Raw genomic sequence first — 139,803 nt, forward strand, 5'->3', positions numbered from 1 at the left:
TGCTTTTCTTCTTGCTTGTCACAAATTGCACGAAAACCAAGTTTTCAGCAATACTCGATCACCCCTCGCGGTGGGCTCCAGATGATGAGTGCGGAGTGTGGACAGCAAATGAGCTCTCTAACCAACCAACCAACAAAAACAACCAAAACTCCACTTGAGATAGAGAGAAAGTTGTATAATGTCGAGTAGGAAAGTCACAAAAACCCAAGATATCGTCGACTCCTTGTGCGAGAACAGACCCCTGTGAACAGAGCCTTGGCATAAATGTGTAAGGTTGTAGGGTTGATACGAGTTTCTTGCGAAAACCGTTGATTTGTTGTGCCCCAAAGCATACTATCGACGAAACTCAGCAATAGAGAAGCGCCAATACGATGCCCGGAGAGTTTATACTCGTTGGATCAGGACTAACTGCCTTAAACCCTCTGAGTTGTCTCGAGTCAGGAACTAACTGCCTTAAACTCTCGACCAGCAACCGAAACCCAATAAACAGCAACCGGAACTCTTGTATTCAGCAACCGAAACCCTCAAACAATAACACTGCAGGCAATGGAGCATCTTCCGCCCTGGAATATGTTGAGAATATTATGAATATTACAGGCTGTATTCATTCCATTTTCTAGGCTGGAATATGACAGGAATATCCGTGGAATATTCTCAATTTTCTCACCATCTGTCATGTATATGACAGCCCGGAAAATGTTGGGCAGATCCGTGGAATATTCTCAATATGCCTCATGTTTTCATTCCATATTCCGGCCTGGAATATATCACATGTTCCAGGCTGGAATATTGTGATCAGATTCTGGGACTATTATTGATTGGGATTCTGATTGGGATTCCATAAAAACGTGATATACTAGTACCACTACACAATCACTGGTTACTAGTACTGTGAAGTGAAGACTAACCTGAACCAAATTGGAGTCACCTCACTTACAGGAAGATTCTCAGATTGTCAATGAGTTTTATCCAACGGGGACATTTCAACAACACTCTCCACCACAGATATGGTTGGACCTTGCTCGAAAGCACTAGCTCTGCGCAATCGAGCCACACCGCTTCAACGCCAATCCCTTGACCCGGCCCAGTGCACCCCCCAGCTCGACCTCACACATTGGTGGAAGCGACAATCATCCAACTCAACTGCATCCCACCGCCGGCTTGCGATTTGTCAATGACAAGCTTATCATTGAGGCAAAATTTGCACTGGGGCATGCCTGACAAGTAGGTCCTCATTTGGACATACCTGTCAACATCCGCACCATCATTTTGCCACCATTGTTCTTCGACCATTGAATAATTCACCGTTGATGAGTGTTGGTGATGAAAGATACGGGGAAGGTGTGTGCTTGCTGCTGGCGGTGGGCGACGTGCAACTAGTCGCGCACCCAGGCATCTGTTTCCGTCTCCTTTGAGTCTGACGTCGACTCAGCTGGAGGCTGCTCATTGCAGCTGCAGGACATCTCACATCTCTTCTTCGTGGCTTTCAAAGTCGAGAAGGGTCACGATCTCGCGCAAGTTGGGCAGCGATGGCGGTCGTCAAAGCGGCCGTTTGGTGGGTAGTTGGCAAGAACGGGCCAACTTGAAGCACATTGGTGGGGAAAACACCAGCATGGCATTTCCCATAGGTTTCGGCTGGCGAGTCCGAACACAGACGAGCGCATCTGGGCAATAGGCATACTCTCTGTTATTAGGGTTCCCAGTAATGAAGTTTCGTCGTCGTCGCTGGCGTTGAGAGTCGACACAGCCGTTGTCAGAGACAAGGAGAAAGCGGGGGGGCATAGGTCGACGTTGTCTGGGCGGCCAATCCCGAGTTGCTGCTGTTGCCGTTGTTACCCCAGCCGCTTGCCCAGTTTTGGAGGAAGCCTGGCGGACCGGGTCAGCACAGTGATTCAGGCAGCGTGCGGACCCAGGCCGTAGTCCGTAGTTTGTTGTGAGTTGCCAGAGGGGATTCAGGGGAAGGGGGACGCCGGATATTGGGCGCCGGCATACGTTTTGGTGGTGGTTAAATGCTGCCGTTTGGGCCGGAGAGTGTGGGGTCGGCGTTGCCAAGTCGCTGTAGAGCGTTGGGTGTGGCCTGGTAGAAGTGTGATCGCTGGGGATAGCGGGCGTGCTGGGCCGGACTCACCGCTCGCTTGTAGATTCGCCGCTGCTCTGTCGCCGTTTCTCTCCCATCTCCCCCGGCGGGTATGCTCGTTTGTGGAAAGCTGTGGTCGTCAAAGAGGCCGTCTGCGCTTGCGGGCCGTCACCGCAAGCGCAGACGATCGGGATGAAAGACAAGAGGGAGAAACAAGTCACGACTCATGCTGTGTGACGGCACGCGCAAGGTGAGCAAGATATCTCGTTGTTTTTCGACGTCACGACGACGTGATACAACGGTGTACTGACATGTATTCTACTAGGCTGTCCTGCTGAACATGCCCGCCATTCTAGTAAATGAGAACTGAACGTAAGAACTTCGATTATTTATCCTGCTTACCTTGTTGCTTGTCAGACTGCGGGTCGGGCCGTGCAAGGACTTCTCCTAAGAACGCGCGCCCGGAACAGAACAGACGAATAGTCGGGCCCGCAAGTATGGCGGGCGGGGTAGATCGAAACCGAAAGGGCCCGTGAACTCAGTCCCTTGCCGTAGTCGGTGGTCGAAGGTTCGAATCGGGTCGTGTCGGGCCCGATGAGTCGATAGCGTCTCCTCGCACGGAGTAAGGTAGTTCTTCAGACGATCTAAGCGATAGAGTACAGGGTACACTATCGCGCATTATATACGCGGGCCCGCAAAGGGGGTGATCGGACACCCTGGCCTCTCCTCCTCCTCCTCGCTCCCGTTCCTGGCCGCAGAGGGGACGATCGCACATCCCTTGCGGGCCAGGCGCTACTCCTGACCTCCTAGCACTCCTCCCCATTCCCCTGGTGTCGAGTTGGGCTCGGCGACGGCTCGACGCGTCGTTCTCGGTCACGTGCTTCCCACGTGTGCGTTCCTCCTACTGGGGCGCATGTTCCCCGTCGTCACGTGCTGCGTGTTGCGGGCCCGCAATGGCCCGACACCAGCGCCGGAGCGGACGGGCCGGGTCTTATCCGTGACATTGCTCCAGTCAAGCGCGAATGAGTTTGCCCCGGAAACCGCCTGTTCCGCCCCGAAGAGGCCATCGGCCACGTCTGGCAACGTCGAGGAAGGCCTGGTGGACTTGTCCCAGTGTTTTATTTGTAGAAACTTACCGTGATATTCAGCTGTTTTGGCCCAAACGGTGAGATGAACATTGGCGCGGAGAGGGCGGCATTGACGCGGGAGACGCAGCCGTTAAGTGGGTGCCTGGGGTTGTAGCTGGCGGCAAGGCGGCTCGTTTGGCGGGCAGTAGAAGTTGGCGCCAGAGTTGCGCGACCGGCCGATGAGTGCCGTCGAGTAGTCTAGCCAGATGCTGAGTGCGGCGCTTGTGCTCGCCATTCGCGGCAGCCGCCCGATCCGGCCGTGCGTTTTGAGGGCGCCCAAGGAGGCCGTTTCGAGGCGGGCGGGCGGGAGATGGCGGTGGCCCAAAAGCCCGCTGCCAACGGGCACGTGTCCGCGTGAACCCTCCACTGTCAACCACGCGCGCGAGACCGTGGCCGCCCGCGGCTCCGCGCGCCCTGACGCGTTTTCCCGAGCTGGCGGTCGACGCTGGCTTGTCGTGAGCAAGAGTCAAGAACGGGGCTGGGGCCCAACTTGTGGTCTGACCACCGCGACTTGCTCCCTGACGCAGTTTGCGGCTGCTGTTGAGGCTGCTGCATTCCACCCAAACGGAGCTGCAGTAAAATCGAGAGACGATTATGGACCATTCGTTGGTTTGGCTGTGTCGTAGCGCGTTTCGAAGGACCCGCCCCCCCAGAGCGTCGAGAAATGTAGAGTCTCTGATTTCGGCGCGTGCACAGCCACAACGTGAGTCGAATGGTATATAAACCACCAGTGTTTCTGGAGTTTGGATGGCGCGGATAAAGCAAAAGAAGATGCAGGGGCCAAATGCTTGACCCAGACACAGAACGACTCATTCCGCCCCGCCTTCGACGAAGAAACGAGTTGTGGGCCTCGGCTTCCACTAGACAGAGCCAGGATAAAATCAACGGGCGCTCGCGATGAAGGAGACGTAGCCTGTCCTCCATGGGACGTTCCAGAGGACCAACGAAAACACGACACTGAGAAACGGCAATTTTGTGATTTCGCAGGTGCACAGCCACAGCTTCGAAAATGAAGTCGTTTTATATCGGTGCTGGAATAGCGTTGGATGGAGGTGGAGGACTTGTAGCGTATTCCAGGCCATGTTGTCGCCCCAATGGGAGACAATGCTTCTCGAGAAGCGGAAAGCTGGGCTGGTCGCGAAAGGCGAAGCACAGGCAAAATATCGAATTCCCGAGGCAGAAGAGCGGGAGGAGCAGGTCGGAGTAGATCGATTGGCCGCTGGTCGATATTATGTTGCGATGAACGACCACCGAATGGTCTTACTCGAGAGAGAGAGTCGATTAGATTATACGCAGTGTCGAAGAAGGAGAATGTCGACATTGGCAACAGCCACGAAGGAGGAAAATGTGGAGTAATCTTGGTGCTTTTGGAGTTGACTCCAAAGAAACTCGTTGTCGGGCTTCGTTGGGTTTCGGGCCTAGAAAAGCCTGACTCCTAGCTAGACATACGAAATCAGTCCTGCAGCAAAAGCCCATTGGCGGGGCGTTTACACACCTCGTTACCGGGTCTGAGACCAGTTTCTCCGGCGAGAAGATCTCCGTCGTGCCAAAGTGGCTCATTCCAGCCCAATAACGTCTCCCAGCTCAGCAAAAGATGGTCTTGGTACTCCGTCTCGAGGGCAGAAGTCAACTTCCAACTCAGCAGTGTTCCGCGAGAAGATTGTGGTGGAGCAGAGATAAAAATGAATGAGGAGGATGAGGGGACGAGGTATGGGTCCTGCACAGTCAGAGTTAGCTCGAAAAGAACAAGTAGAAGACATACTGCTGTATCCAGCCGTTTTTCAAATGAAAGTCTGCTTGTCGTTGCGTTGTCGCTCGCTCACGACAACATCATTCAATGACCGCTCCCCGACACGCTACCCAGCCTTCTTCCTCTCCACACACAGTCCAGCTTTGCCCGCCACTCCCCCGAGTTCGCCTTCATACTCGTGGGCTTTGCGCAACGTCTGGGTGGGTGGAGATTCGAGTGCCGATGATGCTTGTCGCGGGTTTGGTGTAGAAAACGAGGGAAGTCTGGCTGCTCATTCTGGTCTAAGCTGTCGAAGCCGCATCTCCAAATCGTAGCTGCAAGGCCCTGCAGTTTCACCAACGCATCTAGTTTTCGAATGAGCTCCCTGACGAAAGTGGTGAGGAACACTCACAGAACATCTCTCCGCCATGTAATGGTGCCAGTATGTTCAAATAAGATACCCAATGGTGAACTTGCGGGTCGGAAAGATAGGTTGGGATGTTTTGCGATGAGCTTGAAAGACATTCACATCTGTGGTATTCGTCCTTCTTCGTCTGCCAGTCGAATCTTTGAAGACCCGCCCTGAGCTCCTCTATACCGGCCGAAGCGATGGCGAACGGGAACGGGTGTCATGAAGGTGATCATGAATGTAGCTCATCACGGAAGGGAAAAGGAAGAAAGGCCTGTGACCATCTCCCATCTCTGTCGTGGACCTCTCATATAATGGAGCCCGCGTCTCATTCTGGACAGCAGAACAACATCTCATGCTACTCGTATTATTCGAGTCAAAAACCTCCTGACTGTCCTTAGTCCTCTTCACAGTTGCAGCTACTTATATGTACAGGAACCGGTCTGCGAGTATCACAGCATAATGTCGCTGCCAAATTCCAATATATCCACTTCCTCCCACTGGCAAGAGTCATCAACACTCAGCGAGCGAACAAACACTCGGTTTAGTGCTTGTTACAGGGTTCCTCAGTGTGCCCAGCGGCGGTATACTAATCTCCACAACGTCTCCGTCCCTTGAGCCAAACCGGAGGCGCCATGCCCATCCCAACCCCGACCGGCATGCCCGTCGCAATGACATCGCCCGGCTGGATCGAGATGCCCAGCGACACGGTCTCGATAAGAGTCGGAACATCGAAGATGAGCTCCGATGTGTTCTGCGACTGGCGCACTTCGCCGTTGCCTCTCGTCGTGAGATGGAGGTCGGGAAATGAGAGCGAGGAGGAGGGGACGAGGTACGGGCCCTAGCGAGTCGAAATTAGCTTGGAAACAAGCCAAACAAGCAGACACACCATTGGACAAAAGGTGTCCAGACTCTTCCCGATGAAAAACTGCTTGTGGTCGCGTTGTCGCTCCCTCGCAGTAACATCATTCACAATGACGGCTCCCCAGACATGCTCCCAAGCATTCTCCTTTGGTACGCCCAATCCGGCCTTGCCTAATACTATCCCCAACTCGCCCTCGTAGTCGGGGCTCTGCGTGACATCCGGGTGGGTGTAAATCGGCGTGTTTGTCGCAACGATACTTGTCGCGCATTTGGTGAAGAAGACGGGAAAGTCCGGCTGCTCGTTTTTGTCCGAGCTGTCGAAGCCGCTCTTGTGGAACTCGGCTGCATGAGCTTTGTAGGAGTGCAATCCATGGCTTACTCGGCAATGCCAGGGCCTGTCCAATCGAACTATGGCCTGGCTCCAAGAAAAAGCAGCAAAGCTTGGCGCCGTGCGGTTCCAAAGCCTGGTGTGGGCAAAAGAAGACCCAATATCAGCTATGGAGATATTAGACATGTCGATATGGATGCTCAGGCCACGCACCAGGGCGCCCAGACGCGTTTTACGCGTGATTCCCCCTCCCCAAACAATGCTGCATCCCCTTCATGAGCATTTTACGCGTTTTCACGGCGTTCACATGCACTGCAAGCTAGCACAATCCCCCGTAGTAAGCATGTTGAAGAGTTGGCAGTGAATTTCGGAGCCTTCGGCGGGTCGGGAAACGAGGGCATGGGGATGGATCAAAGCTGTGACGTGACGTGACGAGCACTGTCACGTCACATTCGTGAGCGCCGCACCACATTGCACAGGGCACTCAGATTCAATGTTATGCATATATGACGTCCATTAGAGTCTACTTGTGGTATGTGTGAGGTTTTGGCCCTTAATTATATATCCCAACGGGACAAACGTCAATTTTGTTTTAAGCTGTTTTAAGCCATTTGTCACAAGCACCTGACTCTGTTTGGTCACAACGCAACGCGACGTGTTTTCATGAGCGCGTGGCACGCTTTGTCGTCTTCAGACTCTTCCCTTGCGTTTGCCGGTGTTAACCCAATAACGTAGCCCTCATGCGGGGCCAGTTCTTTGGAATAGGTTCTTGGGAATGGCAGTCATATGCATCACCCTTTTGTTGTCATTACAGGGCACAATGACGAGTGGTGCGTTGACCATTTGTACAGCTGTCTGAACCTACTGCTATCTGCACAAGTTTTGCCACCACCAACATCCCACGGCTGAGCCGATTCATGTGCGTACTAAGTGCTCATCTCCTGTCTCCTCTTCCCAGCTCTCATATCATTTCAGGTCTCAAAAGGCACGTTGGCCTGTTCCTCTTCACCAACCTCATCATGCCGAAGCTGCTCGCCACTGGCTCTCTCGATTTCACCCCGCGCGTGGTGTAGGTAACCGTCTTTCAGCTGTGCACGAAGTTAGTAGATGTCTAAGAGAAATGCACTGCGACACACCGATTTCGCAAACCATCCACGCTTCATGTATGGGTGAAGCTTCTGCAACATCACTTGGCGTTCGTTGTTTCCTCCTCCGAACCGCTGAAGAGGAGTTCTGAGCCAGCCTGAACCTCGCCGCCGCCATCCGCGCAAGTTCTCCCGCCAACGTCCAACGTCCTTGACGTCAACCTTGCCTCGCTTGCCGCTTGCCGCTGTCCGCACGGCGCAAGGCTGTGCGGTCGCGTTGACATCTGGCGTGTCGATCTCACATGCTCGCACGTGTTGCGCGTCTCCCTGCCTCGCACCTCACCAACGGCCTCTCCACTGGCCCAGCCACCCTGGGGTCGTCCTAGCGGCTGAGTTCAGTATCGATTTGATGGGTTTCGAGGGCAGCCGTGATGTGGGAAGCGTTTCGGGATGTTTTGGAAGACCTTGGCCGATTGCTGGAGGGAGGTAGTTAGCATCCTCAATGTAAAATGTTAGCACACTGAGCCAGATTCTCATTCGGTGCTTATGGTTGAGTTAGCGCCGGCGGCCGCAGCTGAGTAGTGTGTCATTTGCGGCCAGAGGCAAGATGAGACACGGCTGTCTTGTCCGTGCTGGACTGCGAGCGGGCTCAAATACTCTGCCTCCTCCTTCTCCAATGCAGCCCGACAGTAGTAATCGTTAGAACTGGTCATGCTTAGTCAGAGTCTTCCAGTTAGACTCTGACAAATCATCGTGACTCTTCGGGTCACAGTGCCGGGGTTTCTCTCACGCTTTCCACACCCACCACGACCTCGACACGAGCCTGACGACCTAGAAAGAGAGGACGGCGGATGCAGCGATCATTGCCCGACCGGATCCCCGCATTCATGCAGCTGCTGTTTACAACCACCCATGGACAACATGGTGTGTAATTGTGGATTTGGAGCGTGGGTGGGGCTGATGAGAGGGCAGGTTATCCCAGCTTCCAATCTTCTGCTGGTACAATGCCCGTGTCCTTACGCCGCCTCAAAACGATCAGAGATCTGAAGGGCTGGAACTTGAATGCTCAGGCTGTCTGGTCCAGCTTTATAGCTTGCTCCTTTTGTGTGTGTATTTTGTTCTTTGTTAACTTGGATATTTCTCAGACCATTTCTGTGTAGTCCACCTAGAGCATCAAGCTCTTCACTGCCCGCAAAGTCACTTCTCATCTATAGTGTCTCTGCCTGTGGCGGCAGCACCGATATTCATCCATCCACGACTATCATCTATCAGCTTTTGTATGGCGTGTCTCGTCTCAACCTGGCCGTTGCAGTGTGCACAGCAGCGGAGAGCAATGGCATATCGATCACCACCCACTGCCTCTTCTTGGGGCGCCTCAATGACGCAGTTGGATTGCAAGGGTTGATAGCTTGCAACTGTCAACCCTTGCAATCCAACTGTGTCATTGACTTGGGTCGTTATCACTTCTACCCTGCCAGCACTTAAAGCTATTGTGGGTGGCCGATAGATAACTGCACATCCAGTCCTTGTCACGTGACTACTGCTTGTCACGTGCACTACTGCTTGTCATGTGCCCTGCCGCCCTTGCAGGTCCGGTGAGGTAGTGGAATAGGCTGCCAGGCAGCAAGGAGGAGGTGCGCAGTAGCCAGTCCCAATATTCCATGCTGAACTTTGTGTTAGTCCAAAATGTCCCATCACTGAGCTGCTGGACCACTGCCTCAGCCAATGAATTTCGATGTCTGTCGCAGCAGCAACAGCACCAATTACTGCCCTGGCTGAAATGGTTATATCCCACTGTGAGTGAGATACTAGTAATCTATATAGTCAACGCTCATTTGATACTCCCTAGTATCTGTATAACTTTCTGGCTGGTTATAACAGGCTTTCCCCCAGCATGACCGACAGTCTGGTTGTATATGGACTGGCCTCAGTACGACCGCTCACGCTGGTTGTAGAGGGCTTTTCCACAGCACGACCGACAGTCTGGTTATATACGGGCTTGCCTCAGCACGACCGCTCCCTTGCTGGTTATAGAGGGCTTTCACCCAGCATGATCACATCATTGCCCAAATCCTTATTGGACCAGCACCCTCCCCACAATTCCATCCCAGTCCTATGCTCTCATATGTTGACCTTGCTGTCTATCCTCACCAACTCCTTGACTATGTTGTTACTTAGTGCCTATCATGGTCTACCATTTACACATACACTACTCAATATTTTCTTGTAGCATTCTCTCTCTCCCTCGTTTTTATCTTGTCTTCCTCCTCCTTCGTGGTTTTGACTTAACATATTCCGGACTCGGTGCCATGGGTACTATATCTGGGGAGTGGGCGCTCTTTGAGTTTGTGGTGGAGCTAGAAACTGGTGAGTTTACTCCTGACCACGCCAACACACACTTACTTTCCCATAGCGCAGCCAAGTTCAACAAATTGGCAGGTCCTGCCCCTTTGGTCGGCATACTTGATGATTCCACTTGTTCGTGATTTGCGCCGCAAGCGCTGACTGGTGGGGGCGGAGTTTGGTTCTGGATCACTCTTTGTGAGTTTCGCTGCATGTCTCTGGGTGCACCAGCGACAAGACCTTGTTAGCTCGTTGCTGGGGTTGGGGTTGGTTCTGAGCTGGCTTGGTTGGTTTGGTGAGTATAGCTTCGCCCGCCTCGAATCACAACTCACCTGGCATAGCACACGTTTACCCGACTCGTTTGCCATTGCTGATGGAGTTGCCCGCTTGCACAAATTTGGGCTCAATGGTGGACGTGTCGACTCTGGGCTAATTTCCCGTGCCTGTAATGCGACTTACCGAACAAGAGACCCGCTTCCCTGACTTACCATGGCAATGAAGTTTGCGCCCGCACGGTAAACTTTGGGTGTTGTTTATGCAGCGTTGTTGTTGCCCTGTATGACAACCAAGGTAAGTTTGCTATTGCTTTCGATATCTGTGTTAACTTACCGGATTTGCAGCGTCATCCCCAGATGGTTGGCCGGAGCGGACTTGTGAACCGAGACGTTCCAGATCTGGGTGAGTCGGGCTCGTTTTCATGGCGAGGACTCTATGGCTGGTTTGATTTGGTAAGTCTAGCTTTCCTTGCCTCTAATCACGACTGACCTGACAAAAGACCCGTTTTCCCGACTCGTTCAGCATTGTGCGACAGACACGACTCGTTTGGCAGCTTATAGTTCCCCTCGCGATTGGGGCAAGACAATGCGCTCAGGTTCTTGCGCGCGCACTATGACGACAAGGTCAGTTTTATAGTCTTTTCAAGTTCTGAGTCCACTTACCCAAGGTCGGACTAGTTCAGGCGTATCCTAGCCGTTCTCGGAGGGTTTGCCTTTGCTGTCACAAGCTGTCTTCGCCGAGCGGGACGAGGAGCGGCATAATCGGTGAGTTCGCACATCCGTATTCGCGACCATCTAGTCTGTCTTGTGAAGAATCCCTCGATCTTGAGTAGGATAAGTGGGTAGCTCTGCTTCCCAGCTTTCGATTGACACCCATAACTCGTATCTTGTGCGTATGGCCTCAGCGGTAGTTGCCCCAACTCTCCTGGCGCATTTCCAATGTTCAGATGATCAGTTCCTCGACAGTGTTTTAGAGTCGCCGTTGATCACAGGTCCAGGCCCCAATCAATTGAGTAGGTTTTCGCCGTTTAACCGTCCCTTGGCACTCTCGATCCTCCAGCATGATCCGAAACCACGTTCCAATGATGTCAGTTGTCGATACCAACAGAGATAGGGGTGGCCCTAGTCTAGGAGTTGTCGATTTCGAGTCTCCACTGAGCGCCAAACCGAATATGCCTTTTAAAATACACTCCCTTTGGGTATTTTGCATAGAATTGGATAGATTCCAGCGAGAAACGGGCTCTGCGAACTTTTCCTAGTCAAGATTTTGGAATCACTATGAGCGATTTGATAGGATTTGACTGGATTTTGATAGGTTCTTGTGCAGGTAACTCCCTAGTTGACCATTCAGGACTCATGTCAACTCTGAGACGTGCGCTGAGCAACAAAATCGACAAAAATAGTCGTTTCCTGGTCTGTCCCAGACTGCGGCTTATCAACGCGTTGGCAGCTGTCTCAGTGCTGCAACACTTCTCATCTTTCCGTGTTGATGGTTATGCACGCAAGCTTGAGCAAGTGCTTGCTTCTTTTGGCCGGCAGACACAGTTGGAGGAAACTAATGCAATGTCCAGTACAGAAATCACTCAATGGTTCAAGAAAGCCACATAGATTCACCTATAGATAGTTCTTTCCATGCTACAGTACTCCTTTTTTTAGTTAGAAGAAATTTAATTTTTCGATTTTTGTCACACTGTCACGCGGTGTGACGAGTCCTCTTGCCCCATAGTCCCTCATAACCCATAGCTTGGGGCTTCCACCGGGGAGTATGGGTTACAAGAGCTTCGACTGTATGCCTTCTTATAAGGGCAACCCAGAGGCTCTGACAAGAGCTTAGCAGGGGAGGATACAAAGAAAAGAGTCACACCTGATTTTCAGAAACATCGGGAATAATTTTTTTCTCAATGTTTCAGATTTTTTGGGCAGCTTTTGATTGCATCCAAAGCGGTGATCCAGCTGAATTGAATGCCATAGTACAGTATACTAGCCTGTAGCTGCCAACATAGAGTGCAGAAGGCCTGAGCAGCAGGCTCTGTCCCAAGGTGATTGTTGGGAGGGTGTTGACAGATTGGTAATTGTGTGGGCAAAGGAGGCCATGGACCATGGTCTGGATGGGTCAGAGTGTCCAAGAAGGTAGCAGTCGGATGTGGCTTAGATGTACTCAGACGGTCCAAGAGAGGCCAAAGCGGGGTTCCCCTGACATTTTATCTTTAGTAGAGTATTATTACATCTATCATACACCTGTTGCTCCCACAAGCAGCTGTACATTATCAGTGGTAACCCGGCGGGTTGCCACTGATAACTCGCAGTGCTGGCAGGAACTCCTAAGTGGTGAATAATTGCTGAAAAGAGGGGTGAATAATTCTGAACTCTAAGGCAAATTTCTGCTAAGTCGAATAGGTAGGGGGTGAATAAAGGTGAATAATACAACATAGGCTATCCAGACCAAGTCTCCCAAAGTCACACTATGTGACTCATGACTCAGTGTCCCGAAAAGAAGATTTTCTTTGATAGACACTAGTGCTAGTGGTTATACTGCTTGTATCATGCTTTTATACAGGGTCATAAACAATAATAAGTATACTGAATCTCCCAAAAAGGAAATTTTCACAGCTCAACACGGGAATCATTGGAGGATGTCACATATGGTCACAAAATCAAAGTTGTGTATGTTGACTATATGGTCAACTTTCATTAAGTGACTTATAGTGACAGCTGAAGTGTTGCATCAGCACTAGCAAATCACTAGCTGATGGGATGATATCTTGATAACTAGAATAGCTACAGAGTTGATTAAAGCTCTAAGAAAGATACCTGAATAGTGAGATTAATGTCTCCACCAATACAACATGATGAGTATATATATCACGCCTAATGATTGTCCATCAAGCATATTGATCCAGCAATATCTTCACCAGTTCTCAATAGATTCCGATGATTGTTTTACTGATAGGTAGGTAGAAACCTATCCTTTATATGTTCTGTTGAGATCATAGGCTCATATCTTCAGCCTATGCCATTATGCCACTTTTCTGTAGTTTTTCTGTTTCAATTTGGATCAAACATAATGATGACTTGATATCTTGCTAAGGAATGCATGGATAATCATAATCTAAGTTGTATTCTGCTCCAATGTTTGTCTATGATAGTTCTGCAGCACATAAATATTTTTAGCTATCATATCTGCCTGGATATATGTCATATATCCTCTTACTCTAATCCCCTAATAACTGACTTGGAAGTGAAGATTACCTAATGGGATTCAGGTAGGAAGCATACAGAGGGGTCCCCCTATGAGATGATATCCTTCACAAACCATTCTATGAATGCAATCTGGTGTTATTCTTAATTATACTCATGAATACCATTACAGATGATATTAACAATACAGCTATAATCTGCTAGTTGATTATAGATCCAACTATGTAAAATCCAGTCAATACTATGTATAAACTCCCCACCTGCTCAGATTGATCTTTATATACTCCTGGAGGATGAATTGGGGTGAACACTCTAACACAGGTTGAGTACAGAATTGGTTCAGTTAAATGGCAGGGTCTATGGACTGAGTACTGGGCATTGAGGTGCAAGGATGAGGATATTTGGATGTCTAGTAGGACCCTATGTTATAATTAATCATGGTTCTGGTATGTATCCTCAGAGGTAGCTGAAGAGAGGGTAGGTACCCATAGAGCAAAAAAGAGTGTCTTCGCTATTACAACTGGTTAGAAATTAATTTCAACCATGATCTAAGACATGATCCTAGGATTGTATGGACCTTCAAATGAACCTGTCCAGCACTTGAACCAAACTCATAGCTGTTCTGGATCTTACACAGTATCATTATCAGTGTTATCTATACCAATAATGATGAGTCCACCATGATATGGCCTTGGTGAACCTGAGCAATCTGAGTACATGCACTAGTAGGGGTATGATCCACCTCCCGGAAACTGATGCCCATACCATTAGAGCATATCTCTATTCTAGGTTATATAGCACCTAAGTTCTCTGGAGATTGACCCACTCCAGGACTTACCGCATGATCACCAATCAATAGGATTATGGTAGACCATCACCTGAAGCTGGATCAACTTAGATCATGAGATTCCATGAATGGGATCCCCGGATATCAGCAAAATGCTCCTCAACTCAGCATTTTATCATGCTTAGCAGTTAATAGATTGATGTGGTAATACCAGATGAGATGGCTAGATAGACGAGGGTATAATAGGATGGTATACCTTTCAAATGAGTCTCCTCCCAGCTTGATTCACCCAGGCAAACTCAAGATCCCCAGTTATCTTTCAGTGTTGATGAAGATCAAATACCATTGATGAGTGCATGCACTGCATACACAGTATCATATTTACTTAGGGTTGGAATTAGACAGTCTACAGCTTTAGTTTGGGGTCTCTAGATATATAGGGCATCTGCTGTATAATGTTGCAGTCCCAGATATTCCCTTTTATATGACCAATTAGTAACTACAGTGATTATATTATGTTATGGTGATGACATACCATGATCTATTGATAATACCCTATAGAACCTTCCCAGCAGTACTTAGATCATGTTTTTTCATCAGGTAGTTATGGAGATAGAGGCTCATCAGTCATACATCATGTGGTAATTCACTAATGCTGACATAACTAATCAGCTGCCACTATAGGTTACTTAATGAAAGTTACTTATATAGTCAAAATGTACAACTTTGATTGTTGTGACCATTTGTGACATTCTCTAATGATGATATTCTCAAATGGCCAAAATTTCCTTTTATAGAAATTTATTATATATATCACTCTATATTACACTACATCACAGCATAGTAAGTATAGGTACTAAACGGTGGGTATTAAAGAAAAATTCCTTTTTGGGACACTGTGTCAGACTTGGTCCTGATGGCCTGTGTTGTATTATTCACCTTTATTCACCCCCCTACCTATTCGATGATGAGTGCGGAGTGGGGACAGCAAATGAGCTCTCTAACTAACCAAACCAACAAAAACAACCAAAACTCCACTTAAAGTAGAGAGAAAGATGTATAATGTTGAGTAGGAAAAGTCACAAAACCCAAAATATCGTCGACTCCTTGTGCGAGAACAGACCCCTGTGAACAGAGCCTTGGCACAAATGTGTAACGTTGTAGGGTTGATACGAGTTTCTTGCGAAAAACGTTGATTTGTTGTGCCCCAAAGCGTACTATCGATGAAACTCCACAATAGAGAAGCGCCAATATGATGCCCGGAGAGTTTATACTCGTTGGATCAGGACTAACTGCCTTAAACCCTCTGAGTTGTCTCGAGTCAGGAACTAACTGCCTTAAACTCTCGACCAGCAACCGAAACCCAATAAACAGCAACCGGAACTCTTGTATTCAGCAACCGAAACCCTCAACCAATAATCCTTCCAACGCGATAATACTATTTCGAAAGAGCTAGCAAGATAGATTTGACGAGCTAGATCCCCAGATGCACCTAGTAGAGCGGGGCAATCCGTGAATCCCCCAAATACAAGACAGTGATATAAATACTAAAACAAAATTGATAGAATCAGGGAAAATCTCGAGTAAGAAAAGTCGTCCATGTGCATAATTGTATAGGTATCGTTTCGCCATACGGCCCAGAGTTGAAATCCTAGGTCCAGATGACTGGTATCGCGTGTATTGGAGTCAATGACCTGTGTAAATTTTCCGTGTTTGCGACCATCTAGTTTGCCTTGTGAAGAATCCCTCGATCTTGAGTAGGATAAGTGGATAGCTCTGCTTCCCAGCTTTCGATTGACACCCATAACTCGTATCTTGTGCGTATGGCCTCAGCGGTAGTTGCCCCAACTCTCCTGGCGCATTTCCAATGTTCAGATGATCAGTTCCTCGACAGTGTTTTAGAGTCGCCGTTGATCACAGGTCCAGGCCCCAATCAATTGAGTAGGTTTTCGCCGTTTAACCGTCCCTTGGCACTCTCGATCCTCCAGCATGATCCGAAACCACGTTCCAATGATGTCAGTTGTCGATACCAACAGAGATAGGGGTGGCCCTAGTCTAGGAGTTGTCGATTTCGAGTCTCCACTGAGCGCCAAACCGAATATGCCTTTTAGAATACACTCCCTTTGGGTATTTTGCATAGAATTGGATAGATTCTAGCGAGAAACGGGCTCTGCGAACTTTTCCTAGTCAAGATTTTGGAATCACTGAGAGCGATTTGATAGATTTTGACTGGATTTGACTGGTTCTTGTGCAGATAACTCCCTAGTTGACCATTCGGGACTCATGTCAACTCTGAGACCTGCGCTGAGCAACAAAATCGACAAAAATAGTCGTTTCCTGGTCTGTCCCAGACTGCGGCTTATCATCAACTTAGCAGAAATTTGCCTTGGAGTTGAGAATTATTCACCCCTCTCTTCAGCAATTATTCACCACTCGGGAGGTGCTGCCAGCACTGCAACTTATCAGTGGCAACCCGCTGGGTTACCACTGATAATGTACAGTGGGTTGTGGGCTAAACAGGTGGCAAGTGCCAGAATTTATTTTGGCACCAGGATTCCTCCAGAATCTCTACAGGGCTGTTCCAATGCTCACCAATCCTACAAATTTTAATTTCAATTGTTGTAGAAAACACATTTATTCTGTTGTTTTACATATAACATATTTTAAAACTATACACAGGTGAAAGCTGCAGCATGGCAGAACCCTGAGACACAGCAGCAGTCAGGCCCGCCTCCTATGGCACCTGACATTGCTAAAACAGCAGCAACTTGCGCTACGCCTGTCTGCACAACAACTTTCAGTAAAAGCACAGCAGAATTTGGCCAACAACTTACAAATCTTCATTCTGTCAAATCTCTAGCACCAGCTGAAATAGCCATGCCAGATTGATGACAGAATTTGGAAGGGCACAGACAGGCTTGCCAGGGACTCCAGGGAAATTGAGTTTTCCTAATGGGGCCGAACGGGCCATGACTGGCCTCGTCCGCCCAAGATTAGGCCTGTTGGTAGGGAGGAAGCACTTGATGCTGTAGTTTGGTGGGAATTGGCATGAAACTGGGCAGGGTGGGCAGGGAAGTCAACAGCTTGGGATATGTGTTTTAGTATATATATAGTATGTATATAGAACAGTCATTTATGAATTTAATTTCCGTCATTTATTGCATCCTGAATACTACTAGAGCATCTTTCATGGTCTTCTATCAAGTCTTTTTGGTTGTCTTTCCCAAGACCTCAAGGTCTTTCCAAAGACCAGGACACTCACTGTCTTGCAAAGACCTAAGGTCTTGCTAAGGTCTTCTAAGTCTTTTAAGTCTTTCACGTCTTTTTGGTCTTCACCAAAGACCACAATAACCTCAAAGACTTTTATGTTATTTTACTGATGTATTGTATTTCTTTCCCTCCTATGTAGCATCTCCCATTGATACTGTTGACTCAAATTTCTTCCCAATGTAAGGGCAACCCCGGAGGCCTGAGATCAAGGTCTAGCAGGGGAGGATCCAAAGAGAAGAAACTCTAAGGGTCCGCCTGCTAGGGAGCTGACTATACTGACCCATTTCGTTCAATTCAGCGGGCCTGTGACCCGTGACCATTTCGCTGAAATGTTCAATTTGGCCTGCGGCCGAATTTTGTGTGACCTCTTACCTAAATAAGAAATTTAGCACGCCAGAGGCGCGAAAGTTTTGAGATTTCTCCAAATTGGGACGGTTTGGGACCAAAAAATGGCTGTGACCCGTGACCGGCCGAAATATTTCGGCCAAAAAATCCGATGTGACCGTGACCCGCAGAATTGATTGAAATGGGTCAGTATACTGCTTGTCTGTAGCTGCTGCTGTCAGGCACAGATAGCCTGGGCGGCATTGCAGGCAAGGTCCCAGGGCAACCGTTGGGAGGGTGTTGACGGATCGGTGATTGTGTGGGCGACATGGAGGGCCAGACCAGAGTTAGAACTGGAATCGGCCCGGAATCGGAGATGTCTCCAAGGGGCTGAAAGGGAGGTTCCCCTGATACCCAACTGAAACCTTTCACCACAGCCTTGATTGTCTCAGAATACTTTCTGTCAATATCACTCTAAGTAGTCAACCAAGTTTGCCAATGAGTCAAACATTTCAACTGTGACAGTTCTGTCTTCCATCAGTACTAGTGCACTAACATTACTTACCCATTGAGTCATTGTTGTTGATCTACTACTATTTCACAGACAGAGATTTTTGTTTTCTACCCAATTACAAGTGGATTTTTTGAATTCACCTCTTGGATGAGCTCCTCCGTATGCTCCTCGTTGCTGTTGCCTGCCTGTAACCGCCACCTTTTTCGAGCCGGATATCCGTTTGGCATCGAGATCTGTATATTCGTCGTTTGCTGGAGGTGCTTCAAGTCACGTGTGTCTTCGGGAAACAGCACAGGCTGCACAGTTAAGGGCGCAAAGTCGGCGATGAAATGGGTGAGCTTCATGGCTGTGACGCCAGCAGCGCGTGCGATATTGGCGCGCATGACGATTCCATCGATGAATGGGCGTAGGACTGACCGGGAGCTGGCGGAGGTCATGGAAGGCGGAATCCGGACGGTGAACGACTCAAGGTTCGGTAGGAGAGTTCCAAGATCGGTGGCACACTGTGTGGCATTGGGCGGGGCCATGGGGAATGCATCAACCGTGAGGTGTTTAACTGGGGTGAACATGGCGGTGTTTAGCACGACACCGAATGTGCTGGGGCGGCTGCCAACAAGTGACACGGAGACGATGCCGGGGAGCGAATCCAAACTTCTCAGAGCAATGTAAGTGCTGAGTTCCGAAAGTTGGAGTGAGGTCACAGATGGCATGGAAAGGTGGGGTAAGACGATGCTGCTACAGCCGAACAGCGCTAGCGTCTCCAGGCGATGCATTGGGAAGGGGGTCGGAGACTCGTGCGACATGTCGTCAATCAGTGAGGGTAATGTGAGGTCCTCCAAAGCGATTAGCTTGGGCAACACCGAGATGATGTGACTGCATGCGGCCGTGTTGCTGCCGTGGAGGATCGTGAGTTTTCGCAGCTGGTAGACGGGAAACGAGAGCTGCAGAATGTGGAGTGGTTGGCGAATGGATAGCTCGCGAAGACGAGGTGCATTCTGGAACATGGGGCGCGGAGGCACTCCAACGTGAATCCGCACATCCAGAGAAAGCTTCTCCAAATGAGGCAGGTCGAGTGCGGAAGCCAATGGCAGGTCGGAGGGATGGAAGGCCCAGCCCTCATTCGAAGGACCGGTGATGTCTGCTTCCATCCATTGACGAGCAGATGAGAAGAAATGATGGGGTAGCACGTTTACTCTGCTATATGCGGCTGCAAAGGAGAGGGCTAGACGGATGGGGTGTCCTAATGCGCGCGACAGAAAGTGTCGAAGCAACCAATCAGGCTCATTCCGATCGAAGCGCCTGACGAAGTAGCCGACATTCGTCCACAATCTTGGGTCGGCGATGGCAACCTGACGCCAGCGTTGGCATACGGAAGTAATTAGTAACAGTGTGCGAGTGATGTCGTTCCCGAGAGAGGAAGACACGGCGAACGCGAATATTTTGCAGAGAATCTCGGCAGGAAGAGTGTTGACGGGGTAAATGACTGTAGATAGACTGCCATTGATCATAGCGAGACGGTCTTGGAGTCGTGCTAGTTGACATTCCAGTGCATCAATAATGGCCTTCTCGATCTGCTCTGCCTCTTTCCGGAGCAGATGGATGTTGGAAGGAGGCAGAGAGCCGTGGGCATAGCCGGACACCTTGTCCATAGCAGAACAACGTTAAAGCTTCAACTAAGCACAGCGAAGCAGTGGATCGCGCCAAACGAAAGGAAGAGTAAGCCAGAATGTGTGTCACACTCTTTCTCTTCCACGGTCATGTCGCCGAACGGGCCCGCCTATCCCAACCCTTGTCTGGCTCAAAACACCGCTGCCGAGGGGGCATGATAACGCGATGTTTTGGCAGAAGAGGGTGGTCTATCGAGCGGACCGCTAAAGGGTTCATGAGTCATGGCGAATTGCGGGTGCTGGTATGTTAACTGGGTCCTTCTGGTTTTCTAATGTCTCACCTGTCACCTTCCTTCTCTGCTGTGCTTCAGATAAGACTGCGCAGGATATGCATTGGAGGCAGATGACAGTAACGCCGCATTCACCGCCTATACTTTTTTCGCCATTCTAGTCACTTCCAGCGTCACTTTCGAGCACTTTTCGAGCCAGAGAACACCCTCCCCTCTCGGCCAAACGGTCATAGAATCTCTATCTTTCCCCACATATCGGGCCCACCAGCGCTTTCGAGCGGCCTTTTGGCAGTGTGCTTTGCTTTTATTCGCATTTTATGAAGCCCCAGGACACTGCTTCAAGTTGTTTTTTGCTTCAAGGACCTATCGAAAGCGACGGATAACGTTGGTGGTATACTGTCTACGCGACGGTAACTCACGCAGAAGATGTCGTTGTCCTCGCGGAGACGGAGGATGATGTGGTCGAAGGAAAGACTCCGGTATGTGCACTCAACAGGTTCCGTATTTCGAAACTGAAAAAGAAGGGCAGGCGCATTCCAGACGGGTGTCTATAATTCCAATACATTAATCAGCGACAAATACCCAGATGGTCCCAGAGCATCCACTCATTCATCGTTGCCATTTCCCTGGTCGAAGAGACCACACTATTTCAATCGTTCCTCCTCATTCAATACACAACCCGCGTGTTTCATCGGTTCTAATTACAGAGACTCGCGCGCCTGGCTTTTCGACGCCTTGTCTTTTTTTGCTGTCACCTTCAGTCACCGTCACGCAACTCGCCCAAAATTTTGTCAACAGCGCAAATACCTCGTATGGGGCTTTCTCAGAATACTACTCGTAATAAGATACTCGGTGAGTGGATTGTGAGCGGATAGAGATCAATAAAAACTTGACTCGGAATCCTATTGACCAGATGAACTAGTACTGGTACATACATCTTACATATATACTGAAATTTCCGATGCAACCTCATATAGAAGCATTATGGGTGTAGGTCGGACACATTCACATTCTCCGCATACCTACCAGCGACTTGCCGCAAAGTTGGTTGTCCAGTCCGGGTGCCGTTGGATGTTCTTCGGCTTCCCGAGCTCAACCGACGGAGCCCGCTCTGTCCCCTGCAGGGCCGAATATCCCACAGGGCGTGTCACTGGCGCGGCATACTCCAAGAAAAGCCTCAGCTCGTCCGACTGAATCGCCTCCAATAGAGGCTCGCGGATGTCGATTTCGCGCTCACGAGCAAGAGTGACATTGAGCGCCGCCAGCTGGGCGAGATCAGGGTATGAAGCTACCACAGGAGGGGTGCGCGAGAGGATGAATTGCAAGAGAAGCTCGTCCGTCAGGGCAGATGCGCCCGTCAATTCGAAGTGACGAAGAGCCGGGCAAATTGGAGGGCCGTTGATCGAGTTGGTGATGATGCGGGCGAGCAGTTGGCCATCCCGTGGTGGCTTGGGCCCACGTGCATAGAGGGAGATTTTTTGAGGCTCATTGACCAGACGTAAACGCTCAACAAGGGGAGCGGCTCGTATTCGGGCGAGCACCTCCTCAGATGTGAGGTCTTCGCAGGAGAAAGCGAGGTTCTTGAGCACATCCCCTACGATCTCAATGATAGCGAGGGACCTTTCATGGTTCAAACCAGAGATGTCGAGTGTGTGGAGCAGGGGCAGCCGCAAATGACACAGCGTTGCAAACATCTTGGGTGTTGCGTTATCGTCATATCCCTCCCCTGTCCGTAGGACAAGCGTCGTCAGTTTCGGGAGGGTTGTCAATTCGATATTTGTTTCGGGTTCTGCATGCCTAACATGACCGGCGGCGGTGACGACAAGCCTCTCCAGCGATGTACATTCGGAGAGGAACGGGAATGGAAGTGGAAGGCCCGGCCTGTTAACTAGAGTTTTGTCGGTGTCAAAGAACTGCAGAGACAGATCGATAATATTCCGCCAAATGATGGTGGTAGGAACAGCGGCAAAGATCCCCTTGAAGACGAATGCGCGAAGACTGGGAGCCGATAAAATCTCGAGATTATATGGTGTCGTCCACGTGCCCCCTGCATGGACTCGGAACTTCTCCAACCGTGGCACATCAATGGCTCTTAATTGGAAAAGTGCGTCCCTGTCCTCCGGTGACTCTGAAAGCTTTGACAATTTAATGTCGCGCCAGCGATGAGAGACCGAGATCAGAGCAGAAAGGTACGTCGAAACCACACCTGGATGATGCACGGGCATACGAAAAGATAGATTCTGCCGCTCTTCAGCGTTGAATATGCGGTCGTAACGCTGTGCCGACGCGTCCACTGGCAAAGGAGCGGTCGACCCTCGACTGAACCAGCGCGTCATTTCCGCCAATAATGCTGGCTGTTCTTTCTCCAGTGTCCTGGTCGTCATTGGATGGACGACAAGATGCATCCTAGACCAGAGTTTCGGCATACTCAAAGCCAGTGCCCGCCAATGACTGCAGACACTGGCGAGCAGCATTGGGCCCTCACTAGCGTCCAGGGCTGCATTGCGATGTGCAGGAAGAGTTTCGAGGAAGATAAGCTGGAGCACGTCGTTGGGCATCCTCCGCATAGGCGACATGAGCGCTTGGTGTGAAGCGACAAAACCGGAGAGTTCGTCCGCTTCCACGGCAATCGCACGGAGGCGTTCTCTCAGACTGTGCATCTCCGCATGCATTTCATCCAGTTTCGTATTGTGGGGTGATAGATAGGCGCGAATCTCGTCGCATTGCGCATCACTTGGGACCGTGTTGGTGTGGAGTATAGCTTGATAAGGCGAAGCTGGGATAGGCATATTCTGGAGGGGCTTTGAGAGAGGGCTTGTGTTAAAATCGTACTCACTGGTGCAAGAGTGTTGACCGTAAGTATAGAGCGAGTGGAGGTGCGAAGCCGAGTTCTCGATCACACTGTCGTGACACAGCCATTTCAGGCTTTCCTCCCAACCACCGCTACCTGGTAGACATAACGACCAGCCTTACTATTATTTTCGCCATCCTTTAGTCGTCAAACTTGCTCCCAACCATGAAGCGCACCGGAATCTTCAAAAATCGCCATCTTCAAGTGTGGGTTACGCCTAGTACTTGGCAATTCTGAGCGGCATCGAGTACGTCCGCCACGGGCGCTTTTTCTTCATATCCTCGCCTTCTTGACAGTCACCCAGACCTTCCATTCATCTTCGCCATACTATTCCATCCGCTTCGTGCGGATGCCGAACGCGTCTGAAGCCTCCGCAAAGCAATCGATATTTGAAAAGACATTCTGGACATGCTCAGTTGTCGCTGTAGGTTTTCGTATGGTTGGGATGGTATAGCGGGACTCTCAGTGCGTTGTCCTTCTTTTCCGGTCATATTTGACTAATTTACGCGGCAGCTTCACAAGACTCGAATTTCTTGCCTCGGCGGAACTTGCATAAACACCGCCGTTGGTACCAATCCCGTCAAATAGGACCACTGCAAATGAAGTTATCCCCCATGCTCTTATAGCCCGTTTGCTGTCGCCAACCAACTCCGCAAGATACTCAACTCATCGACTGCATCCGTATTGACTATTACTGGCAATGAACTCCTGGGTGTGGAGCTCTTGTTGCAAGGAGTTATGAAACACAGGACTGAGTTGGGAAGATCGCCTAGCCAAGTTGCAGGCACGTTTGGACTATCAGTCCTAATTAATTGCGTTGACAAATCTTTCGTGTCTAGAATACGAGCCCACAATGCCATGAATGTCCACTATTTATCAACGACCGTCGTCTGCGCAGGGCGGTATATCCAGAGGCAGCAGTAACTCGTGTTGTTCTTTGCGATGTCAATTGCAACTTCCTTGAAGACCTACGACCTCGCATGATGACCCTTCTCACTGCTCACCCTACCCCAACCTCTCCATCATGCCCTCCGACATCTTTTCCGTCCACACCTATAGTATTCTTCCCTTTCCGGCATTTCACATCATGACACGCTTTTGGTGCTTGATTTAGCTACGATACGACTCCTTTGCCAATTCGATTCATCCTCAAATAACTTGACCTCTTTGTGCATTGGTATTAAAAGGGGCGCTTACTTCAAGGACCACGATAGAACTTTAACTTGTCGTATTTGTTGAAAACACGTAGGTTTAGGTTACAGTTGGTGGTAGAGAAGTAAGAGCTAATCCCCACTGTAACGGCTAGGGCGGTAACTACCGCTGATCGTATGATGGCAAGATTTGATCAAGAAGTCGTGCGTGCAGGCAGTATCCATCCTTTCACTCTCCCCCATTGCAAGATATCGGTCTGCAATCTTCATCCTGGATCCACGCCACGAAATGCGCCATGGTAGATACCTCGTGGGCGTCCACGACCCGCGTCCGCGAGTTGGTTCGGATGGAAAGTGCGACATGAAGGGTGTATTGTTGGATGTGAAGCGGTTATCGGAACTGTCGGGCGCTGCGCGATATGCTGGTTTGTGGTGATATTCGTGGCGCGGAGGTTCATTGTGATGGTAGTGGTATGACGAGGGCCCGGGCTTTTGAGAGGAATGAGGATCTGGATAAGGCCACGGATACTGTTTGGGCTTCGCCTTCCACCCAGTTGCTTTCCCATTTCCACCTGCCTCGCGCCCGTGGCTGCCTGTGTCGTGGTCCCGAAGAACAAACTGCTGAGTGCGTGAGTCGAATCTGACGTTCATTCGGTGTCTTCCATCCGAGTGGGCTGTCCATCCACAATATGCGCGGTGGTCCTCGACCTTCTTCCAGGGCACGAATTCATTGCGATGAATGATTTGCACCATTGGTCCAAGTGGTGCGTGGTCACTAATGGAAGGTAGTGCTTGATCAACGAACCCAGCGAATTGCGTGGCGTCGACAGGGGCTAGCGCCGCTGGAGCCTTATACGAGCCGGGAACTTTGTGGTCTCTCCAATCGCACGCATAACGGCGCAGGTACCCTCCAAATCGTGCAGCGGAGTCAGGGTGCATGCCCCACTTTGCGAATTGCGCGGCCACGTTGGCAGGGCTAAGTTCGTTCATGGAGAGACGTCGATTATCCCATCGTTCGGGTCGAAACCCGTCGTTACTGATATGCAGTCCATGTTGTGTCACTAAGTTGGAATAGGCGCCATTCCAGCCGAGTACCACGACGAGTGCGCGCATTAGCATGTAATTGCCCGTAGTTTCATTCGATGGTTGATTGACCCGGTCGGGATAGGGTTTCAGTAGTTCCCACAGCAGTACACCCCAGGCGTGCGATAGGTCCACAGATTGCAATGGGTCGACAAAAGCACAGCCGGGGAATTCGACGTTGTGAAATTGCATGTAAGCCACCAGCGTTCTTGGGTTATCCCCAAAGGTAGGCATTGCCATATTATCGAACCAGGCACGACGATCGTTAGGTTTGGAGTTAGCAATAGCCACGTAGACGTCCCTCGCCCAGCGGGGGTGCGCATAGTTGTCGAGCATCATCGAATAGATCTCCGACATGTCGTCATTGGGCCGTCCTTGAGCATCCCATTGGGTTGCACGCCCGAGTACAACTTCACATTGGTGAAGCAGCACATATGATGGCGTTCGCAGTAGCGACGCAATAGCGAGTTGGTAGTCGTCAATGGACGCCGGAAAGCCCTGGTCATTTGTCCTCCACTTGATTGTGGCCCGTTCAGTCTTGTGTTGATTACGTTCCCAAGCCATAGACACGAGTGGGGGCGCCTGCTGGGGCTGACATTGAGTGATCACCGCGACCGATTCCTGGTCATCGTCAGTGTCCATTTGGACAATTTCGGCTGTGCTTACTGGCCCAATGGGCATGTAGCCAATAGGCGGGGTTAATCCCGTATTGCTAGGCTGTGCCTTATGACTGGCTAATTCGCGCTCCGCGATTTCGGCGCGAACTGTCGCCTGTGTGCTTTCAGCTCTCAGACGCTCGTTCTCTTCTTTCAGTCCGTCGATTTTTCCTTGAAGCGTGTAGACCTTAGCAAGGTGTTGTTGCGTTCGCACGTGTGCGATTACTTCCAGAAATCTGGGCAAGTTGTCCGGGGTCGACATATGCCCCACATAGTTCAAGCACGCTGTGCATGCATCGCTACTTTCGTCACCGCTCATCAGTGAGGAGCAAACAGGGACCTCATAATTGAGGTGGGCCTCGATCTCGAGTATGCCTACGTCCCTCATGGTCGCATCGGTGTCGCCTTTTTTGTCTATCAAATCCTGATTGAGAGCATGTTCGTTCGTCTCATTCATATTCTCAGCCATGCTCGCAGTAGCAAGCCGTATGAAATGGGAGTTGAGTCGTCGCTCGAAAATGAAGGTAGGAGAAAAACAGTCGAAGGTGAAGGTAAGAAGCAAAGTAAGCACTGACGATTTTACTCCTCAGTTGATGCCTAGTGCTTCTTTTCGGTTGCTCCCCCTTGCTTCTTTCCAGCCTTCGACAATTTGCGCCAAGAATTGACTCCATGCAGTGCAAAATAGTCATCTAGCGCAATGAGCAGCTTTACTGCCTGGAACGGCTCCCATGTTACATCGCCGTCATTCCAGCTTACCTCAAATTCGACTTTGCCTGTGGTTGTCCACCGATGCGCCTTGATATGGTCCACCATAACTTCAGCTTCATCGGGAGCTCCAAAGTCGTACCCTTCAGGCTTGTCCCGCGCTGGGAACATGGCGTCTGAGCTTTCAATATACGGTCGCAACATGCTGACGTGGAATCGGTTATGCACTCCGCGCTCTGCTAACACTGCAGGTAATTCCAGTTCATAGTTCGAGGTATGTGGAACTGCTCGCTGGACCCTATAAGGACCCACAAATTTCGGCAGTAGTTTGGATGATCTTGACTTTGGCAATGCTAGGTTCTTGGTTGATAGATATACCAACGTCCCTTCGGTGATCATCGGTTCCTCGCCCCGATGCTTATTCATCTGATAGGTATTGAAGACACGTGCTGCAATAATAGAGTCGTGTGCCTCAGCCAGGTTCAATAACGCTCTTTCTGCAAATGCGCGTACTCCAGCAGGGACTTTTTCCGCTCTCATCTGCCGGATCATTGCGGGCATATACCCATAGTTAAGGTCAAATGGTGCGTACCCTGTTGACGCGCAAACACTCGCATTGATTGCAAACTCCGTCATTGTAGTTTTTGCCTTCCAGTTTTTCTGGTCCGGGGCAATGAGTCCCCTGAGAATTTGTGCAATCGTCCTATTAACCCGCTCAGTCATCCCATCCGTCTGCGGATGAAATGCTGTGGACATCAACAGTTTTGCGCCCAGAATTCGGTGTACTTCTCGCCAGAATACTGACGTGAATTTAGAATCTCGATCCGATACTATTGACTCCGGAAGGCCATGCAGTCTTACTATCTCGCGCACGAACAACTCGGCTAGCTCTGTTGCCCTTGTCCGAGTGGTTATTGGTATTAGATGCACCATATTGGTCAAGCGGCAAAGTACGACCCACAGATAGTCGCTATCCTCTGACTGTGGGAATGGCCCAATGAAGTCCATGGATATTGACTGCCAAGGTCTGCTTGGTATAGGCAGTGAGTGCATTTTTCCCATTGGTCGCTTATTCTCGGTTTTTGTTGTTTGACACGTCTGACAACTGGAACAGAATGCGTGAATTTGCTTGGTCATCGACGGCCACCAGTACCATCGTCGAATGTAATCGCCTGTCCGTTGCGGACCTAAGTGTCCCAATATCTGGTGTGCCTGCTCCACAATCAGTCCATGTACTGATTTCTCCCCCATTTTCATCAGGAATAGACAACTTTGCAATCACACACTACATAGACTTGATAGCCGTGGTAGCCCGGTAGACAAGTCCCGTCATCTCGGGCGCTTGGTAGCACCCTGTCACATTCTGGTAGCAACCAGTAGCAGCTGAGTGGTGCACCAGTAGCATCTAATAGTTAATGATAGCCAAGTAGTCCACTCAATATTTCCGTCACAGAATGAAAAAATGGACAATAATTGTATAACAACAACTACAGAATACAGGCACTCTACATAGTGAGCGTGCAGCTGCTTCCGTGCCACCATGCACACCCTGCACTCGTCCAGTGCCCTCACCACCACCGCTGGCCCATGGGAGCGTCCAGCAGACGCTCTCGACAGTGGCGTGGAGGCGCTCTGCACGCGCTCTGTCGAGAGCGAGCTCATCGCGTTCGCTCAGCCTAGGGGGCGAGAAGGCCGGTGAGCGTCACAGGGGGTGTCCGCGGGGGCATATGGGGATAGAGGGCGGTGGTGGGGGCACAAGAGGAGTGTGGAGGGCATTCTTCATCGTTTGCGGGAACGGTACGGTCGATATGGCTGAAAATGAGTGAGCACATGCGCGAAGGGGGACCGAAGGTTCGTACCAAAAATCGTACGATTTGGCCGGCGAGAAAAAGAGCTATGGCCAGTTAGTATACGGCCAAATAATTAGAAAAAGGACAAACCAGGCCGAGGGGGTGAAGTGGATGAGGCTCAGACTCCAGAAGCGCAGTTCATGGGCATGCTCGGGTGGCCGTCGATGAGGGGGGAAGAGACGGCAGTGGAGGGGGGAAGAAAGAAGGGGGAGTCATTTGCCAGATGGCGCCATTTGATTTATGCTGCGGATCTTTGCCGATCCATCAATCACGTCAAATGGCGCCACCTGGCATGTGATCATGGACTTAGGCAATTTCTCAGAGTCTGGCATGGCCGTAGCAAGAGCAGAAAAGGCTTGCCTGCTGGTTAAAGTGCTGGATTACTGTTTACAATTCTACATAGTGACAAAATATAGATTTTGTGGACAAGTTGATCTTGCATCTGTTTGACATATCTATCAATTGCTACATAAATGCCCGCGCAGATCTACCAGCTGATATTATCAGCTACTTAGCGCTGCCTGAATTCTACTGATGCAACTGATGCTACTGATGCTACCAGGTCTATGGTGCTTAAAGAGGTGGTCTGGTAGCAAAAACACATTTCCTGATGTTGGCTTTCGGAATGCATACCACATCTTCACCACCACGGTTTTTCATATATATCACCTCATCTCTGACCCAAAAATTCCGATAGTCTCTTGGTGCTTTTAACACTTTTTGGAATACTGGGTCGTGTATGTAGTTGGCTTTTATTATCGTCAATAGCTCATCGTTTAGCTGCAGCGGCTGATTAACTGCTTCTTCGCGCGCTCGTGACTCGAACACTGTAGGGTCCTCCGCATTGCGCTTTGCATCTCCGTTCTCACCTGAACCAGCCGTTTGCTGTTCAATGAACTTCTCCGCCTCCTCATCTCGAGGTTCCATGCCTCGTTGCACTTTGATATCTCGAAGCCGTTGACTCCGTCGAACCCGTGGTGACTCTGCCATTGCTCTCAGCTCGACCACCTCCTGGCTACGATCCCATGGTAGATGGTCCATATCGGGGTCAAGTCTGATATCAGCGTTCGCAAATTCGCAACCGTTCATGCTCCAGTCGTCTGTTTCATGGTATCGCGACAGTGCATCTGCAACTTTGTTCAATGTGCCTTTGATATACCGAATATCAAAGTCAAATCGGGACAGGTATTCCATCCAACGCACTTGGCGTGGCGACAAGTTGCGCTGCGTATGGAAGAACTCCAACGCTTTGTGGTCCGTGACCACATGGAACCGATATCCCATGAGCTTATCTTCCCATTTTAGTAGGGCGTCTAAAACTGCAAGTGTTTCCTGCTCAAACACGCGATAATTATGTTGCGCAGACGTAAACTTCTTGGACATGAACCCTGCAGGTCGACAGTCCTGCCAATTGGGACCTTGCCCATAAACCGCACCAACTCCCGATACCGACGCATCGCAAATTACCCAGATGGGTTCATCGCTGTTTGGGTCGATAGGCTTCAGTACCGGCGTGCGGCAGCAAATGGTTTTGATGGAGTCAAAGCAGGACTGGTGTATAGGATGCCACGTAAATGGAGTACCATTCTTGCACATCCCCGACAGTGGTCCTGTATAAGCACTGATATCGGGCAAAAACGGGGCCAAATACTGAATAAGTCCGAGAAACTGTTGTACCTCATGGTAGTTCTGCGGTGTTCGCCAATCCCGTATGGTTTTCATTTTATCGGCATCAGCGTGTATTCCTGTGTCGTCAATGACATGCCCAAGACAATCTAATTTGTCGGCATATAATTCACATTTCTCTTTCTTGAGATAGAATCTGTTGGCCCGGAGCGTACCAAATACTTGGCTCAAGTGTTCTTCATGATCTTCAATGGAATCAGAGAACACAAATATATCATCCAAGTACACATGCACAAAGCGCCCGATAAATTCATGAAAAACCATAGTCATGATTCGTTGGAACGTCGCCGGCGCATTGCAGTCACCAATCTGCATAATATTACTGACATATGTGCCATAGATTGTGGCAAACGCAGTTTTGCAAACATCTTCCGCCACGATTCGAATTTGTTCGTAAGCATCGCTCATATCAATTTTCGACCGATACTTGGCTCGGGCACAGTCCAGCCTAATCTGATCCTGGTCTGGGAACGGCGTCACGTCTCTGAGCGTATTTTCATTGCGCTTTCTAGCATCAATCGCTGTCCGCAGCTTCCCTGTCTTCTTCGGAATGCACAGCATGGGAGCCGCTTGATCTGTTTGTATGGGCTCCCACCATCCCGCTCGCACATACTTGTTGATTTTATCCAACAACTGGGGTTTCAATGCATCTGGGCAACGGGGCAGATGGTAATGGTACACTTTGTTTTCGTCAATCAGGTTGATTCGGTGGTTGATCTTTCTTAGCGGAGGCATCTCTTCTGGTAATCCAGACATGATGTCCTCATTGGTCGATATCCATTGAGCGCGCAACCTAGGAATGTCCTCTGCCAACAATGGGCCAGTTGGTTGCTGCTTATGCCCTTGGTGTCTGTCCATCCTCTTCAACTGGGGGCGTCCTGATTCACGTTTTAGTATGTCTTCGCTGATCTGTAACCAGCTGTCTCGGATCGCGGGAATGTCTTCTTCGGTGGGTAGCGACCCTGTTTTCGCACATTCCTCGATTTGCACTGCTGCTGCTCGCGTAAATATCTCGGTGAGTCGTTCCGTCATGTCATTTCTCAGCTTCAGGTTCTGAGTAGATGGCGGGCGATTAGCCTTTGTTCTCGGCGCTCTCTGCTCTGGAGGCAGTGGTGGTTCGGGCTCCCCTTCCTTTGGCTGGGGTGGCACTCGATTGAATGCCTTGTCAAGTGGATCTGATCTTGGGTTCTCTGCCTTTGGCGTATAATATCGAGAAAACTCGTATACCAGTTCGGTATTCTGAGCAGCTAGTTGTGCGTCGACAACTGCTGCTTCTTCTAATGGACTTACCCACTCCTGGGGTAGAAATTTTCGTTCTAGTGCAGCAAACGTTTCTTCATCCACTACTTCTTCTACCATTGCACGATGTCCTTGTCGGCGATGCGGGGCCTTTGAATTGCCCGCCGTTGGGTTTGCAGAGATGACATTCTCTGCACCCACGAGTCATTGTCGGTTTGGGCTGGCCAACCGAGCGGATGCCCGACGTTCGATAACATCACGTTCATCCCGCTCCGACAGTGTTGGGCTGGGTTGGCCTTGAATGCGCACGGTATCCATTTCGAAGTCCAGCGAGATTTTATGCTCACGCATGTACTTAGTGCCAATAATCGCGTCGAATCGGTCAAGATTCACGATATCAAAGTATTGTTCCGACCGCAGTGGACCATATTGCACTTTCACGAACGTGCCATGGTTAATCTTCGCTTTGCTGCCTGCTGTACCAAGCTGCAATACCACTGGCGATTGAATTGGGAACACTTCCACCTGAGCAATTCTAGCAAAATCTGGGCTTAGTGCTTCGGTTGTGCATCCTGAGTCAAATAGCGTGAACGCCTTTTGGCCGTTGATATTCACAAACGCAGTGAGGCAATGATTTTCGCGTTTGGCTCGACTGGGTCGTTCGTGAACTTCCTTCGCTCGCTTTAGCGGCACTCTACGAGTTCCTGTGGCTGTCGCCGTTCTAGATTCATCAATTCTCGAGAAATACTCAAGTGAATCTTCAAAACTGGTATGCGCTTCATTCATATGCGTGAGTATTGCGCGTGCAAACACATCAATTTCCTCGTCCTCCAAATCTGCAATTGATTCATTGTCCTCCGTCTCGTCTGGGCTCTCGTCGGCCGTTTCATAGCCGTTATCTTCTTCACCGGACGAGTCGGATACCTCCAATAGCGGAGGACAGCCAGTCGTATCCTCGATCTCATCCATTTCTTCTTCTGAGTCGGATACTTGTTGTAGTTCGGGGCAATCGTCCTCTATCGATTGTGCTGTTTGCATATGATAACATGCAATCAAGTTTTCATCCTCCGAATGGTCAGACACCTCCTCATAGGTGTAATCTGAGTTGTATTCCGCCTCTTCGGAATTTTCTTCCGGCTGATCATCCGGGGTCACATGATCTTCTTCTTCTTCGTTGACCCCATCGTCCTCCTCTGTTGGGTTCGGACGCTCGTCATCTGCGCCATCGTCGTCTACATGCGCAGCTCGCATGAACTCGCGACGCTGCCCTTGTGATTGGAACCGGGGTTTCGGTCGGCTGGGCCGTTGTCCAGCTTCCCTGCTATTGGGTCTATCTCTAGGACTATCATCCTGCTTCCCATCGACTCCCTTCGCCTGCTCGTTCCGTCTTTTGTGCTGGTACCCTCCCCCATTCTTCCTGAACGGGATGAACGGTCGCTGTCGATTTTGGTCAATCGCGGCCATGCGTTGACTTGAATTGTCTTCAGCATCTTCAGCATCAAGGACAGCAGCTAAGCGAGGTGAATCTCGTTTCTCCTTTGAATCTCCCGCTAACTTGAAAGTATTTTCACTGTAGAAATTCATGGTGTTCATTCCATGCTCTACGACACGCCCAATATCTTTCATGTTCTCCAGGGAACAAATTTCTGGGTATGCGTTGCGCGCCAACATCAACCCGCGCATCTTCGCAGGCACCGTAGCCAAGAACTTGCGCTTGACCGAGTGAGCATCCGGCGGGAACATCATCCGACGAACGTTGGAGGTGAGTTCGTTGTACAGTCCATCCACTCCGAGTTCACTATTCCAGGTTATCTTGTCAAACGCCTTGGCTGACTGCTGTATTGCAGTGGACGATACGAATCGATCAAATATCGCAGCGAGAACGTGCACAAAATACCATTTTCGCGTTGTACGGTGAATGCCTGTCACTTCATCATCGTAGAACAACTTGGCTGAACCTTTTAGGTATAATCCATACATGTCGGTGCACTGGGTATCCCACGAGGGACCTGCCATACCGAGCATCTTGAAGTGTCGCAGAACACTTTTCATATGTTCTTCAAATTGCAACACGTCTGCCGACCCGCTATAGCTACTGGGTTGTGGGAGTTTCAGCCCGCGTACCTCGTCCAGAATCACTGCACTCTTGCAGGGTACCTGCAGACTTTCCTGCCAGGTACGGTACACCATCGAGTTCATCACAATCTTCCATTCGTGCAGCTGCTCAGACGGAACTCCCCCAATGACGTCGAACGCGGAAATAGTGGTTCGTGATATCATTTCTTTGGTATGTCGCAATTTATAGTCTGATAATTTATTCTCCTCATCTTCCCACAGGAATGGATTTCCGCTGTAGGGTATGCGATTGTCTGCGACAGGTATTTTTGGCCCACCTGACGCAGGCTTTTGCTTATCCGAGCGACCTGACTTCCCGCCGCGTTTATCGTCTTCCGATGACGAGTCACTGGGGTCATCTTTCGGGTCGGGCGGCCCGTTTATGGCGGTCCGCTTCATCGGCCTAGATCGCACCGGCTTTGCCTCACTCGTTCGCTCGTGTTTGGAGTCAGCGAGGTGAGCGTTTTTTGGGACTCTAATGTCAACCCATTTGCCATCTATTAATCGAAGCCCTTGGTCAGGGTAGCGCGTATTCGAGTTTGGATCGCGAGCTGCTGCGTCAGCGAACTGCTGCAATGCTTTGCGATCTTCAAATGAGGTTGGGGCCCAGTTAGGTTCTGACGGCTTGCGGTCACCCTCGGGATTTACATTCACTCTAGTTCTCAAATTGCGACCTGCCGGGACTGATGGTACAATTGGGCTGTATTTTTTGTGCACCTTGTCTACGGCCTCTTCATATTCTTTGGCCAGTTTCTCTAGCTCAACGGTCTGTGTATTATCCTCAATTTCAATCACTGTCGGCTCACGTCTTGCTTCTGCATAGTTGTCAGCCTTTTCGCGGTCTCCAGACCACAGTCTCTGCTGTGCCTGTTCCTCTGCATCTATCGCCCGGGCCAACTCTGCATCAGCTGCAATTTGAGCCTGAATTCGCTCTCGCGCTGCGATCTTGCGCTGAATTGTAACCCGGTCATCCGAGGTATTCTCGGGATTATAGTTAAGCAGATACTGATGCGCCGCTTTTAGAATCTCATCATCATCACTGTTTCGATTCAACTTGTCTGGCAATGACAGAGGGGGTGAGGTGGATCCTCCCGATGAGACAACTGCACGTTGTTTCTCCTCCCGGCGCCGTTGTCGCGTGCCTTCGCTCATCGATTGTTGTGACAGCGGTCTGGGAACATGACTTGCTGGTGCAGTTGGTCCTGTCCATGGCGTCGGCATCGGGCCAATGTAGGGGGGTACGACAGGAATGGGTTGGTATGGATGTGAGGGTGGATATCCTGGACCCCATGGGTTAACCATTGGTGGATACGGATTCCAGCTCATTGACGAATGAGGGGTATGGTACATTTCCGACCCCGTAAACGTGTACGGTGCATTACTAACATTATACATCGGTGACAACTGTGAATAGCTGAAGTCCACTTGCGGAGGTACCGGGGACTGAAACCTAGTGGCCGGATACAGTCTTTGCGGCGGTGCCTGTGTCGACTGTCCCAACGACATCGATGGTCTCAATCTAGGGGACACCGAGTGGTCAGAGACTTCATCAACCCTTGCTCTCCGATTATGCTGCTGCGCCATTGCATTCACCACCGCCATTTGGTCACCCGCATTGATGCGCGCGAGTACCGATGGTGTGCGTTGTATGGCAAACGGACCCATTGGGTTTGGCCTCCATTCACTACTCGCGATTGGAGCAATAAATGGAGACTCTGTTGCCGTGGTTCCGACTCTCGCCTCAGCAGACTGGTCCATGTTCGTTGGCGCGACGTTAAATTTGTCTGAGCTGTGCTCGCGTGAATTTATCGTCGTCAGCGTGGACCCAAAACTGTCCGTGCCGTATTCGTGCGGTGGTCCCGCACTACTCGGTTGCTCATACGAATCACTATGGGGTGACGACTGCTGAAGAGTTGGCCCACGCGCATCGCGTTCAATACGTCCGGTAGGTAGGTCGGCTTCTTCCTTTGGAAGATGACGATTAGATCGTCGAGGAGTGTTTGGGGGTTGGGATGGTGCCCGTTTGGACATTTCTGAACGCGACTCTGAGTGGGTAATGGAGAAAGGGTTCTGGGTGGTTAGACGCGCTCAAGTCGCGTCGTAATTTCGTTTCTAACGCAAGGTAAGTTCAAAAAAGTAAAAGGGGCGCTTACTTCAAGGACCACGATAGAACTTTAACTTGTCGTATTTGTTGAAAACACGTAGGTTTAGGTTACAGTTGGTGGTAGAGAAGTAAGAGCTAATCCCCACTGTAACGGCTAGGGCGGTAACTACCGCTGATCGTATGATGGCAAGATTTGATCAAGAAGTCGTGCGTGCAGGCAGTATCCATCCTTTCAGGTATCTACTTCATCTGCCTAACTCTTTTCATCCCAAAATATGCTGTGGATTGTACTTGTTGGAGATGCTTTTGCGCGCGGTAATAACTAAGTGCTTGGGGTGCTAGTGGGAACTATATGCGTTAAATGGGCAGCATTATGGGCTGAACTTTGCGGTGCTAACGACCTTCGGTCCTGTGGGTAGAAGTGCCTTTCGACGGAATTAAGCTGGACATGGTGCGAGTCTGAGTTTCCGGGTGGTGTCTTTTCAGGTTGGACATAGTATTACATCTGAGACGGTACCTACAGTACTATTATAACAATCTCAGTCAAACAAACATTACTGGGTCAAACGGTATCGGGTAGGCTATGAGTCGAATCTGGTGTTACGCCCATTGCCTGTGTACAAATGGCTCGGAGTGTCTACCCGCCATCTGCTCTAGTTGCCACGTCTGACGCCAGGTCATGCGGTCACGGTCATGCTCAATGCCCAAGAACGCTGAATATTTCCGACTACTCAGGGACTCTCGTTGTGGCGCATATGCGATGAAAAGCTTCAATCCACAAGAAACGGCATCGGCTACAGCATTGTGAACATCGAGTTGCCTGTCCCGGAGAAAGCACGCGCTGAATGAGTGTAGCTGGGCAACGTAGGGGGGGCAGAGCAGACGCTCGAGCGTTTAGGAAGTGCACAATCGCGTCGTCGGGTACGACAGATGTAAAATTGAATTCAAGATGGCTGAGCGCAGGGCAGATTGGGTTTACTGCTTCTGATTCGGGATTTGAAGTTGGGTGTGGATTGAGTGAGGTGAGGACATCGATTTTGTCACTGGGATCGCTGACTAAACGCAATCGTTCTACAAGCGGCACCAGTTGGAGACAGGAAGTGACTTGACCCGATGAGAGCCGTCTCATCGACAGTGCCAGCGACTGTATACTATGTCCTACCGCCTTCAGGAGACCGAAGGTTGTTTCGAAATCCATCCCAATATTAGAGCAGAGATCCAAGGTACGAAGATTTGGTAGCTGGAGCCGACGAATGGCTAGGAAGATTCTGGGTGTCGTCTCTATGTTGTGTGCATAGGTGGTTTTGAGTATGAGTGCTGTTAACTTTGGAAGTGCTGGTCCATGACCGCCCTGAGTGTCAGACTGGTCGATGATATGACTGCCTAGAGATAACTCTAGACGTTGGAGGGACGTGCATCGGGCCAGGAATGGGAACGGGAAAGGATCGGTGCCAACATCGGCAGCTGGTAGGATGTATAGGTCGAGCTCAACAAGAGCTTCCCAGCCAATGGTACTAGGAAGGGTGGCAATTGTACTGCGGATGTTGAGTGCGCGGAGGCTTGGTGTCGACAATATTTCGAATTTGTTGGGTATTGGGCTATTCGTAATAATCTCGAATTTCTCAAGCTGGGGCACGTCGTTGGCCTTCAATTGAAGAAGGGCGTCCACTTCCAAGGGAGCGAACGCTAGAAGTTTCATGTTACGCCAACGACTGGTGACTGAGAGCAGCGTAGATAGGTATGGGGATACCACTGGACGGTGCGAAGACCGCATTAAGGAGGCAGCCCGAGCTTCTGCTAGTGATTGATAGTCTTCAGACAGCATCTGGTAGGCATGGGTGCTGATGTCTATGGGGACAGCACCTCCTCGTTTAAGCCACTGCGTCAATTGGGCGACCACAGGTGTCTGTATAACAGCATCCTGGGGGGAACCGGGCGTTAGGGTGGGAACAACGAGATGCATTTTCGACCAAAGACGTGGGGTGGTCATGGCAAGGCCTCGCCAATGGCTGCAGATATTCGCAATGAGCAATGGGCCTTCGCTGCCATGGACTGCGGCGTTTCGTTCCTCGGGGAGAGTGTGAAGAAAGATGAGGCGAAGTAGATCGTCGGGCATTCTACGCATGGGCGACAGGAGTGCTGCGTGGGGAGCAATGAAGCTTTCAAGCTTGCTGCGTGCTTGGAGAGCGGATTCGAGCATTTTTCGGAGGAGAGCAACTTCTTCCTCTAGTTTGGCATGTTTGGCACGGTGTGGAGCAAGAAAGACACGAATCTCGTTGTATTGTTGATCGCTAGGGACAGCGTTGGTGTAAAGAATATGTTGGAAGGGTGAGGATTCCATGGGCAATCCTACGACCGAGCCCGAAATGTCGTGGTTGTCCATCTATCTGAGAAGTGTCACACTTCTTTCCTTGACCACGACCACTAGCACGTATTCCGGCTCTCCACTGTCCCGCCAGCTCCCCAGATGACATCTCTGCCTTCCAAGGAACGAATGTAGATGCGCAGATGAGTGAGGTTGGGCCCAGACATCTTGAACTTGAAGTTGAAGGTGCATCCACTGACAACTTGTTTTTCACTGCATCCTGATGTTCCATCTCCAGCCGGCGACCAATAACTCGGTTACTTAGCGGTGAAGGACATAGGATCTCAGATCTCAGAGTTCTTCTCGTTGTGGCGCTATAGTACGGATCCAAGATCCTTCACCAACGACGACTGCTGGGACCTCATGTGGCCGGCTTCAGTGCGTTATTGACCTCTCTTCCAGTTATACTGGCTGACGGATCCACTCGTCAGCTTCACAAGCAAGTTCACAAGACGAATGTCGCTGTGGACGGACATAACTAGAAGACCGCCGCTGGTCCCTTCCTTTCGCAGCATATCGGACCACTGCACACGAAAAGAACTCGTTGTATCCAAAGACCCCCCGTGTTTTTGCAAGGGCACCACCAACGGCAACACTAGTCCGACCGCGAGCGCGTCCTTTCCCGCCGCCAATCTACGAGTTCCTGCAACAATGCCCTGCTTGTGTCGTCCTTCATGCCCCGGTTGTCGACTCTCTTTTTGGTGGGCAACGCTTGAAGAGCCGAAACTCGTGGGCCAGCAGTCACTCTAGATGCCAGTGTACACCGGTGTGTATTTCTTTTCCTCCTAGAATCTCTCCATTGATCTTTTCATCCAGGTTAGATCGCCTTCTTGACCGTTTCTTACCAACCGGAACCTTTCGAATGTGTCGGACGACTCTCCCTCGATTGCATCGCCACATTCTGCTGCCTGAGACATGACGTCAGAGGACCGGTCTCAGACATCTTCCCCAAATTCCGCTATCCGTTCCAGAATCCCATAAAAGCTGCCCCAGAGCAGACCACATCCTTAACCCAAACCACTACCACATCTCAAACAACAGCTACATTAACTCAAATATGCTCGCATCCTACTCTACCCGCGCTGTTGTTCCCCGCAGCGGCTTCGTACCATTAGGCGGCCGTCGGGTATCCGTTCCTGACATGTCCTCACCATCATCGTCGCCTTCTTCACTACCAAACCCATCTCGTATTCGCAGACGATCAGTCGACGTCGCAAAACGGGTGGCCAGCTCTGTCGCTGCCGCCGTCAAACCCACACCCATGCCATATGTCGAGCCTGTGTTTGGCCTGCAACGACGATCGCTGGGAGCTATTCCGATGGAGGAGCTCCGCCCTGCAAACTACCTTCCGATGCAAGTTGCACTATTCAAAGAAGTTGGGTTGTTAGAACCAGATGCGGATGTCAGGCTTGCGGTATTGGCTTTACTGTAAGGCCACAGATGTGATCACTACTTATCGTAGCGGGGACGATTACCATGACTGTCAATACCTTTCATCTTGTTCAAGTTTTCTTATGTTGCAATAAACAATAACAACTGTTTGTGTTTGGTATCAGTGAAAGCATGGCTCATGGTCTCTAAAGTTCTCCCAGTCCAAGACATCTCCTATAGTGATCCTTCCACCTCTGACTCGGATCTGTCCCTCCTTATACCGCCTTGGCTGGCTTAATAGAATGTAGCGCCGGCAAAGACGCTGTCAAAGCAGCCTGGCGGGCCATGAGCTCAAACTCCAACAACTTAACCTACGATACAGCACTAGAACGTCGAGGAGAAGAAAGATCGTGAGTGAGCAGTCAAGGCAGGGATCTGGCAATAAATCGGCCCCCGGGCCAAAAGTCTGACTGATGCTTGGAAATTGGCGGACGTGTCCGATAATCAAGTGGAAACCACAGAAAGTAGCGCAGAATGCGTCGACTCGGAATTCGATAGAAGTAATTCAGAAGCGGCATAACATTATTACAGAATTCCTTGAATACCCAGCAATTGTACATATATATCCTAGCACCAAGGACGAGTCAGAAACCAGAAATTGAAAGGAAATATTAGCACATACAATCAGTGACCATCCTAGGATGTTAAGTTTGTCAGTGTTCTCCTAAACACGCCATCTCTCCCCCCAGGGTCATCTCAAATATCGTGTTGATTCGGATATGTCGAGAAGCGCCGAAATAACACTCGTATAAGCAGCGAAAGAGGCACTGCGCCAAAATCTGCAGCGTTTCCAGCTCTGGGGCAGCGAAGCATGCACTAGAACTCTATTCTTCAACACAGCATACACCTTTGCCGTCACTCGTAGGTCCTATGGGCGAGGAAAAGGCGACAATGGCGCGAAAGAAGTCGCGCGAAAGAAGGCCTCCAACGAGTACCTTGTGCTCCAAACTAGTGGGAAAAAAGAATTGGGTGGGTGCTTTGCATGCCAAGGCACAACGGGATATGGTCGGTTAAGACAGAACTGCTCTGGTGGTGGAGTAGTGAAGTCGCCAAATCGGGTAGCAAAATGCGTGACGTGACGAGCGTGACACCGCCAAAAAAAGATCGAGGGGAAAAGGACGATTTGTAGTCGGGAAAGAGGTTGGAGGTCTTTGGGCTGCAATATTTGGGTGTATATGGTGGTCAAGGTCGAGAAGGACAATGATATTCTCCTGCATCCCGCAATTGAAGCAACCGAGGAGGACGCAAGTTTCGGCGTCGTGTGGAGTGGTTGGTGACAACACGAAGCGCGGGGAAGTGGAGTCGGAGAGCGGACAGTTGAGGGTTATTACGATGTAAACAACTGGCCTTGGTAGTTAACAACTATACAGGTCAATGAGCGAAGCACACACCCAACTTCCAAGATCTCGCTATATCAGCATCCAGGACTGTCTTAAGCTTGAGGGTCAAGACAAGGATGTAGAGGTGCCCCGGAATGCGGTGACCGTGAAGATTTCGGCATGGGGCAGTGGGATAGCGGCGAGAGGATCGTGTTGTGTCACTGCGAGGACGCCAGGAAGATATCGGACCTGTTATCACCGCCCAAATGTATGTTAATGTTGTTGGCTAGACCAGGTTGGTGCCGTCGTTGTTGTCAGAAGAGCTCGGGGTAAGCCAGCTGCTGCCAATAATATTGTAAGAAAACAGCAGAGAGTCATGGCACCGCGGGCGCACCTAGCAGGCTTGACCTTCAGCCCTCCACCATTCGTGGCGTGCGGGAAATTTTCTCTGCGGCGCCAGTTTTCTCGGTCAGACATAGAAGCTAGCATATCTCGTCGGCGGTTGGGAGAATGGGAGCCACCGCTTGGGGGAAAATAGTCGCGTTTGTGGTGGTGGTGCGGAACAGAAGCAGAAAAATGTGACAGTCGAATCACTCGGTCGGTCAGTCCTCGGCACCAAATATTTCGAAACTTGAACCGTGCGGGTGTGGAAGCTAAAACCTGAGTGCCCCATAGTTAGTGTGTTCTTTAAATGGTGCTTTTTGAGAATGGAGCCTACCGCGACTAAATATCAAAAAAGAAAGAATCCAAAACATGCTCGTTCGTGCACATGTAAGACGGAGACGAGACGAGTTAGATGATTTCATTGCCTCGCATACGGCTCTCATTAGGAACATCCCAATCTACCCACTCTCGCACCCTTCTTATCTGTTTCCTGTGCTTTTCCACCAGCGCGTCCGTTTCTGCCCCCCACATTTCCACAGGGCTCGTCGCTCCATATATCCCATTTTCGTGTCTCGTCGCCTCCTTGCGCTCCATCACGACCACGTTCTCGGGCGTAAGGGCCATGGCCGGGTCCCAACTGAGAGCAAAATCAATGAGGCACAAGTAAAAGAGCAGCCACTAACCGCACAAGGGTGGGTGTAGTCGGTACCGGGTGTGGAGGTATAATGGAGCGACCACGATGGATGTCTTCGAATATGAGCGCGACGTCATCTTCGTCGATAGGCAAACGTCTGTGACTGGGATGAGAAAGATGCGGCGAAAACGGGAATACGCACGGGACCACACCCGGCTCCGCGCCGCTCCTCTTTGCCTCCCTGCCCTGCAGGTCCCGCAACAGCTTTTCGTACACTTTCCGCCGGTTCTTGACGGGTAATGGATTCGGTATGGGCTTCCCGCCGATCTCGGCCAGTACATACGTAGCAGCGTTGAGCCCGAATATGGCCGGCAACGGCCCCAGAACAGGCAGCACCCGGACGCGAAACTCGTCCATCACACCCAGCTCCTGGACCTTCCCCTTCGCAAACTCCTCTTCGGGCAGCGGCAGCAGCTTGACATCGCCAGGCACTTCGGTGGAGTATACGACCGGAATACCCGAGGGTACGCCCAAGCTGCGCAGCCGCCGCCGAACCGCGCGGGCAAGCGGGTCGTAAATCGTGTTGGCGATGTCCGCAATCTGGATGCGTGTGGGGTCGGTTTTGGCGCCCGCGCCCATGGAGGAGAAGACGGGGATATTGTGGGAGTGACAGTAGTGGAGCAGGTCGACTTTGGTCTGGATGTTGTCAATAGCGTCTGGAAATTATCAGACTGCGGAATAACAAGCGAAAGAATTCGAATACCAATGACCCAGTCCGCCCCGTCCAGCAACTCCTTTCCTCCGTCGTCATTTTTCCAGAGTTCAGTGCGAGTATCGACCTCCACCCACCGAGAGAACTCTCTTAGCCTCCGCGCAACACATGCTACTTTGGGTGTGCCCACATCCGAAAGCATGGCAGTGGCATGCCTGTTGAGCGACGACAGCGTAACATAGTCGAAGTCAATGAGTCGGATATGAGAAATGCCGCTAGCAAATTGCGTCAGTTTCTCGGGAAACAAAAACCCTCTGAACTCACGAGCGGACAAGCATTACCGCCGCCCAGCTACCCACCCCACCGCATCCCACGACCACTACCCTTGCTTTCCGTATCCTTGCCATCGGTTCTTCCCCGAAAAACGCGTAGTTTCGCGCCAGCTGCTCCCTGATGAGGTGCTCGGCATAGGCTTCGCCACCAAGTCGGATATGCGGTTCTTCTATGTCTTCCGGGACTGGAGACCCATGTCTGGTGGCATTTTTCGACCCAATAATACTCCGCAACGCATCGCCCTCAAGCTCTCTCCGTCTGTCCTTCCTCCGTCGTTTGTCCAGCAGCGAGTAGCCTGAGAAGAGAGCAGCTGTGCCAAGAGAGGCAGCGAGCGCAGTGAGTATGAGGTGCTGCTTGTGTGTCGAGATCTGAATATGAGACTGGAGTGAAGCAAGGTCAAAGGGCATGAGGGAGAAGAGGAGGAAAGATTTTCGTGACGTAACACAGGTGGTCTGATCGGCACTTCTCTCTCATCCACCTCCATGTTTGTCGAGCTTCCCGTCGAACTCGAGGGCAAAATCTTTGAGCTAGCCTTCTTGCAGAATCCGCTGGACATTCTCTCATTGCTGCTCGTCTGCAAGCGCATATACACATGGTAAGGGTCACTATCTGAGGACTCGATACCTGACTCCAAGTTCCTGATTGCAGGATTGAACCTTTGCGCTTCCGGACGGTCAGACTGAACGATTCTGCTCATTCACATGCATTTATGTCCGAACTACGCTGCAAGCCCGCCGCCTACTTCGAGCGACACGTTAAATCTCTCATGCTCGAGTCTGACTTCAAATGGACACTTGATGATGTCTGCGAAATTATGGGCAAGTGTCAGGGTATTATACACTTCGGGACGACGTACCGCTTCAACGAGCCCATACTACTGGGCATGTTGGCTTCCATGCGAGTCAGGAGTCTGACTCTTAGTCTGGGGCCGTTGTTCGCGTTTGTCCTCAGACCTATCGATTCTGGTCACGCAGCACTGGCCCATACCACCCACCTTGTCCTCCACGACAAGCTTCTGTCCGGAGAGCTACTCTTACAGCGGGTTCATGACGCGCTGCCTGGGCTTCCTGCATTAACACATCTGCGGCTGAAGCTCCACTATCGAAGCCAGTTCCATGATTTCGCGATGCTGCTCAAATCCTGTCCTCGACTGCAAATCCTTCTTCTCAACAGTGACAGTAACAACTCCCTGGCATGGACCCACCTCACATTCTCGGACCCCGACCCCCGTTTGGTTGTGAGCCGAGAACCGTTCGCATATTCTGACTTTTGGAAGGATTGGGAGGTCAAGGCTCGGGGTGGAATCGATTTATGGGCCAGGGCAGAAGATTTCGTGGCTCAGAAACGAGCTGGCTTGGTGGAAAGTGCGTTTCCCTTCCCCTATGAAGTATCACATGTGTCTCATACTTGATTTCAGTGACGGATATATGGCTCCCGTCCGAGTCAATCTAAAGCTTTTGCTTCCGAATCAGGGACCACCACAGCAATTTCTAACTACTACATTGTCACGTTCTTCACGCCCCTTTAAGCGCCACACGAACGTGGGATGCAATGCTGATCATGATATCGTTGTCTATGAGGCTGAGTCCCAGGCTCTCGACTGCTCGCTGGCAGGCTGAAAACCACAAGGTAAGCTTGCCGATTCGCTTGTCTACTGCCTCACTAAGCCGCAGCTTACGGACGTGTTGTTCGTTTTCATATCGCACATTCCTTCCTCATGTCATTTTGACCCCGCGACGTCGAATGACCAATACGACGATGTTATCGGTGATTCCATGAGCCTTCTTGCACAGAGACGCCGGTCGGCAACAGACTGTCGGATTGCCATCGCGTCAATTTCTAGCCGGCGGGATACCCGCATCGAACGACGAAAATCGAAAGATAGTGTGTCGATCCGTTCAAAGATTCCGTTGAAACATTTCGGCGCCCATTGTCTGGAATACTCACAACCTATGCAGCGCCATTGTATCCTCTTACGTGTTCATATGGCGGGCCAACCCACTCACCGACGCGGATGCCGTTTGTTACTCGACTTCCGCGTTATCGTGGATGACTCACGCCTTCTCGTGTCCACGACCGGGCTCCGTAATCTTTGGCGGTGGTATTTAATGCTCGACGTTGCTCTTCCACCACCCACAGGCTCTCCTTACAAGTTCGCTCCACAGTTTTACCATGCACCATATCTTGACTCTGCTGCCACCCGCCTGGGGACATGCAGTCAGCTATCTCCACCTTGCCATCCAAATGCTCAAGGCAGACCCAACGCTGGTAATCTCTATCGTACAGCATAACCTCGTCGGTATGGTCTCGGTCATTCCAGAACTTAGGTCACTAAAACTAATCGGAAACTAGTTGCACAGATGGAGAAGGAATTAGCCAGCTGTGCTTACGATACATCGCGGCTGAGGATACTGGGTGTGGGCAATAAAGAGTGTGTCTCATCATCCCTCAGTCCAAGGACCCGTAGCTAATGAATGCGCTCCGCCAGTACCGTGTTCAGCCCAACCGCCATTGACCAAATGCTCAAAGAGCTCCTCGGCGGGTGGACTAATGCTCTTCCTGAGCTGGCCATCGGAACTCCGCAATGGCCAAAGCCCCAGAGCATCCATGTTCGTCTTATGGTTATCGACTCCACTTGCTAGCTCACGTTACGGTCACTTTGCAACCAGTTCGACTTTACCGCAGGCGGAATGCTTGTGCGGGAAAGTAAAGCAATCATGGGCCCGACCTGCAAGATACTGATGTGGTTCGCCACGGCCGGTCTCACTCTCAAAGCCCACATCAACGACTACGACTGGTCGGAGATTTGCGAAACGATTTATGCGGATGAGAGTCGGCGAGCAGGACGAACGAGGGAGGAAATTGGCATTGCCGTGCGTTCATCGCTCAGTCCAATCTCGCCGAAAGCTGACTTGAACCTCCTAGATCGCCACGGCTTGCAATGGCTCAGACAAGGTGCAAGGCGTTGTGGTCAGAAACCCTGGTGCACCGGATATGTACGACTATGAACGTGTTTCGCTGGCCGCTGGCGTCCCCCGCATCAACTTCCTGGTCTTCACTGCGGCCATGGACATGGCGAGGCTTGTCGACGGGTATATACTCTGTTCTGGCGCGTTCTTCGAGCCCGTCGGCATTCCCCACCTCCGCGAGTTCTACAAAAACAAGGGCCAGGAAATCTTTGCCATCGGCCTCCAGTCGCACGAGAGATATTTCACCGAGCAGCCAGAACCGACGCCGATCTCAAACGAGACGGTTAAAGGCTTCCTTGACGCCGCCTTGAGAAACTACGGCAAAAATTCTGCACTTTACATATCATTTGGGTGAGCGCTAGCATTGCTATCAGAAAAAGGCTCTCAAGCTAGTAGTTCGCTGTTCTTTCCAATAGCGACACCGAAGCACGTCGAGGGCCTCATTGATACTCTACTTTCCTTGGACCAACCGTTCCCCTTCATCTTCGCATTGGGCGGAGCCATGGCATCCCTTCCCGCCGAAACAATCGAACGCGTGAATTCCAGCGGCAAGGGTCTTATCTGCGCCTTCTGGGTCGAGCAAAGGGCCATTCTGCAGCACGAGGCGGTCGGGTGGTTTTTGACACATGGCGGCTTCAAGTGCGTCGTCGCATCGTGGAGGCCTCCCGCTAATAACCTCTCTAGCTCAATCACAGAGTCGCTGCTGCTAGGGCTGCCGTCCATTGTCTGGCCAGCGGGTGCCGAGCAGCCCGTCAACGCAGCCTTCTTATCCGCCGAACCCAACCCTGTGGCCATCGAGCTCCTACAGGTATACTTTCTTCCTTTGAACATTAAGTGCTGCTTCACCAAGGACGCAGATTCGCACTGGTGCCCAAGTGGGACCGTCCCTCCGGCACGGGGACAGTGTCAAGATTACAGGGACGGTCGATGATGCGGTGAAGGAGTTCCGGAGTGTCTTTGCGGATGCGCGCGGAGAGAAAGGCGAGCGTCTCCGAGAGAATGCAAAGATGATGGCCCAGCGTATTAGAGAAGGGCGGCGCGGAGAAGCCGCCCGAGAAATCGAAAGGTTGACCAAGTTCGGCCTCTAATAGACTACTACACATAGTCTATAGTAGACTAGTTACACATTATAGAGCTCGAGCACATGAATCACTTATTGTTGTACATATTAAGCTGAGGCGGTATGAAGAGGGACAGATTCAGAGGTTGTAGGTATTAGTGATGCTATTGCACTCGACATGATCGCTTTGGGAGATGTCTTGGACTTCGAAGAGATTTCATGAGCCATACTTTCACTGATACCAAACGGTTGTTATTGTTTATTTGAAACATAAGAAAACTTGAACAAGATGAAAGGTATTGACAGCCCTGGTAATCGTCCATGCGAGGATTAGTAGTGATCACATCTGTGGCTTTACAGGAGAGCCAATACCGCAAGCCTGACATCCGCATCTCGTTCTAACAACCCAACTTCTTTGAATAGTGCGACCTGATCAGATCGCGGGAAGAGCATATCTCGTGGGGGCATCGGAAGGTAGTTTGCGGGGCGGAGCTCCTCCATCGGAATAGCTCCCAGCGATCGTCGTTGCAGGCCAAACACGGGCTCGACATATGGCATGGGTGTGGGTTTGACGGCGGCAGCAACAGAGCTGGCCAACCGTTTTGCGACGTCGACTGATCGTCTACGAATACGGGATGGGTTTGGTAGTGAAGAAGGCGATGATGGTGGTGAAGACATGTCAGGAACGGATACCCGACGGCCACCTAATGGTACGAAGCCGTTGCGGGGAACGAGAGCGCGAGTAGAGTAGGATGCGAGCATATTTGGGTTAATGTAGCTGTTGTTTGAGATGTGGTAGTGGTTTGGGTTGAGGATGGGGTCGAATCTGGGGCGGCTTTTATGGGATTCTAGAGCGGATAGCGGAATTTGGGGAAGATGTCTGAGACCGGTCCTCTGACGTCATGTCTCAGGGAGCAGAATGTGGCGATGCGATTGACGGACAGTATTCCGAGACATTCGAGACTGTGGCGAAAGGTTTTAGTTGGTAGTCGAGAAAGCGATCTAACCTGGGTGAAAAGCTCAATGGAGAGATTCTAGGAGGAAAAGAAATACACACCGGTGTCGTATCGTAGCTAAATCAAGCACCAAAAGCGTGACATGATGTGAAATGCCGGAAAGGGAAGAATATGGACGGAAAAGATGTCGGAGGGCATGATAGAGAGGTTGGGGTGGGTGAGCAGTGAGAAGGATCATCATGCGAGGCCGTAGTTCTTCAAGGAAGTTGCAATTGACATCGCAAAGAACAACACGAGTTACTGCTGCCTCTGGATATACCGCCCTGCGCAGACGACGGTCGTTGATAAATAGTGGACATTCATGGCATTGTGGGCTCGTATTCTAGACACGAAAGATTTGTCAACGCAATTGATTAGGACTGATAGTCCAAACGTGCCTGCAACTTGGCTAGGCGATCTTCCCAACTCAGTCCTGGGTTCCATAACTCCTTGCAACAAGAGCTCCACACCCAGGAGTCCATTGCCAGTAATAGTCAATACGGATGCAGTCGATGAGTTGAGTATCTTGCGGATTTGGTGAGCGACAGCGAACGGGCTGTAAGAGCATGGGGGATAACTTCATTTGCAGTGGTCCTATTTGACGGGATTGGTACCAACGGCGGTGTTTGTGCAAGTTCCGACGAGGGCAAGAAATTCGAGTCTTGTGAAGCTGCCGCGTAAATTAGTCAAATATGACCGGAAAAGAAGGACAACGCACTGAAAATCCCGCTATACCATCCCAACCAACGCGAAAACCCACAGCCTTGATGCCCCGACAACTTAGCATGTCCAGAATGCCTCTTCAAATATGGATTGCTTGCAGGGGCTTTAGACGCGTTCAGCGCCAAGAAGCATCCCCACGAAGCGGATGAAAATAGTATGGCGAAGATGAATGGGGAAGGTCTGGGTGACTGTCAACAAGGTGAGAATATGAAGAAAACGCCCGTGGCGGACGTACCCGATGCCGCTTGCCAAGTACTAGGAGTAACCCACACTTGAAGATGGCGATTTTTGAAGATTCCGGTGCGCTCCATGGTTGGGAGCAAGTTTGGCGACTAAAGGATAGCGAAAATAATAGTAAGGCTGGTCGTTATTTCTGCCAGGTAGCGGTGGTTGGGAGGAAAGCCTGAAATGGCTGTGTCACGATGTGATCGAGAACTCGGAGAAGCTTCACACCTCCACTCGCTCTATACCTAAGTCTTACGGTCAACACTCTTGCACCAGTGAGTACGATTTTAACACACGCCCTCTCTCAAAGCCCCACCAAGATATGCCCCTCCCTGCTTCGCCTTATCAAGCTATACTCCACACCAACACGGTACCGACCGATGCGCAATGCGACGAGATTCGCGCCTATCTATCACCCCACAATACGAAACTGGACGAAATGCATGCAGAGATGCACAGTCTGAGGGAGCGCCTCCGTGCGATTGCTGTGGAAGCGGACGAACTCTCCGGTTTTGTCGATTCACACCAAGCGCTCATTTCGCCTATGCGGAGGATGCCCAACGACGTGCTCCAGCTCATCTTTCTCGAAACTCTTCCTGCACATCGCAATACAGCCCTGGACGCTAGTGAGGGCCCAATGCTGCTCGCCAGTGTCTGCAGTCATTGGCGGGCACTGGCTTTGAGTATGCCGAAACTCTGGTCCAGGATGCATCTTGTCGTCCATCCAATGACGACGAGAACACAGAAACAACAGCTAGCACTGTTGGCGGAAATGAATCGCTGGTTAACTCGAGGGTCTACCGCTCCTTTGGACGTGTCGGCCCAGCGTTACGACCACATATTCAGCGCTGAAGAGCGGCAGAATATATCTCTTCATATGCCCGCGAATCCTCTACGCGTGGTTTCGGCATACCTTTCTGTTCTGATCTCGGTGTCTCATCGCTGGCGCGACATCAAATTGTCAAAGCTTTCAGAGTCACCGGAGGACGGGGACGCACTTTTCCAATTAAGAGCCATTGATGTGCCACGGTTGGAGAAGTTCCGAGTTCATGCGGGAGGCTCTTGGAAGACACCATATAATCTCGAGATTCTATCGACTCCGAGTCTTCGGGCATTTGTCTTCAAAGGAGTCTTTGCCGCTCTTCCTACCACCATCATTTGGCGGAATCTTGTCGATCTGTCTCTGCAGTTCTTCGACACCGACAAAACTCAAGTTAACAGGCCTGGCCTTCCGCTTCCATTTCCGTTCCTCTCCGAATGCACATCGCTGGAGAGGCTTGTCGTTACCGCCGCCGGTCATGTGAGGCATGCAGAACCTGAATCAAATATCGAATTGACAACCCTCCCGAAACTGACGACGCTTGTCCTACGGACAGGGGAGGGATATGACGATAACGCAACACCCAAGATGTTTGCAACGCTGTGTCTTTTGCGGCTGCCCCTGCTCCACACACTCGACATCTCTGGTTTGAACCATGAAAGGTCCCTCGCTATCATTACGATCGTAGGGGATGTGCTCAAGAACCTCGCTTTCTCCTGCGAAGACCTCACATCTGGGGAGGTGCTCGCCCGACTACGAGCCGCTCCCCTTGTTGAGCGTTTACGTCTGGTCAATGAGCCTCAAAAAATCTCCCTCTATGCACGTGGGCCCAAGCCACCACGGGATGGCCAACTGCTCGCCCACATCATCACCAACTCGATCAATGGCCCTCCCATTTGCCCGGCTCTTCGTCACTTCGAATTGACGGGCGCATCTGCCCTGACGGACGAGCTTCTCTTGCAATTCATCCTCTCGCGCACCCCTCCTGTGGTAGCTTCATACCCCGATCTCGCCCAGCTGGCGGCGCTCAATGTCACTTTCACTCGTGAGCGCCAAATTGACATCCGCGATTCTCTATTGGAGGCGATTCAGTCAGACGAGCTGAGGCTTTTCTTGGAATATGCCGCGCCAGTGACAAGGCCTGTGGGATATTCGGCCCTGCAAGGGATAGAGCGGGCTCCAGATGACCTCGGGAAGCCGAAGACCATCCAACGGCACCCGGACTGGACAACCGACTTTGCGGCAAGTCGCTGGTAGGTACCCGGAGAATGTGAACGTGTCCAACCTACACCCATAGCGCTGCTGTATGAGGCTGTATTGGAAATTTCAGTGTACTTATATGTAAGATGTATGTACCAGTACTAGTTCATCCGGGCAATGGGATTCAAGCTTTACACATTTGACCCGCCCTTTGCTCATACCTTACCTCGATTCGAAAATATTTACATCAGCCATTCAATGTCGGGCGGCCAATCGACTTGATTTTTGGCCACATCTTAGCAGTTAATGTGATTGTAGCGGTATATAAATCACACCGGATTTGGTAAAATATCCCTTGAAGTAGAAACTGTTCTAGATTCTGGTAGAATCTAGAACCAAATCAACCTGTGTAGATTTGCCCAGAATATACTTTTTGGAAACTGAGATTGATTTTGGTCAAATATATACTAGTTTTAGCAAGTCTGAAGTGAAAACTATCTATGGCACTGAAACTATGCCTGAAATGGTTCATATCTGCGCGCATATATTTGGTCATGATATCACGCATATCAAATGTGGCGAAACTGTCAGTGAAATAAAGGATTTCACTGACAGTTTCAGCACGGATGATACAAAGAAAATCAGCAGTGGAGAAATGCACATAGATTCTCTTTGTTTCTATTTGCATTTCTTCACTGCTGAAACTGTAGGTTTACAGTACAATGAAATCATTGTTGAAATCTCAAATTTATTCATGTCAGAAATTGTGATTAAAACTGTCAGTATATACATTGGAGAAATTGTAAGAGATATTGTATGTATATCAGTGACTTGAGGGTCAACCCTCAAGTTAACCCTCAAGTCAACCCCAAGGGTCTGACCTCCGGGTAGACCCTACAAGTTCAGTCTCCAGCTACATATTCAAACACATAATTAGTGTCAATAGGATAACAACTTTGTAATGACTTTACACAAACTTTCTAATAAATGTTACCAGATTGTAGGAACCCTTAATACATGTTACTATTCAGTTTAGACTTATGTTTCAAAGTCAATGGTTGAGTCAGAAAATGCAAATTACTGACCCAACCCTGAGTTTTCAAAACAGTGGTAGGGCCATATCTCAATGAGTTCTTATCCATTCTCAACATGTTATATATGGGCAGGAAGGTATTCAATAGGCCTACAAACTGGTATTCAACATAAAGTTCATTGCATACAAAATCACAGACTTTATTACAAAATATATTTTGACTATTAGATTGTTAACCCAATTACTTAATGGTTTCTAGACTTTTCATTAAAAGTTAGATATAGTCAGAAAGGTATTTCAAAGTTCCACAAACTTGATTTCAACCCTGATATGGTTGATTATAAAACCACAGACTTTCACTACAAGTTAAGGTTTATTGAATTAACTTCAAAATTCAAAGTCAACCAAATGACTCCATATTGTATATGGTAGTAGAGCTTCATTGATTGAGTAAGTATTCAGTTCAAACCTATTCAAAATTTATAATCATTGACTCACAGAAGGTGAAATACTCACAAAAAAAATATCAACTTTGTTACTTTAGGGCTAGCCTGGCTCAAATAGTATTAGCACTAAATCCCTCTTCCCGTTTACTGCTTACCACTTGTAGGGTCTTACCACTTGTAGGATGGAGCACAGGTATAGCTCTGAGTCTGCTTAACTTGACTCAGACTCTGACTCTGACTCAGACTCAGACTCAGACCCTGAACCTGACCCTGACCCTGACCCTGACCCTGACTGTCACAGATAAGACCTGGCCTGTCCGCTCCGGGCGCTGGTGTCAGGCCATCACGAGCCTGCAACATACAGCACATCACAACGGGGAACGGGCGCCCCAGTTGGAGGAACGCACATGTGGGAAGCACGTGACCAAGAACAACGTGTCGAGCAGTTGCCGAGCCCAACCCAACACCAGGGACTGGGGGGGGGGAGTGCTAGGAGGTTAGGAGTAGCGCCTGGCCCGCAAGGGATATACGATTGTCCCCTCTGTGGCCAGGAATGAGGGCGAGGAGGAGCAGGAGAGGCTAGGGTGTCGGATGTCCAATCACCCCTTTGCGGGCCTGCATATATAAGGCACAATAGTGTACTATGTACTCTATTGCTTACATTGTCTCTAAAGTACCGCTTCTCTCCGTGCAAAGAGGAATCACCAACTCATCAGGCCTGACACGACCCGATTCAAACCTTTGACCACCAACAGCGACAAGGGACCAAGCTGATCACCCCTCAGCAGGGCCACATATATAAGGTGTGATAGTATACACCATACTCCATTGCTTAGATCACCTATTATACTACCTCACCCTATGCAAGGAGGCATCACCAAGTTGACACCGACTCATTGGGCCTTGTCGACATGACCTGACCCTGACACTGACACCCACTTAAATATCTATTCTGTTCCAGGCACTTGTTTCTCAAGAGGAGTCTTGCACAGCCCAACCTGAACCCTGACAGTCAGGGTCAGTATTAGGCTTCAGGTCAGGCCGTGCAAGGTCTTCTCCTATGAGCGTGTGCCTGGAACAGAACAGACAAATTGTCGGGCTCGCAAGCAGTAGGGTAGAGCACGGGTCAGGGTCAACCCGCAGGGTTTCAGGGTAGGGTCTGTCAGGGTCAGGGTCAGGGTACACCAATTTCTGAACCCGGCCAAACCCGGACCCTTTCAGGGTCAACCCGGAGGGTCCAATAAGCTGTTGTGATGGGACAATTCCCTATCTAAACATGATTTTTGTGAGTTTTTGTGAGACAAAAAAAATCATATGTCACTCAGGTCACTCATGTGACATGTGACATAGAAGTAAATGAGATTAAATATGCTCAAAATCTTGAGGAAAAGGTTACATATACTATATCTGAGCCAATATCATGTAGCAAAATGTATATTATGTCAAAATTATTGTCCCAAATACATCTTCTGCTTCCTTATCTGCAACCCGTGGGTCAACCCGGACCCGGTTGGACCCGTACCCGGAAGGGTCAGGGTTAGTCAGGGTCAGGGTCAGGGTCAGCCTTCTGAGACCCGGACCCGGACCCGTGCTCCACCCTAGCAAGCAGGGTAGATCGAAACCAAAAGGGCCTGCTCTTGGCCTCTCCTGCTCCTCCTATATCCCTGTCAGAGAAGATAATTGCACATCCCTTGCAGGCCAGACACTGCTCCTAACATCCTAGCACTCCTTCCTGTTCCTCCGTGCTGCAAGTTGGGCTCAGCGTCGGGCCCAACACATCTTTCCTGGTCATGTGCTTCCCATATGTGTGTTTCCCTCTACTGGGGTGTCTGTTCCTGTCATCACATCCTGTGTGTTATGGGCCGTTGGTAGCCTGATACTAGTGCCCAAGAGAACAGGCCAGGTCTTATCTGTGACACTGACCCTACTTAACCCTGACCCTAGTGGGTAAGGTTGACTTGATCCAGGTTAACACTCATATTATATTTGATACAATTCAAAAAGCTCAAATCATCATTGTTATATAATACAATTAGTATTTATAAGCCTTCTTGTGTTCCATCCTGGTCCTCTTCATTGTCCACATTTTACTCTCCCTAGAAAGCATGAGTGGGGGGTTGAAGTGGCAGGGTTTCATGTTAGAATGTACAAAGGAACTGAGAGAGGTATATACTTACCTCCTTCATCATATGCATATCTATGTATACAAGATGAGGGTGGAGTACAAGTCAGGTAGGGCTTGTCATGATCAGAGTCAGGGGCAGGATATACTAATCAGGGTCAGGGTTAGTATACCCTGACCCTGACCCTGAGACCCTGACCCATGCTCTACCTCACCAACTTCTGAACCTGGCCAAACATAGACCCTTTCAAGATCAACTAGAAAGGGGCAATAGGCAGTTGTAATTTAAGAATTGACTATCTGAATCTCATTTTTATAATTGTTTTTTTTTGAAAAATCAAGTCACTTATGTGACTTAACATATCATAATTAGTGAACTGTATTGATCATACTCTAGATTTTGAGAGATAGGCTACATATACTATATCTGGCACAAGATAATATAGCAAAACATATAAATTATTGTTCTAAACATGTTTTCTGCTTCCATATCTGTGACCTGTAGGTCAACCTAGACCTGGTTGGACCTATACCCAGAAGGGGCAGAGTTTGTTAAGGTCAGGGTCTGCCTTTCAAGACTCAGACCCAGCAGCCCTTTATCTGTAACAGTCAGGGTCAGGGTCAGGGTCAGGGTCAGGGTCAGGGTCTGAGTCTGAGTCAGAGTCAGAGTCAGGGTCTGAGTCAAGTTAAGCAGACTCAGAGCTATACCTGTGCTCCATCCTACAAGTGGTAAGACCCTACAAGTGGTAAGCAGTAAACGGGAAGAGGGATTTAGTGCTAATACTATTTGAGCCAGGCTAGCCCTAAAGTAACAAAGTTGATATTTTTTTTGTGAGTATTTCACCTTCTGTGAGTCAATGATTATAAATTTTGAATAGGTTTGAACTGAATACTTACTCAATCAATGAAGCTCTACTACCATATACAATATGGAGTCATTTGGTTGACTTTGAATTTTGAAGTTAATTCAATAAACCTTAACTTGTAGTGAAAGTCTGTGGTTTTATAATCAACCATATCAGGGTTGAAATCAAGTTTGTGGAACTTTGAAATACCTTTCTGACTATATCTAACTTTTAATGAAAAGTCTAGAAACCATTAAGTAATTGGGTTAACAATCTAATAGTCAAAATATATTTTGTAATAAAGTCTGTGATTTTGTATGCAATGAACTTTATGTTGAATACCAGTTTGTAGGCCTATTGAATACCTTCCTGCCCATATATAACATGTTGAGAATGGATAAGAACTCATTGAGATATGGCCCTACCACTGTTTTGAAAACTCAGGGTTGGGTCAGTAATTTGCATTTTCTGACTCAACCATTGACTTTGAAACATAAGTCTAAACTGAATAGTAACATGTATTAAGGGTTCCTACAATCTGGTAACATTTATTAGAAAGTTTGTGTAAAGTCATTACAAAGTTGTTATCCTATTGACACTAATTATGTGTTTGAATATGTAGCTGGAGACTGAACTTGTAGGGTCTACCCGGAGGTCAGACCCTTGGGGTTGACTTGAGGGTTAACTTGAGGGTTGACCCTCAAGTCACTGATATACATACAATATCTCTTACAATTTCTCCAATGTATATACTGACAGTTTTAATCACAATTTCTGACATGAATAAATTTGAGATTTCAACAATGATTTCATTGTACTGTAAACCTACAGTTTCAGCAGTGAAGAAATGCAAATAGAAACAAAGAGAATCTATGTGCATTTCTCCACTGCTGATTTTCTTTGTATCATCCGTGCTGAAACTGTCAGTGAAATCCTTTATTTCACTGACAGTTTCGCCACATTTGATATGCGTGATATCATGACCAAATATATGCGCGCAGATATGAACCATTTCAGGCATAGTTTCAGTGCCATAGATAGTTTTCACTTCAGACTTGCTAAAACTAGTATATATTTGACCAAAATCAATCTCAGTTTCCAAAAAGTATATTCTGGGCAAATCTAAACAGGTTGATTTGGTTCTAGATTCTACCAGAATCTAGAACAGTTTCTACTTCAAGGGATATTTTACCAAATCCGGTGTGAATGCAGATACAAGAAAGAAAGATAAGATCACGTGACAATCATATCGCCCTCGGATAGTCCGTATACCCGACCGTCCAATCCTCCTCCAGCTTGTCATACAGGTAAGCAAACTTGAGCGCGTTATCGAGCGGCTTGCCCTGTGAAATCCGCTGGGGCAAGTCGGGATGAGCGATGAATGGTGCTCCAAAGAACACTCCATCGACCCTCGGCTCGGTTGCGCTCAGCAGCGACACAGCTTCGGTGGGGGTAACACCGCCGTTGGCGAAGAGATTTGTGTTGGAGAGGAAAGGGGCGTAGGTCGCAAGAACGTCGTGGGGAGTACCACGGGGTTTGCCTACAAGCTATTTTTCAGACAAGAGAAGCCGAGAACAAAAGGCCGCATACCATCGTATACCGCGTCCTTCTGAGCGTTGTAGCGCACAATCGAGACATACGCAAGCCCGCGTGTGTCGACCTCCTTCAACAGATACCCAAATGTCGCAATTGTTTCCTCCAGCGGCATGCCGACATCGTTTGTGCCATTCGCTAGCCGTAGGATGAGGGGCTCTGTGGAGGGCAACAACAAAACCCCACATACCTGGCGAGATCTTCAGGCTGACATCTTTCCCCCACACCTCCCGTAAGGCGTCAAGAGTTTCGAGCGCGAAACGGACCCGGTTGACCGGAGAACCGCCCCACTCGTCGGTCCTTTGATTGGCCTTTGAGTCGAGGAATTGGGAGATGAGTAAGCCCGAGGCAGCATGCACTAGGATGACGATGAGACGGGAGTACAATGGAATTTTAAAAAAACAGACATTCGACACCGTCAAAGCCAGCCCGTTTCGCGTTCAGGGCAGCATGCTTGTACTGCGCGATGATAGTCCGTGGATTTGGTATGGGCGTTGGCTAAAGTCTTGAGAGAATGAACAAGGAAAAGGAGGCGACATACGACAACGTATCCAGGCTCGCCAGGAAGAAAGCGGAACTTTCCACCACGAGCGGCGATGGCAGAAGGGCCATAGACGGGCTAGACGCCATTCATCGGTCAACAGTTGAGCAAAATGTCAGAAGACGCACCTCCCCAGACGCCTTTTGGAGTGCTGCATCGGGATGCGATGTCCGGCCAGCTGCACTCGGGTCAGCTCTAGCTTAGTAGACGAACGAAGCACGTACAGTGACCAAGCTGGGCATATATTTTGCTACCTGGACAGCATCTGTAATCTTCTTCCAACCCGCCACTTGCTCGTCGGTCCACATTCCAGGAAGGTCTTCCCATTGGGAGCTAGTATTTGGATCAATATGGAAAACCCATCGACTGCGGCCACATACCCTTGAGAGGAGATAGCCACCTGCTCCGAAACGATGAATCCAACCCCGCTCGTAGCACGCTGCACGTAGTACTCCTGCATAAGCTCAGTCGGTATCGACCCCTTCGCTGCCCGATTGCGCGTCATTGCGCTCATTCCTATACGGTGGTCAGCCGGGAGCGCCGTGGGTCACCAGGAGCTTCCTCACCAATTCTGTTGGGAATAGTAGTGCTGCCCAGTCGAAGCGACGTAAAGAGGATGTTTGCTTGGGCCATTGCTTGAAGTCGGCGCGATGGAACTCGCTGGAGGTGGCCGTTGTTTTATATGCCGCCATTGGAAAGCCAGCTTGATAAGCCGTAACTAGCGGCCGCGGGCGCGCTGGTTGTCATCGACCTTGCCGAAGAAGAGTCGGGGATGCGCTGCACAGCTCAAGATTCGAATCACGAGCAAGTCGGTGATCCGTCGACGTTAGTCAGCCTGATGACGCAAGTTTGCAGACCGTCGAATGGTTTCTATGATTGTGATGCTACTAGTACAATGGTTGGAATGGGGCCAATAAGTAATACATTTGGATTTCAGTGCTTGCTTCAGCTGCAGATTCCCGTATCTAAGCAAAAGTCTCACGTTCCGCTTTGACCTGCAACCGAAGACTGCCAGTCAGAATGGCTGTCCCATTGAGATTGGAGAACGCACGCTTTCTTCGCTGCCAGTCATCTTCTCACTCTCGTCCTTCCATTTGCCGCTCTTCTGCTCGCTAACGGTGCGCTTGACGAGCCCATCTGTGTCCTTTTCGCCGGGGCCAGCGCTCTTCAGCGGTCCGCTGACGTTTTCTTTAGAAAACGAGGCCTCGTACTTGTCCGTCGTCTTCGCAGTATGAGGATGCCGGGTAGAAATGTGCTGCACGGTGGACTGCTGCAGCTCGGAAAGCGTGGCGCCGGTGGCTTTGTCTGCCTATCAAGAAGAGATTAGGAGACGGACATACGGGGCAGTAAAAATGACCTTGACAGAGGCTTCCGAAGATGTAGCAAGATATTCGTTCCAGCCCGGCGCGTGTTTGTGGGGGGTGGAGGTCTTGTGTTGGATGTTCTTCAGGTTTCGGGATTTCTCCGTCTCTAGCGTCTTGTACCGGCGTAAGCAAGCAACGCGCTGACGAGTAAGTCCTACCTCGGCGTCGTTACCATGTACAGTGCTGGCCAGTATCGTCAGAGTCAATCCAGAGGACGGTTAATAATGAACGGACCTGCTTAACCGCGCGGTTGTCAGCCAAGCGGCAGTGACTCGTTGTTTGGCAGGCCCCAGCCTCAGACCGCTGGCGCGGAGGACTGGCTGCGAGGTTATTCTGGTTGTTGACTGCATGGCTGGGTCGAGAATATGGGGGGAAGGAAGAAGAAATATTTGTCGTTGGTCCAGTTAAGTGTGACGAAAAGCTTGTGGATGAGCCGCTAATGACGGGTGGGGGGATCGTCCATGATATCACGACTGCGTCAGAGCTCCACCTCCGCCGTCATGTGACCGCGCTGGCCAGACTCCTGGGTGGCCTATAGCTTAGCGTCTTTCTGCCTGCGAGCTACTCCTTGCAAACTCGACTTGCGCGGGATAGTGCGATATTATTGGTGGTAGAGACAGTGTCACTCGAGTCGTGGAGTACTACAGCAGCGAAAAAGCTGTAATAGTGGCCCTGTCTTTGCCCATAGGTTACAGCGAAGGATTTGTTTTCGCTGATCGAAGTTCCTGTGAAGCAGTCAGAAAGGCCATGATCAATAGAAGGGTAAGAGGTTTGCGCACCACTGCAAGGTACTAGGTCCCGTCGCATTACTCGGCACCCGCGGCCCATTCAACCTGAAGAGACACGAATACAAGGTCGGCGCCCACCGCTATACTCCAAGCTCTCTCTTTCTTGAACATTTTCGCGTTCGTTGTGTATTCCGGATTCTGGACGTCAGCCGCAGGCGGCGTTTTGTCGAGGCTTGCTATCAGTGGTCCCGTAGAAATTGACATGGAGGAGAGAAAAGCCATGTGTCGGGTCGATGGAGTGTCTTGGAGCTTCGTATCTTGTACATGGTCGGGGCCTAGCTGTAGATGCTGACAATGTCACAATAAACCGTTTGAAGCCTGAGTGTGACGTGCAGTCACACGTGTCACAGCTCTTTTCCTCCTGTCCGGCAATTTTGGAGAATGAGCAGTCAAATAGGTTTCCTCCAATACTCATACCCTCCCTTGCATGTCATGCTCTCCTGAAGACCGCCGAATTCCTACTCGTGGCAGTCAAGAACAAGACGGGCGTCAATCTAAGTGGAGGCATGCCCGCCTCGTTTCAAAAATGGTTCTGCCGCTATCTGGCAAGGATGATTAGGTTCCCATGGATAAGCCATGGAGCATAAGGTAGCGTTTTGCGCTTTCCTTGACGACGAATCACTATACTTCAGCTATAATCTGTCGTTTCACCAAGGCAAGATGGTGCCTAAGCTTTTTCGACTGGCTTGACGTCTGCATACGATTACTTGGGGAGTTTCCGGGCCCCCGATACCGGCGACAGCGAAGCTGTTGCAAGCTGTGTCTTCTACCAACACGACGCCAATCTTTATATATAGCCCGCGACCGTCATCCCGGAGGTCGTCTACCGCCGATCCCATTCTTTTCCCTCCCACCTTTCCTGCCATTTCCTCTCTTTTCTACATGGCCTCCAACGCGACTACCCCTGGCGAAGCATCCAACCAATTCGCCAATGATGTTTCATTCGAGTTTGACGACCTGTGGAGTCTGACGCTGGGGACGCTGCTCTACGGAATCTATTTCGTTCTGTTCCTGCTGTCCACATATCTGTTTGCGGCACGGCAAACAAGGCAATCGCGGAGGAGCTCTGCGATATGGACAGCGTTCAAAGCCCCGATCTTCGCCGCAAGCTGGTGTTTATTTGTGGCGATAAGCATTGTGCGGTTCTTTCTTTAGATCTATCAGCCATGACCGTGCTGACTGCAAGTTCTGCTCTGATAGGTCTGGATACTCACAGTACAACGGACGTTTGAGGGGTTCGTGTTCTACCGAGGTGGCCACGCTTCGACGGAGTTCTTCAGCTCTCTGACGCAACCTTCGGAGACAATTCAGAATACTTTCATTGAGCTTTCTTTAGCCATCGGAGATGGGATGATTGTGGGTCATCGTCCTACCGCATGTTCAGAACGAGTAGTGCTGACTTTTAAATCTCAGTTGTATCGTCTTTGGGCGATCTGGAGGAGATGGACAGTCATCATACCACCGTTTCTATGTTTCGTTGGTCTTGTCGGTAAGCCACAGACGCTTGACTCCTCAATATCGTCCTGATAATCCACGCCGCAGTCACTGAAACGATATCCGTCGTGGATACCGCTCTCGGGTCATTAGACATAGTGGAGAACACTATCACAGCATCCGTCGCGTTTACCCTGGCGTTGAGTCTCTCTATTTCCATGCTGCAAGTACTTAACGCCGTTATTTCTCTTCTGATAGGACGAATATCTACTGTACAAGTAGGTTTTCTGCTCGGTTTGCGTGCTACGATTCACTGCGGTGCTTCTAGTATTCATCTGGTACGGTGTTTGGCGCGTCACTTCAGCAGCCAAGAGTGTCCGGGTCGTCCGCCCTGCGGGTCACTTGAAATTAACGGTCAGTGCTGCCAACTGTCGCTACTTGGTGCCATACCAACTCTCTGACACAGCGCGTTGTCGCCATCTTCGTAGAGAGCGCGGCCGGGTTCACGTACGCGTCCTCGTATTTAATGAATTACCTTCTAATCTGCATTTCAGTGCCTACTTTTTACTCTACGCCATCCTTCACCTGCGAAATCTCAAAATCCAGTTCGGCTTTATCAACAGCGTGCCCGCTGCAATCGGTATCGCAAATGCGCTCATAACGGCCCGCGTCGCGCTAGCGAAAAAGGAAAACCAGCAAGACGCCGAGATGCAGCATCAGGGCCGGAGAACAGATAAGACTACCCTCAGGTTCGCCTCCAGCACTAGTGGCGGGGAGACAAGGGAAACGGAGACAACTCTGGACTTGGGAGCGTTGGAAAGCTCATTGGGTACCAGTACTACTCGGACTATGGGGACTGAGGGTGAGGACAAGGTAGAAACCACAGAAACGAGGTAGAGATCAGAAATGACATAATGCTTTTTACTGTCGTTACTCCCCTCCACGACATCGATTTTCGCCTCGTCCACTACAATGGCTCCAGACACAATATGCACCATTGCTTCATCTGATGGACCAAGGACAACTTCTAGTGGTGCCGTAGGCTGACGGCTGGCTTTTTAAGTCGGCGGGAAGCCTTCTTCGCTCCCACCGCCAGAGTGGCCCTTCCCCAATGGGCTCCTCCTTCGACAAGTGCGCCATTCATCATTGAGCGCATTCGGAGACTCACCGCGCCTCCTAACTTGCTTGGGCACTGTCTCAATCCCCACCTCCGCACGACTGTCCTGCTTGCCTGCACCATTGGCCTTCTGGCGTTGTTGTTTCTCCAAGAAACGACAATCACGCGTTGGGCAGGGCGACTATCCCCACAGCTATCGGTCTATACCACCAACTTCTCGCAATACCCTCAAGATATCGTCTGGTTAGATGGGGAGTCAGATGTTGCAGAGACGATTAACGTGGCGGCGCTTTCGCGCATCCTATTTCCCAGCAAGGTGGATGCGGACGACCATACTCTGTTTGCGGAGAACGAGAGGATGCTGAGGAGACTTTTCGAGTGTGTAGAGCAGGGTAACTGTGGGCGGAATCAGACAAAAAGTGTGTGCTTCTACTTTTTCGCGTCGGTTACTGTTACTCATATCTGCGCAGTCGTTATACTCTCCTCTGGACCATTCCGCGGCGCATTACGGGGAGACAATGGTGGAGAAGCGATATGGGCTAATTCCACGGTGTGTCGAGCCCAGTTTCTTGGTTTTGCATATAACGCAACTGCAGCTTATCGCTCTGCGTAGTTTGGGCTACAGCTATCTCTACACAACGGGCCTATCCCAGACCGTCAGTCTCTACCAGATATTCGGGAACATGGTCCCCATCGTAATTGTCGACGGCTCCAATTCCCACAAGTGCTTCAAGGACGACAATTGCGTTCGTCGCGAAAACCATCCTCACGGGGTGCCGATATGGAAAATGCTTTCTTTCCATTTCTGGGATTCAGTGTGTCCGTCAATACCCAGATTGTCCTTGTGGCTGACATCTCTTCTAGGCTGAGCATCCGCTGGGGAGGAAATGGACCCTCAATCCGGAACCTGTCAGTCCATTTCTGTTTGCTGTTTTCTTTTGGGAAGACGGGCTCATTTCGCGATAGTATCGGCCGGAGCCGGACAACAACACATACCTGGGCTATAGTATCGAGCCTCAATGCAGTCGCCACACATTCGTGGCTTCTGAAGACCGCAGACACCAAGGATATGTATTAGCGAAGAACGCGAAGTACTTCGAACCCGAAGAAAGCTCCTGGGCCACGGATGCTTTTGCGAGAGCCGCTATTTCTGTCGAACAATCGACTAATACCACCTTTCAGTTCCTCGCCGGCGTTCACGAGGAAATTCTTCCCAACTACTGGCCGGCATACGTGACGAATGGTGGATTACTGCCGCAGCCCAAATTTTATGAGGCATTAGCCCACTCGAAAGTCCTGATTGGCGTTGGTCATCCAGCGATGTGGGTCTACCGTTCGGTGGAAATTCATCCTGCTTACCCATTATTCAAGCTCACCCACGCCATACGACGCACTCTGTCTCGGTGTCCCGTTCATCAACCCCATCCTATCTGTATGTCCATGTCCTTTTTTATTGTACCGTTCACTTATCTGTCATTGTCAGTGGGATACGGTGAATCCAGGCGACAAGGCGCGATGGAACTCGCAACACAATACATTGAAGCACTTCGAGGCGCCATATGTGTACAACATTTTCAAGGGCGACACGGAGGGATTTGTCAGGGCTGTCGACGAAGCTGTGCGGAATCCAATCTCAAGGTAAACCCTCTTGCGTTTGAGGCCTGTCGCTTACTATCATCTAGCTTCGTACTCCCGACAATGACGATGGGGGCCGTAGTAGAGCGGCTAGGGAGGATTCTCGAGACGGACTGGAGGCATGAGGCAGAGATGCTGTTGGAGGAGCGAAAGAAGACGGGCAAGGGCGAGGTTAGTAACTCTTTTGCCTTGACACCCACTCGCTCATGCTCAACTGCAGAAATTCTGGATATAGTTGTGATTTATTGAGGCAATGAGTCAAGACACTATATAGTAAGATGGGAAATGAAAATGAAAAACGTAAACTAAGATGCGTTCAGTCATACTCGCGAGCGGTATTACAAGGAAGCAGTCGTGGTGATGAGGTCACATAAAGAGGGAAAATTGAAGCCCGTGCCGATAGCAATTACGGGCTTTGCATGCGATTAGCTCGACTCAATTGCTCCTTGAGTTTCCTGTTCATGCTATTGAGCGTTCGCACCTCGCCTTGCAGGATCTGCAGCTCATCTTGGAGGCGGTTAAGGTGTGCCACCTTCCGTTTTCGAGTTCTTCTTGCTGACAACGTATTTTTTAGCCTCTTGATCTCAGCCATAATCTCCTGTTCCGTCTTCTCTTCTTGGTGGGGTTCCTCGTCTTCTACTAATTCCCTCTGGCCAGTGGATGTCGTTTTTGAAGTATGCTGCCTCTTTTTCTGAATTGGCGCATCGATTGGCACCAGCGACTTCGTGTTAAAGCCAAATTTGAACCCTGTAGGACAAGGGCGGGACCGGCGGGTAGAGATAGATTGTGGGAAAGCACTGGCAGGGTGGATCGGGGGTTCGAAATTGACAAATTGAAAAGGGGAGAAGTCGAGGCGAGGGCCCGGGCCAGTGAATGGTGCTAGCGCTGGAGGATGTAAACCTGCAGCACTGATATCATTCAAGTTGGCAGTGCCAGTGCACAGTGCTGCACTATTATCCGAGTCGCCAGCAAATGGACATGAGCAATCATCAAAATCAAACTTGCTCTTGGGCTCACTGCTAGTGGGATGACTAGCAGCAATATCATTGCTGAAGTAGTTGTCGGAGTTGGCCGGATGTAGCGTCGTAAAGACACCATTGATATAAGGTGGATTGATGGACCTACTAGTATCTGCAACTTGCAACTTATCAGTTGCTTCACTAAATGAGAGGTAACTTATATTCCTCTCATATTCAGCAACTTGAAGGTTGTCGCCGCCGCCGACGCTGACATTTGGGAACTGGGCGGATGCTGTTGGCTACATGTCAGCAAGTAGTGATCTCGTTCACTATGAGTAGAGCGGCATACCGGTCACTGGCATATCACTACTCCTCGTATTGGTCGTAGCTTGCAAGTAGCCTGACTCTGAGAATATGGACTCTTTCTCCAGCTCAAATCTAGAGTCGTGGGTTGTCCAAGAAATTATTCCTGGGATTGGCATTGCTACTGGGTCGGCAGTAACTTGAAGCCAGTGGGAGAGGCCAGTGGCGGAGCCATATATCGGCCGGCCCGGGTGTCTTGGCAACAATGACTCTGACTCGAAGTCACAGTCGCCACGAGAACCTGGGGAGCTTGTGGTAAACCCCCAGGACTCATAGGAAGGCTCGGAACTTGAAGACATGTTCTTCACCAAAGCCACTGTCGCAGTGTGTAGATTATGGACGGTGGTTTGTGCAAGTGGGTGGCGTGGGGTGCTGTGCCAACAGTGGGGAGTCCACGCACTTGGCTTTAAACCACTGACTAGTATCCCATGGGAAAGCATTACGCGGCCACTGGCACACTGGCAACCACATGTCAACGGCGAGGCTGATGGAACACTATCGAAGCTCTGAAAGCTGTTGAGGGATATATTTAAGTGTACTAGTATAGACTCCGATTTGCCGGCGGTGCAAATGTCTACTCAATCTGAGTAGATGCTGAGTTCATCTCACTGTCCCGCTGCCGCCAGTGAAGATGTGGAATGAAATCCAATTTCAAGGTACATAAGGCGCGAAGAACGGCGTGCACCCACACAATAACAACATATAATGACTACAGGACACTATTTCATTTCACTCACCCACCTTCACGCCGCCGCCGCCCCGAGCACAGTGGCTGAAAGGGCAAGATACCGAGGCAAAACAGAAACGGGACGAGAAAACGTTGGATTCGGGCAGCACAAGGTGATGGCTAAGGCTCCAACTAATTACTATCCATATACACTCCAAGGCTGTATTGTATTGGGATATGGATAGTATTGAGTTATAACCCAATATATTGAGGATATAGTAGATAATATATTGTTTTAGAATATTATTTTATATATTATAATCCTGATAGTTATTAACCATCGAGTATAGTTCTGTGGACAATAATAACATCTTAGTTATAGGTTCTGAGAGTCTGAGATCTGCAAAAAGATGATATTGAGGTTAACTAAGTAAGGCTTTGAATAGTCAAATATAATAGTTAAACAGTGAATACACAGATAAGATCAAGAGAAAACTAGGTAATAAGATGAATGTCTTGCTAATAGATTAATTATAAAACCCTTTTCTTGTCATAATACTTACAGTCTTTTTTATTGTCATCAAATTTCTATATATGGAAATTTTGAAATTTAAACTAGACTTATAATTGATATGAGATGTTGTACTTTTGGCTGTACTATAAATTTCTATTGACAGTGATATAACTGAAGATTTAATATGACAATGAGGGTCTTTAGATGGGTCAGTTTGTGATTCATTTGAAGCTGTGGTTAAAGCAGCATCCAAACTTTTAGTCAGATATGAGATATACTGTAGCATTCTGTCAGAGTGAAACGTAACGCGTAACGGGCGCTCTGTTTCGGCGCTAAACCTATCCAAATAAGGCAATTTCCGCCCACAGCCACTCCCAAAAAGGGAATTTCCGCGCATAATCCTGGCTGTTTCAGTGTTTCAGGCCTGTAACGGTCCTCCAAGTGTTTCACTCTGACAGAACGCTACAGTAGTCCTAGAAAGTATAGTAACAAAGACTCAGAAAATACCTCATCTGAGAGAATTTGACTTCATACCACCTTGCATAACCCAGAGATACTGCCTATATAGGCCTCTGAGAAAACTCAATAGTATATAGTATATACTCCATACTACAAAATTTTTGTCACCCTGGATATATATATGGATTGTATTGGGTTATAACCCAATATATTGAGTATTGTATTGTATTTGGTTGTAGCCATCACTGATGGCTACCGTACATACATTTGTAGAGGCCAAATAACGGGAATCAAAAAAAAAAAAAAAAGGTATATACTTATTTCACATATTAAAAAGTAAGTACTACAATAATCAATTTCCTCAATGTTATAGAGATCCAACAGCCGCCTGCCGAGTCGAGAGACTGTGGGTTTGATACAAGCCAAGGGGAAGGAGAAAAAATTATAGGAACATGTAACACACCAAAGAAATTAAGCCCTCCTCAAGGGACCGACGGACCGTGACATGCGTGACACTTGCCTATTTTGGCAAGTGTGTGATAAATTCATCTTTCAATAAGAAAAGAAAGTTTTAAAATTTGCCTGTGTATATGGACCGGGTTCATTAAGTTATGGTGGTCAAACTGGGAAAGTATTAATTTTGCACACACTTTATAAAAATTCGAGTGCTCCACAACATTTTGAGCAAAAAACTATTTTCCGCAACTTTATTTTCTAAACTTGACAAAAAGTTGCGGATCACAGCCGTTCCCAAAATCCGCGAAATATTTTCAGAGTTCTGAGTGCATAATTTCCGCAACTGTTTTGTTCCGCAACATTAACAATCCGCAACATTATCTTCAATACCAGTCATTCCGACTATCTTCCGCTGTCATGCGCAGTATTGTCAACGTCGTCCCAATTTGGCGCAGTCCAGGGCCTGGACATTTGCAACCTGCTTCCGCTGCGGGAGGGTTTGCCGTCAAGTTGTTGTCCCGTGGGCCACTAGCACCACTACCCCAGGCACATTCACAGCCCACCCCACCGACCCCGTGTATCGGATGTATGCCCTGGCTAACCCTGGGGCCCACTCACAACCGAGGTGGCCAAACCCGACACCGCTGCCTGGGTCCGTGTCTGCGTGGAACAAGGTTAACCTAGCCACAGCAAGCGAGTGCTGTTTGCCAATTAATGTTGTGGTTATCGTCTGACATGGCTCTAGCCAGCAGTTGGCACTACGGCACGAAACCACCACTTGTCACCAGCAGCTCGAGGCTGACTAGACATTTGACAGCACCAGCCAAGTTGAGATAAAGTCGCGAAAGTGTTGCGGGAAAGAAATGTTGTGGGAAAGTCGTCAAGTCTGAGATATGTGACAAATTTCAAGTCTGAGATATGTGACGAATTTCGACAAATGGCTGTAATCTGCAACTTTTTCTCAATTTTGGGATATAAAGCTATGGAAAATAGTTTTTTGTTCAAAATGTTGCGGAAAACTCAAATTTTTACAAAGTGTGTGGAAATTTGATACTTCCCCACTTTGACCGCCATAATTAAGTAACCTAGAGTGCCAGCTGAATAATTGCCTCAGCATGGGCCAATTACTACTTGATATACAACTAATAGGCCTCTATCTCCTTCGCTAGTTAAGCTAAAAAGGATTGATCATGTAGTAGCAGGTAGGGTTCCAAGAGTACTGTACCATTTTGATCAAGTGTCCGTATTACACGTTACATCGCCAAAAAAGCTCCTTGTTAAAAATCACCATAAATCAAAAGAAAAACTTAGTCTTAAATTCTGAAAAAGTCACAGACACTTGATCAAAATAGGACAGTACTATGGATTGACACTGGTATTTGATATAATATAATCATTAAATATGTTGACTCTTTAGCCATATCAAAGAGAATATCTGGTGCTTAAACATCATAAGCTGGCTGACTTGTAAACTCAGGTAGTGGTGTATCGTATCCATTTTAGAGATGGAGAACAAGAATTGAGGAAATTCAATGTCACACCAGCCCACAATGGGGTCATCAATATCCAGGTCACATAAGTAACACTTCTTGACATATCGTGAGTACCTGCTAGAAAACATGAGGCTGCCACATGTTGGAGGGCTGTGAGAAAGCAGAAACAGCACAGAGGTGTCTCCCAAAGTGCAACAGCAGTCTTAGATTAGGCACCAACCCAGGCTGGGTCCACTTGATGTTGCCAGGTAGAGACGGAGGTACACTTAATTGTGTTCAACAGGTCCAAAATTTTGGCCAAACACAATGGTATGTTAGAATATTATGTAAGCTATGTATATAGGGTTTTTTTGGGTCCCTGAATCTGAATCTGAAGTCAGCTAAGCTCTCTATATACTCCTTGTGCCTAAAATTGAGTTTACTGCCTTTGTTTGTCCCCAAGTGTACAGTTAACAAAGTTATCCTACTAGATTCATGTAAAGTGTAGAAGGTGAATAAAACAGACCATCCTATGGGGAGAGAGGGGGTCACCATCCAGGGAAATATATTAGTACTCGCTGCTTTCGCGGCAGTGTGGGCCCTGGGGATCCACTGCTGCCATCTGCTAGTCGGCCTTGTGCAGAACCCACTAAAACCCTAGGCAACTTTAGCCAGTCTTTTCTGCCCTGTGCTGTTATTACATCGGACCATGTGTCTCTTACTAGGCTCTAGTATAGGTAGCTTACTCCCTCCAGGTCTTCTTGCCAGGGTCTGCCGTTTATAGTGCTGTACCATCTATTTTTAATTTCCATATGGGAGTGTTCCTCCCTGGCATCCTGGAGTACCCTCTTGTTGAGTAGTTTCCAGATAAGGTATGCAGCTTCAGACATAATGATGCGGTATAGGCATTGTCTCGCTCTGAAGTTGTGGCCATCTACATCCCAGAAAGAGGCAAAGCCGCATCCAAGGACAGTGCCCAGTGACACCATTGGCCAATCTTCCCCTTGTCTCTGCCAAGTCTCTTTGACCAGGGTCCATACTGTAGCATTTTATTCAATTCGAATGCCCAAAGCCGTGTGACATCTGATACGAAAATATGAATTCGAATTATTTCCTAATTAGGAAGCTCTTGGCGGCGGAGGCACCCGGAAATGTTAGAAATTGCCTCTTTCGGACAAGAATTTTGCGCAAAATGGTATGACATGCAAAAAAAAAAATCGAATTTTATAGGCAGTGTGACGTGTGACATACGAACTGAATAAAATGCTACAGTACCTCTCTCTAGATGAGGCAGCCACACTTTGTCAGTATGTGCTCTAGGTTCTCAGTCACCCCGCATTTTACACATTTACTGATTTCTTCCCCATGCGGGAAACTTCTGTGTTAGTTGTCAACATAGTAGGAATCGTGGATTCCACCCCACATAAAGTTCCTGAACTGTCTGGAGAAATCCTTGTTCTGGGCTGTCAGCCATATTTCGGCCTCTGTCACGGATCTACCATACGTCACTCTGTCTTGATCTGCCTTGTTGTGCTCTTCCGCTGGGGTCGCACGGCATTCCATGATGGCCCTATATATGTCTCTCTGTTCTCACATTGCTCAGTCGGAGTCTATGTGCATGGAAACCTTCGGGGACTCTGAGGTCCACATTCGTCTGTGCCAAGAGCTGACTTCCAGCGTCTGCCAGGTTTCTGGCCATTCTACCAGCCGCCGTTTTGTCGTCCGTCTTGAAGACGGTTATGGCAGTTTGAGATCGTGTCTCAGCAGCCAGGCATTTCAGGACTTTACAGTCCTTAACTCCTATCCAGCCGCAGTTCTCCTATGTGGTCAGTTTCTTGTTCCTACACCTTGCCAATTTGTCTGAATCAGCACAGATCATCAGGGGGGGCCCTCTGGGGACCAGTCTGAGCGCTATAATGAGTGCCGTCGCTTCTGCTGCCATCTTGGCCTGGTGTATATGTTGGGGGATTCACACTGCACAGTTCCTCTTGTTGCCTTCCTGGAAGAAGACCCCCCCCTCCCGCGGGCCGCGGCTGCATGTGACAGCATGTCTGGATGGGTGCCGTACCTTTGCTGATATGTGCACCATTGTCTCCCCTTTGGCGTGCTGGGCGCCATGCCGTCTTCTCTGTCGCGGAATGTACTCCACTGGCCGTGTCAGCGCTTTTGTCACATTACTCAGAAGCCTTGAGTCTTGTTTCCCACTGATGGCAGCGGGACAAACAGTCCACCCTCTCGCGGCTGTTGACAGTCGTTATCTGGCCCCTTCACCACCTCTTTATAGGGGTCCCACTTCTCTTTGATTTGGTTGAGGACGTGTTGCAACTGCCGCTATACAGTTGGGGACAAACAAAGGCAGCAAACTCAATTTAATTGGTATTAAAAGCTGTAAAATGTGACCAATCCTCATTGGGATATAAAGCTGTACATGATATCTTGCACCAAGTACCATAAAAATATTATATCTAGAGCTATTTACTATGCTAACACCTAAATTTGTACTAAGTATTTCTTACTTTAATTAATTTGAATTTGCTTACAAATCAATAAATAGGTTGAGAAAGTTTACTAACTTCAGTTATAATTTATGTAGACAATAGTAGACCAGATATTTAAGAAGGTCCTTGGGCACCTGTGTGCTATTCTGTAATTATCAGTGAGATTTCTTTTTGTAATTAAAAATTCACTTTATTCAACTTGAGGTAATGTTCAAAGCTGGGGTGTAGCCCCAGCCCTATCTAGTAGAATTGAAAGAAATGATCCAGTCTGAGTATACCTGATCAGATCTAGCAAAGCTCATTCCCCCCTGTTGTCAGACATATACAGGCTCATGACATAAGATATGGAAACAAATACCCCTCTTCTCTCTCAAAAGGATGAATCTAATAACTTGATACCCAGTTCCATCAATCCACCTTATACAACTTTCTTCACAACTTGCTTCTCAATGGTGCCACTGGTAAAAAAAAAGTTCAGAGTTCGGCCTGTAAGGAGCGAAATAGAGCAAAACACTTACACATCTGATGGATTAAATGACCAGGCGCGGTTCGGTTCGACTTCCATGCTCGACAGAGACTGGTGAGGACGTTGTATAAGGGGACCTATAAGAACGGGTGCCAAGTCGGCAGATTCCAAGTGAGGCAATTGTCGAAGAGACGAAGCCAATACGCATAATTTGCAAAATGGGAGAAACTGGGAAAGAAAAGGAAATAAGAATATGGCATCGATGAGTCGATACTGGAACTACGCACTCATTCTGGCACAACCGGAAGAGCGGCAACTCGCTGAGGTGGACACATCCCGGGGCCCCGAGCGTCTACTTTGATGCATGAGGCCGTTAACCTCAGCCAACGGTACGATCCACACACCTTGCGCTCGAGCCTGTATCCCAGGCCCAGCCAGTTTGGGCTCAGGGTCGCCGAGGGAAGGAGAGCCTAGAGAGTTGGGACTGCACGTCAAGTATATATGGAGACTCGAGCTCGTCCGGTCACAAGACAGATTGCGAGCGATAGCCTGCCCATCGGATATCGGAGCAAAGAATCTTTTTTTCCACGTACTTGCTTCGTCGCCATGATGCAAGATCTGAAGATGGCAGATGAGGCTGCAGTTGCCGATCATGTGAAGGACGGTAGTTTGGTCAGCGTGAGCCCTTTGTATCGGGAAGAATACTCCTGTTTCGGCGGCCCTACTACTCACGCGCGCCGGCTTCCGAGCCCGACGTCTCCGACAACCACTGGGCGTTCCCGAGCCTGTGTGTGGATGGGGCCTTTTCCGCGCCAGCACGGACTAGTGCAGAGGTAGGGAGAGTGCAAAGGCGGTTGAATCGAACCTTGTGGCGGAAAAGAGCCAAAACTTCGATGCCGGACTTTCCTCGCTATTTGGGGACAAGACCCCGCCCGCCGGCCCGCCTCTCGTCAGCTGCTCAGTCACCGCGTTTGCAGCCAGGGACGGCCAGCAAGGCTGGTCTTTTAAATATGGAGCTAGCGGGCGGCACGAGTACTTGCGTGGAGGCTAATGTCTTTCGCCTTCAAGAGGCTCCGATTTTGTCTTGCTCTGCAGCTGATCCTCCTCCTGGGTCGCGGTGTATTATCTCAGGAATGTACCCAGCCTCCTCCTGGCGCCGTGATCGTCAATCCCAAGTCGACGAGCTCTGGTCCACGCGAATTCTCCTCCGTTGGGGCAGCGGTCAATTCCCTCCCCGCCGACAAAACGCCGCAAGAAGTCTTCATCTTCCCCGGAGTATACGTTGAGCAGGTCAATATATCGCGGCCCGGACCTGTCAAGGTGCGTTTATTTCAATGTTCCTCAGCGCTTGATATAATTGAAGACTTTACCTGCAGCTTGTTGGCTACACCGAAAACGCGTTCGACTTCACCCAAAACACCGTGACCCTCATCCACAATGCATCACTTGCGACCGGTGCAGGAAGCGACGACCTTACTGGGACGCTGCGTGTCCTTTCCGCCAACGTCTCGCTGTACAACCTCGACATCCGAAACAACTTCGGCGTAGCGCTCACAAATGGCCAGGCCATTGCGCTGAGTGCCCAAGCAGATCGACTGGGTGTATATGCGTGTCGGCTGTTCTCCTACCAGGTGCGTTTCAGTTTATGCAACTGAAACACCGATGGAGAACCCACATTCGATAGGACACTCTCTACACCAACGTTGGCAGTCATGTCTTCCTCAAATCCTACATCGAAGTGCGCAATATCTTCCCGTCTGTGTCTCCAAACTCTTACCCTCACAGGGCGCCGTCGACTATATCTTCGGTCGGCGTTCCATTGCCTACTTCCAAGGAAACACCATCGCCAGCCAAGGCGCAGGCTGCATCACCGCCCACGGGCGGCAACTCAACGACACCGGCATCTGTCCGCCTCCCTCCTTTTGCACAAGCAACCACACAGCTCAAGCCTCCCCCACAGATGTCTTCGACGAGAACAAGATAATCGCGGCCCCCGACGCGTTTCCGAATGTGACCGACAACGTCTTCTTAGGGCGTCCTTGGGGGGGGTTCGTCCAGCCTTGCATATATCTCCCATAATCTCAAATTTCCACAGCATGGGCTCGGTAGGTCTTGACGATAACGATATTTTGCCTTCGGCTCAACCATATGCCTCAGCGTCGTCTTCAAAAACACGGACATTGCAGCAGCGGTCTGTCCCGTTTCCATCAATGAAGCTGCTCAATAAGCTCCCCCGCAGATGAACAAAACACTCTGGTCGATATGGAACCCTGGCGACGCACGCACGGACTTCGTCTTCTTCGTGGAATCCAACTCGTTTGGGGATGGGGTCGTCGGCGCAAACAGACCCAACTTCTCGACGGTGTTGACGGAGACGGAGGCACAGCAGTATAACTTGGCAAACACGATTCCAGATTGGAAGGATTGGGTCGACGAAAGATACTTGGAGTAGCTATGTAAAAGTGTCCATTGTCCAGAAAAAATCATTCGTTCGATGAAATTACTGTCCAAAGGGATAAGCTTGAATCAGAAGAAGAAAGATTACTCACGCTGCACACAGTAAGAGTCGTATAACTTCCGGGAGTGGAGGTGCTTGAGCTCGTGTGTCCACCATGTCCACCTCCAGGTACATCGACCGGATCGGTAGTCGTTCCCGCACCAGTCGCACTGCTGCTTCGAGTCGAGGCCACCCAAGTGGTGGGCACAGGTTGTTTAGGGATGGAGACGACAGTCGTCCAGCAACTCGGCGGTGGGAAGCTGCTCTGGAAGAGAGTCAAAGAACAGTATAAGACAAATAATGAAGCTCAAATACCGTGATAGTCAAAGTCTGCTTGTGTGAGACGGTGGAGGTACTGGTACTGTGGGTGGACTTGGTGGAAGAGCTCTGAAGCCACATTACTATGAGTAACATATTGTCATAGTGGGCGGACAACTTGCCTTGGGAGTGACAGTGATTCCATTAGAATCCGTAGTCGTCCCAGCACCAGGAGTCTTAACCACAAAGTATCAATAATGTTTTTTCCTTCCAAACGACGCTGACGCACCGTGCTGGTGACTGGAGTTACTGCAATTCCGTTTGAATCAGTAGTCGTGCCCGCATCTGTTTCTCCAGGGAAGTCGAATGTGATACAAGTCGTCGTTCCAGCATCTGGAGTCGAGGAGCTACTTGTCTAGATAGATAGATTGCATGAGCGAAATGACTCGAATTGAGGCAAAACCATAGACTAACCGTTAACGCGGCTGCATTCACCGCACTAACCGACCACTGGACAGCAACGGCGAGCAGCAAAAGCTTGATGAGCGAGGAACGAGAAGGGGCCATGGCGAATAGAGGTTCCAGGAACCAGAGCTCGAGCAGTCGAGCTTATAATCCTCTTTTGCATCGGCGGCGAAGCAGCTCTGGCCTTTGCCGAAATCTACCACGACGTCAGGCAAGGTAAATAGTCGGTTTATAGACGTTGCGCACCTGTTGATTCCGCCCATTCAGTCGCCCATGCCAAGACTGCGACTGAGCCAAACTTCGCTCGGGAGCTTATGCGTTCCTGAGCAGGCCCCTCCATTCTCACACGCCAAAATGGGTATCATCGACATTGGGATTGACGGCTGACGGATGCGAGCAGCGAGGATCGTGCCCTAGCGAAGATGCAGGAGAAAGCCGGGGCTGGTTGAATAGAGAGGTCGCCTCGACCGTCCCACGGAGGCGACATTCATCCGAAAACATGGGCTTGTACCCCTCGATCCACCGAGGTTTTCTCGTCATTAGCCGGGCACCACATTGCAGGGTCCTCCATCGTACGTTTGCGAGGTACCTAACTGACAGTCTGAAGGACTCATACTGACAGAATCAGCCACACACCTGCAGCTGCTGGCCTCCCGTCCCGTTCAGTGACAGTCTGGTGAGCCAGATATGTAGTCGTGAGCGGCCCGTGGGTAGGGCGCTACCGTCAGGAGGGGAAATGGGGATGCCATGGTAGGAGCAGTAAGATTATAGACGGTCCTTCAAAAGTTTCCGATGCGACGACGACGACGGTCGGGAGTAAAGTAAGTAAACGACCCGAATGAGTAATACGGATTTGTCGCATCAAAGAATCAACAAGCTCACATGTCATTCGGAGCGCCGGTCCGGTCCAAACCACTGAAGGACTTGACTTCATCGTTATTAAGAGCATACCGTATTTATACATACTATGCTATTACCAGAGCAAGTTGAGCATGGGACGAAAACATAATATGCCACCAGTGGCAGAACGGCGATGAACGTAATACTTACGAAGACAAAATGTAGGTAGATATGGTGAGTGATTACCATGGTTTAACGCGACATTCCGGCATCTAATTGTATGGGTACATATAAGTAGGCGAACTTGAAATAAGTAGTGTTGTAGGAAGGAAACGACAAAGAGAAGAGAGAAAATGGCACGGTTGACTTACAAACGCGGATTATACTGCAGATCCTTGAAATGCAGCTGCCATCCCTTTCTCTTCCTCGACAGCCCATCAAACGCGCGGCCAACTCCCAGCAAATCGACATGGGTGATTCCTCTGCGCCGCATCGCCCGCACTTCGTCCGACAGCGGCCCGCCCGGCGGTGCCTGTGTGCGTTGCTGCATCGCCGTGATCAACGTGGCCTGGTCCTCCACCGTCATCTCGTCGATGTCCGGTAGCTCCGTGTTATATGCCTGGTAAATCCCCTCCAAGACGTCCAGCACCCGCAGCCCCTCCGGCCCGGCCCGCTCAAGCTGGATAACGCCGTTGGGCGCGTGTTCCGCAAGTATGAGCATGGTGTTCATGACCATATGGCTCGAAACAGGCATGCGAATGTCGTCGAAGGCGAGTTCGGTAGGCAGGCCGCCAGCCACGCGAATGTCGAGAACACCGTATGATTCGCGCGGGGAACGAGCGATGTCGTATTTTATGCATGGGCTGATGAAGCCTGGGCGGTTGGGCCGCCCCTGTTGCTGTCGCAACGGCCACACCAGCTCAATATGCTCGTCGCGCAGGGGAATCTCCACAGGCCTGCCTCCAAAGATGGAGAACTCGTCGAAGATAGTACCAGTGTACCATTTTCGGGGCGGAACGGCGCTACCACCGCTGTCTGGACGGGGCGGGGCAGCTGAGGCACCTTTTAAACTTATTAAATCTCAGAATGCCCATGAGGAAGGGAGACTTACTGCGCAGCGCCCGGGGTACGTGATTAGGGGACGTCTTCAAAATGGAGTGGATTACCCGCGGCTCATTCGCTCTGGCCGACATACCCGGTGCCCCAGTTGACGGCCCTGCAGTCGCATACCCCCACGCACTGGCAGATCGGAGAGCGGGGTGATATTGAAAATTGCCAGCATTCAGGTTTGACGGACCCGGAGTCGCGTTGCGATGTGAATTCTGACGAATAAGCGCGTTGTCTTGCGAAAAGCCTTGATTCGACGGCCCAGGGGTCGCATTACGCTGGGACATTTGAAGCACAAAGGGGCTCTGTTCCGAAAAGCTTGGGTTGGACGGGTCTGGCGCGCTGTGGTTTGAAGTCTGACGAACAAGGGAGTTTTGTTGAGAAAGACCAGGGTTAAATGAGCCAAACTGGGTCTCGTTGTTCTGAGAAGTCTCCTGAGCACGGTTGTCGGGGTCCGCAAGCAACAAAGGTATGTCCTCAATCGGGAGTGGGTACGGCAGCCTGAGGCCGGCTGCTTCAGTTGAGGTCGCCTGCCAGAGAGGAACATATGGAAAAAAAGTCGGATTTGACGGACCCGGAGTTGCGTTATGGTGAGAATGTTGACGAAGACCGGTGCCGTCTTGCGAAAAGCCTTGGTTTGACGGAGCGCCATGTACAAAAGCGTTGCCTGGCGAAAAGCCTTCGCGTGACGGACCTGCTAATGGCCCGTTCACAGCGAGATGCGAATTTTGGGGGTGAAACGCTTGTAGGGTTGACGGGCCGGGGACTGCATTGTCGTTTGAAGTCTGCGGAACAAGGGAGTTTCCTTGCCAAACGCCTGCATTGAAGAGGCCAGGGGCCGCGCTCTGGTCATGGCGTTCATCAGCAGCGAGGTTGTCTCCAAGCGAAGAGCGTCCAAGTTGGTATGACAAACCAGCAAGAGGGGCCGGCGTCGGGCTGCGCAGCGCCGTTGGAGAAAAAGGCTCTAATTCGTCATCCTCGCTGTCAGAATCGTCGTAGATCCGGTGGCTCCGGCGGCCGGTAATGTGACTATCTGGCTGGTACTCCAACAAGTTGCGGTATTCCATGTCCAGCGCGCGCGGGAGCGGCGAGCCAGGGATAGCGATAGGTGTCTGTTCCCTCGCGGGCGATGGCGGGCGCGGAGTGGGCTGATTTCGGGGCGGAGGGAGTAGTGGACGTCGGGGTGGAGGCTGAAGAATGCCTGGAGGGGACTGGATTGGAAGATGGCTACCCCATTCAGTGGGTCCGTGGGCAGGACTGAATTGGGGCGGGCTTGCAACAGAGGCTTGCAGGTCTATGACGCGTCATTCAAGGTGAGAAACGAGGAAACACAGGGTAGTAACTCACGCGCGGCAGTCACGTCCAGCAATACTCGTGATGGCTGAGGCATCCGGAGCTCCGGGAGAGGGTGAAAGCTTGCCAGCGCCTGGATATCGCTGAACACAGGCGAGTAATATTCGCTCGGACTCGGGGTGTAGAATGCAGCCGGATTGGTCCAATGCTGCGCGGCTTGACCCCACGACGATGGCGGAGATCTGAAGAATTGACGGGCTCCGGGGGGCGAAGGGGTCACAAGGGGGAGCGCCACATTCGCTGTTCGTGGGGCAGGTGGCCTCGGAGGGCTGGTTGTCATCGTAGGCATTGCAGTGGATGCGCAGTAGAATGAGAGGTTGTGGACGGGCTGTTGAGCCGGCCTTTAAGCATTAGGCGCCAGCAGATGACAGTCATTGGAAGACAAGCGAGAAGCGGTGCCATACATCGTGATCCCGTTCCCACGCATCTTCTGTGTGGCGCGAATGCCTCAGAACGGGGAAAATGCAAGGGCGGCAGACAAAAACGAGGCGGAGGCTTGCCTGCCAAAGTGCCAGTGGCTTGGTCATTACGTTGATTGACATTCAAATTTTGTGTGGCGCGATTTCCTAAAATAGAAGTGCAAGAAAAGAAAAATCAGAACACCACAGGCTGGGGCCGCTCAGCGCATATCACTTGAATCCATGCAGTGATAACATATACAGATAATCATATAATGATCATTTTTGAGTCACAGTAATAATACAATATGTGTTGAATTTGTATCATAATCCTTATTTAAGTTTATTGAAAATAAGACCAATAATAACATGGTATGAAAGGGGTATTGACAAGGAATTGCAAGGTTGTGAATACAAAAAATACTGAGAAATGTTGAGCAAGGATCTATGAGGATAAGCATGGGTTACCTACAGGTACAATACTGTAGCATTTTGATCAAGTGTATTACATAGCTAAAAGAACTCCTCAGGATTTTTTTTTTTTTGCTAAAATCAAAATTGAATTTTTGAGCCTTTTGGGGCACAAAAAATACAGAAATCAGCAGTACTCAATTTGAATAGCATGTTGCATGTCATATTACACTATTAGGAATTGGAGGGAGCAAATTTAAACCACAGGGTTGATAGTGAGAGGAGTCAGAAAAGAAACTGTTGATTCAATCAGTAATAATGACAAGTATGTATAGAAAGGAACCGGGACCATTATATGGTATATGCAATTAAACCTATAATTTCCCAATTAGGTAAATTTCAGTGCCCACCTGTAAATATCAGAATTCAGAAATTACTATTTTGGGACATTATTTGCTGAAATTGGCCTAATATGTGACAAAACAATTGTAGTATACTGTACAATTTTGATTAATTGTCCATGTTATACATTACACCCTGGCGCGGATGCCTGTGGCCGCCATTACGTGTTCAAGTCCAATTTGCCATCGAATCTGATATGGATCATATAAGTGAGTATTGACTATATAAGTGAATATCTTTAGCACAAATAGAGGTATAAAAAATTTCCCTTTTTTGGCACATTGATTTTAGGTGTATAATCGATCAAAACGGGCACCGTTTATTCCTGAACTCCTGCAGTGCTGCCTCCCTGTCCCTTGCAATCAGGGTGCTGTGAGGGGAAAGTGTTTTGAAACACATGTGAGTTTTAACTTTTGAAATCCCTTGAAGGTTGTCCCAGTTTCAAAACTGGCACATGGTTTGCCAGGATGCCCAGCCGCTGCCATTGGCCACTGTTGCTATTGCCTGGCTGGCCAACCATGACTGGAATGGCAAGTTTCATAGATTGATCTGTATGATTTCTCTGTGTGTTCCAAAATGTGGCTTATCAACGGGCCGAGTCTTATTCATGACACTATGGCATGCTGAACACAAGCTAACAATTCCACAATTTTTCCCTATAAAAAGTTAACTGGAAAAAATTTCTTAAAGTTTTCAATAATTTTTTTCTGAGTCAAAATTTGAACTTTTTTCAGCTGGAACAACATCATATATAGGGAAAGAAACTAGGATAATTTTTTTTTGATTCTTTACAGGTAGCTTTTGCCAAGAAAAAGTAAAGAAAAAAAGATCAAGGTGTTTTTTAACATTTTTACAAGTGAAATGTTTCAAATTTTTGATCCATAAAAATTGTTGCACACATAATCAGTTTTTTTCCTTCTTTTTTACAGGCAAAAACAAGCAGAGAAACTTTTAATTTTTCTCCTTGATGTCCAGGGGTGGAGCCGTAGTGGAAGTGACCATCAGATTCTTGCACCTTTTGAGTCCCCAAGCCCCCGAGCCAAGCTTAACAACTGCAATGAGTTCCCGGGATTTTTCATTCACTTTTACTTTCATTTCTACACAAACTCTTTCACTCTTTTCCCTCTGGAATTCAGATTTGATATCTTGATATAAACATTTATGTCTGTCAAATGAGATTCACTTTTTATAGTGTGTATTAATAAAGCTGTTAACCTAGTCCTATTTTTCTACTTTCATTTGTCCCAATAAATCCTGCTTTAACAACCACTTTTTGGCAGGTGCTGGTGTTTGCTCACATGTAGTTGCCAAGAAAATAGATTAAAGGTCAACACATTGAGCTTGCTCTGGGCCCCTTCCCACCTCTAAGTGTGTTAGATCTCCCTTGATTCCCAACCTGTTACGTAGTTGCCCCCTAAACATCTTTTATCTGCTCCAAAAGAGGATATTAGTAGGCCTAGTAAACCCTAACAGCTTGGTGTACCTACTACATAGTATGTACGTATCATAGCCAGATAAGTTCACGCATACCCGGCTTGTAACAGAAAATCGTTTTAAATTTAACTCTACTCAGAAGTCCCAGTTAGCGTTACAATGAGAGCTATAAATGTGGTATATATATACTCCAGTCAATAGCAAAGTAATCCTTGGGTGATAGCGTGCGAAGGGCCGCAAACGGCAGGCCCAACAGGATCAGACGCGTCAGGACATATATCACTGCGATAAATGGCATGAAGACCAACGTCGTCGCCTTTTCCAAGTCGACACCGCGCATAGAGTCCATGAGAAACACCCCGATGGCCAATACCGGTGCGCCCGTGAGGATGACCGCCGCTATGCGCCACATTTCGCGTTCAAAGTAGGTGAGGAAAGCCGCGTTCCACGCGCCGCAGTGGATGGCCCCGAATAAGCAAGCAATGAAGAGCTGTCCCATGAGGGAGATTGCCTCGAGGTCGATCATAGAGTCACCCCATGATGCGTACCAGAAAGTGGGGACAGAGAATGCCTTGGTGGGGCTGTAGCTCGTCTTCGGGTATGGCAAGCCGACAAGACGGTAGAAGCGCAGGGTAAGCGGGACAGCAACGGGTGGGCGGCCGAGCTCATCGACGCCATCGAAATCTGGTTGTGGGCCAACAGATATGACAATGGGCTCTTTCACATCCAGCGGCTTGTCCCACCACAAGATCCACGTGAAGATATTCACCGCCGAAAACGCCAGTGTCGCAACCTCCAGCTGGGTGAGGGGAAGCCGCTGTCCGAGACGGGCAAGAGACTGCACAACGAACCAGAGGCCCTGGCTGAACGCCACGGCTTTGGTGAATACGTCTCCTTTGCTTTTGTCAGCGATCACGGCGCGGGGGATGGTCTGGATCGCGGCAAGGGTGGCGGGCGGGAAGTCGCGCAGGGGCATGTCTTCCAGGTCGTAGAATCCATAAGAGCCCACAATTTGGCGTAGAGTCACAAGCGGGTGGCCGTTGCGGTCGACAAAGCCGCCCATGCAGATGAAGAAGGCATGCGTCTTTGAGATGAAAAGCTCTACATATCAATGAAACGCGTCCCGCTGCCGCATCAGGGAAAGTGCTTACTGCGAGAGAAATGGTGGGCGATGATACGCTGTCGGAGCGCGAATCCCGCAATAAGCTCTGGCGCAAGCAGCCCCACCAACATCAGCTTCAGACGGGCACGCAAAGCTAGTGTTCCGTCCAGCAATGTCGGCTCCGCTCGCGTAGACCGCGGAGGAAGATTTGGGTGGACGGATACCCATACACAGGCAAAGACAGTAAGGACACATCCAGAGACAATGTCGTAGAGGGTTCGGCAGTCGTGGATGTTGTCGCAGACGCCAGTTATGTCCGGAGAGTTTCTTGTTGTGAGGGTTGTGACTGCCCAGAGCAAGAACATTGGCAAAGCAAATGGTGGCGTTGATGCAGACAGCTTTATAGGGTCTACGCGGACGCTGTTAAATTTAGCGCGTCGGCCACGTCCAATGACGTCAGAACAATGGTCCAGAATATGTCGCGCAGTGGCAGTTCAGCCCCTCCCGAAGACACAGACATACCGACCCTGAAAATAGACGTCAAAAACCCATAGTATTTACACCCAAGCAACAGAGGTGTACCCAATGTGCTTACTCTTAGAAGCAATGGCATGCGTTGAGGACGAGGAAGACTCCTCGCCAATCTCAGTTGCTATGAGGCGAAAAGATAAATGCTGCCATTTGATTGATGCGCGCCTAATACCGCCTATTCCTCCTAAGTGCCTTCCGGCTATCCTGCTTTTCAAAGACCTCTCTACGTAGTGTCCCTGCGGTGACTTTCATTCTCTCTCAGTCATGTGTCGCATGGTTATATTCGAAGGTAGGTGCCAGGCACCTACCTTCATCGAAATCGTCGTGGGTGAAGGATTTTGGATGAGCGGCCAAAGGAAGGCTCTACAGCCTGAAAAGATCATCAAAATGCGGTTATGTAGAACAGCAGGAACACACGTTCACTAGTTCCTCGGAATCATTCTTCCTACTTCGTTCACCGGCCAGCCTTCCATCGTGCTTCCCAAGACGGTCGATACGGCGAGGGCGAAAGGAAGTGAAAAGGTGTCGGTAAAGGAAGCGAGTGAGGAGTTCAGGAGATGGAGTAGGAGCAGCAGCTATCAAGCAGACGACATCCTGCGATGAAATCCACTTGAGCGGGAAAACGAAGACTTTGAAGGAAACGCACCGTCATTGCCCAATCAAAACATCTTCATTGGGTAGACCTCCAGCACCTTTCCTGTCGCATGTTTCCAGGGGGAACGTGTCACCGGGAAAGAAAGCTGAAGGGATCCATTCTGCGTGTAGTACTTTTGGAGGAGAGCGCGAAGGATTCGAGGGAGAAGAACAACCTGGTCGAAACAGAGGCTTGTCTGAAAAAGTTGAGTAAATACAAGGAGAGCTAAGCAGCAGAAGAAACACCTTTCCGAGCGTCTTTTAGCCAGTTCTTCCAAGACCTCTCTCTCTCGACTTCGGCTACCAGGGAGCCCAGTCGGGAGTCATGATATTGCACAGTGCTTCCCGGACAAGACAGACCGCGCAGCGGGGGAAAGAGGAGGAAGGAGAAAGGAGGTGCGAGAAGAAGGTCTGGAAGGCGGAGCGGGTGAGCGCGGGGGGATGAAGCACATGTGGCTGCCGAGTAGAGAGCAGCTATTTAGAATGTCGTTTAGCGAGGAATACGAAGACTCTCAAAACAAACGCACCATGCTCGGCCAAGTTTCGTGCTCCACGCCTTTCCCATCCACACGCAGAACTATCTTCGTCGCAGGTTTCCAAGAGCATTGTAAGCTTGCCGGTCGCCGACATCCAGGGCTGGTAAAAGCCGATAAAGTGTGTCCCAGCAGCGAAGAAGCTTGAAAGAAGCCGCTGTATCAGACATTGAGGCAACTTTTCGAGGAAAAGAGCTTACCATCGGCCCGCTTCTGCTGTTTCTCTCCCAACGGCCAAATACGGGTTGGAGAACGGCTATCGAGCATTGTGGTAGTGGTGAGCCCCACAGTTGCGCCATGGAGAGCCGAAAGGTATTGACTGCCTATCCAGAGGAAGAGGTCGTTGGGATGTATGTGACCGACGTGACCGACGTGACATCAAATTATCAACAAACCTCATTCGAGAACCTTGGAGTCCAGATGTACTAGCTCAACTGAGCTGAAGTGGTCTACAGACTTGCTTCCGCCTTGCTCAAACTCCCCTCCCCAGCATTTGGCTTAGCTCGGGTAGACTAACTGGGACAGGTGCGGATCGCGCCTGTGCTTCGCGGTTATGCTACAAGTAGCAGCATTGCTAATTGTCTCCAGTGGATGAAAGGTAGACATCTGCCACTGTATATGGCACACCGCAATACTGATATCACCATACCAGCGACTATAAGCGCCCAGCGCATCAAGCCCATTAATTCAAGCGTCCGCGTCATGGACGGGCGCTGTGATAATGCTCTCACTGGCGGAAGCTTTCGGAGAAGCAGAACCTCAACGCCGTGGAGCAACGGAGCACAGGGGCACCCTTGCGCTCCGAAAAGAAACTCAGTGCGTAGCATTTAAGCATATCTCTCCAACAACTCAGTGAATGACAGGAACGTGCCGGACACCCGCTCGTGTTGCTTGACCATATTTCATCCGCACTGCCTCTCGCGTTGACACACGGATATTCCTGCCTGCGAGTTTTCCCGTCTGTGCGCTCAGGATTTCGCTTCCATTGCATGCTTCAAGCGAGCTAAACAATCGTCGTAAGCTCAAGGGCTTCTCCAGCCACCGGCAACATCGGAAGTAAGCAAATCTGCATCTGTCCTGTGGGATACTGACGGGACACACAACAGCATAGGTGATTGTCAAAACCGACCAGTTTCATGTTTTTATTCAATAGTGAGTCACAGGTCGTCAGTGACACTGCAAGTCAAATCTGCGCACAGCTCGAATATCCGGGGTCAACGGGGGTCCGCGCTGTTTGCCAGCGCGCCTTAGTGGGAGCGTGAAGGGCATGCCGTCTTGCCCGCCACGGTGACGAAGTCAAAGTCAGCTCATCTGCCCTTTGACTTAGCTCTTTCATTAGTACTCCCAAGACGTTTCCGGCGGCTCTTCTGGCTTTCGCCCACCCTTCTCGTATAAGAGTCGAGGTGTACGAGCGTTTGCGCCCCTCCGTCTTCCTCTCCACCCTCGTCTCTCTATGCGGACTTTCGCCGAATCCACTAAGGAGGTGCCCGCCTGGCAGATGCATCAGCATCGTCCCAGTGCAACCCCGACAGAAGACATTCGCCCTTCATTGGACGGCATAACCGCCCTCAGTCACACAGCGACAATAACGACCACCGCATGCTCTACGGCGGATCTCACCCGGGCCTCACCACCGCTTCCGGAGGGCTGCACCTCCTCCTACCTCGCTGTATTCGGGGCGTTTTTCGCGCTGTTCGGGACGTTTGGCCAGATGAATGCGTTCGGGACGTTTCAAGCGTGGTACGCGCAGCATCAACTCAGTCATTTGGACGCCTCGACGATAGCGTGGATTGGCTCGCTGCAGCTCTGGGTGTTCTTTTTCTCGGTGTGTGGCTTTGCTTCAGCGAGGTTACCATTCGGCTGACGAGATCTTTTCATGGCGCGCAGGGCGGACTCGTTGGGAAAATCTTCGATGTATACGGACCACGATGGTTAATGGCTTCCGGAACGATCCTCTACGTATTCAGCATCATGATGACCAGTCTCTCCACACGATATTACCAGTATTTATTAGCTCAAGGGCTATTATTCGGGCTCGGAGTCGGCATGCTGTGAGTCATCATTCCGTTTCCTTCATCTCCGACCTCTGACATGTGCAGTTTCTACCCGGCATTATCGAGTGTCGCCACTTATTTCAGCCGGTATCGCGCGACTGCGCTAGGCGTCGCTGCGTCGGGCTCGAGTTTCGGTTTGTCCTGTTATAGTAGCCCTTTCTATAGGCACTAAGTATCTTCCAGGCGGTGTCATGTACCCGATCATGCTTCAAAGACTATTTGAACGATACGGCTTCGCGTGGGGAGTGCGGATATCCGGGCTTGTCAGCGGCGTTTTGTGCTGCATTGCCCTAATGACAGTGACGCGCTACACGCCACCGACAACCAAACAGTTCCCCGTGGACGGCCTTCCGTACCGCAGAGGGGCGGGCACCGTCATGTCAAGTTTTCGCGACGCGAGATTCCTCCTCCTCGCAGCTGGGGCCGCCCTTGTCGCGCTGGGCCTATTCATCCCATTCATCTTCATCGTCGACTATGCCCACTCCATTCAGTCCATTCCAGCCCACACAGACTTCCTCGTCCTCGCCATCCTGAACGCGGGCGGGGTCATCGGCCGGGTCGCGCCCGCGTGTCTCTCCGACGTGATCGGGCGCTTCAACATTCTTGGACCCGCCGCATTTCTCTGTGGACTTCTATGTCTCGTGATGTGGCTCTTCGCCGGCTCGTCGCTCGCGCTTCTCCTCGTATTCGCTGCGTCCTACGGCTTCGCAAGCGGGACGTTCATCTCGCTGATTACGCCCTGTGTTGCCCAGATCTCCGACATGCGACAAATTGGCTGTCGCATCGGGCTGCTCTACAGCGCGATTTCTGTCCCGTGAGTTCATTTTTGGGGGGGTCATTAATATTTTATCTCTGCTGACTTTGTTAATCAGCGCTGTAGTCGGGCCGCCCATTGCCGGGTTGCTTCTCCATGCCGATGGGGGCACATATAAGGGCATGATCCTCTTCGCGGGCCTGACGGTCATCTGCGGCTCATTCTTACTGCTGGCTGCGCGGTGGCGGATCAACCCGCGGCTATGGGCGCGTGTGTAGTATGAACCGCTCATGGAAGTACACGAAAGCTAGCGCTTGGGGCGAAGCTCTAGCTTGCGCCTCCGGCAGGCCCGGCGCCGCGGTCTGGACGGCTGCTTGCGAATTTTCGAATCTTACGTGGTGAAACGTTTAACGCCGGGGTGCAGAGAAAGTAAGCACCGTTTGAAGGAAAACAAATCTGTTAACATTAATGTACTTATATGAGCATGACGCGCAAATATACTTATCTCGGATGTCTCGTGATCGTATTTGATCGGATGACCCCGTCTTGCCTCGCCCACTCATCGTGGGATATAACAGGCTTTCGACTTGGGTGGTGGGAGGCGAGCTGTTTCCAATGCATAAGACGGCGTTTCATTTCCACTGCAACATTCTTTCGTGGTCCGTGCTGCTCGGTCGACAGCATTGAGTTTTTGAATAGTACTCCGGGAGTTGGGACTCGGACTCCACTGGCGACTAACTTGAAGCAATCATGGAGTGCTGATTTGTCAGCGCCACGCCTCCTCTGCAAGGTTCGCTGCGTACTGCTTCTGGGCCGGACTCTACGAACCTTATGACCTTCGCGGGTCCTTCCTTTGTCTCCCTGGCAGACACGCGCTGTTCTGTGGGTCCGCCTCGAGGCCATATCGATCTGAGGTATCTATCTCGGAGACATTCTGCTGGCACGGGTGTGTTTTCAGGATCAGATAACAGGTCAACAAGCTCCGATTTCGTTCGCACCACTCGTTTCCCGAGAGCTCAGCCCTCAACGCCACTGTGTCATCAGGAGAGTGTCCCCTGGAGCCAAGACACCTTCTCTGCGCCGGATTCCCGGAGCAGACGTGTCTTTTTAGAGCTCGTCGCCGGTCCGTAGGCCGGCGCCATGTCCTTCTATCAGCGTTCCGGGGTCATTGGTGTATTTCAGGGCTGCCTCGAGGCGTCCTTGAAGTCCCTCCAGCTCCCCGCCGTCCCGCCCATCGACCGTGAGGCGGTAACCCCTTCCGGACATTCGCCATATACGGCGCGGAGCCCCGGGTTTCTCTGCGTGTTCAAGTTCCCGCGGCCGGGTCGATGCGATGCGACGGATAACCAGTGTTGGACGTTTGGGCGCTTGTGCTGCACGTCGCCCGCGAAAGGTGTAGAGGTGCGTCACTTGCCAGTGCTTCGTCTGCTTTCTAGATTCCAGCCACCCGCCGGCGTTTTGCGCCCTGCCGAGAGCGTCAACGGACCGGTGAGAGCAGCAGTGCGGTGCAGCCGGCGCCTGGCGCACGATATACTTTCGCAGCGAAGGATGCGAAGCTTGTTTGTGTAGTCATCGACGCCCACAAATAGTTTTTTCATTATCCAGACTTGCCGCAGAAGTTTTCACGTGGGAACGGCGGGATCACGAAACGAGAGAATGCGACCCGGTGCAGCGGACCGCGTGGGCCACGCCTCCTTCTCTTTCTCTGCCCTTGACCACATTTTGCCGGCCTGTGGGGTCGATCGGGCGACAGCGGACGCGTGGCCATCCAGCTGCCAATCGTGTCACACGTCACAATCTTTTTCCCTCACTTTTGTCCACATCCGCCGCAAGGTCAAAACGCCGCATCTGAGTATGACGGCCGTTTTGGGCGCTTGACCCTCTTGTCTCCTCCCTCCATCTTCCCTTCTCTCTCCCCCGCAACGCTCCCCCGCCCCGTATATCGTCGCATGGTGTGGTGCTTTGGCTTCGGCAACAACCACTGGAGGAAACACAAGATGGCTGCTACCACCCCGCGAAGAGCGCATCCGCCCGCCCCATTCATGCAGAGCGTTGCGCTCCCCGTGACGACGCCGTCCCCTGCGGGCTACCGCGAGCAATATCGGTCCCCGCAACCGTCGTGGGGCCAGGCTATGGCCCAGCAGTGGCCGAATGTGTCGATGTACGCTCCCCCGCCCGCGCCCCAGTGGGTCGGGCCCTCCCCATATGTTCCTCTAGGCCATGGCCACCCGCATGCTTCGAATGTGTTTGCCCACCGAGCCCCGGTTACGAGTCAAGCGCCGCCACCCGTAAACCGCGCCACAAGGCCGCCCACACGGCCGTCCACACGGCCCCAGAACCATCTTCCCGAATTGCGAATGCCCCAACCGTCGCGAGGGGCATTGGATACGACTGCTGCTCGTGAGCTGCCTTGTTTCCTTGTGTCTTCCAACGTCGAGCTCATCGTGTTTTAGGCCTGCAAGCCTCCGTGGCGTCCCCTGTACCTGCTCCTCCCGCGCCACACACCCATGGAAGACAGCCCACTCCCAATATGCTCCCGCCATCCAGCTCCCGTCATCGACACACACGGTCGCACAGTCGTGGCGGCCCACCTGGACATGGCTACCCCGCGCAGCCGATTCCGATGCAACCACCGCCCAACGGAATGATGCCGCCACCTCCGGGACACCCACATCTCGGTCCCCAGCCTCCTCCCAACCCAGCACCAGCTCTAGCACCGGCACCCGCAGCGGCAGCGGCACCGCCGTCCAGGTCAGAAACCGGGACACCGATGGCAAGGCCCCTTCCCATGTCGCGCGAGACTCAAATGGAATACAGAAACGTGTTGGAAGACATTTTTTCTGGTCGCTCGCCGTTGCGGCCGAGCAGCCGGAGCTCTTCGGTCGCGGATGAGCCCGAGCCGCCCCCGCGCCCTCTCCGCCGCAACACGACTCCGGCAACGGCCCGAAATAACCCCGCGGCTCAAGCTCCCCGCAACGCAACTCCTGGGCCGTCGAATCAGGCCGCTGGGCAGAACGGCTCCGCACCCCAGGCTGGACAGCCGCAGATCAGTCCGCTACGCGGAATCGTACGCGGGCGCGAGAGGACGCCGGAGGAGAGACAGGCCCTGTACACCGACGGTCCGGTGTCCATTTTGCGGGGCTCGACGAATCACAGACAGCGGGTGCCAAGTGGTAGGTGGTGCTTTTTTGGCGCGATTCTTCCACGATTGACCTCGTTGAATAGGCGGAACTTGTGAGTTGTACCGGTGCGCGGTAGTCGATTACTGACGAGCTTTACTCTAGCCGGCAGCATCACAGGGCGGATCACTGGCACCATATACCACCCCCCCGAAGAGCTTCCCTTGGCACCTGAGCATATTGAGCTGGACTGGCGCTTGAAGCAGCAGCAGGGCCGCCCGGGGCACCGCGAGTACACCAGCCCGTGCATAGCCTACGACCTTTCTCGCGATCCGCGCGATCCGCGTAATGTTCTCGACATCCGCCGGCCGCGTGACGTCTCCCTCATCGGGCACCACGACATCCGATCGCCTGCGTCGGTCCACACGGTCCTCAACACGATGACCATCCGCGCCAAACACATTCACAACGGCGGCATTCGCGTGGAAAGGGCGGGGACCGGGGGGCTGCGTGTGCTCGACGTCTTGAAGGGCATCTACGACGCCTATAATGTCCCCCTCGACATCGAAGAGCTGTATGAAGAGGACCGGGAGGCGTTGATCAGAGAGCTGCGGCGGCGCCTCCCGCGCTCGGCGCTGTCGGACGATGCGCTCGTGGCCCAGCACAGCCAGGGTCTGCGCCGTTTTGATTTGCTCGGGCGCGAGCGCGCGTTCGATGGGCTGTGGCGGAACAGCCAGATGAACTGGGATTTGCATTTCAAGGAGCTATAACCTGGCGTTCTTGTAGCTCTGTGCGTCTTGTTTTCTTTTCTTTTTCTTGTTGTCCACTCGCATTTGTACCTGTACATCGCTTCTCCCCACTGCCATCGCCCTTGTACTATACCTCCATCGTCTTGTTTTCCGTTGTCGTACATGCTGTCTCGTTGTTATCTGGTCTTTTTGGCTTGTAGTCTACGTTGTATGTATCTTGAATCCACTGCTGTGCTGCTGTGTGCTTGCTTCCAAGCGTCGAGGGGCGATGAGGTATGAGCGCAAGGCGCAAGGTGCAAGAAGTCCGCACAGCCTTGAGAGGAAGTTGCCGGATCGGGACGGAAAGGTGTTGATCTTCTCTAACTACTATTTTGCGACCCAATTTACTCCTCCCCGAGGTGCCCATATGCTGTCTCCATGGCTCTTGGCTAACTTTGCACAACTGTGATGTTGGCTATGTTATAGATTTCTGCACTGCCTGATGCCACCTCGATGGTTTACCGTGTTAGCAGATGCCAGAGCTATGTTACAGGCACTGAGGCAGAAATTCAGAATTGGGTGATAAAGTATGGAATTCATTGAACTTCCTCATTGAAAACATGTGATAACCTCTTGTCAAGACTCAAGAATCTATTTTGTATCAAGAGGGGACTATCTATGTTTAATGGGGCACAGAACGTCTGCATCTCGGGTGGATACTTTGTTGTCAACAATTCCACTGGAGTAGGCACTGGCACTTCCAGTCTTGGTAGTATGTCTCCAGCACTTGTTTCTGTTCAAATTTCCAACAGGTAATGCTATCACAGCAGATTCAAGTTTGAATGATACAGAAGACGAAATATTGTGGCATTCGAAATTTTTTCGCATGTCACACCATTTTGCTTGAAAACTCTCCCAAAAAGGCAATTTTTGACAGTTCCGGGCGCCTCCGGCGCCAAGAACTTCCTAATTGGGAAATAATTCGAATTGATATTTTCGTATTAGATGTCACACTACTTTTGGCATTCGAATTGAACAAAATTTGACAGTAGTACCAGCATGCTCCAACATTTGTCTATCAAATTGGCCATTTTATCTTATGCACACATAGTCCACAAGGAAACATTAGAGCTGAACAAACAGCTTGTCATCCGAGTCCAGAACGAGTGGGCTTTGTATGCTGCAACACATTATACACATATGGTTATTGTTCATGTATTCACAGGCACGGGTCTCAAGGCAAGAGGAGTTACTGTTAGTAAAGTAAGATCCTATCTACATATGAGTTCTAATGGGCAAACAGAGACACCAAGTCAATTCACTTATTTCCAATCTGATGTGGTAAGTTTTTATTCTGTCATGCTCCTTTTGCAAGTTCAATGAAATCACACATTGGGGGATTTATCAATAGGCATCCTAATTGGATAAAGATATTTGGCTCCTCTGGTTCTAGTACAAGGCAGCTATATTTGGTATATCAAGGCAGTATGTTCCCTCTCTGCCAAATATAACTATAATTATATGTAATTGAGATTTTGCATATTAGATATTCAGGCCTCCATGGAAAGCAAAGTTGCTTCCCTCTTGTGTGATGACATTATATTATGTCTTACAGTAACTTTAGAAATGGCATGTACTCCAAACTATATTACAGGAATCTGAACAATTACTGATTTGTTTCATATATTCAGATCCATGGCATAATTGTGAGTGATTGTGTATGCAAACTCTTAACAAATCTTATTCTACTCTTAGAGTGGAATCATCTACATATTGCAGCAAATTGAGCAATGGTCTGCCAGTATTCTATTGGTCACTGTAGATGTATGTCTATTGGATAGAAAAAAGGTGTCAATTGATATTTTTGCATGACATTGATGTTTTGATTGATGTCTCTGGCCATATCAAACTTTTGCTATGCTGGACAGATATAAACTAAAGATGCTCTCATGCATTAACACCTAAAAATTCAATTATTATCATCAAGATTCTAGTGGGTCGTGTGAGTAAAAATCCAAATCCTTTAGTTATGGCAAAATTTTTGATATTGTCATTCCTAGGCCCTTAGGAATGCCCATCAGCTACTATATCGTAAGGGCTTTGTCATTTATCTCATTTTAATAAAGAAATAATAATGATAAAAGAAGACACCATCAAGCCTGAAGATGTTTACAAATTCTTCCCTAATAACTTCATGGGTCGTTGTAAATATCATGCTAAGCCTAAGTTTGATTGGTCTATAGAATATACTCATAGACCTCACAACCAATTCTACCAGCGGATAATAACCTGGCAATCTGAAGCATATGAGAAGCCATCTATTGATTCTCTGCAGCATATCTCAAGAAAAATTGAAGCTTTCCTATTGTTGCTAAAGGGGCCCTCCTCAAAGATAATGCTGCAATTTACATATGATGAAGCTACTTGCTGGCATAGATGTGCAGGATAGAAATGCAATATGATTCTAGTATTTATGCCAGTAAGACTTATGTGACAATGTACAGATCCCCAGATCCAGGCCAGGTATGCACTGTTTGTAGAGAGCTAGTGCAAGCATGCGGGCCCAATTGGGCCTGCACCCTCCCATCGCCCCCGTACCAGTGGAACCCGGAGTTTGAGGCCAGAGAGCAAGCAGGAAGTGACTAGGATAAGGAGTGAACATAAGAGACAAGAGCCTGGGCTGTCCAGCCCAACCAAGGGCTCAGGTCAATGAGGCAAGCTAGCCTGGAGCATTGGAAGTCGTCTAGATGCCCCTTTCCTGGGGTATGGTCGCAGCAACCCCGCTCTAGGGGACCAGGCCGGAGTAGGGTTCAAAGAAAGAGACTTCAATGCTAAACCTAAGGTACAGGAGTAATACTCTAGTCTTTATATACTGTGGGCGCTAGGGGCCGATCGGGCCCGCTGAGGGTCGATCAGAATGGAGCAGGGACTGTCTCTGGTCGTTCCTGGTCGCTTCGCTAGGAGCCCAGGGACCATTCTTCTGGAAAGGAACCATGCCAAAGTCGACACTAAGGAGTGTTTGGCAATGCAACAGTAAGGAGCTCCCTCCTGGGCCCTGTGGTTGTCTGGGGCCAATTGGGCCTGCTGTCAAGGGCGTCGGGCGGCGCATCATGATCCCTGATGGCGGGTCATGATGGCTTGATGGCTGACTAAAGCGTGATCCGTGATTATGTCCCTTCACTGGGATATTAGTGTTGTAGCTCAGCGGCTTGAGCTGGTGAATTATAAGGGCTTGTCAAGCCCTAGGGCTCTTAAGGGTGGTGAGGGCTGATGGGCCGTATAGGGCCTGACGGCCCGACCCGAACCCTGACACTCTGTCAATGACATTACCACTGTGGAGTGTTACATGCATGCAAATGTGTGTACCAGCTATATATAGTGGAAGTGCATATGATTAGTATCTGGTCATAGTAGTCTTTTGGCCCAGTTGGATTCTGTGTTAGCACTCCTGCATGGATTTCACATAGAGCCACCAAGTGTGTAATGGCAAAATGTCACCAGGTGGCTGTCCAGTGGCTTATGCAAACTGTTCATTGTTTGTCTCAATCTTGAAATGTGGAACTAACTACATACTTATAGACATATGTGGAAATCCATCTTGCAATTTGATGATTTCCATTTAGGCAGACATACTTTATTAAGGGGAAGCATTGTTGTGTATTCTGTACAGAATATAGCAGAAATCATGAAGGTGCTGAACGCCCAGCTGCAATGCCAGTGGTGGAGGCTCAATGGCAGCAAATTGTGGTTCAGAGCCATAGTCATCTGACTATTAGACCTCAGAACTGAAAAAAAGAATTATTGAAACTCTTGTTCCCCAGTAGAAAGTTCTAATGACCTGTGTACCATTATATACCCATAAATATAAGCAATCTTAATTCTTTGTATGCTAATCATTTTGCAGAAATTGAAAATAACCAATTAATTAAGTATTATTGAATAGTTATATTCACGGTGGTTCCTATAGCATGTTAGTATGTAAATAAAAGCCTTGTTAAGTGCCATTCGAAAAGCCGAAGGTGATAAGGCTTAGAATGTAGCAAGGCAAGAAATGTTAATAAGAAAACTAAAGTACAGGAGTGTAGAGTATAAGTATTTATACTAAGTGGTAAGCATAAGGCATATGACCTCGCAGGGAGATCTGATGTGGTCCGCAGGATCTCCCTGCGGGTTAAGTACAAAGGCAGAGTAAGTAAGGGGAACAAGAAGACATACACAAGACAAACGAAACAAGGCAAAGACCTAGAGGATATAAGTAAACAAACTAAAGTCCAAATGGGTAAAGATCTGTGTTGATGGTCAGAGGGTCCTACGCAGCACCCATCTCCACCCTGCGACCTGGCACCCTCCAATCTCTCCCTAATACTCTGCTTCCTAGCTTTCCAGCGATATCCATATGACTTTTGTAAATTCTCCTTTCTTGCAACCGTCTATGTGTTTTTATGAACAGTCCGCTAACTGTAGTCATGTAGCTCTGCTTCCTAGCTTTCCAGTGATATCCATAACTGGAGGCCAACTGCCGGACACTACTGCCTAACTCCTCTAACAAGATAATCACAATCTATTGTCGAGTTGTTTGGTTGATGTCGCCGCAATCTGTAGCCAAGCCCTTGTTTCCCTGTTTAACTGCACCTCCACATGCCCTTGTCCTTGCATAAGCTCTGAAACCGTGTTCCAATACTATCAGGGATTGATTCGTTCGAAGCCTGATTGAGCCGTCGGAGCATTCTGAGTTTGAGTCCCAATGCATGCCAAACCAAATATGCCTTTCAATTTACACTCCTTTTTGACAAAGGATTGGATAGATCCTCTATGTTTCTTTGGGTTCTGCTGTTGTTTTGGTTGTTCTAAGAGTCATTCCAAAAACGACCAGTCACTGTCAATGACGATCGAGGCAAAACACCTCTTTGCAGATATCTCCCTAACTGGCCATTTGGGACTCATGCCAGTTCTTAGACATGTGCTGTACCCATGAAATGAACAAAAACAGTGGTTTCCTGTATGTGTTCCAAAACGTGGCTTATCAGCGTTTCACTGTCACTAGGGCAATACAGCACAAAATGCTGCTGACAAGCCCGGATATCCGCACTCCCTATGTGAAGCCATATTGTTCAAATAGCCTTTGAAGCATGATTGGGTAGGGAACTTGCCTGTCTTGCTTCCCTGCCTATCTCGCTTGTCTTGTTAGTTCACGATTGTAAGCCTTAGGGTTGGCCTTAGCCTAAGGCTTCCTATACAGCCAGCAACCCACCCCAGGCCTTATAAGTCATATATTCCTACACTGCCACACTAGAGCAGTAATTAATGACCTGTCTGATGTTATAAATAAAGGTTATGATAAGGCTAGATGAGGAGGGATGATCAGCTTTATAAAAGCATAAGTAAGATCATAATAATATTTTTTACAAGTGTAAGAGTATGCTTATTATATTAAATGGTTATGATTGAAATTTCCTTTTTAGGAGGCTAAGCCCTAAGCCTTTGGTATATTTATGCTCTGCTCTGTCAGGTATGTTGCCTTAGTATGCTTGTGAATGACATTGTATGTTGCAGCAAGGTTTAATCTGGACTTAATTGTGTCTGGATGGTCTGTCCCCAGCTGGAGGATACACTGTTTAAGGACCTGTTCTTGCATGTCCTGTGCCTTGACATACATGCCAAGAGTATGGTATGTTATAGCAAGGTTTGATCTGGCTTTAATTGTATCTAGATGGTCTGTCCCCAGCTGAAGGATACACTGTTTAAGGACCTGTTCTTGCATGTCCTGTGCCTTGACATACATGCCAAGAGTATGGTATGTTATAGCAAGGTTTAATCTGGCCTTAATTGTGTCTAGATGGTCTGTTCCCAACTGGAGAATATACTGTTCAAGGACCTGTTCTTGCATGTCCTGTGCCTTGATATACATGCCAAGAGTATAGTATGTTGTGGCAAGGTTGGATATAGCCTGAATTGTATCCAGATGGCCAGTCCCAAGCTGGAGGATATGCTGTTCAAGAACCTGTTCTTCCATGTCCTGTGCCTTGACATACATGCGAAGGGCATAGTATATTAAGGCAAGGTTGGATCTGGCCTGAACTGTATCCAGATGGTTAGTCCCAAGCTGGAGGATACGCTGTTCAAGAACCTGTTCTTCCTTGTCCTGTGCCTTCACATACATGCCAAGAGCATAGTATGTTGCGGCAAGGTTTAATCTGGCCTTAATTGTGTCTTGATGGTCTGCCCCCAGCTGGAGGATACGCTGTTCAAGGACCTGTTCTTGCATATCCTGTGCCTTGACATACATGCCAAGGTGATAGTATATTGCGGCAAGGTTGGATCTGGTCTGAATTGTGTCTCGATGGTTGGTCCCCTTGCCACAATGGTTTTCTCGCTGCTTTAAAATAATTTCCCCCAGAACTGCTGCATTGCCAAAGCAGCCCGCCTTCTGGTATATGTTATAACATGGAATTCACAAAGGCTGTGGCACTATTTCTGGCCTTGTCATAGCTGTCTTCAAATGTTGTGCCAATCCTACAACTTCATATGGTACTGTTGTCTCTCTAGCTGACATCCCCAGGAGAGTAATTACCATCGTATGTTCCTCTTGCTGTGATACTGTCATCCTGGTCCATTCATGTACTAATGGGTGGATATAATAGCCATCTTTCCGTAAAGTAATCAATGAATATGATTCTATCTGTTTCAGAGTCTTCTCAAACAGAAACTCATCCCAGTTTTGATTCTTATCTGAAAATTGTGATAATAGTTCCACTGCCTGAGCCAAGTGCTTCGGCATCTGTCCTGGAATCTCCACATTTTCCCATCATGATTTATCCCATTTATATTTGAAGGCATTTTTAAATAGTGCCTCAGTGATTTGGCTATTATGCATCCAAGAACATCCTTGTAACACCTGCTGGGCAATGGGAGACAGGTTTTCAAAGCTGATCCTCCAGGTAGTATACACTGTAGCCTTATACTTCCAAGCTACTTGCTTTGGAATTTCCTGCCAGTATTTCACCTTGTTCTTACGATAAACTTCAAGGTACTCCAGTGGGTTTTTCTGCAATTTGGGGGATTGGAATATGAAGGCAGCAGCTTGGGCCAATGCTAATGGAAAATAGTGAAGCTCCTACATAATGTAAAAATTAATGCTACACATATTTGTATTAATCCTTACCTTTGCAAGTCTTCCTGCTATTTCCCTATCACTGATATGTGCAATACCACAGATCATCTCACATGCTTCATCCAAAGACATGTCAGATACATTGATGGACTTTTTGTTTGTGTGGATACCCAACTCTGAATTTCGTGATGTGATCAGAATGTTGCCATGATTACACTCTGGGAGATGCTCCCAAAGATTCAGCTCTACATCATCTGTGTTGTCAAAAAGGATGTGGCAGTAAGCCATGTTTGTGCAGCTGTTATTGTAATCTCTTGATGTTTAATTCGGGCAATTTCCTTGTATCCTGCTTCAATGGTACTTGTACTGCTGGCATCTATCTTGAACTGGTTTTTAAATCTTATACTGATAAGTGTCTGTGTATAGCTATAATCATCAAATCATACCTTGAGCCAGAGCTTGCAATGAATTGAAGTGCAGTTTGGGTTTTCCCTATCCCACCCAACCCATGCAGAAGGACAATCTTTGGACTTTGGAGGCTTGTCTCTCCAAAAAATTCCTTCAGCTTTGCAAGAATATCTTGGCGACCAGTGAAGCTCTCCACAGGACGGGAACACCCATGGTATGGTTCTGTTAGACACATTCTTCAATCAAAGTCAATAGATTATAAAACTCGAATCTTACCATCTGGGGCAAAGTTTCTAGCATATATATCTTAGTTCAGTGGTCAAGTTGGCAGACAAGACTCACCGAGCAGGGTATGTGTGATAATGGGCGGTATTGAAACTGCCCGTGATTACTGCCCCCCCTCCAGTTCCCCCATTTCCGCCCCGTTCCGTTCCCTCCCCACCTCCTCCTCCGCGACCACCTAATTGTGTCGTTGGTCATTAGCCTGAACCTATGAGTGGCTGAGCATACACACCACTGATGTTGACTACAAAATGTTGCTGTGCTGTGTCCATTGGCAAAGCGTAACGATTCCGACGAGTATTCAGCCGAGCGGGTGGTGGTATGTGGTCAAGGACGGTCTGGTCTGCGGTGCCTCCGTGTCATGCCATCCATATTGCCTCCACATCCTCTCACCAATCGACAGCCGCAATGATGGTGTATGGGATAATTAAAGCGAGAACGAAGAGTGCTGTGGCGATGTACACGTTGCGTGTGCCAGGTTGCATGCCGACTCGGATTCCGCCCTTATGAGCAGCTCGTGATGACGCCGACGAGCGAAGACATCAAGTGGCTCCAGAGACCTGCACAAATGAAAGCGAGACACTATGTCTAAACTCTACAATTGCCAGCAGACAGACGGATGCACGCCATGCTCGGGGTGCATGCATGTTTCGTGGGGACACACACGTGGAGATTAGAGCAGCTGCCTCGGCAGCACTATTATGAGTACTAGCTCTGAATCAAACGCAGCGGCAGGTAGTATGACCCCAAGTATTCATTCGGTTTCTACGCTGCCAGTAATACACGGAATACCTGCCCCCAATCAGTCTTGCCTTCCTCTTGAGTCAAAAAAACACTCACCCCAAGTATTAACCCCGCTCTTCAAGTCCTCCAGCCGATCGCGTGCACTCTGCATGCCGACCTGCAACGCGGCCCGCCGCTTAGAGCTGCCAAGGCCTCCATCATGAACACGATGCCGCTCTAGTGCAGGGCTTGGTCTGTAGAGATGCCGGGAACACATCAAGAACGGCGATGCATATAGTCACCCGCAACAACAGAGGACGTTGATTCCGCACGGCGCCGACACGCGGCGTTGACGCGCCATGTAGCAGTGCTAGTAGTGTGAGAGATCGTGTGAGAGAACTGATTGAGTTGACACACCCAAGGCGCGTTGGCGGGGGCGAAGCCGTCGCTACGCCGAGGTCGATGATAAACGAGCAGCGCGTCGATGAGCGGTTCGATGGATTCAGGGTGGCGACCGGGAGAAGACAGGTCTAGCTTCTAGATGGCATGAGCCCCCAGAGAATGGCTTTTGACGCTTGGCGCACCTGATTATGAACCGCAGAGGATCATTCATTTCTGCCCAAAAGGTCTTGACCGGTCCGAATCCGCAATACTGTGCCCTTCAGGTTTGCCGGGAGCGGAAATGCTTGCCAGCTGCGGGCAGGTGAGCGCATTCCTACAAGCTAGGTCACCAGCACCATCGAAGGTCGGCCTACTGGACGTGTTTGCGCCTGGAGCAGCCATCGGACAGTCCAATGGCCCACCGCCGTACGGGCATGTTAGTCGCTAGGCACATGAGACAGTGGCGAGCGGCTTCGTTTGCGTGGGCAGGTGAAGGAGAGAATCAAGAGTAATACGTGGCGGGTCGGGTCACCGACCAGTCACAGATTGATGTCAGCCTCGACGGCGCTTCCTTATGTGCTCGCTACCGCGCATGGCTCATGCTGGTTCTGGACAGGGTATACATTTCAACTGTGTACATATCGCTTATGGCTTCGGCCCGGGGTTACTTATCACGCTCCTTGCTAGCTTCTCCGCTCCACCGATAATCTTAGCCCAGCGCCGCCCGGCGTTGTGCACTGGTCCGCGCCGGCCCCTCACGTCGCCCGGCCCACCGGCGGGCGGGCCGAGGCCGACGACTTCGTCGACGCGCGCGCGGCCCGGCGTCGGCATCTGCGTGCTCGTTTCTATGAGCGGTTCTCACTACACACGCGCCCACAGCCGCGGGTTGATCCTCCAGCGTGCAGCCAGCAGCAAGAACGAGCCGCATATGACCGTCAGGCCCGCGAAAAGGATCATCCCCTTATATGTGCCCCCGTCGGCATGGAGGAGAAACCCGGCAATGGGCGGCCCGACAACAGCCCTGATTAGAGTCAGTAGAGATCATGAAATGCCAAAAGAACGCACGGGACAGAAATTGCACTGTAGAGCAGCCCGATACGGCAGCCAATTTGCCGCATCTCCGAGATCTGAGCAACACAGGGCGTGATGAGCGAGATGAACGTCCCGCTGGCGAAGCCGTAGGAGGCAGCGAAGACGAGGAGGAGCGCGAGCGACGAGCCGGCGAAGAGCCCCATAACCAGACATAGAAGTCCACAAAGGAACGCGGCGGGGCCGAGGATATTGAAGCGCCTGATCACGTCGGAGAGACACGCCGGCGCGACCCGGCCAATGACCCTGCCCGCGTTCAGAATTTCGAGGACGAGAAAGTCTGTGTGGGCGGGAATGGACTCGATCGGGTGGGCATAGTCAACAATGAAGATGAAGGGGATGAATAAGCCCAGCGCGACGAGGGCGGACCCAGCTGCGAGGAGAAGGAATCTCGCGTCGCGAAAACTTGAGATGCACGGTACCCGCGCCTCTACGGTAGGGAAGACCGTCAACGTGGAACTGTTTGCTTCTCGGTGGCGTGTAGCGCGTCACTGTCATTAGCGCAATGCAGCACAAAACGCCGCAAGCGCTGACAAGCCCCGATACTAGTATCCGCACTCCCCACGCGAAGCCGCCTGGAAGATACTTAGTGCTTATCGAAAGGGATACTAGAAGAGGACAAACCGAAACTCGAGCCCGACGCAGCGATGCCTAGTGCAGTCGCTCGATACCGGCTGAAATAAGTTGCGACACTCGATAATGCCGGGTAGAAACTACACATGTCGCGGTCGGAGAGGAATCAAACGGAATAACTCACAGCATGCCGACTCCGAGCCCAAATAATAGCCCTTGAGCTAATAAATACTGGTAGTATCGTGTTGAGAGACTCGTCATCATGATGCTGAATACGTAGAGGATCGTTCCGGAAGCCATCAGGAGTACTATACATATGCGGCGCACACACACATTTGATGGCAACGTGAATGTGCCGCTGATTCAAATGAAAATGACGTAGTTTATCGAGTAGAATGAAATAATATAATAATGTTGTGACATGGATTGATCGTTCGGATTGCGGCGCCGGCCGCGACGGCCGGGGTTTTCCACCCCGGACCCCGACCAGGGCGTTGCCCTGGACCTACCCTGCCGGGGGCATCCGCTCGCCGCGTGGCCCGCTGCGCGGAGCTTGACTTCTTTTTCCCGCTTCTTTTCCTGAGGTGTTTGATGCAATATTCCTTTGGGATGACTCAGTTGCGGCGCCGGCCGCGGCGGCTGGGGTTTTCCACCCCAGACCCGGACCAGGGCTTTGCCCCGGACCCCACGCTGCCGCGGGCTGCCGCTCGCCGCGGAGGCCCGCTGCGCGGTGCTTGCCAATTCCATTTGATGGGAAAATCACTTCTGTTGGTCACATCAAGTACCTGAGATATGATCAAATGTGCCGCAGGTCGCCAATGTGCCGTTGATGCTCACACTTTCTGCGTGATTTGCTGGCTGATTAATCCAATGTGCCGCAGGTAGAAGCCAAGTGCCGTAGATATAATCAATATAAAAGACTTACGGAATGTGTGTGTCCGCCGCAAGTGTGCTATCCCGAGCCATCAGCCATCGTGGTCCGTATATATCGAAGATTTTCCCAACGAGTCCGCCCTGCGCGCCATGAAAAGGATCTCGTCAGCCAAACCGTAACCTCCCTGAAGCAAAGCCACGCACCGAGAAAAAGAATACCCAGAGCTGCAGCGAGCCAATCCACGCTATCGTCGAGGCGTCCAAATGACTGAGCTGATGCTGCGCGTACCACGCTTGAAACGTCCCGAATGCATTCATCTGGCCAAATGTCCCGAATAGCGCGAAAAACGCCCCGAATACAGCGAGGTAGGAGGAGGTGCAGCCCTCCGGAAGCGGTGGTGAGGCCCGGGTGAGATCCACCGTAGAGCATGCGGTGGTCGTTATTGTCGCTGTGTGACTGAGGGCGGTTATGCCGTCCAATGAAGGGCGAATGTCTTCTGTCGGGGTTGCACTGGGACGATGCTGATGCATCTGCCAGGCGGGCACCTCCTTAGTGGATTCGGCGAAAGTCCGCATAGAGAGACGAGGGTGGAGAGGAAGACGGAGGGGCGCAAACGCTCGTACACCTCGACTCTTATACGAGAAGGGTGGGCGAAAGCCAGAAGAGCCGCCGGAAACGTCTTGGGAGTACTAATGAAAGAGCTAAGTCAAAGGGCAGATGAGCTGACTTTGACTTCGTCACCGTGGCGGGCAAGACGGCATGCCCTTCACGCTCCCACTAAGGCGCGCTGGCAAACAGCGCGGACCCCCGTTGACCCCGGATATTCGAGCTGTGCGCAGATTTGACTTGCAGTGTCGCTGACGACCTGTGACTCACTATTGAATAAAAACATGAAACTGGCCGGTTTTGACAATCACCTATGCTGTTGTGTGTCCCGTCAGTATCCCACAGGACAGATGCAGATTTGCTTACTTCCGATGTTGCCGGTGGCTGGCGAAGCCCATGAGCTTACGACGATTGTTTAGCTCACTTGAAGCATGCATGATGCAATGGAAGCGAAAGCCTGAGCGCACAGACTGGAAAACTCGCAGGCAGGAATATCCTGTAGTATTTTACTCAATTCGAATGCCAAAAATAGTGTGACATCTGATACAAAAATTGGAATTCGAATTATTTCCCAATTAGGAAGTTCTTGGCGCCGGAGGCGCCCGGAAATGTCATAAATTACCTTTTTGGGACAGGAATTTGAGCAAAATGGTGTGACATGCGGAAAAATTTCGAATTTTATAGCCTGTGTGACGCGTGACATACGAACTGAGTAAAATACTACAGTATTGCGGTGTGCCATATACAGTGGCAGATGTCTACCTTTCATCCACTGGAGACAATTAGCATAGCATAACCGCGAAGCACAAGCACGATCCGCACCTGTCCCAGTTAGTCTACCCGAGCTAAGCCAAATGCTGGGGAGGGGAGTTTGAGCAAGGCGGAGCAAGTCTGTAGACCACTTCAGCTCAGTTGAGCTAGTACATCTGGACTCCAAGGTTCTCGAATGAGGTTTGTTGATAATTTGATGTCACGTCGGTCACGTCGGTCACATACATCCCAACGACCTCTTCCTCTGGATAGGCAGTCAATACCTTTCGGCTCCCCATGGCGCAACTGTGGGGCTAACCACTGCCACAAGGCTCGATAGCCGTTCTCAAACCCGTATTTGGCCGTTGGGAGAGAAACAGCAGAAGCGGGCCGATGGTAAGCTCTTTTCCTCGAAAAGTTGCCTCAATGTCTGATACAGCGGCTTCTTTCAAGCTTCCTCGCTGCTGGGACACACTTTATTGGCTTCTACCAGCCCTGGATGTCGGCGACCGGCAAGCTTACAATGCTCTTGGAAACCTGCGACGAAGATAGTGCTGCTGCGTGTGGATGGGAAAGGCGTGGAGCACGAAACTTGGCCGAGCATGGTGCGTTTGTTTTGAGAGTCTTCGTATTCCTCGCTAAACGACATTCTAAATAGCTGCTCTCTACTCGGCAGCCACATGTGCTTCATCCCCCCCGCGCTCACCCGCTCCGCCTTCCAGACCTTCTTCTCGCACCTCCTTTCTCCTTCCTCCTCTTTCCCCCGCTGCGCGGTCTGTCTTGTCCGGGAAGCTCTGTGCAATATCATGACTCACGCTATCGCGCCTTATATACGCGGGCCCGCAAAGGGGGGTGATCGGACACCCCGGCCTCTCCTCCTCCTCCTCGCTCCTGTTCCTGGCCGCAGAGGGGACGATCGTACATCCCTTGTGGGCCAGGCGCTACTCCTAACCTCCTAGCACTCCTCCCCAGTCCCCTTGTATCGAGTTGGGCTCGGCGACGGCTCGACGCGTCGTTCTCGGTCACTCCTTGCAGCTGGGGCAATGAGCAACATTTGGGTTATAGCCCAGAGGGGCAATGCACAACATATGGGCTATGCATATATTTTGATATATTATATTCAGGGAATATGATATGACTAATATAAGATCATATATAGGAGGGTAAATCACCTTTTCTTCAGGCCGAAGACTCGGTATGTAATATTATGGGCTTAGTCTAGCACAAAAGGAGAATCAATATTAAATCAAGTGGGAGTGATGTAAGATCACACAGGGATCAAAATCAGTGACCTCTTGGGAAAATGGTTCCACAATCAATATATTACATTAGGAACATCAATCCCATCACACAGGTGACACGGTGTCCCAAAAAGGAACTTTGGTCAATAGAGATTGGAGTTGGTAGTTTTAGTGACTATATCATATAGTTATATAGTAACATAGAGTGATGCATAAAAGAAATTTCCAAAAAAGGAAACTTCCACAATGATCACAGAATGTCACAAATCGTCACAAAATGACAGTTCTCTATTTTGACTATACAAACAACTTTCATTAAGTGATGTATAGTGGCAGCTGAATAGTAGTATGAGAACTGTCCAATCACTAGCTGATGTTCAACTGATGGGCTTCTATTTCTATCACCACTTGATGTAAATACATGATTTCAGTAGTACCAGGAAGGCCTTTCAGAGTATCATTACTTGAACATGGCATTTAATCACTATCATATGATATAATCACTCTACTGACCATTTATTCACATGAAAGAGGATATGTGGGTGCTTAAAGTGATAAGACTGCTGACTTGAACCTTCAGATACCCTAAGCCAATGTTTGACTATGTCTAGTTCCAATCCAAACTGAATTTGGGTGCTGAAAATGCAAGGCATTCTCTCATCAGTGGCATTTGATTTCCATCAACTTTGGAAGATAGGCTTAGATCTCCAGCTAGTCTCAGTGGATAGAGCTGGAGAAAGGCTCATTTGAAAGGTATATTATCCTACTCCTATTTAGCCCAATGTTCCATATCATCTGTGACCTATTAACTTGATCTATTTAGTGCTAAGCATGTGTAAACACTAAGTTAAGGAGTATTTTGCTGATATCTTGGGACCCTATGTATGGAATCTCATGATCTAAATTGATATGATATCACAGGATGGTCCATTATAATCCCACTCATTAGTGATGCTGTAGCATGTGTTAGGGTGAGTCAATTGTTGGAGACCTTAGGTGCCACATAACCCAGGATGGAGATATGCCAGAGAGGCAGGGGCACCACTTTATGGGAGGTGGATCATACCCCTACCATTGAATATACTGAAATTCCTCAGACTTCCACAGGCCATACCATGGTGAACCCATCATTTTGGGAATAGATAACACTGATAATGCTACTGTGAGAGATCCATTATAGCTATGAGGTTGATTCAAGTGCTAGACAGGTTCATTTGAAGGTGTATACCATCCTACAATCAAGTCTTGGATCATACTTGAAATTATTTTCTGACCAGTTGTAATAGCGAAGACACTCTCTTCTGCTCTATAGGTATCTACCCTCTCTTTAGCTACCTTCTGTAACACATGCCATAACCCCAACCAATTTCAGTACAGGGTCCTAGTAGATATCCCAATACCCCAATACATGCATCTCAATGTCCAATACTCAGTCTATAGATCCCACTATTCATGTAAACTAGTTTTGCATCTAACCTGCAGTGGAATGTCTGCCTCATTTCACCATTCAGGTATGTACAATCATCAATCAGAGTAGGTGGGTTGTGTATATACCTCATTGACTGAACTTGACTTATTTTGATCTACAATCAACTAGCAGATCATGGCTGTATTGTTAATATCTTGTGACATAGCAGTAATATGTAGAATGGAGAATAACAAGAGATTTCAAGAATAAAACATCATGGGAGGCATAACATCTCTCAGGGCAACCCCTCTTCTACTTCCTCCCTTCATCTCATTAGAGATTCCTTACCTCTGAGTGAGTTATTGAGAGATTGAACTAATAGGATATGAGCCATATAGACAGGTATATGGGGTGCCTAAAAATATGGGTGACTTGTAGGGCTATCAGGGATGTCCATCTGACCATAGCAAAACTCACCCCATGGTCATCCATGCATTTATCACCCAGATATCAGGTCATCATTATACCTGGTCAAATTTGAGGTAAAAAAACTACAGAAAAGTGGTATAACAGTATATTCTAAAGGCTTGGGACTATAGTCATATCAGATTATATTAAGACAATATTACCACCTACCTACTAGTGAAATAATAATTCGAATCCATAGAGAACTGCCAAAGATATAGCCAGATCAAAATGTCTGATAGATAATCATGCGACAGTATGGGTATGCTGATGACATGGTGTTGATAGGGATATTGACCTCCCATTCAAGTATCCTTGGTAATACTTCAATTAGCTCTGTAGCTACTCTAGTTATTGAGATATCATTTCATCAGTTGTAGATTAGCTAGTGATTGGCTTGTGCTGGCACAACTATTCAGCTGCTACTATACATCACTTAATGAAAGTTGTTTGTATAGTCAAAATAGAGAATTATCATTTTGTGACAATTTGTGACATTCTCTGATGATTGGACTACTAAATGGTGAAATTTTCCTTTTTTTGGAAATCTAATATACGTGTAACTCTATACGACTGTGAAAAGGCATTGTGCAGCTACTGAAACATCAATTACAATGCCTATCAATAAAATTTCCTTCTGGGACCATGTGTCACACATGTCACATAACAGGACTTCTGGGGACTTGGTCATTGTATTATTCACCTTTATTCACCCCTTACATACTGGACTTAGTACGAATTTTGCCTTAGAGCTCAACTTTATTCACCCCTCTTCCCAGCAATTATTCACCTCAGGGGATGTTCTGAAAATACTGAGCCTTGTCAATGGCACCCCGGCGGGTTACCACTGATAACTCACAGTGTTTTGTGGGCTAAACAGGTGTTCCCACCTGTGCGTTCCTCCTACTGGGGCGCATGTTCCCCGTCGTCACGTGCTGCGTGCTACGGGCCCGCGATGGCCCGACACCAGCGCCGGAGCGGACGGGCCGGGTCTTATCCGTGACATCACCCCTCCCTAGGAACGACTCGTCTCGAGTCGGCGTGGCTCGGTCGCCCCGGTTTCTCGGGTTTAATTTTGACTTTAGCTCGTCCTTCCAATCGCAATTTCCATCCAGCCCATAAGCTTAAGCTAAGCTTTGGCTGCGCGTTTTAATCTCCCGCGGTTTCTGTTGCCTCGTGGCGTCCGCAGATCGATTCTTCCTGTCCATCAAGTGTTTCACCGCGGTCACGTGCGGTACAGCGTAGGTGTTTTTCAATTCAGTTGCGCGTCCTTTGTTCGTATTGGTTGCGAGTAGGCTGTGCTGCGCGCCTCGGTCGAGTTCGATATAGAACGAGCTCGTTCTCAAATATAAGGCCGGGGCTTCCCTTTCTACCCTTCTTCATGGCGTCCCCCAACTTGTACCGCTCCGGGTTGTTGCCCTCCTTTGGCTCTCAGATGGTTCCTCCGTCGTCGGAGCCTGGCCGTCTGTTCATGCGTTTCGCCTCTATGTCTCTCGTCGAGTTTCCTGCCTTCTGGCCCATCGCGCAAAGGGCGAGACCCGTCGTACTGGGAGTCGTTCGAGCCCCTCCGCCCATTGGATGACTTGCCTCTGTCCCAAGCTGCCGAGCACTCTACTAGACTGCTCCCTCGTTTGGCCCCCCTAGTCCGCTCGCTAGGCAATGGCACGGGTAGGCCATACCCGCGCGGGTACGCGGGTTTTACCCGCACGGGTACGGGTACGGGTCAGCGGCTGCCCTACCCGTGGCTTGATGACTCAGCTGGCCTTGCTCCCTTGTGGTGTCCAAGATGCTCTGCGTTCGACTCTGCTCTCGCGCAGCATTTTTATCCCACCTTCCGGACAATAACCAAGCTGTCTCTTCCTCCCTCCCTGCCCAAACCATGGGTAAACCCATACCCGTACCCGCGGGTATGAGTACTGTGGCTGTGCGGGTACGGGTGCGGGTAGGCCCTCGGATACCCGTGGGTATACCCGTGCCATTCCCTACCGCTCGCATCGAGCTCCCGCTCCCCCAGTCCCCCCTGCAGCGCCTCTGCTGCCGTCGTCCTCCCGCCAGATGCTGTGGCAAGGCGAGTTTGACCGCCTGATGAAAGCCGGTCTGTGGCAGCCGCTTGTCTTCGGGCCCCACCACCTCTACTTCGGCGTGTTATTTGATGCGTTCCCCTCCTCCTTCATCTGGTGTCGCGAGGACGGCTCCCTCCAGGATGTTCGCCCCTTGTTTGGGCAACTGGGCCGTGGCCTTCTCGCGCACCTCCTCGCTGCCGACGCTTCTTCTCCCAGTGATTCGTTTTTCCCCCGCCTGTGGCGTTGGGTGGTATGTTTTCTTCTCTGCCTGCTTCCGGCCGTGTGCTTACGGTCTCCGTTCAGTGCCTTATCCTTTACACCTTGTCCTGCGCCGCCTCTGTCGGCCTCCCTTCCTTCGTCTCGGACCGGTTCCTCGTCTTAGCCCATGTGGCCGCCTTTCGCGTGTTCCCTTGAGAGAACATAGCTCGTCCCGATACGCTGGCCTGACTGCTGGGCCCTCTCCCCCCTTCCCTTGTCCCGCCGTTCCTTCACGCCGACCGGTGGTCGTCATTCGTCCGGGTAGTTTCCTTGCCTGATCCCCGGGAGGAGTTCGGCGTTCTTGGGTGGCCCTTCGTTGGATGAGGCGGAAGCGGGTGTTTCGTTCAGCTTCCTCCCGTTGGCGGCCTGGTTGGATGATCAATTCCCGAGCCCCGAGAGTGATCCGGAGGGTTCCGAGTCGGCGGCCTCGATTGTGAAGCGCGTTTCTCCTACTCCAGTGGTTCAGCCGCGGTCTTCGCCGTCGATGGAGGTCGACGTGGAGCGTGATGGTGCCCCGCCTGTTTCGACTCTGTTTTTCCTACCCTCCGACTCGGGTTCGGATTCGGACGTGGAGGTGATTGCCGGCCCTCGTCGTTTGTCCTCGGTGGGCATCGACGCCTCGGAACACGAGTCGGCTACGGATGACCTGGACCCCCCCTTTCTCTCTAGTCGCGTCGCCTGCCCCGTTGCAACGGGATTTTGGCACTCCCCTGGCCCCCCGTCTTGAGTCCACCGGTCAATTGACGCTGTTCCGTGGGGGAGCCTCCCCGTCGGCCCGCACCTGTTAATCCCAATTATCTTGACCATTCTAATTAGAAGGGATGATATAAAAAGCCCTATGCTGCAATAAAGGGGGCTATAAAACTGCAATATCTCTGGGACCCCAGGCTCTAAGTCATTTCATATGTTATTGCACAAGGTCAGTGTGATATTTTGTGACATTTGTGACTAGAATGATACTATTGATAGTAATCTCATATTAGTAACAATAACACCTGTGTAGCCTGGTACCCACTATGAACTGCCAGGTTTACTAAGACAATAAGATGTGACACTGGTATGTCACATTACAAAGAAGCTATCATATAAGTGTATTCTGATGAATAATAATAATATCAAACGTCCAGGACACAGCACTTATGATATATGTGACCTAGTGTGACAAATTTCCCAAAAGGGAAATTTTCACCGTGTGACTGTATGATCATCTGAGGATGTCACAGATTGTCACAAAATCAAAGTTGTATATTTTGACTATACAAACAACTTTCATTAAGTGACCTATAGTTGAAGCTGAATAATTGTGCTGGGATTGGCCAGTGATTAGCTGATCTATAGCAAATACAGTGATATATCACTAAGGGGATAATCTATAAAGGTGATTGGAGCACTACCAAGGGTGCCTAAATGATAAGATTGATATCCTGGACAATCAAATTTATTAGTATAGCTATATCATCTCATGATGATTCATCACCTACATTGATGCTGTGATACCTCCACCAATCCTGCATCAAGTCAGATGATTCTTGTACTGGTAGGTAGGTCATAACCTAGTGCGTAGTGCTCATATGCTCTGATGTAATCATGGTCCTATATCTTGAGACTATGATATTACACTGTTTTTCTCTAGTTCTCATGTTTCAAATTTGATCAGACTCAATGATCGCTTGATATCTCACTGGAAAATCCATGGATAAGCCTAATGCAAGTTGTGCTCTGTTCTAATAGATGGCCATCATGGATATGGGAGCTTTCCATAATTTTAGATATCATATTTACCTCTATATATGACATATATCCTAACACACCAATCTCTCAATAACTGAATTAGAAGTGAGGGATCCCCAATGGTATAAGGGTAGCAAGCATGAGAAGGGGTCCCCCTATAAGATTGCACTTTTGACACCACATTATATGCATGAAAAATCTTGTTATTCCCCATTCTAATAATGAATAGTACTGCACATCATATTAGCAATACAGCTGGAATCTGCTAGTTGATTATAGATTAAATATGTGAAAGTTGGCAAATGATGTGTATAAATCTACCTTCATACTCCGATTGATCTCTATATACTCTCAGAGGATGCATTGGGATAAACATTCCAAGATGAGTTGAGTGCAGAACTAGTTTACATGAATGGTGGGGTCTATAGACTAAGTACTGGACATTGAGATGCATGTATGAGGATATTTGGATGCCTAGTAGGACCCCATACTATAATCTATCATGGTTCTGGCAAGTGTTACAGAAGGTAGCTGAAGAGAGGGTAGGTACCCATAGAGCAAAAGAGAGTGTCTTCACTATTACAACTGGTCAGAAATTAATTTCAAGTATGATCTAGGACATGAATGTAGGATTGTATGGACCCCTAAATGAACCTGTTCAGCACTTGAATCAACCTTATAGCTAATGTGGATCTCTCACAGTACCATTATCAGTGTTATCTAAGCCAAAAATGATGAGTTCACCAGAGTATGGCCTTTGTGAATCTCATTGATTTGAGTACATCTATAGGTAGGGGTATTATGCACCTCCCAGAAAATGGTGCTCTCACCCTGTTAGCTTATCTCCATCCTAGAATATATGGCACCTAAGGTCTCAGGGAATTGACTGACCCTCACAGTTGCTGTGTGGTCACAAATAGGAAAAAATGTGGTAGACCATCCTATAGCTCCAGATCAACTTGGATCATGAGATTCCATGCATGTAGTCCCAGGATATCAGCAAAACACTGCTCTACTGAGTATTTACTACTATTTAGGCATTCTTGGCAGTGAATAAATGAAGGTAATGATAACAACAAAATGGCTGATAGGGCTCAAGGATAGTAGGATGATATACCTTTCAAATGAACCCTGGCTAGCTGGAGATATGGGCTTATCACACCGGAAAAAGCAAAATATCAGCTCGAACAGAAACTATAATTGATTTTAAACCAATCTGTAGTAGAATTAGGCCGACTTAAATGCAAAATTTTAATTGAGCAGAAACTGACTCAGAATTTGGACAAATATGTACACAAATCAGCTCCAACAAAACCACTTCTTTCTTCTGACCCGAAACGGCCACGGAAACTACGCCTATCAGCGCTAGTTTCCGCGCCATTGAAAGTGGCAACTTATAGCTCACTGATTCTTGCACAGAAACCCTTTGTTTCTGTGCAAGAATCAGTGAGCTAGAAACCTAGCACTTTAACAATGCTGAAATGCGAACAGAAACAGTGAGTTTCTGTGTCCATTTCAGTCCTCCAAAAACAAAGGAATTCATTCACATGTATATTGTTTCTGAAAACAAAGGAATCAATTTTCCATATACTACAACAAATACGACTAATTTTAGTGCCACAGAAACCAATACAGATATGAGCAGTATACCGGTGACCTGCGGGGGGTACCTACAGGTCAACCATCAAGTCCACCTTGCAGGTCACAGGAAGAAGGCAACTATTGTCAATTCGCTGTATGTTGGTGGTGCTATGTACATGTTCTACACTAGTATTAGCCTATACACGACGCAATGAAGAACAGCAGAGGCACTAGGCATCGCTCAACTCAGAACCGAGAGAGACAGCGTCGGGATCCTTCTCCTGGCGTGCAGCGCCATATTTCTCGTGCCATTGAGCAGCTCCGCCCGCGTCTCGGGGGACGAACGCGTTTCGTCGTCTGGTGCTGACCCAAATCTTGCTTGATTCTTTTGGAAGGAGGGCCGGCGTTATTACTGGACGAAGCAACTGCATTCTCTTGCGACAAAAAAGTCGCCACAGTTCGCTTGAGCCCCGAAGATTGCTGGTCGGTTTGCACCCCTGCGCATATGCTTTGTTGACGAGGCGGCTCGTCGGTCTGAACGCCCACACTTTTCATCTCTCGGATGGCAGGAGAGGCCTGGACAGCCTGCGAGTTGAATTTCGGCCGAGAGGCCGGCAACACCGCTGGAGCTGGCCGGCACTGACTTTGGAATCGCGGCTGGCTGTGGAGCTGGCTTTGGCGCCGGGCCGGGAGTCGGTGCTGCCTTTGGCTCTACCGTTCGTTTCGGCGGGCCAGGAGTTAGGGCCGACGTCGGCGCCGGGCCGGGAGTCGCAGTCGAGTGCGGGATGGAAGTACCGACGGGATGGAAGTTGCTCAGGCTTGGGAGTTGGTGCCTTGTCGCCATGTGCTTGCCGATGAACCGGAAGCGGTTGCATCGACATGTAGAGCCATGTCGTTGGCGCCACAGGCTTCCAATTGGCGTGCTCATCGCGGACAAACGCATACATCCCGGGAGGAGGCGGCAAGCCGAAACGTTCGGCGTCTACCACGCCTTGCGGCGGCGTATAATGAGGGATGGAAATTGTGCGGTTGTGAACGCGGTCGTAGTACTTGACGCCCGAGCCTTTCTTTCCTTGAAACATGGCTTTCTCCATGTTTGCCATCTCCTGGATGAAGAAATGCGTGGGTTTTATTTTGGCTTGTATCCTCTTCTTCTGACCAGCGCTAGCCTCCTTCGGTTGTGGTCTATCCGATGGTCGGATATAAACTGGCGGAGGGACATACCACGGCACCCTGTCCGGATGCAAGTGCATTAGTTCCGGCTCAGGTGGTTGGTACGCCTGCCCCGAAGGACGTTGGGGCGCGGTGCCTCGTGAAGAGTCATCTGACCCGTAATCCGACTCCGAGTCCAGTAAAGCCGTGTCGCCAGTCAGCCTCCCAAAGGTTGTGGGAGGTGCATTCGAGATGGGGGCAATCGTTGTCGTTGGCTGGACAACTGGAAGAGGGGCTTCGGGTTGCTGCTTCTTTTTCTGGAACTTCAGATTGCTGAAGAGTCCCGGACTGCGAGGTCGAGCGGAATAACGCGAAGACGCCCGCGACAGTTGTTCTCCGTTAGCTACCAAACTGGTCCCAAAACGAGTGGATCCTGACGTCGTGGTGATAATTCGCGCGTTCTCTTGGCGAGCCAGACGCATGTATGGGTTATCCAGTTCTAGACGTCGTTTAGTTGCCGTGTCCTCCAAGAAATTGGGGTGAATTTTCTGGTGTGGCGGTAGGTCGTTGAATTGGACTTTGGCAACCACGAAGCACGGAATCCTGGCCAAACGTAGGCCGCGAATAAGTTCAGGCGATGCTCCGTTGACCCAAGTGCCGAGATAGCCTTCGTCCGCCAAAGGAAATGCCTCGTTAGATTGAAGCGATGTCCGCATCGCGACCCATGTAATCCACTCTCTTCGTCGCAAGGCCCATTGCAACCGCGTAAAGTCGTCTAAGGCGGACTCCCAGTTTTGCTTTCTGATCAGCTCGCTCAGGGTAGCACCTTCCGTCCATTCGGGAATGCATGCGCGGCGTCAGCCGGGAGATTTTGCCCTGCCTTCAGCAAGTCGATTTGCTGTCGGATGGCTAGCATCGCGGCTTGAATTGCATTGTGGCCCTCCGCATTCAGCTGGCCATGACTATCCCCGTCCCAAAACTCCATTAAAGACCCGTAAACGGGGCGCGTCGAGGATCCTCTGTTGGCACCGATTCAGGTCTTCGAATGAATGGCGCGTAGGGAGGCGCGGAAACAAGATACTGTGGGCATATAGCGTAGTCAAAACGACCAAGCGTGCCGTCGTAACGTCGATCCTTCATGTTTTTCGGCGGTTCGAGTTTGTAAGTTGAATGCGGCAGTCCGGGTAGGAACTCTGCCCTCTGAGAATTTGGCGACCATAGCTCAAACCACATGTTGTCGACTTTGGCGAAGCGAGACGACGCAACGTTGTCGTTGATGGCCTCATCGAGATGAACATTCAGGCCGCTGGCGGAAGAGCTGAATCCAGCAAGGGGAGTGAGACGGGGTTGAGTGTATCGGCGTTTCGAAGCAGACTAGATGAAGTTAGAAGAATGTTCATACAAGTTTGTTCCGTCCACCGACTTTGGAAGACATGAGCTGTAATATAGATAAGCGTCGTGTTTTGAGAGTCGGACTTGAAGACGAACCGGATAGCGTCAGGTGAAAATTTGGGAAAAAAAACTGCAACCGCAGACAACAGATCCTTAGTGGGGTTACCGCTACTAGAGGATGAGCAGGGGAGAGAGCCACTGCGTTGTTGTAGCGGTTGAGGCAACCAACTGAATAGCGAGCACCGATAAGTCCTACGTAGGGGTTACCGCTACTGAAGAACACGCAGGGAGAAGCCGCTGCTTTATCGTGGTCGCGATACGAAAGAGTAGCGGTTGAGGGAGCCAACTGAATAGCGAGCACCGATAAGTCCTACGTAGGGGTTACCGCTACTGAAGGACACGCAGGGAAAAGCCGCTGCTTTATCGTGGTTGTGGTACGAAAGATCGAGGGTCACACGTCGGGTCACGACGGTCGGGTCACACGTCCAGTCACGGCGGGTCAGGTCACCGATCCTGATCCGATTTCTGTCACGTTCATCTGTCCTTCATCGAGACAACCACCACTTGGCAGTGGTCTTTCCCTGCGTACTGCAGAAGCGCGGTAGTGGTAACCCTCCGTCTTCTCAGTCGAGTGGTAACGGCTCGCGTGGACTCGGAAACTGCACAACTTGTTATTGTGAAGCTATTAGACGCGTTACAATTGTTCTAGCAATATAATACACATTGTGAGACCTACACATCGTCCCTATCACTGCTCTCATTATCCGCCTCCTCCTCGTCGTCCTCTGCCAGCATTTCAAAATCCACAAATTCAAAGAATGGTTCGCGTATTCTGAGAACCTCTTCTATCTGGGGATCCAGCTCTCGCTCTTCCTCAAGCCATTCTGGATCAAAAAGGTTTCGTGGCAGACCCAGTGGTGGGCGGGAGGTGGAAATCTCGTCACCCATCGTGCGCTGCGTCCTGACCCCTCTCGACACAGAGTGGTCTGCATACCACTGGGCTCGTTGAATGATTCGATCGGCCTCCTGCGCACGCCACGGAAGTAGCTTGGTTTCGAAGGCATTGACCCTTCGTGAACGTCCCTTGCGCGGCTTTACAATACATGTCGTGTCTTCTTCTGAAGACATGCCTTCGTTGCCGAGGGTGTCGATAACCAAAGCAGCATTATCCAAAATCTCCCGAGAGTTAACGTTTCCCTCCGAGTCCCCACGATAATGGGACTTGGCCTTCCTCACAGCCTTTAGTCTTGTCTGTTTTTTCTAGGAAGGGTTAATTACCAACAAGCGATACAATATTGGTAGACGAACCCGCGCCTTTCTCGAGTTTCCTTTCACATTTTGACGTCGAGACGTTTGATAGCCCTGCGCGCGTTTATGAGCTTCTTTCTCGCTCTCGTTTGAGCGAGGATGAAACAACTGATAGTGGTCGTTAATTCTGGTCAGGTTGTTGACCACCAACGCGTCGAGATATTTGTCGGTTACTCTTGGCAAGTCCGCGTATACAGACTCATCATCTTGAATGCGGCGGACTCGTTGCACCAGGCGTTCAATCATAATGCGGTTCCATTTGCAGGAAAGGGCACCGTTGCCGAGGAATAATTGGTAAGAGCTCCCAGGAGGCAAAAGTATTCCTTCTGTGCAATCCTCCACCAATTTCTTTGAAACTGAGGCATATGTGAGGACGTCTTCTTTGGATCGCAGTCCAGTAATATCGCGGAAAACCTTTCGCACCAGAGCCTACATTCATGTGTCAGCGCTAAGTGAGGACCGTGACTGCTGCGATAAGTACCTTGTACCGGAGGTCATCATAATGGGCTATCTGACTCTGCTGCTCTTTACGAGCAACCGCAAGACGGGCTCGAGGCGGTCGCAGAGCCAGCTCCCTTTGCTTATTCTTCTGCTTTCGGACCGCTTCTTGTTCATAGTAGTTCCAAAGCAGTTTGGCTTTGCTCTGGCGTGAGGCTGAACTGCATATCCGACGTTGACGCTGGGCCCGGGCCTGGAGCAGAGCTCGAAGCGCCCGACGCAGTTGGACGTGCCGTTGGGCCAGGACCAGGAAACAAGTTAAGTTCGTTGCGATGCTTGCGGATGTATTCATCTTGAGCATCACGTTTATTAACATATGGGGCAGTTTTAGAGCCAGAAGCTACGGCCTGTGTAGAATGACGATTGTGAGAGGTCATCGTGGCCATCCTGGCTGCCGTCTTGGTCCGTTCGTTGACCATGTCTTGTTCATGGTTTGCCCGTTCGTCGACCATGTCTTGTTCATGGTTTTCCCGATCGTTCTGAGGAAATGTGAGTCGTCAAAACAACCCGTTGATCATCGTCTACCTGGCGCAGCTTCTGTTCGTTCCGTAGCTGCACGTCTTTATCTCGAAGACCTGTCTGAGATTTCCTGTTAACGATAGGGATGACATGTCTGAGCATAGCATACCTGGAGCTCGCGAACTTGAGCTTCGTGATTGCGGACTTGTTGCACGCGTTGTTCCTCTGCATCAGCTCGGACGGATGTCATCATCTCCTCCAAGAATTTTTGACGCCGCTGCCATTGCATTCTGGTCGGCTCTCTGCGAGTATGCCTGGGCTTCTCGTTGGAAGTTCGTGGTCAGCTGCGTGTTTAAGTGCTGTAGTCGAGCGAGTTCAGCTCGTAAACCAGCGTTTTCATTTTCTTTGTCCTGAATTTCGCTCATGGTGATGCTGGGCCGATACTGGTCGTTCAAGCTTTGATTAAGTTGCTGCACTTGAGCCAATTGCGCCCTCAGAGTTTGGTTCTCGTGCATTTTGTGCCGGAGCTGGGAATCCAATTGAAAGTTCAAGCTTTTGCTGTCTGCGATCTAACCTCGATATTAAGGGGCATAGATAAGAAATTAAGTTGAGACTCACTCGTGCCTGAAGATCTGTTTGACGATTCTTGTTTTTTGTGCGGTTATAGCGGTGAACTTCTTCGGGATCCCACTGGGGTAGCGGAGAGACGCTACTTTCATATGCATCATCTACGGCCTTCATCTTCCCTTTGGATTTTCGTCGAGAGAAAGCTTCGTCTTCCTCATCATTCCGCGGGCGACGCCTGCCAACCGTTACGCCAGACGAGGGGGGGGGAGACTCTGGGGTCTGTAGCATATAAGTCATACCGTCGGTTGGAGGATAGGAGGAGCGGGCGACGGATGCTGGAGTAATAGAAGGCGGATTGACAGTTTGACTGGTCCCCGAACGCAAATCGAGCATTGGATAGTCCTCTGTAAAGGTTTGGGTTTGCGTCACTGTCGGTGTGGTCTGCCTTGTTGGCGGCGCGATGCTCTGCCTTGTCGGCGGCGCAACGAAAGTGGTTGTTAAGGCTGGCGATACTGTCGGCGTGGGCTGCCTTGTTGGCGGCGCGACTGTGCTCTGCCTCGTCGGGCGGCGCAACGGAAGCGGCTGTAAAGGCTGGCGATACTGTCGGCGTGGTCTGCCTTGTTGGCGGCGCGACTGTGCTCTGCCTTGTTGGCGGCGCAACGGAAGCGGCTGTAAAGGCTTGCGCTTGCGACACCCTGTCTTCGTCGTTCGCAGAGTGAAATGAGTCGAGTGACTGGGAGGAAGGAGGCCGAGGAATGCTAAAATTCCCTGGCATATGGTCATTCGGGTCGTCGATGTCCATGGAAAGAATGGATAGAGTGCGGAAAGGTGGGTCAATTATATGACATGGCTTTCTTTGTTCAGAGAGTGACCGGTATTGCGAATGCACAAAGAATTGTGATTCACTGCAACAAAGGGGACAATTTTCTGAACCCCAAAGTTCTCGACGGTGACCCAACGATGCAGCGTTTTTATGGGATTTATAGATTACTGCGCAAATATGTCTACAACTTGGATGAACGGGGAATGGTGGTCGCGTCTATTGGGGGAACGAGCGTGCGCGCTGTATAGTCAACAGCCTCGGAAGGCAACGACGTCCCCGCCCCTGGAAGGCAGCTACACGACTCCGAAATTCAGCACTGTACATGAATCAGTTTGAAAGAAATCAAGGAGCACAAAAAAGACGCACGACTCGAAGATGTAGTCTGTCATAACTGCATGCCGTCCTCCCATGCTGACCAGGGACTTGTTGTCGACTCCACCGAGGCGAAGAAAGACGATGTCGCCCACCAGTTGGATAGGGTCGTCGTTGGTCCCGTTCCGAGCAATGGACTTATTGACAGGGAGAGTTTTTCCTCGTTTGAGAAAGACACGAAAGTGAGAACGACTGCGTCCATGGTAGAGAACAACGTCGAAATCATGAGTATGAGCTTGGAGGTGTGCGTCGTCAAAGTTATCCTCGATGCGTGGATATCGAGGCGCTTCGAGGGCAGCCGATTCACATTCTGTTCTCGTATCCTCGAAACACGGTCTGCGAGGAGATGAATGATAGCGACGGCACCATAGAATACGTCGGCAGTTCTACAAGATATAAGAAAGATTCGTTGTAGCGAAAATTATCGCTGACCTCACGCTTCTTCTGAACAGGGCGACGATTGTTGACCATGGTAAAGAACGACTAGCCAAACAGACCGCCCAGCTGCACCTTTCTTAAATCGGGTCGTGAAAGGATCTGGCTGTGAAAGGGATCACAACACGTTGATAGTCGGCCAACTCTTTAGAACGCGGGGAGATACCGCCGCAAGTTCCGAAAGATTTGGTCGACATGGGATATGGCGGGAATTGAGACGAGTAAAGCAGGCTGGGAGAGGTTGAGCGTAGTGGAAGGGAAGGAGTCGTGGCAGCTCAGCACAAGTCAGGCCAACTCTTGAAAACGTGGGATACCCCACAAATTTGGAAGAGTTGGTCGACGAGGGCTAAAGAGACGCGGGGAACGCATGCGGGGGATACCACCACATGCGGGGAAGCCACCGCAATTCGTAGAAGGTCGGATATGACTTGAAGATATGAGCTTGGAGTTGGTCGAGAAGCCCAGCCAGCTCTCGGACGCGGGGAACGCATGGGTGGATACCACCACATGCGGGGAAGCCACCGCAATTCGTTCCAAGAGGGAGGGAGGTAGAAGTTGGTGTAGGTCGAATGTGACTTGAAAATATGAGCTTGGAGTTGGTCGAGAAACCCAGCCAGCTCTCAGACGCGGGGAACACATGCGGGGGATACCACCACATGCGGGGAAGCCACCGCAATTCGTTCCAAGAGGGGAGGGAGGTAGAAGTTGGTGTAGGTCGAGTATGACTTGAAGAAATGAACTTGAAGTTGGTCGAGACCACCCAAGACCGCCCAGCCAGCTCTCAGACGCGGGGAACGCATGGGTGGATAACCACCACATGGGGAAGCCACCGCAATTCGTTCCAAGAGGGGAGGGAGGAGTGTTGGCGAAGAAGGTCGAATATGACTTGAAAAGATGGGCTTGAAGTTGGTCGAGACCGCCCGAGACCGCCCAGCCAACTCTCAGACGCGGGGAACGCATGGGTGGATACCACCACATGCGGGGAAGCCACCGCAAGGCAAGTCGTTCCAAGAGAGGAGTTGGTCAAATTTTCGAGTCGAGTTGATGTGACCGTGACCTGCAACGTGGCTGATCACTCGGCGTCGGGTCACCGGTCATGCTTAACCCGTGCGATGTGACCCGAAAATTTTAATTTACACGCAAACTTTCAAGCAAACAAGTCAGAAAAACTTCAAGTCACGTATTTGTATCGCGTATGTACAAGTCCATGAATTCAGCAACGGCTCAAGCAACTTTTACCAATCTCCCTTCTTCTTCTTCTTCTGCTTTTACCAATCTCTTTTCTGCTAGGAACTCGTAACAGCAGAAATGACACAGGCGAGGGCATTCCTCGAGGTCCATTGTGTTGTCTCTGACGCGATGCAAGATGGTACCCGGAGGGTAGTCTCTAGCGCACTGATCCCCGTACCCACAGATCCCATACGCGTCAGCCAAGGTCGATGGGTAGAAATAGCGGTCGTAGCTGGGTGGAAAATTGAGAGGGGGCGACATCGAAGGGTTGAATCTTCTCGATGCTCCGGGCTGCCGAACCAAAACGACGGCTGGGCGCGTGTGCATGACACCTTCATCCTTGTCGTTTGAATCGTAGGTTGTCGTCGTTTGAATCATAGTTGCTGTAGTCCTTTTCAACATCGGAGTCGTTTTCAACATCGGAGTCGTTTCCATCATCGGACTCGTCCTCAGGATCAGAGTCAACTTTCTTCTTGCGACGCGGTTTGTCTTGAAGGGGACGAGTAACTTCCAACAGTTGCTGCGCTCGCTGTGAGGAACAGGCCAAAGAGAAGGAAAAGATCACGTACAAGTATCTCGTTATAACGAGTTGCATTTTCGTTCAGAATTTGAGCATCGTCGGCCAGCTTGTCAATCGGTTTGGGGGGTGCATTACGACTCAGATTCCAGCGGTTTCGTTGTGCTCTCCGTATTGCGGAGCGGCCGCATCCGAAAACCGCACAAAGGTGTCGCTCAGAATGATTCCCAAGTGCCCGACATATAACACGGTCGACGTGCGAAAGACCACCGTTGGGGAGGCCCCTAAGGGAATCAGCATTGCCAGAGGAGATTAGACAGGGCGCACGGCTTCTTTTTCTTGTGGGATGACCGACTTGTCAGGCGACTCGCGCGAGTCATGGTGGTTGGAAAGGCAGAGACGTGGCTTGGGTGGCTGTGAATTATGGAGTTAGAGTTAAACTAAAATCATGGTGGACAATACCATAGGTGCTGCGCGCAATCTTTCTGGAACTTTTGCGCGACGGGTCACGTCGCACGGGTCATTGGTGATCAGTATGGGATGACCGGTGACCCGACGCCGAGTGATCAGCCACGTTGCAGGTCACGGTCACATCAACTCGACTCGAAAATTTGACCAACTCCTCCCTCCCTCTTGGAACGACTTGCCTTGCGGTGGCTTCCCCGCATGTGGTGGTATCCACCCATGCGTTCCCCGCGTCTGAGAGTTGGCTGGGCGGTCTCGGGCGGTCTCGACCAACTTCAAGCCCATCTTTTCAAGTCATATTCGACCTTCTTCGCCAACACTCCTCCCTCCCCTCTTGGAACGAATTGCGGTGGCTTCCCCGCATGTGGTGGTATCCACCCATGCATTCCCCGCGTCTGAGAGCTGGCTGGGCGGTCTTGGGTGGTCTCGACCAACTTCAAGTTCATTTCTTCAAGTCATACTCGACCTACACCAACTTCTACCTCCCTCCCCTCTTGGAACGAATTGCGGTGGCTTCCCCGCATGTGGTGCCTCCCCTCTTGGAACGAATTGCGGTGGCTTCCCCGCATGTGGTGGTATCCCCCCCCATGTGTTCCCCGCGTCTGAGAGCTGGCTGGGTTTCTCGACCAACTCCAAGCTCATATTTTCAAGTCACATTCGACCTACACCAACTTCTACCTCCCTCCCTCTTGGAACGAATTGCGGTGGCTTCCCCGCATGTGGTGGTATCCCCCGCATGCGTTCCCCGCGTCTGAGAGCTGGATGGGCTGTTTCGGGCAGTCTCTTCGCTCGCCATAAACCTCGACCAGGCGTTAAAATTGTGAGCTCCTACTCGCACTGAAATGAGACAACTACTAATAAACTATTACAGGTCATTCTCGACTTACTCTAAGCACATATTTCAAAGTCATATTCCACTCATATTCCTCCTCTGACAACTTCTACGCGAACGCGACATCACTCCCGCTATTTCCCGCTGCAACGACGCTCAAGACCGTGTCATCAGTCTCTTCCGAAACCGGATATGATGTCGCGCTGAGCGTCTCCTCATTCTCCGCTAGAGGCTCTACAACGCTCGTGACCATTTCGCGGGGCGTTTCTTCCTTGTCCACCAGGAGCTCGACAACAACGCTCGAGACCATTTCGCGGGGCGTTTCTTCCTTGTCCACCAGGAGCTCGACAACAACGCTCGAGACCATTTCGCTGGGCATCTCTTCCTTCCACACCAACAACTCTGCAAGAGCGTTCGAAACCATTTCCTGAGCCGCCGCCGAAACTTGATAAGGCACCGAGCGAGGTATCTTTGCCTCCCCCAGCCAGCGAGAGGACATGAACGCGACCATGCCTATCCCAACTTGGGTGTTTTGGATAACGAACCCAATGCAGCAAACCACAATTGCGACGTTGAATAAGAACAGGACGCTCGCCTGAACGTTCCAGCGAGCCTTCGGTCTCGGTTTCAACTCCTCCTTCCGCTTCCATACGCAAACTTCAGTGTCGCCATCTTCTGAAGGTGCTGCAAAGACGGTTGGAATCTCGTTGATCATCGCCGTCTACCACAGTATCAAGCTTGGTCAATGAAATAGAAGTTTTCCACATACCGCTACGACCTGCACCCACTCAGTCGTTCCAAGATCCAATTGCTGAAGACGTCTTCCCGTCGACAATTCAAAGATGTGAACATAACCATTGTCGGAACCGCACACCACGATTGAGGCCCCTTCACCAAAGCGCACGTTGCGAACACGGGCATGATTGCGAGTCGTCGGCACATTGAAGGTGCGAACTCGCGATGAGTCCATATAACGGAATAGAGAGGGCCCCCTATAAACGTTATCCACGAGCATCAGCCCCGTTGCCCAATCGATATGCACATCCCCATCTTGTGCTGATGAGCCGCGAGTTCAATGGAGCAAATTCAACTCACATCTGGCTTCCCAGCGAAGTACTTTCGATTGACTCGCCCGTCTTTCCCCGGAGTCGCAAACTCAATGTGATATTAGATCGCAAGTGCAAACATAAATCTTGCAACTCACATGGGGCCAATGTTGTTCTGTCCGAAGACCAGAATGTCTTTGTCTGGTCCGTTGTCAAAACCCACAAACGACATGGCTCTCGGGGCAAGGTTGACGATCTTGCGACTGAAGACGGAGGTCAAATGAGCGCGACCTGTCCCGCCTTGCGCAAGAGTCCAAGCTTGGACAGTACCAGCAACGCTGCAAAGGACCAGGCGATTGGTCGTTGGATCGAAGGCCATCGCGGCGATGTCAGCTGGCTCGCTGATCTGTTTCACCAGGATCTCTTCCCAGATCTTACAATGTGAGCGTTGTACAATTTCGGGGAGCTCAGCACGTACTGTGTTGTCACGATTGCGCCAAATGAAGAAAAAGCCCAGCGTCGTTCCGCTGAAGATGATATCCAGGGGCTCATCGGCACGTCGCGCACATGTAATAGCCGTCGTCGCACCACGATTACCGACGAACGCTGGTCGAGGGAGCATTTTCAAACTCTTTGTGTCGAAAAGGCGGGTTCCACCCGATCCTGACCAAAGGTAAATCGAAGGTCATTCAAGATCAAACTGAACTTACCTCCAGTAACCAGAGTTCTATTGTCTGTGGTTATGGCGAGGGAGAGGACGTTTCCGGGATGGTGTTGCAACCCAGCTTGGCGAGAATACGCAGGCATTGTTGTCGAGGATACAGGAAGAGGGACAAGATAGATGAAGTGCGTCTTCTTTGACCCTTCGTTTATAGCCAGAATTAACGTGTTTCTTTGTGCAGGTGTTCGGTGACATCCCTGTCCCAGTGTTCGATGAATCAGTCCACTCCAGGAACACATTATTGACCGCCTCTTTGTGCGACTGGGCTTGGCCCAGCGTCCCGGTCGCACGGTCAATTTTTTGTAACCCGACTTCCCTTTGTGCCGCTTTCTTTGTGGCGAGGACTTATATTTTGCTATTTGGCACTCCCCGTTGCGACCCAGTTCCTTCCAACTCCTTCCAACTCAACACCAACCATGGCTGATCACAACCAAGATCTCCGCAACGAGGTCCCAAAGCACGCACTCTCCAAACTTGGCAACCCTCCTCCTCGTGTTATGGTGCCGATTCTCCATACCAACCTATCTTTTCCCGATACCGCTCCGGTTTCGCTGACCGCTGACATAACCCCCGCCGCCGGAAGCCCTTCTTCCCCAGGCAGTCGCACATCTTCTTTGGCACCCAGAGCCTGACTCCAGCATACTGCCTCGGGCAACATCGCCAGCCCTTTCGATGATGTCTGAATTGACCGAGAGTTCTTCAGCATCTGCCGAGTCGGAGGAAGGGGATCGCCTTCGCAGCTGGGTCCTCACTGGTGCTGGCGAGATCGAAGCGCCTCCCAAAGCTCCCAGCAAAGCGGATGTCAAATTGCTTCTCAAACAGCTTTACGGCTTGCGCGTAGAGTTCGAAATCGAGGACAAGTATACCGAGTTTCGGTGTACGTCCGTGCTCTATACCTTTTTGTTCTATCTCATCGTTCAACACCAGACTGCGATGGACACTATCGCAGCACGTACGCTTCAACCCGAAGTCGTATTCTCCAAGCAGAACAAGGAGGATATAGATAAGGCCTTCAAAGAGGTGTGTCAACCATTCCACCCGGTTTTTTTTCGCTAAACGAGACTAGATCGGCGACATATACACCTGGTTTCATCGTTGCCCTGATGGATGGCCAGCCCGCCCATATCTTATGGGCCGACAAAGCAACCGTTCGAAGCGCAAAGACCTAAGGGCGGCAGCGGCAGTGGGGCGTGAGGCGAAGAAGGTTCTCGGGAGATTTCCTTCAATGCCAGCGAAGACGGCAAAGGAGATTACCTCCCTCCCACTTCGGAAAACCCGTTCTAATTCTCGTTGTTAATAAGTAGATTGATTGCATGTATTTTCGAATGTGTTACACGAAGTCCAATAGTATCAGTAATCCTACTTTGCCAATTCTAATACAACTGCTCGGTCATTTGAGAATTTAAAGCGTGCATATCGACCAATGATTTGATGGGGCTCGATGATTTCCGTTTCCGAGGCCATTATAGAGGAGTATGTGGTTGCAAGCATGTCCGGAAAGCGCTTGAATGGATCCTTTTTGTTCCTGGGTAGAGGAAGTTGTTGACGAATGGCAAGTTTGGCCCCAGATTGTGTGATTGATGAGGCTGTTCCCAACATGTGTTTGTGCCCTTGAATAGTGCGCACCAGCATAGTTGAAGTGGGCGGGGGACCTCGATGAAGCATTTTCATCGACGATCTGAGTTTGATGGCTCAAACTGACACCGAGATATTTGGTGAAGATTCGATGAAATTCCTTGAGAAGAGCCGGACAGTCAGGTCGATTTATCCATCGTCGAAGATTTGCTGACCGCATCCAGGAGTTGATCACTGTGCGTTCGTGTTCACCACCAAGCCGACCATTTGTCGTAATCTTCTGCAATAGCCCAATGAGTCGTTCCAATGGAAAGCACCACCATCCATGGGCAGGACCAAATAGGCAGAGAAACTCGTCGATATGCAATGCCATGTGAACAACTGTTCTACGAGCATGCTGCTGGGTGTGAGGATGCAGTTGGTGTAGGTTGTCAACCCAGGATTTCATATACTGACGGAATTTCTTGGCCAACTGTTCATTCGTTCCATAACGACAAAGAATCGATGTCGCTTGGAAAAGAGCCATGCTGTGGTTCAGTAGATCCTTGAACAGTTGTGCGTGTTCATCATCTCGCTCTTCCCATAGAATACAAAGAGCGATGGGAAGGAAGATAGTTGCCAGTTGCCGCCATTCGTCTGCTTTAAGGGACCCAGCAGCTTTATCTCCGTAGTTTTTGGGTACATGACGAACTGTTGTTGGTCGCTCTGTTTCAGAAATGACCTTCTGGATGAATGAGAGGGTTTCAGGCGAGATTGCCTTTGGTCGCGGAACGTAGCTCTCGTTCACTTTCGGATGTGTTAACCGCTACAGTGAATATTAGAACAGAATTTTCAAACAGAGGAACAGTACTCACCCAATCAATAAGGCAATTGACCAGTTGTTTCTTAAGTGTGTACTGGTGCGTGAGCGTCCCCACTAGAGTTAATCGAGCCCATTCTGCTGTGGTTATTTTGGGCGCCCTTGGAGGTTCTGGCGGGTCTGGAGCCGATGCACGTAGTTTGAGGGCCCAGCAAACCCAAATCAAGGCGTCTTTGGGGAAGTCATTGACTCTTGTGCGTAAGCGGTCAAGGGTCAGCGGCTGGGGTGGCTTCCGTCGTCTGTTATCCATATTTTCATCAGGCTCATGGCTATCCTCCTTGGATTGACTGTCTTCATCTTCTTCCTCATTTTGAAGACCCACCCCATCCTCTTCGTCTTCTTCTACCTCTTCCTCTAACTCTCGTTGCAACAATCTTTGGAGTCGCCTAACTTCTTTATAGTTTTTTTCGATTGGTCGGACTTTCTCAGGTGCTTTAGCTGCTGTTGCTGAGCTGAGCGGATACCAGTCATAATCAAAGGCAAATGGAGCTGGATCTCGTTTGATTGCAGCATCCTTATCGATTTGGAGTACGCGGCGGCAATGATAGTGAACAACACCTTCAAACATTGTGTGCATTGGGTCAGGGACCAGCATGGAGGTTGGGTCCCAATAAGGCAGTCTCCATAACTCAGACCATCGTACTCCGTATGTCTCGTAGATTGTGTTCTGCTCAGAGATAGTGTTCGCGTCCCTCCATTTCTCAGCTTGCTCACGCAGGGTCAGAACTGACTTGCATTTCCACCGATGAAAATCCGTGTTGTAAACGGTTTTTCTGTAATGCGCTTGACAACGAGAACAATAGATTGTATGATTATGATGTGTGAGACCGCCCATCTGACGAGCTGCGACAAGATCGTTGATGGATAAGGGCAAAGCCAAAGTAAGAAGACGGCCTTTTGGATACTTGGCGGTTCGAGTCAGCCAAATACCACGATGCCAGGCGTCAACTGCGACGTCGATAACAGGCTTGAGATAAGGATTGATGTGGGCGCCTTTGGGAGATTTAGGACCTGGAAGCACGCTGACATACACATTCTCTGGAGCATTTCTAAGAGAAATGGGCAAGTTCAAGCATGACAGCTTAAGAACGCCGATGCTCGCAGAAGATGAGTGCAAGGTTGCCCCCTTTGGCGGAAAGTAGTCAACACCAATCGAAAAAGCAACAGGTAAGCGACCTGGTTGCTTGATGAACAACGGCGTTTCCCCTGGTCCTTTGAATTCACGGATAAGTTTAGCCTGCAGGACAGTATAGACCAAGTCCGCATCTGCCTGAGGAGAATTAGGATCAATTTCATCCCAAGAGTTCTCGATGAACGTCTCGATGTCTGGGTTTGAGAAGAGGCGCGCCAAGTAATCAGGGAATGAGGGCGAGAGGAACTGCTTCTTAGGACGCCCGCGAGAATCTAACAATTCCGCACGACAAGGAGAGCGATTCTCTGCTCCAACAACAACGTTTTCGCAATGGCTGACCCATGCTTGAACCTTGGTTGCGGTAGAAATGGGGGGATGGAGGTGATCACAAGTGGGGCAGACGGCATATAATGTAGTTTTCCCTTCGAGGTTCAATTTGTTCATGGTGTCGTACAAGGATGTCGGCAATGTAAGGGCAACCCTGGAGACTCCGACGAAAGCCTAGCAGGGGAGGATCCAAAGCGTGAATAAAAGCTACGGGAAATACACGGAGGGACCGACCTAGCAGGGGAGGATCCAAAGAGAAGAAACTCTAAGGGTCCGCCTGCTAGGGCGCCAACTATATACTGGTCGTCCGTAACTGCCGACGTAGAGCGCAGAAGGCCTGAGCGGCGTCGCAGGCTCTGTCCCAAGGTGATCGTTGGGAGGGTCTTGACGGATCGGTGATTGTGCGGGCGAAGGAGGCCGTGGGACGATGGTCGGGGTGGGTCGGAGCGTCCGGGGGGCGCCGGTCGGATGCGCCTCGGATGCGTTCGGAGGGTCCGAAGGAGGCCGCGGGGGGTTCCCCTGACATCACCCCCCCTTTGAATGCGGCGTCCCGACGCATAATACGGAAGGGCAGCGAGTCGAAGGTTGCTGAGGCGATGTGCCGTGGTTTACCCGGGTATCTCCGATAGAAGTCCGCAATCTTGTCTGGCGCAAAGACACGGTCGAACCGAACCCACGAGTCGTGTGAAGCATCGTAGCCTTTCCACCTGACGAAATAGTTAAGACGCTTATACCTTATCCTGGCATCCAAGATTTCCTCGACTTCCCATTCGGGAACTCCGTCCTCTAGTTCGGGGGCGGTTCGTCGTAGCCGGGTCGTCCGTCGAAGGGGTCGTCCTGAGCGGGCTCGAGCTTAACAACGGGGAAGACGGGGTGGAGCTTGGAGTAACGCGGGGGAGGTCTAGCTTGTAGGCACCTTTGCTAACCTCTGCGAGCACCTTGAACGGTCCAAGGCGCTTGTGGGAGAACTTCTCGGAGGGCCGAGTCGTTCTAATGTCAGAGGCGTCCAACCAAACCTTATCACCAACTTGAATCTTCGGAGCGTCCGAACGTTTCCGATCGTAGTACCGTTTATACTCGTCTTTGGCTTTAACGAGTGCGGCCTTTGCCTCGGAGACGCCGTTAGCTATCCGATCGCGAAACTCGTTTACCGACTCCAACTCTGAGCGGGCGCCTGGCTCGAAAACCCATTCGGGGAAGCCGGCCAGTGTCCGTCATAAAGGGTACCTGTTGAGTGGAGGAGTGAACGTGGTTGTTATAGGCGAACTCAGCGGCAGGGATAAGCTCGTCCCAGTCGTCTTGTTGGTAGTTGGTGAAGATCCGGATGTACTGCTCGAGCTCTTGGTTAACGCGCTCGGTTTGTCCGTCGGTTTGCGGGTGGTAAGCCGTGGAGGTAGCCGGTTTGACGCCAATTAAGCGCCAGAGTTCGCGCGTGAAGTCAGCGATGAACTGCGAGCCACGGTCCGAAATGTACTTCTCGGGGGTTCCGTGGTGCCTCCAGACGTTCCGATAGTACAAGCGGGCAGCTCCGACTGCGTCTATTGTCGTATGGCACTCAGTGAAGTGGGCGCGCTTTCCGAGGGCGTCGACCACTACCATAACCGCGTCATACCCATGGGCCTCGGGCAGCTCGACAATGAAGTCTACAGTGACAGTGTGCCAACGTTCGGGCGGGACTTCGGTCGGATGGAGCTCTCCATGCGGAAGCCTTCGGAGGGCCTTCGTGCGGCAGCATAAGTCGCAGGTCGCGACGTAGCGTCCGATATGGCGAGACATCTGCGGCCACCAGTAGTTTGCGCGAAACCAACTCTAAGGTCTTGAACCGCCCGGCGTGTCCGGCGACTCGCGTATCGTGGCAGAGCTCGATGATGCGCCTCCTTAGGTCCTTGTCTTTAGGGACTACAACCTTGCCGCGGAAGTACAGGAGGTCGCCGGAGACGGCCCACTCGTCCGAACGTGATGAGCGGGGGCCCCGAACTTGACCTCGGACCTTCAAGAGTTGCCCAGGGCAAGCGCGGCGGGCTCCTCTAGGTCAGGCTCACCGGATAGCGCTTCCTTGATGTCGCGGACAAGTTCGGAGCCAGGCCCAGAGACGGTGACGGCTTCAAGCGCGCGAACGTGGAACAGTTCGGGGCGTAAGAGGGTGACATCCGAGTTGTCGTCGGAGATACCGTGGTCGGGCCGGCGAGAGAGAGCATCGGGACGGCCCATCTGGCGACCTGGGACGTGGTGCAGCGTAAAGTCAAACCTGGAAAGGTACAACGACCATCGGGCTTGCCGACGGTTAAGGTGCTGTGCCTTTCGGAAATACTCCAAATTCTTATGGTCAGTCCAGATCTCGACCGGATGCGCGGCGCCCTCGAGGAAATGCCGATACTCCTCGAGTGCGCGGATGATCGCGAGCATCTCCTTGTCGTGAATCTCGTAGTTGCGCTGGACATCATTTAAGCTTTTGGAATAGAACGCTACAGGGTGCCACTTCCCGTCCGGGGCGGATTGTTGTGAAAGAACCGCCCCCGTCGCATAATCTGAGCTGTCTGCTTCAAGTCGGAAAGGCCGGGAGTCGTCCGGGATCGCTAAGACGGGCTCTGAGACGACCGCGTCTTTGATAGCTTGAAAGGCGGCGGCTTCGGCGTCTCCCCAGGTCCATTTCTGGTCTTTCTTGGTGAGCGCGAAGAGGGGTTGCGCTAGGGCCGAGAAATCCCGAATGAACCTGCGGTAGAAATTAGCAAACCCCAGGAACTGCTGGACGTCCTTCTTGTTCTCGGGCGGAGGCCATGCGGAGACTCCGGCAACCTTAACGGGATCCATTTCGACGTGGTTGTGAGAGATGATAACCCCCAGGTACTCGATTGACGATTTCTCGAAGTCGCACTTCTCCTTGCGAAGGTACAGCTTGTGCATTCGGAGTCGCCGAAGGACTTCGCGGACGATCTCGCGGTGCTTACGGAGGTCCGAATGCGCGATAAGGATATCGTCGAGGTAGATCATGACGTCTCCTGAGAGAATGAGATCCTGGAAAATGTCATTCATCATCGTTTGGAAAGTCGCGGGGAGTTCGTCAGGCCAAAATACATCACCAAAGGTTCGAACAACCCTCGGTTGGTCCGAAAGGCCGCCTTCCACTCGTCTCCTTCTTTAATCCGGACGTTATTAAAGCCCCAGCGAACGTCGAGTTTGGTGAAGTAACGGGCGCCCTTAAGCCTGTTGATAAGGTCATTAATCAACGGGGGGGGTACCGGTTCTTAATCGTCATTGCGTTGAGGGCGCGGTAGTCCTGGACAAACCGAAGTCCTCCGTCCTTTTTCTTAACGAAGAAGACGGGGGAAGCCATCGGAGATTTCGAAGGGCGGATACGGCCTGTGGCAAGTCCCTCCTCGATGAACTCGTCAAGTTCGCGCTGTTCAAGGGGGAGATCGGATACACCTTGCAATTAGCGGGCTTCGCGTCGGGGACGAGTTCGATAGCGTGGTCCCAAGCCCTCCGCTCTGGTAACGTGTCGAAGGACTCCTTGTCAAAGACGTCTTGGAACTCCTTGGCCCAGTCCGGAATCTCCGAAGGCGGGGGGGCCGAGTTACGGGCGAAGGCCTCTGCAAGGCGTTGGGACACGGTGCTCCCAGCGCGAATCTCCTCGATTGGGCGAAAGGAGGTGTAGAAGATGCGGTCGCCGTCTTCAAGATGCTCGTCGTCGTCAAGGTCTGGTGAGCGCTCCGGAGGGTCCGAAGGAGCTCCGAGTTCGTCGTCGGCATCGTCTGGGCCAGCGATATCGATAGCGCAAACGGTGGGGAAGGCGCCCGCAAGTAAGCGCGATTTAAGGAGTCGGAGGCGGCGAACCTCAGCGCGCTCGGTCCGTTCCTCGTCGCGGCAGGTGGAGCAGCTTCGGGGGCAGCGGCTCATTTTCACCTCCTTTGTTTCCCAGTTGATCTCGGGGTTATGCTTTTTGAGCCAGGAGTACCCGAGTATCAAGTCCTGTTTCCCAAGGTGGGTTACAGCCAGCTGAACGCGTTCGGAGTGTCCGTTGTATCGTAGGACCAGGTCCGCGATTTGGCGAATAGACCCAGCATCATTGGGGGTGCCGTCGACATTGTAGACCGGTATGGGTACTGAGAGATTTCGGACTGGCACGTTGTTTCGGTTGACGTATTCTGTGTCGATAAAGTCCGAAGTGGCTCCGCAGTCGACCAGACCCGAGAGGGAGAGCTTGAGCGCGTTCGCAGTGGACTCAAGTTCAAGGGGGAGGTGCAGCGAGTTAACGCCAGGAGCGGCAGAGATGGTATAACTGCCAGGTAGCTTTTTCTCCCAGGCAAGTCGGCGTATCCGAACGGGGGGCTTCGGAGGGGGCAGGGGGTGCGTCTTTCGTTTCAGGCTCGTTGTAAGGCAAGGGAGTTGATTCATCATACAAACAAGTGAAACGATTTATGGACGCGAACGAGGGCACACCAGTCACTCGTCGCGGGGGACAAAATCCTCTGCCGGAGCCTCCGAATGCGCTTCTGCTAAGGCCGCGGTGTCGGACAACCGCGCAAGTAGCTCTCCTAGCATCTCATCGCCAAGTTGCTGGATCACCTCGTCGAGGATGTCCATATGGCGAACATCGGCGGGGAGCGGACAGTCCCGAGCCAAGTGATTGGGGTCGCCGCATCTGAAGCAGGCTCGACGAGGGGCGCCCCGAGCCCTAGTACGATCCAACTCCATAGGGACGGGAGCCGGAGGTACCGGGACGGGGGCGCGGGCCGCGGGTGGCGCAGGTGCGGCCACCGGGCGGATGGGGAACGGAGTTGCCGAACGAGTGATGGGGAAGGCGCCCGCGGAGCTCCCGGCGGTCCGCGGGGTGGCCGTTCCCTTAATGAGCTTCGCTCGCACCAGGGCTTCATATTGTCGGAAAGCCCGAGTGCGCCAGCCTAGATAGTCACGGAGGTCTGGGGGGTCGTTCGAAGAGGTGATGCCGTTGTTGATCAAGGGGTCAAGTCCGTGGCGGTACTTGGTTACCTTAACCAACGCGTCTTGAAGCCAGCGAGGTCCATCAAGTCCTCGAAGTCGTCGGTATATCCGTAGACATCCCGCGTTCCCATGTGATAACCCCGCTTTCCAACTTAGCGAGCGCGAGGTCCTGTTCGTTCTCCTCGACGAACCGAAGGCGAAACTCGGAGAGGAACTGGCTCCACCGAGGGAAGGGGAAGGGGTTTTTGCTCCCATGACGCTCTGCCCATTGCTGAGCAGGTCCCTCCGCCATATAGGACATGGCGTAGCGGACGGCCTTTTCTTCGCTCGGCTCTCCGTTAACTACGAAGGCCTCCGGGGCAAGCCCGGCGTAGGTTTTGACCGCGTATAGAAAGCGCGGCCGCGTTTGCGATCTCCGTTAAACGCAAAGGGGGGTTTGGTCGTAAGACCAGTTTTGAGGCGACAGTAATGTCACCAAATAACGCATCCGCGTCGGGGGCATTCGGAGATGCCAAGGCGGTTCGGGAGCTGCCGGAGGTGGTGCGGCAGCGGAAGCCTGGGAAGCAAGGTGGGTGAGGAGATTGGTGAGGTTGTCTAGTTTCGCCTCAAGTGCGTCCATGCGCGTCAGCGTCCGGAGCAGCTCCGGTAGACATAGCGGGCGTAAAGACGACAAGAGCAGAGGAGGAGGGGTCAAGTGGCAGGGGCGGTGACGAGGGGGGGTACGGACTCGTCAGCACCAAACCTGGCAATCTTGACCGGTTAATCCCGTAGAGAGTTTCTTCTGCTGTAAGGGCAACCCTGGAGACTCCGACGAAAGCCTAGCAGGGGAGGATCCAAAGCGTGAATAAAAGCTACGGGAAATACACGGAGGGACCGACCTAGCAGGGGAGGATCCAAAGAGAAGAAACTCTAAGGGTCCGCCTCTGCTAGGGCGCCAACTATATACTGGTCGTCCGTAACTGCCGACGAGGCGCAGAAGGCCTGAGCGGCGTCGCAGGCTCTGTCCCAAGGTGATCGTTGGGAGGGTCTTGACGGATCGGTGATTGTGCGGGCGAAGGAGGCCGTGGGACGATGGTCGGGGTGGGTCGGAGCGTCCGAGGGGGCGCCGGTCGGATGCGCCTCGGATGCGTTCGGAGGGTCCGAAGGAGGCCGAAGCGGGGGTTCCCCTGACAGGCAATTGAGAAAGGATGTCTTCTTCCACGACACCATATCCAGCAGCAGCGTCTGGTGAGGCCGACTGGAATGCCATTTGATCATTAATCGAACCATTCGGATGATGAACTCCACAGGTTGTGTGGCCAGACCAAGGATCGTACTGCAAACGAGGGAGAACAGGATCATCATCTGCGGCAGAGGATGCAGACGCTTGATAGGATTCTCGAAGACATATGCTGTTGAATAAATGTCAACAGCGGACAGATACATCAAGTCAAGACGCTTACCAGAATCGTATTTCACAGGGCGGATATCTGCGGGCAGCCGGTTTTGCAGCAGGTCCCGCTGACGTTGCAGAAACTGCAAACGAGTCAAGGCCGACCCCTTCTTCAGCGATTGCGGCAGTTGCTGAAGGGAGGAGATGATGACTGCAATGGCCTCGTCTGCTTGATCTACCTTGCCCCACAGGATGGTCGCGTCCTGAATGGCGGCAGATGAACGGAGATCCTCGATTGCAGATTCGATATCTTGAGCAATATCGGAGACCAGGCGCTCTTTGCGTTCCTGGGCCGCGGCTTGAGGTTTGCGAGATTTTTCGCCAGGCTTAAGGAGTGTATCTGTAGCGCGTTCCACATCTGAGAGTATGGATGAATGATTGGGGTTGTCAATTGGCGAGTCATGAGTTGCTTCAGTGAGGGCAATGCGCGCCGCTTGAAGCGCAAGTTCATTCTGAAGCGCATAAGTTCAGAATATAGGGATAGAGCTCGGGACTTACGAGGTCGGGGTCAGTTTCTGCTCGTCCCGCCTTGGACGCGCGAAGCTCAGCCTTATGACTCTCCCAGTCCTTGAGGTCAACTCGGTGTGAATACGGGCGCAACGAGCATGAGCACTGCCTGTAAGAGGGCATTTGTGTCCGCCGAAATGCGAAAGCTTGACTCCACAGACGGGTGGTTACCACTACCGTGCTGCTGCAGGACTGGCGGGGATACCACCAACCAGGACCGCTGGAGAGCAAGAGCTTGCACGCGAGCCGTTACCACTCGACTGAGAAGACGGAGGGTTACCACTACCGCGCTTCTGCAGTACGCAGGGAAAGACCACTGCCAAGTGGTGGTTGTCTCGATGAAGGACAGATGAACGTGACAGAAATCGGATCAGGATCGGTGACCTGACCCGCCGTGACTGGACGTGTGACCCGACCGTCGTGACCCGGACGTGTGACCCTCGATCTTTCGTACCACAACCACGATAAAGCAGCGGCTTTTCCCTGCGTGTCCTTCAGTAGCGGTAACCCCTACGTAGGACTTATCGGTGCTCGCTATTCAGTTGGCTCCCTCAACCGCTACTCTTTCGTATCGCGACCACGATAAAGCAGCGGCTTCTCCCTGCGTGTTCTTCAGTAGCGGTAACCCCTACGTAGGACTTATCGGTGCTCGCTATTCAGTTGGTTGCCTCAACCGCTACAACAACGCAGTGGCTCTCTCCCTGCTCATCCTCTAGTAGCGGTAACCCCACTAAGGATCTGTTGTCTGCGGTTGCAGTTTTTTTTCCCAAATTTTCACCTGACGCTATCCGGTTCGTCTTCAAGTCCGACTCTCAAAACACGACGCTTATCTATATTACAGCTCATGTCTTCCAAAGTCGGTGGACGGAACAAACTTGTATGAACATTCTTCTAACTTCATCTAGTCTGCTTCGAAACGCCGATACACTCAACCCCGTCTCACTCCCCTTGCTGGATTCAGCTCTTCCGCCAGCGGCCTGAATGTTCATCTCGATGAGGCCATCAACGACAACGTTGCGTCGTCTCGCTTCGCCAAAGTCGACAACATGTGGTTTGAGCTATGGTCGCCAAATTCTCAGAGGGCAGAGTTCCTACCCGGACTGCCGCATTCAACTTACAAACTCGAACCGCCGAAAAACATGAAGGATCGACGTTACGACGGCACGCTTGGTCGTTTTGACTACGCTATATGCCCACAGTATCTTGTTTTCCGCGCCTCCCTACGCGCCATTCATTCGAAGACCTGAATCGGTGCCAACAGAGGATCCTCGACGCGCCGTTTACGGGTCTTTAATGGAGTTTTGGGACGGGGATAGTCATGGCCAGCTGAATGCGGAGGGCCACAATGCAATTCAAGCCGCGATGCTAGCCATCCGACAGCAAATCGACTTGCTGAAGGCAGGGCAAAATCTCCCGGCTGACGCTCGCGCATGCATTCCCGAATGGACGGAAGGTGCTACCCTGAGCGAGCTGATCAGAAAGCAAAACTGGGAGTCCGCCTTAGACGACTTTACGCGGTTGCAATGGGCCTTGCGACGAAGAGAGGCGTGGATTACATGGGTCGCGATGCGGACATCGCTTCAATCTAACGAGGCATTTCCTTTGGCGGACGAAGGCTATCTCGGCACTTGGGTCAACGGAGCATCGCCTGAACTTATTCGCGGCCTACGTTTGGCCAGGATTCCGTGCTTCGTGGTTGCCAAAGTCCAATTCAACGACCTACCGCCACACCAGAAAATTCACCCCAATTTCTTGGAGGACACGGCAACTAAACGACGTCTAGAACTGGATAACCCATACATGCGTCTGGCTCGCCAAGAGAAGAACGCGAATTATCACCACGACGTCAGGATCCACTCGTTTTGGGACCAGTTTGGTAGCTAACGGAGAACAACTGTCGCGGGCGTCTTCGCGTTATTCCCTCGACCTCGCAGTCCGGGACTCTTCAGCAATCTGAAGTTCCAGAAAAAGAAGCAGCAACCCGAAGCCCCTCTTCCAGTTGTCCAGCCAACGACAACGATTGCCCCCATCTCGAATGCACCTCCCACAACCTTTGGGAGGCTGACTGGCGACACGGCTTTACTGGACTCGGAGTCGGATTACGGGTCAGATGACTCTTCACGAGGCACCGCGCCCCAACGTCCTTCGGGGCAGGCGTACCAACCACCTGAGCCGGAACTAATGCACTTGCATCCGGACAGGGTGCCGTGGTATGTCCCTCCGCCAGTTTATATCCGACCATCGGATAGACCACAACCGAAGGAGGCTAGCGCTGGTCAGAAGAAGAGGATACAAGCCAAAATAAAAACCCACGCATTTCTTCATCCAGGAGATGGCAAACATGGAGAAAGCCATGTTTCAAGGAAAGAAAGGCTCGGGCGTCAAGTACTACGACCGCGTTCACAACCGCACAATTTCCATCCCTCATTATACGCCGCCGCAAGGCGTGGTAGACGCCGAACGTTTCGGCTTGCCGCCTCCTCCCGGGATGTATGCGTTTGTCCGCGATGAGCATGCCAATTGGAAGCCTGTGGCGCCAACGACATGGCTCTACATGTCGATGCAACCGCTTCCGGTTCATCGGCAAGCACATGGCGACAAGGCACCAACTCCCAAGCCTGAGCAACTTCCATCCCGCGTCGGTACTTCCATCCCGCACTCGACTGCGACTCCCGGCCCGGCGCCGACGTCGGCCCTAACTCCTGGCCCGCCGAAACGAACGGTAGAGCCAAAGGCAGCACCGACTCCCGGCCCGGCGCCAAAGCCAGCTCCACAGCCAGCCGCGATTCCAAAGTCAGTGCCGAAGCCAGCTCCAGCGGTGTTGCCGGCCTCTCGGCCGAAATTCAACTCGCAGGCTGTCCAGGCCTCTCCTGCCATCCGAGAGATGAAAAGTGTGGGCGTCCAGACCGACGAGCCCATTAGTGCACCTGTCGAGATGCCATCCACAGCCCACGCGATGCCATCCGAAGCCCACGCGACAGCACATCCAGACTGGGATAAAATTTTGGCGTGCCAACGGGAACTTTGGACGAACAAAAGCGACGCAGGAAAGCCTTCCGTCTACCAATCCGACTGCTGCCATTCTCCCTCCCCGCAAAAAGGCCAAGCCGGCCTCGGCGGAGCCCTCCTCCTCCAGCAACGACAAGACTTTGATTCGTGGACCCCCCACTGCTCGTAATCGCGCTCGGACCTACGCACGGCGAATGGCGCGGCTCAGTCGTGATCAGGATGGGCCTTCCACAGGGGATCATCTCTGAGTTTGGTGATGGGCACTTGTAGCATATAACACTCCGTCGTAATGTACATTCTAGTAGTCGAATATCTGATTATTACTGCTTTTCAGTCCCTTGCGCGTCGAACGCGTTGTGACCTGCAAGGTGGACTTGATGGTTAACCTGTAGGTACCCCCGCAGGTCACCAGTATACTGCTCATATCTGTATTGGTTTCTGTGGCACTGAAATTAGTCGTATTTGTTGTAGTATATGAATAATTGATTCCTTTGTTTTCAGAAACAATATACATGTGAATGAATTCCTTTGTTTTTGGAGGACTGAAATGGACACAGAAACTCACTGTTTCTGTTCGCATTTCAGCATTGTTAAAGTGCTTTGTTTCTAGCTCACTGATTCTTGCACAGAAACCCTTTGTTTCTGTGCAAGAATCAGTGAGCTATAAGTTGCCACTTTCAATGGCGCGGAAACTAGCGCGTTTCGGGTCAGAAGAAAGAAGTGGTTTTGTTGGAGCTGATTTGTGTACATATTTGTCCAAATTCTGAGTCAGTTTCTGCTCAATTAAAATTTTGCATTTAAGTCGGCCTAATTCTACTACAGATTGGTTTAAAATCAATTATAGTTTCTGTTCGAGCTGATATTTTGCTTTTTCCGGTGTGTATCTTTCAAAGGTGATGGAGATCAAAGGCCACTGATGAGTGAATGCATTGCATTGTTGGTGCCACATTCAGTGGTACTTAGGAGGATACATACGAGAGCCTTATGTTGGAGTAGCCAAACTCACACATTGGCCACCTTACATTTTTAAAGTACCAAACATGCTCTTTTCAATAACTGAATAGTCAATATGGGAATTCTATTATGTAATCAAAATACCTGATCAATCGATGTCCTTTTGAGACCCTTCCTGCTAGTTCTCAATTTATGCTTTTAGCTTAAGCAGCTATGAAGATAGAGGTCCATCAGTTATATATGAATTAGTGATGGGTCAGTGCTACCACATTTATTGAGCTGCCACTATATGTTACTTAATGAAAGTTGTTTATATAGTCAAAATACACAACTTTGATTTTGTGACGATGTGTGACATTCTCCGATGATTCCACTGTTGAACTGCAAAAAATTCCTTTTTAGGAGACATGTCATGCCTGTGACCTCATATGATACAGCAGAAGTATACGGAGTTGAAACCAGCTATTGATCATCAATATGTATAGTATAATATAGACATATATAAGAAACCTTGGATGTTACGTCACATACCACTGTCACATACCAGTATCACATCTTATTGTTAGGGTAAACCTGTATAACAGGCAGGACAGGGGTTATAGTGCTCAATATAAGATTATTGTTAAGTTACCATACCTTAGTATCTACCAGTCACAAAATGTCACACTGACCTTGTGCAATAACACACAAAATGACTTAGAGCCTGGGGTCCTAGAGATATTGCAGTTTTATAGCCCCCTTTATTGCAGCATAGGGCTTTTTATATCATCTCTTCTAATTAGAATGGTTACCCGCATGGGTGGTCCATTCTAATTAGAAGAGATAATTGGGATTAACAGGTGGACTCGGGTGTCATGGCAGAGCTCGATGATGCGTCTCCGGAGGTCCTTGTCCTTTGGTACGACGATCTTCCCTCGGAAATGGAGAAGACCGCCGGAGACGGCCCACTCGTCGGACCGTGAGGAGCGGGGGCCTCGAGCTTGACCTTGAACCTTAAGAAGTTGCCGGGCCGCTAGTGCGACGGGCTCCTCTAGGTCTGGCTCACCGGAGAGGGCATCACGGATGTCGCGGAGGAGTTCAGAGCCGGGACCGGAAACGGAAACACCCTCGAGTGCGCGGACGTGGAAGAGTTCAGGCCGCAGAAGGACGACATCGGAGTTGTCGGAGATCGCCGTTGAAGGTGAACGGAGGGTTTGGTCGCAAGACCAATTTTGAGGCGAGGTTGATGTCGCCAAAGAGGGCCTCGGAATCGCCCTGGACCGGAGTCGGAGTCGGAATCGACGTCTCCGGGGGTGGTGTTGTTTGGGGTCCGCCAGCAGTATTAGCGGCGGCAGCGGCAGCGGAAGCCTGGGTGGTGAGAAGAGTAAGGGCCTCAGTTAGGCAGTCGATTTTCGCCTCGAGTGCATCCAGCCGAGTGTCAGCGTCAGGAGTAGCTCCGGAAGGCATGACAGGTGCAGGGACGACAGGAGTGACAGAGG

General features: G+C 50.4%; 20 protein-coding genes across 20 annotated transcripts; 7 read left to right on the forward strand and 13 right to left on the reverse strand.

The window, feature by feature from the left end:
* Positions 1-18,437: 18,437 nt before the first annotated feature.
* MIND_00802700 (F-box domain-containing protein) lies at positions 18,438-19,961 on the reverse strand (the record flags this gene model as incomplete). The annotated part of the gene is made up of 1 exon (XM_037364706.1): positions 18,438-19,961. Exon 1 carries the CDS (start codon positions 19,836-19,838, stop codon positions 18,438-18,440), a length of 1,401 nt encoding a protein of 466 aa, XP_037217948.1. The 5' UTR covers positions 19,839-19,961.
* Positions 19,962-26,565: 6,604 nt separating this feature from the next.
* On the reverse strand, positions 26,566-26,877 carry MIND_00802800 (Transcription factor; the record flags this gene model as incomplete). The annotated part of the gene is made up of 1 exon (XM_037364707.1): positions 26,566-26,877. One exon carries the CDS (start codon positions 26,875-26,877, stop codon positions 26,566-26,568), a length of 312 nt encoding a protein of 103 aa, XP_037217949.1.
* A 4,775-nt stretch (positions 26,878-31,652) lies between these two features.
* Positions 31,653-35,594, reverse strand: MIND_00802900 (Transposon Tf2-12 polyprotein; the record flags this gene model as incomplete). The annotated part of the gene is made up of 1 exon (XM_037364708.1): positions 31,653-35,594. One exon carries the CDS (start codon positions 35,592-35,594, stop codon positions 31,653-31,655), a length of 3,942 nt encoding a protein of 1,313 aa, XP_037217950.1.
* An 800-nt stretch (positions 35,595-36,394) lies between these two features.
* On the reverse strand, positions 36,395-38,050 carry MIND_00803000 (F-box domain-containing protein; the record flags this gene model as incomplete). Its single annotated transcript, XM_037364709.1, has 1 exon — positions 36,395-38,050. One exon carries the CDS (start codon positions 38,048-38,050, stop codon positions 36,395-36,397), a length of 1,656 nt encoding a protein of 551 aa, XP_037217951.1.
* A 3,524-nt stretch (positions 38,051-41,574) lies between these two features.
* On the reverse strand, positions 41,575-43,261 carry MIND_00803100 (ThiF domain-containing protein; the record flags this gene model as incomplete). The annotated part of the gene is made up of 5 exons (XM_037364710.1): positions 42,837-43,261; positions 42,564-42,787; positions 42,003-42,516; positions 41,850-41,957; positions 41,575-41,803 (listed from the first exon to the last, which is right to left on the reverse strand). The coding sequence occupies exons 1-5, from the start codon at positions 43,250-43,252 to the stop codon at positions 41,575-41,577; spliced, it is 1,491 nt and encodes a 496-aa protein (XP_037217952.1). The 5' UTR covers positions 43,253-43,261.
* A 66-nt stretch (positions 43,262-43,327) lies between these two features.
* Positions 43,328-44,297, forward strand: MIND_00803200 (uncharacterized protein; the record flags this gene model as incomplete). Its single annotated transcript, XM_037364711.1, has 3 exons — positions 43,328-43,440; positions 43,494-44,209; positions 44,263-44,297. The coding sequence occupies 3 exons, from the start codon at positions 43,328-43,330 to the stop codon at positions 44,295-44,297; spliced, it is 864 nt and encodes a 287-aa protein (XP_037217953.1).
* Positions 44,298-44,990: 693 nt separating this feature from the next.
* MIND_00803300 (uncharacterized protein) lies at positions 44,991-46,902 on the forward strand (the record flags this gene model as incomplete). Its single annotated transcript, XM_037364712.1, has 8 exons — positions 44,991-45,144; positions 45,198-45,276; positions 45,334-45,454; positions 45,515-45,718; positions 45,771-46,165; positions 46,211-46,453; positions 46,499-46,622; positions 46,672-46,902. Exons 1-8 carry the CDS (start codon positions 45,018-45,020, stop codon positions 46,900-46,902), a joined length of 1,524 nt encoding a protein of 507 aa, XP_037217954.1. The 5' UTR covers positions 44,991-45,017.
* A 2,237-nt stretch (positions 46,903-49,139) lies between these two features.
* MIND_00803400 (F-box domain-containing protein) lies at positions 49,140-50,894 on the forward strand (the record flags this gene model as incomplete). Its single annotated transcript, XM_037364713.1, has 1 exon — positions 49,140-50,894. The coding sequence occupies one exon, from the start codon at positions 49,140-49,142 to the stop codon at positions 50,892-50,894; it is 1,755 nt and encodes a 584-aa protein (XP_037217955.1).
* A 5,633-nt stretch (positions 50,895-56,527) lies between these two features.
* MIND_00803500 (Oxidored-FMN domain-containing protein) lies at positions 56,528-58,050 on the reverse strand (the record flags this gene model as incomplete). The annotated part of the gene is made up of 10 exons (XM_037364714.1): positions 56,528-56,823; positions 56,874-57,014; positions 57,067-57,234; positions 57,284-57,374; positions 57,418-57,495; positions 57,546-57,595; positions 57,642-57,651; positions 57,708-57,750; positions 57,798-57,933; positions 57,984-58,050. The coding sequence occupies 10 exons, from the start codon at positions 58,048-58,050 to the stop codon at positions 56,528-56,530; spliced, it is 1,080 nt and encodes a 359-aa protein (XP_037217956.1).
* A 332-nt stretch (positions 58,051-58,382) lies between these two features.
* On the reverse strand, positions 58,383-59,131 carry MIND_00803600 (uncharacterized protein; the record flags this gene model as incomplete). Its single annotated transcript, XM_037364715.1, has 5 exons — positions 58,383-58,412; positions 58,469-58,726; positions 58,775-58,894; positions 58,940-58,964; positions 59,016-59,131. The coding sequence occupies 5 exons, from the start codon at positions 59,129-59,131 to the stop codon at positions 58,383-58,385; spliced, it is 549 nt and encodes a 182-aa protein (XP_037217957.1).
* A 1,320-nt stretch (positions 59,132-60,451) lies between these two features.
* On the forward strand, positions 60,452-63,990 carry MIND_00803700 (uncharacterized protein; the record flags this gene model as incomplete). Its single annotated transcript, XM_037364716.1, has 18 exons — positions 60,452-60,706; positions 60,770-60,804; positions 60,850-60,925; positions 60,983-61,058; positions 61,112-61,202; positions 61,262-61,281; positions 61,332-61,417; positions 61,470-61,510; positions 61,558-61,896; positions 62,067-62,539; positions 62,591-62,670; positions 62,717-62,935; positions 62,985-63,029; positions 63,087-63,442; positions 63,492-63,552; positions 63,604-63,758; positions 63,803-63,926; positions 63,976-63,990. The coding sequence occupies 18 exons, from the start codon at positions 60,452-60,454 to the stop codon at positions 63,988-63,990; spliced, it is 2,547 nt and encodes an 848-aa protein (XP_037217958.1).
* A 171-nt stretch (positions 63,991-64,161) lies between these two features.
* Positions 64,162-65,376, reverse strand: MIND_00803800 (Ectomycorrhiza-regulated protein; the record flags this gene model as incomplete). Its single annotated transcript, XM_037364717.1, has 2 exons — positions 64,162-65,006; positions 65,064-65,376. 2 exons carry the CDS (start codon positions 65,374-65,376, stop codon positions 64,162-64,164), a joined length of 1,158 nt encoding a protein of 385 aa, XP_037217959.1.
* A 7,126-nt stretch (positions 65,377-72,502) lies between these two features.
* MIND_00803900 (Pectinesterase) lies at positions 72,503-74,061 on the forward strand (the record flags this gene model as incomplete). Its single annotated transcript, XM_037364718.1, has 8 exons — positions 72,503-72,661; positions 72,705-72,929; positions 72,986-73,240; positions 73,294-73,347; positions 73,395-73,644; positions 73,705-73,714; positions 73,767-73,800; positions 73,849-74,061. The coding sequence occupies 8 exons, from the start codon at positions 72,503-72,505 to the stop codon at positions 74,059-74,061; spliced, it is 1,200 nt and encodes a 399-aa protein (XP_037217960.1).
* A 48-nt stretch (positions 74,062-74,109) lies between these two features.
* Positions 74,110-74,931, reverse strand: MIND_00804000 (uncharacterized protein; the record flags this gene model as incomplete). The annotated part of the gene is made up of 5 exons (XM_037364719.1): positions 74,110-74,371; positions 74,422-74,493; positions 74,543-74,600; positions 74,654-74,779; positions 74,839-74,931. 5 exons carry the CDS (start codon positions 74,929-74,931, stop codon positions 74,322-74,324), a joined length of 399 nt encoding a protein of 132 aa, XP_037217961.1. The 3' UTR covers positions 74,110-74,321.
* Positions 74,932-76,036: 1,105 nt separating this feature from the next.
* On the reverse strand, positions 76,037-78,418 carry MIND_00804100 (uncharacterized protein; the record flags this gene model as incomplete). Its single annotated transcript, XM_037364720.1, has 3 exons — positions 76,037-76,731; positions 76,781-78,070; positions 78,124-78,418. 3 exons carry the CDS (start codon positions 78,416-78,418, stop codon positions 76,037-76,039), a joined length of 2,280 nt encoding a protein of 759 aa, XP_037217962.1.
* Positions 78,419-80,940: 2,522 nt separating this feature from the next.
* MIND_00804200 (uncharacterized protein) lies at positions 80,941-82,235 on the reverse strand (the record flags this gene model as incomplete). The annotated part of the gene is made up of 2 exons (XM_037364721.1): positions 81,926-82,235; positions 80,941-81,875 (listed from the first exon to the last, which is right to left on the reverse strand). The coding sequence occupies exons 1-2, from the start codon at positions 82,005-82,007 to the stop codon at positions 80,941-80,943; spliced, it is 1,017 nt and encodes a 338-aa protein (XP_037217963.1). The 5' UTR covers positions 82,008-82,235.
* Positions 82,236-83,266: 1,031 nt separating this feature from the next.
* MIND_00804300 (uncharacterized protein) lies at positions 83,267-83,924 on the reverse strand (the record flags this gene model as incomplete). The annotated part of the gene is made up of 3 exons (XM_037364722.1): positions 83,774-83,924; positions 83,568-83,730; positions 83,267-83,514 (listed from the first exon to the last, which is right to left on the reverse strand). The coding sequence occupies exons 1-3, from the start codon at positions 83,870-83,872 to the stop codon at positions 83,267-83,269; spliced, it is 510 nt and encodes a 169-aa protein (XP_037217964.1). The 5' UTR covers positions 83,873-83,924.
* A 1,102-nt stretch (positions 83,925-85,026) lies between these two features.
* MIND_00804400 (Monocarboxylate permease-like protein) lies at positions 85,027-86,659 on the forward strand (the record flags this gene model as incomplete). Its single annotated transcript, XM_037364723.1, has 5 exons — positions 85,027-85,398; positions 85,461-85,624; positions 85,673-85,761; positions 85,811-86,441; positions 86,500-86,659. The coding sequence occupies 5 exons, from the start codon at positions 85,027-85,029 to the stop codon at positions 86,657-86,659; spliced, it is 1,416 nt and encodes a 471-aa protein (XP_037217965.1).
* A 1,533-nt stretch (positions 86,660-88,192) lies between these two features.
* On the forward strand, positions 88,193-90,270 carry MIND_00804500 (uncharacterized protein; the record flags this gene model as incomplete). The annotated part of the gene is made up of 5 exons (XM_037364724.1): positions 88,193-88,781; positions 88,835-89,132; positions 89,199-89,554; positions 89,607-89,615; positions 89,666-90,270. The coding sequence occupies exons 1-5, from the start codon at positions 88,331-88,333 to the stop codon at positions 90,268-90,270; spliced, it is 1,719 nt and encodes a 572-aa protein (XP_037217966.1). The 5' UTR covers positions 88,193-88,330.
* Positions 90,271-99,994: 9,724 nt separating this feature from the next.
* MIND_00804600 (Monocarboxylate permease-like protein) lies at positions 99,995-102,244 on the reverse strand (the record flags this gene model as incomplete). Its single annotated transcript, XM_037364725.1, has 7 exons — positions 99,995-100,154; positions 100,199-100,595; positions 100,645-100,797; positions 100,847-100,935; positions 100,980-101,153; positions 101,721-101,809; positions 101,873-102,244. The coding sequence occupies 7 exons, from the start codon at positions 102,242-102,244 to the stop codon at positions 99,995-99,997; spliced, it is 1,434 nt and encodes a 477-aa protein (XP_037217967.1).
* Between the last annotated feature and the right edge of the window lie 37,559 nt (positions 102,245-139,803).

Source organism: Mycena indigotica (genome assembly GCF_014461135.1).
Source record: "Mycena indigotica strain 171206Taipei chromosome Unknown Mind.scaff0007, whole genome shotgun sequence".
Taxonomy (NCBI): domain Eukaryota; kingdom Fungi; phylum Basidiomycota; class Agaricomycetes; order Agaricales; family Mycenaceae; genus Mycena; species Mycena indigotica.